Consider the following 144,179-nt stretch of genomic DNA (forward strand, 5'->3'; position numbering starts at 1 on the left):
TAATAAAGTGAAAACTGTGAATCTTTGTGTCCGGTGTTTTAGATATTTCTGAGCGGGCGTCATCCACTGACACAGTGATGGGTCAGTGGCCAGGTTTCTTGTCAGAATATGTCCATCAACGTAGAATTACAATGTTACACATATAACATCGAGTAACAAGTGGGAAAACGACATGTATAAAAGTGAAAGTCAACTTGTGAGGTTCGGTTTTTCTCAGACGAGATTGAACTTGCGTCTAAAAAAACCCACAAAAGTACCAATGTGGCTGAACGACAATATCCAACCCACAAATAGATTAAAATATTTGCTTTAAGTCATTATTGATAAAATCATCTCTATAAATGTAAACTCATGGGACTCAGCTCTAAGTATGCACTAGTGTAAACAATGAATAATACATGATTCTCTTTCTCAATGGACTCAGGATGTCTGCTTTAATATTCATTCGCCATTTCAGCACATCCTGAACCAGTCAACAACCTTTATCTCGATGTTACTACTCGCTTAGAGCTCAGTGTTGAAAGTACACTATTAAGCCACTGCAGTGGTGAAAAAGTGCAGCATTGTGCTGCTATACAGTATACACTTTTATATTTTCTGAAAATCTAAAGTAATTAATGCTATCCTTCGCAGTATTCACGTCACTGATTAGCATCACTCAAAGAGAGTAAAAACTTGCAGATTACATTAGGAGTAATGTATGTGACGCTTTGAAATCGCTCTCTTGAGCACATCACTGTGTTGTTGCTGTAGCAACGTATGATGTCACCCAGGGGTGCCAATGTCCATTGGTCTAAAACTGCTTATTTTACCCCATTCATGGGTCTTAGCCTTGGCTGCTGCAGCTTCCAGGACACACGGGGCCCACATTTACAAACGTTTTGCACTGTGTTTGCAACCCAAAAAGTGGCGCAAGCCATCGCCATTTTCTTTTGTTATTAACTTTCCAGTGCAAAAATTGTTTTGCAGAGAAAAGTTGCCTAAAAATAACGCATATCAGTGCAATGTACAAATTTGTATTACTTAGCATCAAGGGGGTATTATATGGGTGGTATATGAGCATTCCTATGCAACCACCCATGCTACTTGATGCAAAACTACTAACTTTAGTACACAGGCTTTTGCTCCAAAAGATAAAGGGGCATATCAACAAGGGCTTTATCTCTGCTTTTTTGGCTTTAAAAGCCAAAAAAAGGAGAGATAAAACTAGCGCCCTATCAACAACAGGGTGCTAACATGAAAATTTGCATGTTAGCACCCTTTTACTCTACGCTTCCCCTTGCATCTCTAATGAGATGCAAAGGGGGCGTTCCAGAGTAAAATAATAGGAGAAATGTCGCTAAGCGACATTTCTCCTATTATCAAGAATGTCGCTAACCCTGTTAGAGACAAAAAAAGCAGCGCTAACCGCGGTTAACGCTGCTTTTTTACGTCTGGTGTTTTTCTGACTTAGCCATGATATCCTATGGAAGGAGGATATCATGGCTAAGTTTGCCTGTCCCTATCAACAAGGTAACGTGAGATTATCGCTGGGTTTCCAGCGATAATCTCACGTTAGCCTGTTAGCGTGAGGATTTTTATCGCTATTGAGATAAGCGTTGCTAATAGCACGCTATCTCAGCGATAAAAATTCACGCTAGCCGGCGATAATTATCCTAGCGCTAAGTGCGCTTAGAGATAATTATCGCCGGTTGTTGTTGATATGCCCCAAAGCCACTTTGCAGCAGGCGTTAACAAGGAGAAATGCTTTACTTCTCCTAACGCTTCCCACTTTGCACTTGTGCTGTACTGTACAGCACACATCCAACGTGGTAAACATTTTAAAGGTAATCTATGCATAGCATTCTCTACTGGAAGAGTGCCCTTTCAGCACAAAACCTATGTTAGACTCACGCACACACCCTATTACTATGAATTAAAGGTATGCGCGTGGTGCTCTGCAACCTAATGTGCGCTAGTGATAGGGAGAGGGGAGGAGACTGCCATATCTCTGTAGATATAGCGCACTCCTTCTTTCTAACTCTCCCGCAATGCAGCACATCCTTTTGGGTACTGTGCTACACTGTGTGTAAATTTTGTATATCTGGGCCACAGTTCTTAAGCTGATGTGTGCTGCACTGCACTGCAGATGAAAACTCAGTGACAGCCTCATACAAAGTATTTTGCAGTTTCTTTGCAGGTTGAAGTGCATAAAAAAGTATGTGCACTTTGTTAAAGTAATCTATGGGAAATGCAAATTTATGTTATGAAAGCTCAGTTGATTAATGGTATCACTACAGATGTCTGTGTGTGTTTGACAAGTCACTAAACGGAATTCTGGTTGGTGCACTGAGGAATAGAGACATGGGGGCATATTATCAAGACACGGCGTTAAAATTATCGCCGCTTTAGTGGCAGGAAACTGCCGCTAAAGCAGCGATGATGGGCTTGATAATATGCCCTTGAGAATTCTCATACAAGCCCATGTTCTAGTGTCAACATGGGCTTCTATGGGAATTCTCTGCGGCATATCAATCCATTATCTGTTTTCTGCCGCTAAAGCAGCGATAATTTTAACGCTGTGCTTGATAATATGCCCCATCATTCTGCTCTCTCTTTTGCGCAACTATTCTGCATTGAGGGAAAAGTTAGTAAATCAGTCCTTAAGTGTTAAACATAAAACAAGTGCATTAATATTATATATTATTTATTAATACACAATTTAATACGTTTCCATAAGAAGAGCACCCTACAGAACTCAGCTGAAACACACATTTTCTCTCAAAAAGAATAAATCCGTCACTAAGAATCCTTCAATGACACCATAAATTAAAGCCATATACTGTCTCCCAATCAGCCTTTATATTTACCTATTATTCTACTGCACACACATATATTTCTTTCAGGCAGCATGACACCTGCCAAGAAGGCTTGTTTCTCCTTTCTTACTTGTCTCCATTGGTTTCGCAGAACAAGATAGTCCCTGCCTTCCCCTTCCAGTTTGAGGCACTTGACGGTTGCCATTATTTGTTCTGAGGCAGTTGGTTTTAACACAAGGCATGGGGACTATTATTGTCAAATTATGAAAAAAAAGATTGAGAATGCTGTTCCTAAAAGATCCCACCCACTTTCACTACTGAGGTCATCCAAAGACATTTACAAGTGGGGGAAGCGTTGTTTGTTTTTTCAAGGGTCTCATACCTTATGGTGTCAGCCAACTTGCACGGTGCCCATAAAGAGCAAGGGCCCCAACTAGGAACTGTGCAGAGTGGAATTCCAATGTGCAGTTCTATTCTGCACAATGAAAAGAGGCCCAGTGTTCCTGCAGTCTCTGCAGGAACACCACATCTAATGTTACTGCACTTTAAATTCAGCAAGTAAAATCACTGGGGGAAAAGGCTGTATGGTGGTGTGGACCCCTTCCTTAAACTCAAACCTTAGACAAGGCATGAGGGACCATTACGTACGCCCCTGGATGGCCAGTGTTCTACCCCACTGTCCTTCACACTCCACATGCCCTCCCCCATGCTGACTTTATACCAAACCTCTGAACACTTTTAACACTGACCCTTTCACACGTTCTGGTGGGCACTATTTTTTAAAGCAGCCCTTTAGCAAACTTCTTTCCGTTGAGAAAATAAACTCTCAAAGAAGGAGTTTGTTTTCTCAGTACAAAACACAGGTGGATTGGCACACAAGGAACCTTCTCCCTGTGTGTGAGGGCCTTTCTACATTTTTAGGTCGAGCCTAGAACAGCGCATGCGCTGTTGCTCGACATTTAGTAAACAGGTTTCCAAAGTGCTACCTACTAGACCTCGCTGGCCTAGCGCTTGCGTTCATGCGAGCGTGCACGCGCGCAGCCGCCAATAACTGCTGCACGCGCACCACTTGCGTGCTTGACACACAGCGCGTCCCGTCCTCACGATCGCGATCACTTTCGCTGTGATCGCGATTACTTTCGCTTTCACGGCAGCGCGGCTGTTACTTTTACGGCCGCGCGGCCAATGCTTGTTACAAATGTAAACACTTTCTGGGCAAAGGAGTCATACTATTAGTAGCACTTTGACATCCAATACAGAAATAAGCAACAGAAAGGTGACCAGCCACCCTCTGCGAGGGCTGCCATCGAGCGACAAAAGTGTTGCCACGATTTTAGTGACTTTTGATCTGTTTGAGAAAGAAACAAAATGTTTTATTGCTGAAATCTCCAGACTATGTAGCAGATGATGGGTTATGTGCCAGCTGCGTCAAATCTATAATTTTGCAGAAAACCAGTCAGCAAAATCACATCATCTTGATGGCCCTGGCCAACCTGCACAAGACTTCAATACAGACTAAGCAATGTTTCTAGTTGGCACGCAACGCATGCATTCAAAAACATAAGCTCGTGGTTCACACTTTCCCTTTATATATATTAAATACAAGATAACAGAACTTTCCACACATTCACCTGAAATAGACCAGATGTATAGGCTTTGCCAGTGCTTGTTTCTCGTATCTGTGGGCCAAGTTTGACACAATATAACCTGTAACAAAAGTGACACACGCAGCCTTTCTTACAGATACACTGAATATACCGGCACACGATCAAAAGTATTTTCTGGGCAATATTTTGCTGTTTATGTCTATTTTTGTTTAAATCTTTTTGTTGTTATTTTCTCGTACAATACCAACAATGTAATGACATCATATCTTATAACATTGCTGTTTATATCTCATATACCACAAACGTCATCTTCTTACTCCTTTCTTTTACCAGCTCTTGAATAGTGTAACTTAACTCTCCTAATACAGTCTATTTTACAAAGAGGTGATTGCCCCCTCTTCCATAGTTTTATAGCCTAAGAGAGGTTGTTTCGTCATAATATTTTATTTCTACGTCAGACGGGAGCAATATTAGAAGTTGCCCACCTCGAATCAAAGACTCCCCCTAACACTGAGCCAGATCCATTTTTTTTGGCCTTCAGTGTATTAAACAAATAAGAGGTATTACCTTTGTCAATGCTTGTTTCGATCTGTGAGGTAAATGATGCTACATCATGATGAGAGGATTAGATCAGACAGTGGTCTGTAGGATGCAAGCTAGCCCGGTACCCTGCGTCCTCCTTGTGATTTCTAGTAAGCAAAGCACTCCCTTCCTAGAGAGGATGGAACATTTCATAAATCACTCCGTTTGTGTGAACAAAAGCCATTTCGTTTTTATCCTTGCTAAAAACACAATGAAGGCTTAACATCGCTGCACATTTGCACATATTTGAAATTCACTGCCATTTTGTTCTTCCGTGTTGTACATTCAACGTTTAAGTCTCGCTGTTCTATTATGAGAAGGGCCTCATTGGAACAAGGTGAGAACTGCACAAACTAGTGACGTCAGCCATTTTACCCCGGCACACAGGAACAGCACCACTAGGGTCGTCTTGGTTTCTTCCCACAGAAAAGCCCGGCGCCTTTTCATCAGGGTCTAACTATAGCATGCATCCTCCATTCATTTGCATTGAGAGAAGATGTATAAATGTAGTGCTGAAACATATGGATTTTAGCATTACATTCTCCAGCTGACCGGGTGGCGAAACTCTGATTTGTTCAAATTATGATTTGAGCTCAGTTTATTTTCGAAAGTCACTGGCTATTTCACATTAAATGTGCTATCTCGAGTGTCTGCTTTTCCTTTACACCTTCCAGTACTGATAAACATGCCAAGTACTCTGCATCCTCCCCAGTGACTACCAGTTAGTATGCCAGGCAAACTGCATCCTTCCCATTGATTACCGGTAAGCATGCCAAGCACCCTGCGTCCTCCCCGGTGATTACCACTAAGCATGCCAGGCACCCTGCATCCTCCCCAGAGAATACCAGTAAACGTGCGAAGCACCCTGCGACCTCCCCAGAGATTGCCAGTAAATGTGCGAAGCACCCTGCGACCTCCCCGGTGATTACCAGTTAGCATGCCACGCAAACTGCATCCTTCCCATTGATTACCGGTAAGCATGCCAGGCATCCTGCGCCATCCCCGGTGATTACCAGTAAATGTGCCAAGCACCCTGGGTCCTCCCTGGTGATTACCAGTAAGCATACCACCAAACTGCGTCCTTCCCATTGATTACCGGTAAGCATGCCAGGCATCCTGCGCCATCCCCGGTGATTACCAGTAAATGTGCCAAGCACCCTGGGTCCTCCCTGGTGATTACCGGTAAGCATACCACCAAACTGCGTCCTTCCCAGTGATTACTGGTAAACATACCAAAAAAACTCTGTCTTTCACAGTAAGCACGCCAGGCAAACTGCGTCCTTCCCAGTGAATAGCAGTTAGCATGGCAAGCAAACTGGTTCCTTCCCAGTGATAACTAGTAAGCAATCCAGGCATCTGCCCCAGAAATTTCCCATAAGAAATCTGGTGCCCTGCTTCCTTACTTGTGATTACTGTTAAGCAACCTAATTACCCTGCATCCTTTCCACTAATTACCGGCAAGCAATCCAGGCACACATTGTCCTTCCCACTGATGACTGGTAACCATTCCAGGTATTTTACTGGCAAGCTAGACCCCCTGTGTCTCTTCCCAGTGATCACGAGAAACAAGACTGGGATTTTGTGTCTTTCCCCAGTGACTATTGGGAAGCAGACTAGACACCCTGCATCTGTACCACTGATTTCCGGCAAGCAAGCAATTACCCTCCACCCTTTCCAGTGATTACCAGTAAGATAGCCAGACACTCTGTGACCATCCTGATTTATACCTGATAAGCAAACCAGGCATCGTACATTTTCCCCAGTGATTTACAGGAAGAAAGCAGCCAACTTCCATCCTTCCAAGTGATTACTGGGAAGCTATCCACTTCCCCTTAGTAATTCTAAGTGATTACCTGTAACCAAGCCAGGCACCCTAAATCCTCTACCAGATTATCCAGTAACTAACTGTAAGCCCTCTAGAAATTCTGCATCCCTCCCAATGATCGCCAGGGAGCAATTCACGAAAACTGCAGCAGGGCTCGGGGTGTGTTTATTAGCCTTAATTTTTAGCTGTCTGCTCAGCAGTTTATTTCACATCCGGACTGTGAAATTGTGTTTTTTTCTCTTGCAACTGTTTAGCATTGTTATGTATTATTTGCTAATGGCGGCAGTGTAGCCCTCCTGCGCCACCTTGATTTTCCCGCTCTAGTGCTTGACTGGGGGCGGGGCTGCTTGCGCTGCGCTCGGTTCTCCCCACAGCTACTTAAAACAAGCAATGGCATAGCCAATAGGTCTCGCCTTTGGGACCTTAAAAGTGTTTAGCTATGCAACAGTTGATGTTGTTGCACCAAGGATATTGTGCTGGATAACTAAACACTTATAAGGTCCCAAAGGCGAGACCTATTGGCTATGCCAATGCTTGTTTCTGTCTGTAGCTACTGCTCCTCGTGCAGGGAATATGAGTGGCGGTACCCTACCCTCAATATGGTGGGTTGACCATCAGCGTGGCTGTTAATTAACCCCATGACTTGCCAGTCAGTCATAATAAAAATCTGGTGTATCAAACCACTAGGCTCACTATTCTGAGACCTGTACATGTTTGCAACTTAAAACAAGCAGAGATGATGCAACATCCCGGTGAGCAGACTGAAACCATATCTTTCGTCAACAGTCAGTCAGCAGCGCCTTTCTGAAGATGGAATTGAAATTATATCAGGAGCTCATTGTCATTTCACGGGTGGAATTTTTGGATCACTTGCAAGAAGGGCTGTTGTCTTGAAACAACTTTGAAAACACTGACTTTAATGTGCTTTGCATTGAAATCTGTAAAAGCTGCTTTTAACTTGCCAACTCATCTGTCAATAGCATATAAACATTGTCAAATCCACTAACCCATGTTTGTTTTAATCCTATCAGGTTTGACCAATACATTTAAAATGCACAATGCACAATGTATCACTGTTTTCTTGTATTGGCTCTAGGATAGCTCCATCCCATTGTTTGTAGTGTTAGTGCTTCCTCCAGTGTTTTGCTTGTAAACTCCCCTCCCCCGTTTTTTTGGGTGTAGTTTTGCCGCTGATGCCTCATGTAGCGTATAATGTTATGAAGCAGGGGTAAATGAGTATGGGTAGAAAGTATTGCGCGTACCTGATTTTTGGTTCACGCGAAAAAACACACATTTTCCAATTATCAGAGATACACGATGCGAGTTAAACACTAATTACTATTTGAAGTCCGCCTTTTTAAGCACATGTACCGCACAGTGTGTATTTGCTTTGTCTATTCTGGCTCACGAGCTTCGTGGAAGCCACCCAGGATTTATGCTCTAGCAATGCTTTCAGACAGAGCAAAATGTGTCCCTTTGATTGCAAACTGTACTTGGTTAATTAACTTTCCAATTAATTTGTCACTGATAGTTTAAACGCTTCGACGTGCTGAATTGCATACAGGAAGTCTGGGTGCCTCTTGGTGTAAGTGGATTGCTCTCATTTGCATAACAATATGTTGAAATCAAAATGTTAGTAGGAAGAGTGTCAGCTCAGTTGGTGGCGTGTGCATTTATATTGTGCTTTGTGAAAAGAGCAAAGTGAAATTGAAACAAAAGTGTGCCATAAGGGGACATGGCGGTTCCTTCAGGCAATATCTTCTTCTCCAAACACTCCCTCATATAATTAGTTTTAACTAAAGAATCAATTTCAACTTGAGAATGAGTTTTTGTCAGATTTGGATACATTAGGCCTTCATTACGAGTTGTGTTATTTCACCTGGACATGTGATATAAAGTAAACCCCAATTACAAATGTTTCAGGAACTGGAATTATCTGGTTCAAAATTTCCATACTCAACAATTCTGTTGTGGAGACACTAGAGCACATATTTATTACCCCCTTGCGCAACCATAGCGTCACTTTTTGTGGCACTCCAGTGGGGCAAACCTTGGAATCATATCTATGAGGCCACGCAAAACCACTCTAAACCTTGTGGGGCAGATTTTCAAGCCCCTTGCGAAACTTTTGTGCTGCCATTGCATCACTTTTGTGACGCAACGCCAGAGTAAATAATGCGGCAAATTTACAATGTGATGCATTTAGGGAGAAGCTTAACGTTGTAAAGCTCTGTGTGACATACCTACATCAGGTATAATGTATGCAGGGTAGGCATTCCCATGCAGGAAAGCCTCGTAAAAGTGACACAGTGAAATCAACAAGATTTCACTGTGTGACTTTTGGGACACCACTGCGTCAAAACCTTACACCTGCTTGAAGTAGGCAAAAGTAGTGACGCAGTGTATTGGGAATAGGCCACAACAAGCATTGCTGGAGTTGCATAGCCCTTGCGACATGACTCCAGCAATGGATGTCTTTTCTGCCAACAGCATCTGTCAATCCTTGCGCCATAGTGTGCCGTACTGTAAATACGGCGCATCTATGGTGGCATAAGGGTTTTTCACGCAGGCACACGGAAACTGACTCATCTAAACAGATGTGTCAGTTTCTTGTAAATCTGCCCCTGTATTTGTAAAGTGCAAACTAATCACTCCTAAGGATCTCAAAGCACTGAGGTCCGTCAGGAAGATTAAGCGTGCTACTGCCCAGAATCACATGGTGCTGGACTGGGCTGAGCTGCCACCAATGGCGCTGCACCTCTCCCACTCTGCATGGCTTTGAATGGTCTCATAGATATGGAGTATGGCAAGGCATCACAAATCGCTGTGTTGCCTTACTCTGTACTCGGGAGGCATTCCATGGGCGTTGCAGTGGGTGTTCCCATGCAACACTCACAGATTTTGATGCTTCCCTTGATTTACAAGTGTTGGACTTGGCCCTTTTTGCAGGGTCATCCCTATACTTTTTGCCTTTCTCCTAGCCTTTTATCTGACATGGTGTTGGTGGTTTTAGTACTCTGAGCACTTTAGCACTGCTGTCCAGTGTACAGTGTGTGGGCTCTCTGTGTTAATTATGGTAAGATTGGTCTACACCTGTTTGGCCTATTTAATTTACCTGTCAGTCCCTTGTAAAATGGTATCTCAGATACCCAGGGCTGGTAAATTAAATGCTACTGGTGGGCTTGCAGCGCTGATTGTGCCACTCACCAAAGTAGCCTTTCAAACTTATCTCAGGCCTCGGCTATTGCAGGGCCTGTGCGCGCAATGTCACTGCCGCTGTGACATGGCACCTAAAGTGTGTGCCATGTCCGTGACCCCCTTTTTACTGCATGTCAGTCACCCCTAAGGTAGGCACTAGCTAGCCGTACGGGCAGGGTGCATTGTAGGTAAAAGATAGGACATGTACCTTAAGTGTGTGACATGTCCTGGTAGTGACAAACAGCCATTTTGGTTTCTCACTACTATGGGGCTGCCCTCCCATAGGAATGCATTGGGGATTCCCTGTTAAGTGTTTCAGTTGTAATCCCTGATATGAGAGGCGCAGCGTGGTCAAGTTTGGTATGTTTGGAATAGTGATAATAAATGCTACGTAGTGGTGTGCGCAGATTTATTATAACTATTTTAGAAATGCCACTTTTAGAAGTTGGCATTTCTTTGTGCTATGGTCCCTGAATAGGTCAGTGCCTGGCCTGTACAATGCTGGCTCCACTCCCTGTGGTGCGTCTGATCACCTAGCCCCCACCTGACAAAGGGGAAGAGGAGCTTGGAAAACAAAGTGCTCCAAATCCCCCCTGACCAGTTGTATCTGGTTCCCCCATGTCCTTCACTACAGACAAAGGATTGTGTTGTATAAATGTACGGACTGTGACCCCAGGAAATTCTTCTTAATATGTGCTTACTTGGGCTGGGGGAGACACTCTGCCAGGTGGAACCACCGTGGGACCCAGCTGCAGCTTCGTGGGGGTCCCTGCATGCTGGCCTGCCTGGCTGCGCTGTGCTTGGGTGTCCCCAGCCGCGAGCAGGAGGTTGACGGCTGCCGATGGAAGAAGCGGGCAAGTCTGCGTGGGGCTCTCGTGAGCTGTGAGAGCCCCGTCTCCTGCCCAGACAGCCCACGGAGTCTCCTCCTGCACCTGTGAAGGCAGGAAGACCAGAGCCGACCACAAGAGGTCCCGTGATTGGGGCGTGCCTGCGACGTGTGCCTGCCCACCTTCACCCAAAAAGAGAGGCGGAGAGGTCCTGGTCAGCGCAGGTCCGCCGAGGCACATTGTCAGTGCCTGGGACCTGCGCATGAGAATCCCGGTGAGTGGGGCACAGTTGGGAGTCCAGTGGGGGAGTGTAAAGGCACATTGCCGGTGTCTTCCCCCCTGCAGTAGAGACGTGGCCGGGGCTCCCGTGTGCTGAGGAGAGCCCCGGGTTCCAGCCTGAGAGTGCTGGTCAAGTGAGGGCATTGCCTGGCACACTGTCAGTGCCCATTTACCGAGCGGCCCCGCAGGAGAGCGAGCCGCTCCAACGTTGGGGGCATTTATTTCTGAGAGTCCCCCGAGTGTGGCTCCCCCAGGCACAGTGGTACCCACGCTGATTTCTTTTGGGACTGAGTCTGAGCTCCGCATTGGAGCTCCAGAGAAGGGAGCTAAGGAGGCACAGTTAGTGCCAGTCCAGATCCCAGCTGCACTGTGAGAGAGAGCGGGCAGCGGCAACATTTGGGGGGCATTTCTTTGGTGAGAAGAAGGGGGTGAGAAGCCCCCACGCCCCAGTGCGGTGCACACTTTGTGTGGGCTGCAGAAGTGGAAAAAGGTGCCATTTGGAAGGTCCACCAGAAGCCCTGACATTTGGGACATAGGTCATTGGAGCCCAGAGTAAGGCCAGTTGGCCTGGGGGTCATGTCTAATGTCTAATGTTGATAGGGTGCAGAGCCCTCATGTGATGCCCCTTACATCATGATTTATGCCTAATGCTTTTCCCTTAGGTGTGGCCGCTGAGAGTGGGTACGGTGGGGCACTGTTGCTAATGATTTATGCACAGGTTGGTACCCCCGGATGTGATACTTAATGTAATGAGATGCCTAATGTGATTTCTGTGATGTGATTTATGCACCCTGTTTTTATGCCTCTAATGATGTTGATGCTCGTGAGGTTATTGCATAATGTGTTTATGCTGGTGAGGCCTAATGCTTAATCTCGTTTTATGCTTAGGAGGGTGTCTAATACTAATGTGATAATGCTGAGGTCAACCTGGTTGTGGTTTATATTTACTTACCTGCATTTTGATGGTTCTGTCCATGGCCTGATTGGCCTGGTCCTGAATCTCATCTCCTGTGAATATTGCCTGTGCCAGTTGGCATAGTGTAAATGTGTGCTTATGTTTCTATTGTGTTTATGATAATACAAAGGCTATCTTTTTATATAACCTTGTGTGGAGTTTCTTTTGTAGTGTGCCTAGTATGTTGCTGCTGTGTGTGTGTGTTGCACAAACGCTTTACACATTGCTTCTGAGATACGCCTGACTTCTTGTGCCAAGCTACCAAGGGGGCATCAGTGTGTAACTCCCTTGCCCTGACTAGAGTGTAGTAAGTCAGAAATGTTGTACTGTCCTTAAAGAGCAGTTTCCACTTTGTGCATGTAGGTTGTCTGCATTGGGGATGGAGAGGGTGATGGCAGGCAATTGCTGAGGAGACAGCTGCATGCCTCCCACAAGACCATTCATGGAATGCACTTTGAATCATAGAACTCCAATTGATCTTCCCGGGACCGCTGAACCTCGCCTCCTCGTTGATCATGACAGGACGGATTCCCCTGTGATGGGTGTACCTTGCCTCCTTGACTCACGCCTTCAATCTGGTGATGGGGCCTGTGTGCCCTCCTTCTGCACATCCCAAAGTCGCTGCTGTGAGGCGGCCCCCAGCTGGGACTTACAGCCTCGAGCCCAGCCCTGTTGTCAATGCTGGTTGGCCTGCTATCATGACCCTGGTGTTGCTAGCAGTGCTCTGCTGCTCTCAACGGCGATCAGACTCACGTCCATGAGCGGTGGGGGTGTGTCCTGCTTCCCGCATGGCCCGCTATACTGACCCTGGGGTTGCTAGCAGGGCTCTTCTGCTCTCAACGGGCAATCAGACTTGCGTCCAATGAGCAGTGGCGGCGTGCCCTGCTTCCCGCTGATCCTGGTGTGCACTCATCCTGAAGATCATCCCGAAGCTGCTGCTGTGAGGCGGCCCTCCAGCCGGCACTTATGGCCTCGAGCTCGGCCCTCTTGTGAGTGGAGGCTGACCCTCCAGTCTGGCTCAGTGACTGCTAGCTGGGCGCTGCTGTTCGTGAGCCCCCTGCCAGCTGCCCCGATCTTTATGTGGCTGATAAGTACCACGGCCCTCAGCCTCCCGCGATGCATCAGCTCTCCAGTCTGTTTGTGAACCCCCTGCCCAATGCCTTGATCCGGCAGCTGATAAGGAGGACTGCGGCCCATGGCCAACCGTGACAAATTGGCTCTGAGGCTTGTAAGTCCCCTGCCCGCTGCCTCGATCTATATGCAGATGAGGTGGACTGCAGCCCACGTCCTCCCACGTTGCATCGGATATCCAATGGGCAGCCTGGCTACATTTCCTCAGGCCCGTTCAACTTCACTGATGATAGGGTAAGTGCCCTCACCCTGCTCTCCAACTTTGGGGCGGTCGCTGGACTGCTACTCCATTGATCGGCTGTGGGGAGTTTACGTGGCTACGTGCAGGCTCCAGGTCTCAGGCAGCTCATTCCGAGTAGTGTCAATTTCTCGAAGGCTGCTGTGTCTGTTGCTTTGCGCCTCTGAAGGGGGTTTCACTTGTTTCTTCAACCACAGCTCCCAATATGCCCACAATTTCGTGACTGACTTTGCCTGAGTTTGCCTCCTCTCTGCCCACTACCTAAAATGTCCTCCAGGACTCCGACCCTGAACTTGGTACTTCTGGGCCCTAATCAAAATGGCCTCACATGATGAATCATTAATCCTGTTTTACTGGTCTATGTCTCTCACTCCTACCGAAAATGGCTGCATTTGTTACCCATGGACAATATTTATTTTGGCCCCACTCAAAATGACCATGTGGATCCCATCAAGCTTGTTTTACCTAAACGACCGAGATGGGTTACCACAACCCTTTATTTATGTACACTTGGGCCTACTTAATATGGCCACAATGAGCCCTTGAGCCTTGTTTTACTCCAATTTAACCTTTAACCAGGGATTCGTCCTCCTCAGCTCTCGCCTTCGCAGACAGAGTAGGGTTTTGTGTCTGGGATTGCCGCTCCTGTCTGATCAATCCACCAAAACTCACCTTTTGACTGCTAAATAAGAGCAGGAAGCCCACAGACATCTCTAAGGTCCTCACTAATTTGCGCTCAGCTCTTTGCCTAGGTTGTTAAGGAACTCTTTGGATGCCTCACTGAAGCCCTAGGTACATGTCCACTACTCCCTTGAAAGGATCGCTGCTTATCTGACTACTTGTCCTCCGCTACTCCCTAACGTGCCTATATGGGAACTACCTCTCTTAACTTTTCTTCCCCTATCCCTTATTGTGCTCCTCAAACCCATAATGCCTCTCCTCCACCAACTGTCACACCCCCATTGTTGCGTTTTAAGGGTGCACCTGCGAGCGGACACCTCTCCTCTTCTACTTACAAGGGCGCCCCCTTAATGGACTACCAATGCCCCCCTCTCTCTTATGGTGTTCCTCTGAACCGGTCTATTTCCTTAACCTCTCCTTCTGCTGGCTACACTCATCATGGCCCAACACACTTATCACTCCCCTGACTTACTAGCCAAAACAGGATTGAATTCTTGTAAGATTATCTACCCCCCCCAACTTGTCGAAAAATGTGAAGAAGACCGTCAAACACTACCTCCTCAAGCGATGGCCTGAAACATCTATTTCGGACACGTATATTTCAAGTAAGGGTAGTGTAGTGACAGACCTCATCTTTTACATTAATGGAAGAGCTCAATGGAGAAATTCCCTAACTCTTGAACTTCCCTCCAAACAGCTGACCAAAACTCCTCACGAGTTCCGTTTAACCACGCTATCTTCCCGGGCCCTTAAGGATGAGATGACTGTCTCCTTATACAATAATGGGAACGTCCTTATTCAAGTCTCGGTCCTGAACCTCAAGTGCTTTGATCATGTCTTTTTGAGGATTAAGAACACCCTAAATAACTCTAACCCGACCACCCTCCATCAGAGTTGTCCACCAACTATATCTGCTCCCACAGTGACAGACGCCTCTTCCTCCCCCTATTCTCTGTCTCAATCTGTAAACACTCACCGCACAGACCTATCCACCAACACGGACAATGTTTTTATTACCACTCACTTATCCCGGACAACCCTACTTTGCCTCTCGTGAAATATGGTTTATCCGACCTGAGCGTCGCCCCCCCCAGTTGCGGACCCCAGCATGGCCCCTCCTTTACCACGCCCTCCCTCTTATCTTGCGTTCCCTTAGTCACCCATTGCACACTCCTACAACTGGGTTGTTGGACACCACTCCAACATTAAGAACCTGAATAGCAATGGTACTCTACCCTGAGACCCAGGATCTTCCAATACTAAGGCTTGGGATCCAGTTGTTGTCTCCAGTCTGCTGACCTGTAACCTGCACTCACCCTCTCGCCCCTTCCATGCTACACCTACTGCCCCGCCTAAATCATTTCTGCCTGACTCCATTCCCACTCCGGGGTCTGATTCCAGTCTCATATGTGACTTTATCTGCTCCTGTAACTGTGGTAAGGGTCCTATTTAACTCCTTTTTACCCCTCTCACTGCTGGGTCAGTCCAAGCATCTCATTTTGGTTCAGTGGAAAAGGGCATTAACAGGCCCCGCCTGGAGGAGAAGATTGCTGATCTCAAGCAGGATCTCTTGGCTGTTAAAGAGATCCTGCAGAGCTTACTGCAGTTCTCCCTGAAGATGGAAAAGCTCTGGAGTACTCCCACCGCTGAGAGAAGAGATAATTACAACACTCAGTATATGATCTATGCTCCTAACAACCTTTCCTCTGTCCACTTCCGACTTAGGTGGAGCTCCAGGCCTTTAACTAACCATCACTCTAGACCCCATAGGCTCCTGCCCCAGCTATCTGAGGAGGACATTTTTTCCCTCCAATTCTCTAACACTGACTCGAGGACTGCCTCCTCCTCCTACCCTGCTCTCAATATCCCCTCCATCATCTCAGACCCTGACAGGGAATCTATTCTTAAGTTAACCACACAAACAGAAAGACAGGGGTAGGAGGAATATAAGTCCCACTTTGACCTCCTATAATGTCATAAACACACAACAAAGAAGTAGGAATCTTAAAGCTGGATCATTATAATCTATTGAGGTCCCGAGGAGAGTACCCAGGTGTCTAAAACTGCCCTCTCACACAGCAAGCTGAGTCATGCTTCATCATAGGGCTGCTAACACACCTCCGCCCTCGCCAATGCCTGAGGTGGAGCAATAGGGATCGGGGAAGACAATACAACACATACAGAAAATACAAAACACCAGATCAAAATGTGAATAAAGGTGCAGAAATAGTGATGTAAAACTGGATCAAAGGATGTCCTCAATCCAACTTCAATTATGGACTCCCTTTGCCAGAGTAAAAAGGAAAAGGTTAAGAATTTCACCAGTGGATGAAGGTATGGTAAACTATAATGAATCACCTACCCCTCCACTCTGCAAGTATACGTCGACATGTTTCAGCTGAATAAAAGATTAAATTAATCATTACTCCGGCTTTCTAGAGGACTTCACAAGGAAGAAACGATCCCATGGGTACTACCCCTACCTCCTTAGTCCAGGAGCAGGGAATAGGCACCCCTTCTCAAGGAATTATCCCTACAAATGTGTTGGGATGGTTTCTGTAGGGAACCTGCAATAAGACCCATAAAAACAAATGTCAGGTGACATAGTGTTAGCTATCATGATAATAGTGACAACACATATACCAAACATCCTGGGTAGTGCACCCAAACCCATAAAACACAGCTATCAAGCGGTGGGCGTTATCACAACATTATAGAACATAACCATTAGTGTTAGCCCCATAGTGTAAATGGAAATACCAAAAATGTCCCACTATGTGCCATTGCACCATGTAACACAATATCAGGTCACTGTACCCTCTGATAAGTTTAAGAGATCCAGCCATCACTGCTGGGGAGAGAAAGTAAACACACCCATGCACTCGATTGATCTTACCGAGTTTATTAAAGTTCAACACTGTAACTGGCGGGGGAGTAAAAACAACTCCCTATAGTCAAACTCTGTAAGACACATTATAGTAGATTCAAGTAGATTGAAACATACATAACACATCAGCCCATCCGCTGATATTGAGACTGGTCAATTTTGTATAAAAAGCGTCACCTCGGAAAAGCCCATTATGAACGGTTTGAGCAAGCCCGTAGGCACCAGGCGAATGTCGTCACTGTCCACCCCATAAAGTATACAATTACTTCATCAAGGTGAGTTGTTTTCCACAAAACGGTCCCCCCCGTCGCCGTGTAGGTCACCGGCCTCACCGGTCTTAGCAAGTTTTAAACCGTCTCTCCTAAGCCACGCAAGCACATCAGACGCATGCGTTGGCAGGTGTCGGGTGGCCAGGGAGACAGACTGGAACACTAACTATCATCCTCCATGATGGTGGGGTGAGTGTGTGGAACTCTGTCTGCACGCATGCGCAGGATGGAAATATCCCTCAGATGGCTCTAGGTGCGAGGACTCCCGATACCACGTCATAGTGGCCGCAATGTATGTAGCGTTGCGGATGTGAATGGAGGAGCTGGTAATAGACCACTCTTGCATTGGGAGAAACCTCATCATTTCTGCTAGTATTGCGAAATGCATGAAATATGTAAGATGGATGGAAGGAAATCAATGTTCAACATAATATCAATAAAAAGTGGAGAGCACCCGTTGTTCATGATGTTGGGGTACATGTTCAATATCAATTACGGAAATTAAAATGAGGGATGCCTCACCAAGCGGGGTGCCTTAAGGCAAATGGGGTAGAAGAAAAGATAAACTGTAAAGGCACTTAAAAAGACCCCAAAGGAAGACAACCTACTTCAGTGTGTGGAAACCCAGTGTATTTGGCTGAAAGAGGGGGATAATGTACAAGGGGCCAAAGTTTAATAGAATTGACCAGTAGTGAAAACACATAGAGGTCACTCCATGGCCCCAAACTTCAGAATGATCACTCAGAGATTGTCTAGAGTCGACCAGGGAATCTCTCCCTAAGCCACGCAAGCAAGCCAGACGCATGCGTTGGCAAGCGTTGCGTTGCCGGGGAAATGGACTGGAACCCTAACTATCATCCCCCATGATGGTGGGGGAAGTGTGTGGAACTCTGTCTGCGCACATGCGCAGGAGGGAAATAGCCCTCAGATGGCTCTAGGTGCGAGGGCACCTAGGGCGGATATGGGTGGCGCAATTGTCATACAGAAGAAGTCCTCATATGATATGGATTGTCTGCAACTACTCTTGGACCGAATGAATTATTCAATACTCCGCAATGGCCCCACTGAAGAAATCAGGAGGGAGATAGAATTGGTGGTGGAAGTGGCAGTAAACAAGGAATGGATTACCACAAAAGAAGGCAGTTTCTTGTGTCAAGGAGAATCAGTTACATCTTATTTTAGTACGCTCCCTAAGGTGCACAAGCCAACACGCCCTCCTCCAGGAAGACCTATAGTGTCGGGGATAAGGTCTTTACTAGAACCTTTGTCACAGTTTTGTGATTATTTTCTAAAGCCTGTGGTACATAGCAGGATGGCCTACCTAAAAGACAAAACGGATGTGATGAATGTACTCCAGGAACAGCAATTTGATCCAGAGAGAAATTTCGTAGTCAGCTTGGACGTAGAGTCTCTCTACACGAATATCCCTCAAATAGAGACTCTACGGGTAATGGAGGAGATGCCAAAAACAATGTACAGGACTGTCTCTCCTCCACGCTAGATCTTTTTGTCCTCATCAGACAGGCTCAGAGCATTAAAAGCAGGCTGCACCCTGGTTTACGGAATCTCTGAAAGTAGCAAAAAGGAACTGTAAGGTTCTGGAATGCATTTGAAGGCAAACATATAACTATTCTAGAAAAATATTATATAGCGCTGCCATTAAATAATATCATAAATTGATTAGGAGATCCAAAGCTGAATACTTTGCTAACAAAATAAAGAGTAGCAAGAATCCTTCTAAAGCAATCTTTTCTCTTCTTAACAGACTAGCTAAACGGGTACTTGCTATGGAGCATATTGAAGACTTTAATTACCATTATGAGAAGTTGGCATGGTATTTTTCCAACAAAGTAGAAAATATCTACTCCAGCTTCATCTCTAATATTATTGTCTCCTATCCAGTCAGTCTGACTGGTTACACTCCCTAACCCCAATGGCCCTGTCAGCATCTGTACCTATTTCCTGGTAGCATGCCAAAGTTATTCCTCTTCTGAAAAATCCCACTTTGGATACACTCCCTTATAACCTTTCATACACGCACTCCAACTTTCACACTACCAGTCTCCATCCCATTCACATACCCTTACCAGTACTTACACAGCTACTGACTGATTCATAGATCAATACTCACATCCACTCACTTACCCATAGAACCACTCATACACCTACTCACTCACTAATGCTGCCACTAACATACCTGTTGATACACCCCTACAGACACTCACATACCTACTCACTCACCCATACAGTCATTCAAATACCCACTTACTCAGAAAATGCTTTATTCGACTTTAGAAAAGAGATAAAATCATAAAAGCAACAGTTAAAAAGACAAATTCATACAGAGTATACATTTAAAAGATATTCCATGGATAAGCAATAATCACATCAATGTATAATTTCAAAAACTAGCAAGTTGTGGATTTCCGTTTCCTCAGAATACTTTTTAAAAGGCCAGTCATAATATTATTATAGTACCCATTATCCAGTGTTTGTAAGAATAGGAAAGCCGGACGGCATTGCCGCCACGCTCCCTGCTTTAGATATGGCGTAATCCATCTTGTACGTTCCCTAGCATAAAATATACAAAAAAAGATCACGTGCATTGTTGTTTGTAAAGAAAGATTATCGCATGGGCAGTGGCAAAGGTCCCTAGACTAGTCATTTACAGCTGGAAAAGTTACCAAGCGATTGGAAGCTATCAAACCTAAACCTAGTCAAAATGTATCTATCGAAACCCCCTATACAACAGACGAGGTAAGGTTGGGTACAATTGCTGGCCAGAGTCATTTGGTGCTGAACCACAGATTTTTTATTAATTTCCACTGCAATTCTGAGTGAGATCATTTAATTGTTTTCTTACATAGTTTAACCAGGGAATTTTTCTAACCTGGTCCAAACCCATTGAATCCTTGATGATTTCGCGATTCAACCCTAAACTAGGGGAGGTCCAGACTCTGTGCCAGAGTAAAATAGGTTGCATTTTAATAACATCAGAAATATGCGAAATTCCCAGTTCACTATGACAAATAAAAACAGATGTGCTCTGGGGAACTGCTAGGATAAACCTTAAAAAAGCATTTTCTACTACTTGTATAGGTGCCACATCATAATAACCCCAAACCCCCGCCCCATAGATTGCAATACTTATACATTTTGCTTGATAGATTTTAAGAAGGATCCCCGGGGGCCTTTTTCCCAATTTTTTTGAAAAATTCATTACTGCTGCGGTCGACCTCTTGAACAAAAGGGTCCTGCTCTTGACCGCTGGTCCCCAGGAGCCTGTGTCTTCAAGCAAGATGCCATGATAGGAGAACGTTTTGGTGGGTTCAATTTTACCACTCCCATCTGCTAAGCTTCTACATTTGTTCTTCCCCTTCCCACATGTCATCACAGATGTTTTCTTTACATTGAGTTTAAGTGCCCTATTGGCCATAAACTCAATGTTGGTGGAAAGGGCTCTCTGTAAGCCAATCTGAGTTCTAGCCATTAACACCGCGTCGTCCGCGTAGAGAAGGGAGACAATCTGCTTGTTGTTAAATCTCGGAGAATCTCTCGCGCTGGCCCCCAGTTCCTCTTCCAATGCGTTGGTATATAATGAGAAGAGGAACGGGGCCAGAACACAGCCTTGCCTAACACCCCTCTCCACGGGAAAATACTTGGTGCACTCTCCCTTAAATCCATGTCTCACCTTTGCAGAGGCTCCCGCGTATAATTGTCTCAAGAATTGCACAATTGTGGGTTCTATTCTTAAGTCCTCTAAGATTTTCCATAGCTTACTATGGTCCACACAATCAAAGGCGGCGGTAAGATCTACAAATACCGCAAACAGTTGCCCTGTCTTAGCTTGAGTGTATTTCCCATGTATTATAGTGAAATTTAAATCCTGTTCGATAGTGCCCATCCCCTCCCTAAAACCATATTGGACCGGGCTCAAAATATTGTTTTCTTCAGCCCACGATTGAAGCTTATTTAACACAACCCTTCCTGCAATTTTCATAAACGAGTCTAAAAGAGATATGGGTCTATAGTACGCTGGGTTATCCCGGTCCCCTTTTTTAAAAATAGGTATTATGACTGACTAGGACCAGGATTTAATAAAACCCTTTTCACAGCATGCTTCTAAGACTCGTGTTAGCAGAGGAGCCCAGAGTTCAGTTGTTGTTTTGTATAGCTCTAGAGGAATCCCATCGGGGCCTTGGGCCTTGCTTCCTTTGCTCACATTTATAGCCGCCAGAACTTCACCATTGGAGAAGTTGATATCAATCGGTAAAAAGGCGGGTTGATCTCCCGAGAGATCCAATTCATGGTCTTAGATTGTAATCTTGCCGCCCTTATTTCCATATACATTGGAAAAGAAGTCGGTCCATGATTTTCATCTACCTCTACCTTCGCACTCTCGCTATTAGCAAAAAAAGGTGCCTTAACTGCCTGCCAAAAAGAAGAACAGTCCCTGCGCAATGAGGCCTCATAAAGATTGTTCCATGCCTGCTCCTTAGTTTCTTTCTTGCGTTTTTTCCTAGCAAGATTGTAAGCCTTCCTGCAAGCTCTGATTTCCTCACAGTCCCTCTCTGGGTTATGAAGTGCGGCCTTTAAGAGGGAATAAGTTTTGGTACACAAACTATCAAACCACCCGTAACTCCTATTAGGTGGCATCTTACAGCGAAAACTCAGAATGTTTTGTACAACCTGCGTAATTTGAGAAAACGCTTTTAGAATATCCATATGAGAAGTATCTTCTTTCAGGCATTCAATAATAGGTGCTAAGGCCTTAGAAATAATTTTTTTATTCATCGCCTCGGGATCTTTCTTGCCCCAACTCAACGAGTAACCATTTTGGCGGGCCAAAACAATGTCTTGGGTCCATGCCAAACTTTCAACAGTAGCGGGGGCATTGGTAGCTGGTAACACTATGTTAATGCTTAGTGGGAGATGGTCGCTCAGACCATTAGGATGGATCATGAATTTAGCAAACCAGTTAGCGTAGCGATTCGGGATAAAAATAAGGTCAATCAAAGAATTAAATCCCTGTTCAATGAACGTAGGGCCAAACTCTACTATTGGGGAACACAACATATTGTCGAAACCAAGATCAAACGATTCCATAACTCCGTTATACCTTTCGCCCCTATCAGAATGTACAAAATGGGTATGGCCATTATCCTCTGTTTCAATGTCTCCAGACCCACAATCGCTCAATGTACAAATGCTAGCATTAAAATCCCTGCCCCAGATCGTAATCACATCCATCCCTCACCAAACAGTTACACACATACACACTTACTCATACAGATACTAACAAGTACTGACACACCTATACAGCCACTGACACAAACACCCACTCACACATACACCCACCCTCACATTTACTCACTCAACCATACAGTCACTCACATACCCCATTACTAACCTATACTGCTTTCAAATACTCAGCTACTCAGCTACTCACCCATATACCACTGACATATCCACTCACTTGCCATCACAGCCATACACAGACTCACTCACCCATATAGCCCCTCATACACACACTCACTAACCCATGCATCCACTGACTCACTCATGCACGCAGGCTGTCACACCTCCCTCATCCACCCACCCTGACACTCAGACAACCATCTAGGAACTCAGAAAACCAACCAGTCACCCATACAGCCACTCAAAGACCCAACCACTCACCAACCCATACAGCCAATTAGACACCAAATGACAGACTGATACAGACATTCACACAACCTAGTCACTCACCCATACATTCACCGAGTCACCTAATCACTCACTTATACAATTAGTCACACACCCATTGACTCATACAGACAGGCACTCATACACCAACTGATTCACCAATACACCTTGGTGTATATATATTTAACACTCATAAACTTTTTGAAAACTCTCAGTCACCAGATAATGTCATCAGAGATGTCATTTGAGATGCCATCAATGATGTGATGAGGTCCGCAGGACACAAGAGGACCTCATCGCCCCACCAGCAGTGCTCCAAGAGATGTGTTTGCAGAGTGGTGTAAAAAGGGGTGTGGTCTCACACCACCTCTCTGCAATCCAGCTCTGTGATGCTTACTGGAGGTACCTGGTGGGCCGGTTGGCCCCCAGGGTCCCTCTGTATTCAAGGGGAATTAATTCCCCAACTTACAACACGCCAGGGGGGCGCATTAGCAGAGTGGTTAAAGAGTGGAGGCGGGGCCTTGCCAGCTTTTTTTTTCTATATTTTTTTTTGAGAAGGGGGCTGTGTGGCACCCCTTCTTTGAGCATTTTTGGGACCCTGGGGACCCCTATCACCCAGGGCCTGACCCCTGTTTATTTAATAAAATCTAAAAATAAAAAAAATGGAAGGGGGCAGGCCAATTATTGCCCCGGGGACCCCATTCCCCGTGGCCATCCTTTTTTTTTTATTATAGGGCTGGGCCACTATTGGCCTCAGGGATCTCATCCTCAGGGGCGTGGCCATTATTTATTTTATTTAAATTTTGAGGAGGGGGGCCACAAGGCCAACCGCCCCAGGCCGACTATGGTCCCAGGGACCCAATCCCTGGGGCCCAGCCATTTTTTTTTGAAGGGACGGGGGCCACATCTGGCCCCGGGGACCCCATCCCCACAGCCTGGCCTCACCGTTGGGGACCATGGGGGAGCCCCAATGCCCCACGGTTCCACCAGCTCCCCGCCTCCTGCGGGAGCCAGCATTGCTTTTGCACAAGGGGAGCTGCTGACATGCAGCTCCCCTTCTGCAAAAGCAATTCTGCTTTGGTTTTTGAAAGTGAGAGCAGGTTTCCTGCTCTTGCATCCAAAAAACAAAGCAGAGTTTACTATGACATGTTGGTAGCGATGCTCCCGCCCTGCCACAGCAAACTGCAATGTCCCGGGAGTTGGCACCCCGGGACATTGCAGGAGCTGGCCCTGGGCGGTGGCGGTCCCCAGGGCCATCAAGGGCTCCCCTCACAAGTGTTCAAAGCCCAGGGGAGGTGGTGGTCCCTGGGAGTCCGTAAAGGACCCCCGCATTTGAATAAACAGTGCCCCGGGGAGGTGGTTGTCCCCAGGGCAGTGTGGGGGGGCCGAGCCCCCCAAACACATTATCCGTTATTTATTTTAGCCCCGGGGAGGTGGCGGTACCCAGGGCTTGGGGGGCCTCTGAGGACCCCGATCATAATATAAAAAAGCCCCATGAGGGTGGTGGTCCCCGGGGCGGCGGGGGCCGCGTGCCCCTGAGCACAAATTATAAAACCCCGGGGAGGTGGTGGTCTCCGGGGCTGCTGGGGCCCCCACTACAGAATTCGTAATTGCCCCTGGGACATGGCCCACCCAGAGGCTTTAAAAAACGAAGTGCAGGAGACAGGGCTTTGTTTTTTAAAAAGATTTCGAAGAGGTTTGCGCACCCAGCGTGACCTGGCCAAAAATGTAAATACAAAATTGTTTTTTTAGGCCTGGGTGTCCCTGTGGGACCCCCTGAGCAGGCCTGGGGGTCAGGGTGTTCCTACCCTGCACCCTTTTTATGTTTTTTAATGTTTTCGTCACCTTTTTCCCTCTCCCGCGGTCTGAAGCACAAGATGGCTGCCAACACTTGCTGGTTTGAAGTGTTGGCAGCCAATCAGAGGCAAGCTTGTGCTCGGGAGGGCTCAGCCAATCAGATCTCACAATGCTCAAATATCTATATCTGTAAATCTTTAACCCACAAATTCCGCCGCGGTGCGGGCGATTTAATCAGCACACGCCCACCATCACGTGGAACGGCCGGGGGCCGTCCGCAGCACCGAAGGGTTTAAATATCTCAAAAGATACTGAGCAGAATTTCACAATTTAAAAAAAAGCATGCTTTCCGGACCAAGAGCTATCTCCCTGCCAAATTTGGTGTAATTCCGTTCAGCAGTTCAGGCTTTAGGCATGTCTAAAGTTTTCTATGGAAATTAACATAGAGCAAACATGTTTTGGGATCCTCCTTTTTCTCGGCCCCCCCATGACGAATCACCCAGACACTTTCAAGACAGGAGCTGATATGAGTGAACAATTTGTTTTGAAAATTTTGTGAAGATTCGTCAAATGGCACCAAAGTTATTGGCAAATCAAAAAATGCTGAATACTCAAAGAAGGGGGGCCACACAGCCCCCCTTCTAAAACTATATAAAAGAAAGAAAAGCCGGCGTCTCGCCGGAGGCCCCATCCCCCTCCCTGCACCACTGTGCAAACGCGCCTCCTGGCATTTTCTGAATTAGGAGATTAAGTTCCCTTCAATCCCTTAGGGGCCAACTAGACCACCAGGTACCTCCAGTAATCCCCACACAGTGGGATTGCTGAGAAGTGGTCTGAGAACATGCCCCTTTTTACACCACTCTGCAAACGCGCCTATTGGTGCACTGCTGGTGGGGCGATGAGGTCATCTTGTGTCCTGAGGACCTCAGGACACAAGTGGACTTCATCTCCCGAGCAGCAGTGCGCCAGAGGGCGCATTTGCAGAGTGGTGTAAAAAGGGGGTGTGGTCTCAGACCACTCTCAAAATCCAGCTGTATGGGGCTTACTGGAGGTACCCCGTGGGCTAGTTGGCCCCCAGGGACTCTCAGGTTCAGGAGGCAAGGGGACTTCATCCCCCAACCAAGACCATAACAGGAGGTGATTTTGCAGAGTGGTGTCCAAGGGGGCGTGGCCTGTGTCCACCTATCAGCAATCCCACTATCTGGGGCATACTGGAGGTATCAGGCAGACTAGTTGGCCATTAAGGACCCCTAGCTACGAAGTGGACTTTAAACCCATTCAAGAGCGCGCTAGGGAGCGCGTTTGCAGAGTGGTGGGGAAAGGGGCATGGCCTGCTATGAGAACTTAGCAATGCTGCTGTATGGGGCTTACTGGAGGTAATAGGAGGGGTAGTTGGCACCCAAGGTTGTCCTTGGTGGCCAAGTACCCCTCCTGTTACCTCCACTAAGTCCAAAACAGTGGGATTGCTAAGAGGTCTACAAAGGCCACACACCCCTTGCTCCACCACTCTGCAAACATACCTCTTGGCACAGTTCTGGTTGGGGTATGAAGTCCACTTTACTCCTGGTAGACTTTGGGGGCCAAGAAGCCCTCCTGGTACCTCTTGTAAGTCCTACGCAGCGGAATCCCTGAGTGCTGGTTGGAGGCCCGGCCCACTTTCTTCACCACTCTGCAAACGTGACTACCAGTTAAGGAAGCATTTGTAATTTGATAGCTCTCGTATTTGCAAGAGTTAGAGATATTGGCGTTGTAAATGTAAAAGGTTTTTACTAAAGGTTTTTGGAGTGGAGTGGATGATGTACGTTGTGTGTAGTGGAATTATGTGGTATGTTGTTCAGTGAAATTATGTGGATAGAAAGTATGTGGTATTTAGTGTATATGAATTATGTAGAGTGGGATTATAGGTTATAGAGAGCAATTATGTGGTATGGTAGTCTGTGTTGTGGAGTGGTAACCTCAGGTTTAGTCTTCCTCGTTTCCATAGAAGCTAAACTATTAACTCAATGAGACAAAAAAAAGAAAGAATCACTGAGGAGCACTTGTGGACCTAGTCAGAGGTATGAGCAGGGCCACTGATATTATGCAACTGTTTGGCTGCACCAGCTTTCCCAAAATTCTATGTTTTCCCATTAGCCACATAATCCATCATCTGCTGCCTAATCTGCAGATTTGAACAGAAAAAGCCATGTTTCTAGCTCAAATGGCTCAAACATTACCAAAAATGCAGCGACAAGTGTTACAGAGTGGTGGAAGGTCCGTTGTAAACCTAGAATGGTCACCTGCTACTTATTGTTAAATGTGGGTGTTAAATTGGTACTAATGGTGTAGAAGCCACTCTTGCTTTTTTTGCACCTCTCTTGCCTCTTTCAGCATTTCTGTTGCTACATTCTGTACCTTTCTTTCTTTTTCTGCACTTCTCTTGCCTCTTTCTGCACATCTCTTCTACTTTCTGTACCTATTTTGGCTCTTTCTGCACCTCTGTTGCCTCTTTCTGTACCTCACTTGCTTCTTTGTGCATCCCTCTTGCCTCTTTCTGCACCTCTCTTCCCTCTTTCTGCACCCCTCCTGCCCCTTTCTGCATCTCTGTTCCTTCTTTATGTACTTCTTTTGTTTCTTTCTGCACCTCTCTGGCTTCTTTCTGCACCCTTTTGACCCTTTATCTACCCCTTCCCCCTTCCTGCATGTTTGTTGCTTCTTTCTGTACTTCTCATGCCTCTTTCTCCATCCTTCCTCCCTCTTTCTGCACATCATTCGCTTCTTTCTGTACCTTTGTTGCCGTTTCTGCACCCCTCTTCCGTCTTTCTGCACCTCTGTTGCTTCTTTCTGTACTTCCCTTGTGCCTCTTTCTGCACCCATTTTCTCTCTTTCTGCAATTTTCTTGCCTCTCTCTGCACCTCTGTTCCTTCTTTCTGCACCTCTTTTGTTTCTTTCTACAGCTCTCTTGCTTCGTTCTACATCCCCTTGCCTCTTTCTCCAACCCTCTTCCCTCTTTATGCACCCATGTTGCCTCTTTCTATACCTCTGTTTCTTTTTTTGCACTTCTTTTGTGTATTTTCTTCACATCCCTTGCTTCTTTCTGCACCCCTCGGGCCTCTTTCTTCACCCCTCTTCCCTCTTTTAGCACCTCTGTTCCTTCTTTCTGCACTTCTTTTGTTCCTTTCTGCATAATTCTTCCCCTTTTTTACATCTCTCTTGCCACTTTCTGCAGTTCTCTTGTCATTTTCTGTACCTCTCTTGCCTCTTTCTGCAGTTCTCATGCCTGTTTCTGCACCTCACTTCCCTCTTTGTGCAACTCTCTGACCTCTTTCCACACCTCTCTTCACTCTTTTTGCACCACTCTTGCCTCTTTCTTTACCTCTGTTGCTTCTTTCTGCACCTCTCTTGTCTCTTTCTGCACCCTTTGTGCTACTTTCAGCACCTCTGTTGCTTCTTTCTGCAGTTCTCTTCCTTCTTTCTGCACCCCTCCTGCCTCTTTCTGTATCCCTCTCCTCTTTGTGTAACTCTCCTAACACTTTCTGCACCCCCTTGCCTCTTTTTGTATCTCTTTTGGTTCTTTGTGCACCTCTTTTGCTTCATTCTGCACTTGACTTGCCTCTTTCTGTACCCCTCTTGCTTCTTTCTGCACCTCTTTTGGTTCTTTCTGCACTTCTCTTGCTTCTTTCTGCACCTCGGTTACAAATTTCTGCATCCTTCTTGCCTTTTTCTGCACCCCTCTTTCCTCTTTCTGCACCTCTCTTGCCTCAGTCTGCCCACCTGTTCCCTCATTGTGCACCCCTTTTGCCTGTTTCTGTACCCCTCCTGCCTCTTTCTGTACCGCTCTTGCCTCTTTGTGCACCTCTCCTAACCCTTTCTGCACCCCTCTTGCCTCATTTTGCAACTCTTTTGCTTCGTTCTGCACTTCACTTGCCTCTTTCTGCACATCTCTTGCATCTTTCTGCACCTCACTTGCTTCTTTCTGCATCCCTTTTACCTGTTTCTGCAGCCCTCTTCCCTCTTTGTGCAACTCTCTTGCCTCTTTATATACCTCTCTTCCCTCTTTCTGCACCACTCTTGCTTCTTTCTGCACCTCTTTTGTCTCTTTCTGCACCCTTTGTGCCTCTTTCAGCACTGCTGTTGCTTCTTTCTGCAGTTCTCTTCCTTATTTCTGCACCCCTCCTGCCTCTTTCTGTACCCCTCTTGCCTCTTTCTGTACCCCTCTTGCCTCTTTGTGCACCTCTCCTAACCCTTTCTACACCACTCTTGCCTCTTTTTGCACCTCTGTTGGTTCTTTCTTCACCTCTTTTTGCTTCGTTCTGCACTTCACTTGCCTCTTTCTGCACCCCTCTTCCCTCTTTCTGCACCTCTCTTGCCTCAATCTGCCCACTTGTTTCCTCTTTCTCTACCCCTTTTGCCTGTTTCTGCAACTCTCTTACCTGTTTCGCAGTTCTCTTGCCTCCTTCTGCACCTCACTTGCCTCTTTTTGCTCCTCTGTTGGTTCTTTTGCACTGTTCTTGCTTCTTTCTGCACCCATCTTGTAAATGTCAGCACCCCTCCTGCCTCTTTAAGCACCCCTCTTATCTGTTTCTGCAACTCTGTTTGTAGTTTCTATACTGCTCTTGTTTCTTTGTACACCTGTCTTGCAAATTTCTGTACCTGTCTTGCAAATTTCTGCACCCCTCTTGCCTCTTTCTGCACCCCTCTTCCCTCTTTCTGCACCTCTCGCCTCTGTCTGCACCTCCTTGCCTCTTTCTGCACCTCTGTTCCTTCTTTCTGTACTTTTCTTACTTCTTGATATACCCCCTTGCCTCTTTCTGCACCTCAGTTGCTTCTTTCTGCACTTCTCTTGCTTCTTTCTGCACCACTCATGCAAATTTCTGCAACCCAGGTTTAGTCTTCCTCGTTTCCAACGAAGCTAAACTATGAACTCAATGAGACAAAAAAAAAGAACGAATCAATGAGGAGCACTTCTGGACCTAGTCAGAGGTATGAGCAGGGCCACTGAAATTATGCAACTGTTTAGCTGTACCAACTTTCGCACAATTATACATTTTCCGCATGAGCCACATAATCCATCATCTGCGTCCTAATCTGCAGATTTGAACAAAAAAAACCTTGTTTCTTCTCAAATGTTACCAAAAATGCAGTGACAAGTGTTACAGCGTGGTGGAAGGTCCTTTGTAAACCTACAATGGTCACCTGGTACTTATTGCTAAATGAGGGAGTTAAATTAGTACTAATGGTGTGCAAGCCACTCTTGCTTTTTTTTGCACCTCTCTTGCCTCTTTCTGCATTTCTGTTGCTTCTTTCTGTACCTTTCTTTCTTTTTCTGTACTTCTCTTGCCTCTTTCTGTACATCTGTTGGTTCTTTCTGTACTTTTCTTGCCTCTGTGTGCACCCTCTTTCCTCTTTGTGCACCTCCTTTGCTTGTTTCAGCAACTCTCTTGCCTCTTTCTACACTTTTCATGTCTCTTTCTGCACATCTGCTGCCTCTTTCAGAACTTCTCTTGCCTCTCTCTGCACCTCTGTTGCTTCTTTCTGCACTTCTCTTGCCTCATTCTGAACCTTTCTTCCCTTTTTATGCACCCCTGTTGCTTTTTTCTGTTCTTCTCTTGCTTCTTTCTGCACCTCTGTTCCTTCTTTCTGTACTTTTCTTACTTCTTGATATACCCCCTTGCCTCTTTCTGCACCTCAGTTGCTTCTTTCTGTACTTCTCTTGCTTCTTTTTGCACCACTCATGCAAATTTCTGCAACCCAGGTTTAGTCTTCCTCGTTTCCAACGAAGCTAAACTATGAACTCAATGAGACAAAAAAAAAGAACGAATCAATGAGGAGCACTTCTGGACCTAGTCAGAGGTATGAGCAGGGCCACTGAAATTATGCAACTGTTTAGCTGTACCAACTTTCGCACAATTATACATTTTCCGCATGAGCCACATAATCCATCATCTGCGTCCTAATCTGCAGATTTGAACAAAAAAAACCTTGTTTCTTCTCAAACGTTACCAAAAATGCAGTGACAAGTGTTACAGCGTGGTGGAAGGTCCTTTGTAAACCTACAATGGTCACCTGTTACTTATTGCTAAATGTGGGAGTTAAATTAGTACTAATGGTGTGCAAGCCACTCTTGCTTTTTTTTTGCACCTCTCTTGCCTCTTTCTGCATTTCTGTTGCTTCTTTCTGTACCTTTCTTTCTTTTTCTGTACTTCTTTTGCCTCTTTCTGTACATCTGTTGGTTCTTTCTGTACTTTTCTTGCCTCTGTGTGCACCCTCTTTCCTCTTTGTGCACCTCCTTTGCTTGTTTCAGCAACTCTCTTGCCTCTTTCTACACTTTTCATGTCTCTTTCTGCACATCTGCTGCCTCTTTCAGAACTTCTCTTGCCTCTCTCTGCACCTCTGTTGCTTCTTTCTGCACTTCTCTTGCCTCATTCTGAACCTTTCTTCCCTTTTTATGCACCCCTGTTGCTTTTTTCTGTTCTTCTCTTGCTTCTTTCTGCACCTCTCCTGCTTCTTTCTGTACTTCTCTTGCCTCTTTCTGGAAACACAGGGCCACTTTTAAACTGACCTCAGGCTCAGCAGTGCACACATGCAAGTGCAGGGAAGTGTTGCTGGCCTCTAAACTGCCATGCCCTATTATGCACTAGGGCCTTACAGTGGAGGTAATACCAATCACAGGGGTACCCAAGCCCTTAGTGTACACTAGTGTATGTAGGTGTTTTCCCTGTATTCTAAGTGTCTTTCAGATTAGCACTGGCTCCCGGCCTGGTTAGGCAGAGCCCAGGGTCAGTCAGAGTCAGTTACCACCAGTACCAGTCAGCAAAAAGTTGGGGAATGCCCAGGGCACAGGATAACTTTGCAACAATGCCTCTTTCTGCACCTCTCTTGGTTCTCTCCGCATATCTCTTGCTTCTTTCTGTACCCTTCTTCCTCTTTCTGGACTTCTGTTATCTCTTTATGCATTTCTCTTGCTTCTTACTGTGCCTTTCTTCCTCTTTCTGCACATGTCCTACCTCTGTAGGCATAGTTAGAAAGTAGCATTTTAATAACCTTAGAAATTCAGTGATAAAAACATAGGTTTCAAGGACGTTATAGTTAGAAGTTTTCATTTAAAAAACCTTTGAAATTCACTGAAAAAAACATAGGTTTCAGGGACGTTATAGTTAGAAATTAGCATTTAAAAAACCTTTGAAATTCACTGAAAAAACATAGGTTTCAGGGACCCTATAGTTAGAAATTAACATTAAAAATCCTTAGAAATTCACTGAAAAAAACACAGCTTTCAGGGACGTTATATTTAGTTGGACATTTCACTCATACAAAACCAGAGAAATTCGGCCGTTATAGTTAGTTGAGCTAGGGGCGTGGCTAAGGTACCGGAGGAGATGGGCGCCGTTCTGGGGAGCTCCGTGGATGCATAGCTGTGACGGGAGCTCTCCAGGGATTTTCAACGGCCACCCGGTCCTCAAAGCTGCACCATATCTCAGCGGAACTCCTGCAGTTTAACCTGAGACCCTTGCGGACGAAAGAAGTGAGGGGGAACTTGCTGTTTTTCGGCTTTGTGCTGCTTATGGTGCGCTGATGAATAGCGACCGCCATGTTGACGTTAGTGCCGATCCCCGTAGCCGCTGCCTTTCTTCTGCCTCACGCTGCACGGTAAATCAAAGCTTTATCCTCAAAAACGCTTCTTGACATGGAAAGACTCCTTATAGACTCCTGAGGTGTGATAAAATTTGCCGTTCATGAGGTAACTAATGCGTGCTGATTGAGCCTCATAACATGACTGCCATTTTGATGTTAGTCCTGACTCCCGGAGCCCCTGCTCTTCTTTTACCTCATGCTGAATTGCAAATCAGAGCTCTCTCTTCACAAACGCCTGTGCCATGGAATGAATTTGTGTAGGCACTTGGGATATGATGAAACTTGTTGTTTTTGAGCTATCTACTGCTTGCAGACCAAACCTAATTAAGCGACCACTATTTTGAGTTGGATGTGGTTACAGACACCCATGCCTGTTTAATACCTATTCCCTGCCTTACACTGCAGGTTAATTTGGCACTTTTTCCTCAAAAAATCCTGTGGCCTGAACTGTGATAGATGTTGTGCATAACTGGGGGAAGAGGATTCACGCTGTTTTTCGGCTATTTGCCGTTTGCTGACTGTGGCTCAGAAACGGCTGCCATTTTTGCTGTATTTACCACTTCCTCTGTATACTGCCTATCTCCTGCCTCATAATACAGTTAGAACCTGTGCTTTTTTCTACCACTGGACTCCTGCTAATAATATGCTAATTTTTGGCTGGCTTTTATAGAAATTTCAACTTAGCTTTTCTTCCACACATCTCTGGCCACCCTTTTAAGTTTTGGAGCCTGTTTCACTATTCTTCTCTCTTCTCACTTTCAATGGCAATGCCACGCTTCAACGGGAAAAACTCTCAGCAAATTAATACGACCAACGGGTCCTTGGAAGATCTTAATGCTTTTAGTGTATTACAAGACACTATGGAAGATGCAACAAATGACACTTCTGCAACTAAGAACTCCTCTCTCCTTGCTTCTCGCCCAAGCTCTAAAATGTCTTCTAAATTACCATGTACTTCTGCCTCTACACCAGGATAACGAGTGAAAACAAATGCTCCCTCCCCTACCAATACTTCTCCTTCTATTTCTATGGAACTGCTACTTGAGGAAACTCGCTCACTTAAACCTTATATGGCAGAAACAAATTCTCGTCTTCAGAATCTCGATGATAACTGGTCACACACTGAACAAAAAGTTGAAGATCTTGAGAAAATGTTGCTTCAGTTCAAATAGTCACTGACCAAGTTCTTTGTCAACACAGAGAAATTCAAAATCTCAAGCAGCAAGTTGAAAATTTAGAAAACAGAAATAGACGTAACAACCTGCGCATTTACGGGCTTGCGGAAGGCCTTGAAGGATCGAATTCTCTATCCTTCTTTCAATCATTTTTGCCTACGCTTCTTGGTCTTCAAGTTCTCCATCCTTGAATATTCATAGAGCACATCGTTTAGGCTCAATTTCACATTCTTCTGTTTCCTCTTCCTCTTCAACAAAGCCTAGGGGTGTCATCTTGTACTTTTTAGAATACACAGACTTACTTAAAGTTATTCAGGCTGCCAATCAGAAAGGAAAGATCACTTGGAATGGCTCTAGTCTTTTCTTTGCGCAGGATTACGCCAAAGCTACTGCAGACCGTTGGAAGAAGTTTCTGGAGATGAGGCCTACTCTTCGCTCTTTGAATGCTTGTTATGGCTTATTATACCCTTGCCTCTTCAAAGTGACCTACAACAATAAAACGACGAACTATGAGGATCCAGAGCTGCTTCAACAATTCCTGAACTCTTGTAGAGAAGAATCTATGGACATTCCTCGAGCATAACTGCTTTGAGTATCAATCTATTCTATGTTATTGTATCTGTTATATCCTTCACCCTGCTGTATTTTGTTTTGCTGTGAGACCCGCTGTTAATATTATTACTTTTTGAATTCCTTTAGGTGCAGTTTTGTGACCCTTTGATATATGTTATCTTCTTGTTGCCTGGAGACCGTTCTCCCTGTGCCGCGTCCTGATGGAGTCCTCATTCCGGTGTGCTACATTCCTCATGTGGTCCCACCATCCTCATTCTAATTGTTTTGTTGTGGTATGTCTTTTTGACATTTTTCTTTACTATCAAATGTTGCACTTGTATTGTATCCTTGTTCTGTGTTTTGCTCTCCCTCAGCTCTCTCCTTTCCTGTTTTTCTCTCTTATCCTTTTCTCTTCTCACTTTTCTATATCCTACAATAACTTCCTTATGACTTTCTCCTCCCTCCGCTCATTCCTGAATTTCTTTCTTAATATTTTCTTTTATCTAATTTCTTTCTTTCACTCAGCCAGAATCCTTATTCTTATTAACCCTGGGCGTAGTTTGCGAAGTAGCGCTACGCGTAGCTACGCAAATTGCACTTCGCACTACGCGAGCTACGCGTAGCGCCGCGAACTGCGTAGTGCACTGTGAAAGATGCTGTTTGCACTGATTGCACAGTGCTGGATGCTTGTCCGCACTGTGCAATCAGTGCAAACTGCATCTTGCACAGTGCAAGCGGTCATTTTCTGCCGCTCGAGTAGATTTCTACTCGAGCGGTAGCTTTCTCAACGCGGACTGGTAGTTTCTCATCGCAATGAGAATCCTGACCTGCCCGCTTTGAGAAGCTCGCCTGGAGGTTCATATTCCACGCTCGCGATCGGCAACTTGATGTTGCAGATCGCGAACGAGGAAAAAGTCTCGCCGGGATGTCATTTTGCTTGCTCGCGTTCACCAACTTGACGTTGAGGACCGCGAGCAAGCACAAAATGACCACTGCACTACGCTACGCGTGTTTGCACTGTGCTACATGCAATTCGCGTAGTGCGAAGTAGCGCAACCTTCGCAAACTACACGAGCGTAGCGTAGTGCTTTGCCCAGACTTAATTCTTATACTGTTTGCATACTAATTGTTCATGTACAATTTGATGGTTTATCTTTAGAGTTGTAACTTGAAATGTTAAAGGAGTAAATAACCCTATTAAAAGACAGCGGGTATTAACTCATCTAGCTAGATTAAATGCGGATATTGCTTTAATTCAAGAAACTCATTTATCTGACATCGTAGCATCTAAATTGAAACAAAGTTGGGTAGGGAATGTCTTTTCTTCCCCTGCTCTAGGTAAGAAAAATGGAGTTTCTATCTTGTGTCATAAGAAATATCAGATTTCAGTTGTCCACCAAGAATCTGACTTAGATGGTCGTTGGGTAATTGTCAAAATACTTATAAATCAAATACTGCTAGTTCTTTTTAACGTTTATGCACCAATCAATGCTGATAATACTTTTTGGATGCATGTATCTGATAAACTTCTTTTGTTTGATGATAAATACATTATTTTTGGTTTTGACTGTAACCAGGTTTTCAGTCCCAATTTAGATAGACACTCTTCTGTTAAATTCTGTAACACAAAGATGCACTCACAGTTTACCTCTTCCATACGCCGCAAATCCTTAATTGATATTTGAAGGCTCTGCAACCCTGATCTTCCAGAATATCGTTTTTATTCCCCTCCTCATCACTCCCAATCCCGTATTAATTATCTCTTCCTTAGTAAATCCCTATCTCAAAAAGTTTCCCATTCCGAAATTGGCGCCATATTAATATCAGATCATGCTCCAGTTTCCGTGGACCTTGAGTTAATCCTTTTTTCCCCCAAGCAGTTAGATGGCGTTGGCGTTTTAACAATGTGTTGTTATCGGACCCTAAAATTACAAGTCAATTCACTTCTTTTGCTTCTGAATTTTTTTCTTTTAACTCTACCCCGAATTCTTCCCCTGTAATGATCTGGGATTCTGCTAAGGCTTTATTATAAATTTTGTTTCACAAAATAAAAAAGCTTTTGAAAACAAAAACTCTCAGTTGCTTGCTAAAATCAAACAACTTGAAGATACCTACTTTCACTCGAACTCTGAATCTGCATTAAAGAACCTTATTGAAGCAAAATTCACTTTTAATAGGCTATCTACTGAAGCCGCTTCCTCTTACCTTTTAAAAAGCAGTGCTCGATATTACGGAGGCCAAAATAAGATGGGGAAATTGCTAGCGAATTACTTGAAAATTCAACGTGAAAGGACTAGAATTGAATCTATACAAAATGACACTGATGTCTCTTTCTTTAAAGACAACGATATTTTGCATGAATTTGTTTCTTTTTATAACAAACATACCCCTGAACAACAACCAAACCCTATGGATTTATCTTCTTACTTTCAATCTACTGAACCCCCTTCTCCCTATGATACTGACTTTTCTTCTTTAGAAAATGATATTACTTTATCTGATATTTCACACACAATCTCGTTACTGAAAAGAGGGAAAGCCCCGGGTCCAGATGGATTTACCATTGAATTTTACACCCATTTTGCAAATCTTGTAATCCCTCATCTTTTATCACTCTACAATGCTTTTTTTACTATTGGCTCATTGTCTGGAACCTTTAGAGAGGCTATGATTTGTTTGATTCCTAAAGAGAATAAAGACCCATCTCTCTGCAAAAATTATAGGCCAATTTCTTTAGTTAATCTGGACTATAAGATTTTTGCAAAAATCCTGGCTCTCCGCATTGATCCTATTTTACCTACTCTTATTGGCCCGGAACAATCGGGATTTGTAAAGGGTCGTCTATCATCTGATAACTCTAGAGTATTTTTTAACATCCTCAGTAAAGCTTCCACCCTTGATTACCCCATTGCTGCCATAGCATTAGACGCCGAAAAGGCGTTTGATAGAATTGATTGGGATTTTCTGTTTCAAGCACTAAAGTGGATAGGATTTCCACCTAAAATAGTATCTCTTATTTCTATACTATATTCAGATCCTTGGGCTTCTATTTTTGTAAATGGCAAAACTTTAGATTATTTCTCACTCTTTAGAGGAGTGCGTCAAGGTTGCCCCCTCTCTCCTCGTTTATTCATAATAGCTTTAGAACCCTTTTTAACTAAAATTAGGTTAGATGATAAGATCACTGGTTTCCAACTCGATTCCTCTTATGTCAAATTGTCCGTTTATGTGGATGATATTCTTTTATATTGTTCTAATCCATCTACTTCCATCCCTTCTTTTTTATCTCAAGTTGACATTTTTTCCCAACTATCTGGTTATCTTCTTAATTCAGATAAATGTGAGGTTCTTCCTCTAAATATACTTTGTCATAAAGAAGATTTTATACAAACAGGCTTTTATTGGCAAACCTCAAAAATAAAATATTTAGGTTTGTGGTTTTCTTCAAATATCTCAGAAACATTAAAGATAAATTTTGATAGTATTATTAATGCTTTATCTGAATCTATTGACCGCTGGCACCCACTCTTTCTTTCTTGATGCTTTCTCCTTTGATTCTTTATCTTCTCTCTATGATTCCGGTTCATATTCCCGGAATCTATTTTAAGAAAATTGACAACCTTTTAACCAAATTTCTGTGGTAGAACAAATCCCCTTACAAGGCGGAAAAATCTTCTGGAGGCCTTACATTTCCGGACTTTAAATCATATCACTATGCCTTGTCTTTAAAACAATCTTCCCGTTGGCTCTCTGAAGATCAACATATTCCTCCTCCTGCTTGGTTGAATATAGAAAAACATTTTTTATCCCCGTTTGAATTTAAAGAATCTCTTGCCTTTACTAACAATAGCCCCCTTTTTCGTTCTCCAGTCATCTCTCATACACGTAAAATACTTGTGCCTCGTCTTCCTTCCTCTTATCCTTCTACTTCCTCGTTAGAGCAGCAACCCATTTGGAATAATAACTTATTACGCATTCAAAATTGCACCATTTACTGGAAGACGTGGAGACTCAAAGGTTTGCTCTGGATCTCTCAACTAGTAATTAACAACATTCCTATACCCTTTTTTGATCTCCAATCCAAATTTTCGTTACCATCTTCCTGTAATGCTAAATATGCTCTACTTTGTTCCTCTCTCTCCCAGTATCTTCTTTCCCTACCGTCTATTTCCTCTCCTCCATCCAGATGCTCCACTATTTTTCCTTTGCTATCTACTACCACATCAGCCTCTCCGCTATATAAGTGTTTATTTTTCTCCTCTACTAGAGACAAAGGGAAAGCTGAATTTGCTTGGGAAAAGCATTTAGATCAATGTTGGCCTATCCCCTTTTGGAATAAGCTGTGGCTAAAAATCCATAAGACTTCCAGGGCTGCTAATACTTCTCAAACCCTTTATTTTATTTATAAACGCATTTTATTTACTCCCGCAAAATTAGCTTCCTTCTCCTCAGAATCTTCCTCAGCCTGCTGGTCCTGTCCATGTGCACTTGCTGATTTAAAGCATATGCTTTTTAATTGTCCCCCCGTCTCTCGTTTCTGGCAATTAGTTTGGTCTCAAATTAACAAAATCTTTAACACCCAAATCTCATTCTCATTGACTAACATTTTCTTAGGAAACTTATCACCCTCATGGCCCATTTCATCACCCAACCCCAAACTAGTTGATTTATTAATAGCAATAGCCCTTCACTTGATAACTTCTAACTGGAAACTGGCAGACAAAGTCACTTTCAGAGCATGGTGGAATGCTGTTTGTTTTCATCACAGACTGGACAATAGCTATGTTACTCCCATATCTCTTTAAATTAAAAGAGATCTTTTATGGTTACCATTATACTCTTATTTAACACACATTGCCTCTGCTAGCGCTTTACCTGCTAACCCTTCCAATGAAGTCCAGAAACCGCCTTGATGTAATTGTTGTCTTTCTATTTTTATGCATATGATGATTTTATGAGTGCTCCTTTCATTGTATGTTTATTATACTTTCTTCGTATAAGTCTCAATATCCTTTTTCGATCCTAATGAGAGTGAATTCAGGTATTTTCTTTTCTTTTTCCAATTTTTGATATTACAATGCTATACTATTTTTCCTTCCCTTGTCTCTTCCTCCCTCCCTTCCTGACCCCCTCCCCGTTTCTCCTCTCCCTTTCCTTCTCTCATTATTGGTATTTGCTGAGCAATATAATCTTAAATATGCTGTATCTCATTATATATGACATTTCTTGTACCTATTCAAGTTTTTCTCAATAAACTTAAACTTTAAAGAAAAATAGTTAGTTTAGCTAACTATAACTCGTGCCCCCACAATGCACTGCAGATGACGTCACATATTATATCATTCATGACATGGTAAGTGACATCACTGATGACATCTCAAATTACATCACTGATGATATCACAGATGACATCATCCATGTGATAATCTGATGCACTTCCTCACACCCTAATATAACCTTTTATACACCCACTCTAATATATAGACTACCATTTTCAGAACCATAGACACACCAATACCAGTTACTACATTCCCACTCACTGATTCCTAGGTCTACACACACAACTCCTCATTCACCAAAACAGTCACTCATACATGCAGTCACTCATCAATGCAGCACTATCATTTGCACTCATACAACTATACAGACATTCACACACCGCCACTCATTCAATGAGTTACTCACACACCTAGTCAGTCATGCAAAGAATCAATCACACTCTCATTTTCTCACATATACAGTTATACATACACCACCTCACTATTTCATACAGATACTAACACATACTTACTCTCTTACACAATCACTGATACAAGCACACACTCATCCATACAGCCACTCTCACAATCACTCACGCTCACATACAGTCATTTATATACTCCAACACTCACATATATTGCCTTTCACATATGTAGTTACTCACAGATTTACCACTGAGACATCCATTCACTCACCAACACACCCATACACACACTCACCCACCCATACAGCCTTTCACAGATACACTCTTGAACCCATACACCCAGTACATCACCCACTCACACATCTATGCACAGAGTCACACCCCACACCCACCCACACAGACACTCAGGCAACAATACAGATACTCAGACAACCAATCAATAACCCATTTAGACACTCATGTAGCTACTCACCAACCCATGCAGCCGCTTACACACCAACTGACAGACTGATACAGACATTCACACAGTTAAGTAACTAACCTATGCATTCAGTAAGACAAGTTTAATCACTCACTTATACAGTCAGTCATGCTCCTCCTAAATCCTCCATTCAGACACTTATACACCCACTCATTCTTCAATAAACCTTGGCACATATATATATATACACACTCTCGAAAATGTGTTACAGTGAGGATTAAAATGTTTTCATGCATCTGAGAGTGCGTTGCTTATTTGCAGACCTTTACATAACCAAAATTTGCCGGCGGCGGCTCTACCGGCTTAACGCGCCACCTTACTACGGGCGAGATACCTAGGAGGAGCTGCCTCTACGCAAGCATATATCTATCTATATATATATATATATATATATATATATATATACATATATATATATATATATGTATATATATATGTATTTATATATACATATATCACCTACTGGCGGTTGCCAGTAGGTAGTTATAGTTAGAACCTATTTTCCATAGGAAATCCGCAACATTCTTTTTGGAATAACTTTGGCGCCCGTTGACGAATCTTCACGAAATTCTCAAAACTTTTGGCCAGCTCCGGTCCGCTCCTATCCTGAAAGTCTTGGGATGATTCGTGTAGCGGGGGCTGAGAAAAAAGGGAGGTCCCAAAACGTGTTTTGCCCTTGCAATTTCCCATAGTACCTTTAGCCGCAGCAACAACCTGAACTGCTGAACGGAATTACACCAAATTTGGCAGAAAGGTAGACCTTGGTTCGGAGTTGTGCCTTTTGCTTAAATGGTGTAAATCCTTTCAGTAGTTCCTGAGAAAATCAAAATCAAAATCGCATATATATCTGGGTGGAGCCTAACCACATATCTCATCGTGAGATCTGATTGGCTGTCAGTACTTCATCCAAGAAGTGTTGGCATCCATCTTGGGACCAATATACATGATAGCACCTCATTAAAAAGCATTGCAGTTAATAGAAGGTTTTAAGACTTTTGTTACATTATACATCATTTGTTGATGGTACCATACTCATTTTAGGAATTGTGGTGTGTTCTAAGGTGATTTTACCATGTGAAAAAGTCTTCTGCTGTGATATCATGAATCATGTTTGCAAGAAAACTATCTTCTCATGCATTTCCCACAGAGGTTTGGAAGGTGATCTATAAGCTAAACTGAGAGCATAAATTCACATTATCTTTCTCACTCATGTGAGAATGAAGTCTGACATTCTCAGTAAAACATGTACACCCAACAAGGGCAGAGACTGTCAGTTGATTCCTATTGTGTTCTACTGCAGCTTCCCAGAGTGTTCTAAAGAACAACTAGAGCGCATTCCTATTGTGTTCTACTGCAGCTTCCCAGAGTGTTCTAAAGAACAACTAGAGCGCTAACAGTCCTACTTATGACAAACGTATTGCACACCTGAAGCCATCTTGATTGGAATAAAGTGGTAACTCTTAAAACATTTAATTTAAAAAGGAACAAAATGAGGGGGTTCATTTTGCCATAGAAAGTATGATTAGTGCTGGAGAAAGACAAAATAGGGCACATTTTGAGTGACTTATCAAATCATCTTCTATTTCATTAACAAATTATGACATGCAGACTGAAACATGCACTTTCAATACCAGCAGCAGACTTCCCTGGTGAGAAGTAGCTTTACTACAGTGATCTAATGAGCAACTAGAGTGCTAACATTCTGAATTCATGGCAAATGTGTGACACATCTGAATGCCTTCTTGATGGAATCAAAGTAAAAAACTGAAAGCATTTCCTATTGAGGAGACTGCAGTAAATGAGGAAATTAGGAAACTTCATAACAAGTAAATCTCCCAAGATGGCCACCTGAGACAAAAGAGCCCAAATGCAGCACAAATATCACCTAGATGTAGCCCACATGTAGCCCAATGACAGAAGAGTGCAAAACACTTATTTTTTGTGTATTTGCAGTTTTATATAGTGCAGACTTGTCAGGTATTGGAGTTCTTTACATGAGCATTGGTTACATCACACAAGATCAAATTCATTTTGGTTGAAGACATGGGGAGATTAAGTGATTTGACCAGAATCACGGAATGTTGAGCTGAAGCAGAAACTCCAAACTGGTTCCCCAGTTGCCAAGTCTGCAGCTCTGGAAGTAACACCACATCCTCTCCCCTAAGTGCAACATTTAATCAAGTGGTCAACTGGATAAAAAAACATAAAGATAACAAATAATTTAAAAATGCTTTGTCGCTATTTGAAAACTCAGAAAATATGTCCTCATTTTAGTTTTTTAGAGCACTTACCATAATTTTGATGCAAATAAGATCCTCTCATATATGTAATTTCTAAAGAAAATGCTCTAGGTATTACAGTTTTGATTACATCAAGATGACGTCAGGCGTTCCACACTTTTGTAATAAATATAGAATGTTAGCAATCTGGTTGTTCATTAGGATACTGTTGTGAGGCAGAGGCCAGGGGCACGGACTCTGAAAATTGAAGGCAGGTAGGAGGGTGCAGAGGCAACAATTTGACCACACTGGGCAGGCAGGAAGGGCAGTGGCAACACAACAGACTATGGAGGGCAGTGGAAAGGGGGCAAAATGTTCGCAAGTATGGTACATTGGATCATGGAAGGCAGGAGGAATTGGGGTAGGGACATGGACTCGGATAACAGAGGACAGGAGGGACATGGAGAGGTGCACCAAACTGACCCTACAGGGCAGGCATCAGGGTTTGCAGCAGCACAATACACCACACAGGGCATGCGGGACAGGAGTGCAGCACAACAATCCATAGAAAGCAATAGGAGGGTACAGGACCATGCACATGGACAACAGAGAACAGAGGGGAAAGAGGCAATGGTAGCTAGCTGACCATATGGACAGACAGGAGAGAAAGCTGTAGCATAACAGACCATAAAGGGCAGGAGGGACAGATCAGGGGCATTACAATGGAACAGACAAGCCAGGAGGTAGGGAATAGGGGTCTGCACATGGAAACAGAGGGCTGGGGGCAAGGGTGAAGAGCAGGAGCAGCAAGATGACCATGAAGGTCAGGCAGGATGGGCACTAGAAACAAGACACACCATGGAGAGCAACAGTGAGACTATGATGGCATACACACAGACCATGGAGGGAAGGTGGGAGGGGGTCAGGTGCAGCTAGCTGACCACACAGGGAAGGTGGGAGGGGCCATGGCAGCACAGATGACCATGCATGGCAAGTGGGAGGGTTAGTGGCAGCACAATGGCTATGATGGGCAAGAAGGAGGGTGCAGGGGCATGCACGAAGGACCATGGAGGATAGAAGGGAGGGTCAGGACCTGAGCACAGACAAGAGAGTTCATGGGAAGGGGCCTCACAACAGACCGCGCAGGGCAGGCAGGTGGAGCAGTTGCAGCACAACAGACCAGGCAGGGCAGAAGGGTGTGGCAGTAAACTGGACCATGGAGGACAGGAGGAAGGGGATAGGGGCATGGCATGTGGACAGGCAGGGTGGAGGTGGCAGGGACAGGTTACAGTCATCTGACAATGCTATGCAGGGTGAGGGGAGTGGCAGCTCAACAGAACACTCAGAGTAGATAGGAGTGGCAGGTCCATGGAACATGGTGGGCAAAAAGGATGGAGCAGGGGCATGCACAAAGACATCGGAGGGCAGGGGGAAGGAGAATAGGGGCAGCAAGCTAAGCACAGAGGCTAAGCAGGAGGTCAATGATGGGGCATAGAATTGGGCAATGGAGGGCAAGAGGAGTGGACTGGTACATCATGCTAAATGGAGGGCAGTGGCAGCACATCAGACCATGCATGGCAGGAGGAAGGAGGCAAGTCCATGGATTCAGACAACAGAGAATAGGGAGGAGGTGGATGGGGCAGCAAGCTAACTGTTCAGAGAAGGCGGGTATTAGGAACTTTATTGTTTTTAAAATGTGTGTCTGTGCGAACTACTTTAAATATGAACAACTATGCAGCATAATCTCACTTTTATTCAGGAAGAAGAGGACGTTTGTGACTGTGACTCCGGGCTCACTTGGCAGACACACCCCCTGATCCTCCACTTCCCGTCGCAAAATGTAATGCCCGTGAAAAGGGTAGGTGAACGTAGTGTTATATAGAACATTGTCCTGAGAGCACGATTGAAAATGAAAACTAGATATAGTGTATGGTATAAACTATGCACCAAAAAGTGTGATATAAGATGAACCGAGGTGTGAAATATAATATGCAATACATTGTGCGCAATAACAGATTCATTGGAGAGTGCAAGATAGCACAGGCACTAACGCATGCTATGCGATATGCACCTTGGAGTGTAATATGCACAGGGCAGTGTTGTGTAACCTAACTAGTCTCTAAAGTTGTAATATAAAATATGTGCTGGGGAGTGTAACATTGCATATGCACTGTGACAAAGATATGGATCCCAGATTGTAATATGTATGGCATAGCGCTGTGCGTTATAACATAGGCATTGAGGAAGGCCCGTTAGATGGGGCAATATAACCCGTGCGAAGGCAAGTGTGGCATGACATATTCACGGGGTGGTGTTACAGTGCACATGGGCTAGAGAGTGTCATAGCATACGCACTTGCTAGTGGAATACAACAGAGAGGTGTGGGGCACTCGGCGGGCACTGGTGGGTGTAACATCCAGGAGTGCGCTGTGACTCTCAAGTGAGGTTCGTCTCCTTTCCAGAGAGTAAAATAAAAAGTATTGCACATCTGGCGGTGGATGCGTGTTTTATTAACCGTGAGGGGGGTTTCTTGCATAGTTATGGTCGATTGTTTGTCGAATCCCCTTTGAGTGGCTTGGTGTGCATGTGTATTAAATGTGCCCATCAATAGCTACCCATGTTTGTATAAATAAACTACAAGGGTGTCTATTTGGAGAGTGCCCACCGGCGGGGTTGCCGGGATTAGGCACGGTAGGGCGTCAGACACGTCAGAGCTTCACTAGCGGTGTAAATACATTTCACGGGGATTCATTGTATGCATAGTCACCTTTGAATGAATATTATGCAAATCTTCATGGTGATAGGTACATACGGTTTGTCCAGCATGTCCTAGGTGTTTCTATAAATATATATTTTTTAAAAATAATAAAAAACAAAGGCCGGCACCGGAGGTGGGGTCCCCGGGGCCATAAGTGGCCTGAGGAGGGGAGCAACGCAGCCCCCCTCCTAAAGAATAAAAAAAAAGGCCATGCTCCGGGGGTTGGGGTCCCCGGGGCCGATTAAGGCCTCAGGAGGAAAAAAATTAGGGGGCAGGCCCTGGGGGATGGGTTCCCCAGGGCCAACAAATTAGAAAAAGAAGGGGGGGCCACACAGCCCTCCTTATTAAAAAAATGAAATAAATAAAAGACCGGCATCGCGCTGGAGGCCACGCCCCCTCTTGCAGCACTCTGCAAATGCGCCCCCTGGCCATTTGTAAGTTAGGGAATTAATTCCCCTTCAATACAGAGGGTCCCTGATGGCCAACTAGCCCAACAGGTATCTCCAGTATGCTCCAGGGAGCTGCGTTGCAGACAGGTGTTCTGAGGCCATGCCCCTTTTTACACCTCTCTGCAACGCAGCTCTGTGGCGCTTACTGGAGGTACCTAGTGGGCTAGTTTGACCATAGGGACCCTAAGGATTCAAGGGGACTTAATCTCTCAACTTAGAACGGCCACAGGGTGCGTTTACACAGTGTTGAATGGAGGGGACGGGGCCTGAGGTGACTGGTACAAACACACAAAGTGGCGTGTTTTAAGTTGGGGAAATAATTCCCTTTCAATCCTGAGGGACCCTGGGGGCCAACTAGCCCACCAGGTGCTTCCAGTAAGCGCCACTGCTCTGCGTTGCAGAGAGGTGATGCAGGACGTGCCCCTTTTTACACCTCTCTGCAATGGCGCTTACTGGACGTACCTAGTGGGCTATTTTGCCCCTAGGGACACTCAGGATTCAAGGGGACTTAATCTTGCAATTTAAAACGGCCACAGTGCGTGTTTACACAGTGGGGAAGGGAGGGGACTGGGCCTGAGGGGACATCTGCAAACACGCCCTACGGCGCGTTTTAAGTTGGGGAAATAATTCCCCTTCAATCCTGAGGGGCCCTGGGGGCTAACTAGCCCACCAGGTGCTTCCAGTAAGCGCCACTGCTCTGCGTTGCAGAGAGGTGATGCAGGCCGTGCCCCTTTTTACACCTCTCTGCAACGTAGCTCTGCGGCACTTACTGGAGGTAATAATGGGCTAGTTGGACCCTAGGGACCTTCAGGATTCAAATTAACTCAATCTCCCAACAAAAAACGGCCACAGGGCGTGTTTACACAGTGGTGAAGGGAGGGGATGGCGCCTGAGTTAACGTGTCCAAACACGCCCTGTGGCACGTTTTAAGTTTGGGAAATCATTCACCTTCAATCCTGATGGACCCTGGGGGCCAACTAGCCCACCAGGTGCTTCCAGTAAGCGCCACTGCGCTGCGCTGCAGAGAGGTGGTCTAGGCCGTGCCCCTTTTTACATCTCTCAGTAACGCAGCTCTGTGGCACTTACTGGAGGTACCTAGTGGTCTAGTTGGACCCTAGGGACCCTCAGGATTCAAGGGGACTTAATCTCCCAACTTAAAATGGCCACGGGGTGTTTACACAGTGGGGAAGGGAGGGGACGGGGCCTGAGGTGACGTGTGCAAACACGCCCAGTGGTGCGTTTTAAGAGGTAGTTTTAATCCCCCTGCCTTATTATACACTAGGGGCTTACAGAGGAGGTCATGCTAATCACAGGGTGACCCCAACGCATAGTGTTCCCTAGTGTATGTAGGTGTTTTCACTGTATTCTGAGTGTCTTTTAACATAGCACTGGCTCTTGGACTGGTTAGTCAGATTCAGTTACCACCAGTATCCGTCTGAAAAAGTTGAGGGTACAGGATGATTTTGCAACAAGGCTTCTTTCTGCTATTCTGTTTGTTCTTTCTGCACGTTATCCTTCTTCCTGCACTTTTCTTCGTCTTTGAGGACTTCTGTTGCTTCTTTCTGCATTTCTTTTTTTCTTTCTGTGCGTTTTTTCTTCTTTCTTCACATGTCCTATCTCTGTAGGCATAGTTAGAAATTAACATTTAAAAAACCTTTGAAATTCACTGAAAAAACCATAGGTCTCAGGTGCGTTATAGTTAGGAATTACCATTTAAAAAACCTTAAAAATTCCCTGAAAAAAACGTTATGGTTAGCTGAACTTTTCACTCGTACAAAACCATTGAAATTCCCCCGTTATAGTTAGTTCAGGTAACTATAACTCGAGCGCCCGCAATGCACTGCTGATGACGTCACATATTACATCACTCATGACATGGTCAGTGACATCGCTGATGACATCACTGATGACATCTGAAATGACATCACTGATGACATCATCCAGTGAATGTGTGTTTTTCGGAAATTTAAATATGCATATCTTTGTCCCAGTGGATATGCAACGTTACACTCCCAGCACATATTTTATATTACAACTTTAGAGACTAGTTAGGTTACACAACACTGCCCTGTGCATATTACTCTCCAAGGTGCATATCGAATAGCGCGCGCTAGTGCCTGTGCTATCTCGCGCTCTCCAATGAATCTGTCATTGCGCACAATGTATTGCATATTATATTTCATGCCCCAGTTCATCTTATATCACACTTTTTGGTGCATAGTTTATACCATACACTATAACTAGTTTTCATTTTCAATCGTGCTCTCAGGACTATATTCTATATAACAGTGCGTTCACTTACCCTTTTCACGGGCATTACATTTTGCGATAGGGGTAGAGGGTCAGGGGGTGTTTCTGCCAAGTGAGCCCGGAGTCACAGTCACAAACGTCCTCTTCTTCCTGAATAAAAGTGAGATCATGCTGCATACTTGTTCATATTTTAAGTAGTTCGCACAGACACACATTTTAAAAACAATAAAGTTCCTAATACCCGCCTTCTCTGAACAGTTAGCTTGCTGCCCCATCCACCTCCTCCCTATCCTCTGATGTCTGAATCCATGGACTTGCCTCCTTCCTCCTGCCATGCATGGTCTGATGTGCTGCCACTGCCCTCCATTTAGCATGATGTACCAGTCCACTCCTCCTGCCCTCAATTGCCCAATTCTATGCCCCATCATTGACCTCCTGCTTAGCCTCTGTGCTTAGCTTGCTGCCCCTATTCTCCTTCCCCCTGCCCTCCGATGTCTTTGTGCATGCCCCTGCTCCATCCTTTTTGCCCACCATGTTCCATGGACCTGCCACTCCTATCTACTCTGAGTGTTCTGTTGAGCTGCCACTCCCCTCCCACCTGCATAGCATTGTCAGATGACTGTAACCTGTCCCTGCCACCTCCACCCTGCCTGTCCACATTCCATGCCCATATCCCCTTCCTCCTGTCCTCCATGGTCCATTTTACTGCCACACCCTTCTGCCCTCCCTGGTCTGTTGTGCTGCAACTGCTCCTTCTGCCTGCCCCATGTGGTCTGTTGTGAGGCCACTTCCCCTGAACTCTCTGTGCCCAGGTCCTGACCCTCCCTTCTATCCCCCATGGTCCTTTGTGCATGCCCCTGCACCCTCCTTCTTGCCCATCATAGCCATTGTGCTGCCACTAACCGTCCCGCTTGCCATGCATGGTCTTCTGTGCTTCCACGGCCCCTCCCACCTTCTCTGTGTCATCAGCTAGCTGCCCCTGACCCCCCCCCCCACTTTCCCTCCATGGTCTGTGTGTATGCCATCATAGTCTCACTGTTGCTCTCCATGGTGCGTCTTGCTTCTAGTGCCCATCCTTTCTGACCTCCATGGTCATCTTCCTGCTCCTGCCCTCTTTCCCCCAGCCCTCTGTTTCCATGTGCAGACCCCTATTCCCTCCCTCCTGGCTTGTCTATTCCATTGTAATGCCCCTGATCCATCCCTCCTGCCCTTTATGGTCTGTTATGCTGCAGCTTTCTCTCCTGTCTGTCCATTATGGTCAGCTTGCTACCATTGCCTCTTCCCCTCTGTTCTCTGTTGTCCATGTGCATGGTCCTGTCCCCTCCCTATTGCTTTCTATGGATTGCTGTGCTGCACTCCCATCCCGCATGCCCTGTAGGGTCAGTTTGGTGCACCTCTCCATGTCCCTTCTGTCCTCTGTTATCCGAGTCCATGTCCCTACCCCAATTCCTCCTGCCTTCCATGATCCAATGTACCATACTTGCGAACATTTTGAACTTGGTAAGAGGGAGATTTTGAAAAAAAACTGGGGTATTGATTTTCCCCTTTGAGTTACATTGAAGAAGAGGAGATTGTAGACAGGACTCAGGAGACAGTTCAGATAAAGCCCATTTGAGCTTAAAAGCATTGGACGTTTCCTGCCTGAATCGGGTCTGTTGGCATGTATGGTTGTACTACCACTGCCTCTTCCTTCTGCCCACAATGGTCTACTATATTGCCACAGCCTCTCTTTCCAGTCCTGTATTGTTGGTTTGTTGCCCCTACCCCCCTTTCCACTGCCCTCCATAGTCGGTTGTACTGCCACTGCCCTTCATGCCTGCCCAGTGTGGTCAAATTGTTGCCTCTACACCCTCCTACCTGCGTTTAATTTTCAGAGTCCATGCCCCTGGCCTCTGCCTCTCAACAGTATCCTAATGAACAACTAGATTGCTAAAATTCTATATGTATTACAAAAGTGTGGAACGCCTGACGTCATCTTGATGTAATCAAAACTGTAATACCTAGAGCATTTCCTTTAGAAATTACATATATGAGAGGGTCTTATTTGCATCAAAATGAGGGTTAGTGCTCTCAAAAACTAAAATGAGGACATATTTTCTGAGTTTTTAAATAGCAACAACGCACTTTTAAATTATTTGTTATCTTAATGTTTTTTTATCCAGTTGACCACTTGATTAAATGTTGCACATAGGGGAGAGGATGTGGTGTTACTTCCAGACTTTGGAACTGGGGAACCAGGTTGGAGTTTCTGCTTCAGCTCGACATTCTGTGATTCTGGTCAAATCACTTAATCTACAACCAAAATGAATTTGTTCTTGTGTGATGTAACCAATGCTCATGTAAAGCACTCCAATACCTGACAAGTCTGCACTATATAAAACTGCAAAAACACAAAAAATAAAAAGTGATTTGCACACTTCTGTCATTGGGCTACATGTGGGCTACATCTGGGTGATATTTGTGCTGCATTTGGGCTCTTGTGTCTCTGGTGGCCATCTTGGGAGATTTATTTGTTATGAAGTTTCCTAATTTCCTCATGTACTGCAGTCTCCTCAGTAGGAAATGCTTTCAGTTTTTTACTTTGATTCCATCAAGAAGGTATTCAGATATGTCACACATTTGCCATACATTCTGAATGTTAGCACTCTAGTTGCTCATTAGATCACTGTAGTAAAGCTACTGCTCACCAGGGAAGTCTGCTGCTGGTATTCAAAGTGCATGTTTCAGTCTGCATGTCAGAATTTTTTAATGAAATAGAAGAGGATTTGAGAAGTCACTCAAAATGTGCCCTAATTTTTCTTTCTGCAGCACTAATCATAATTTCTATGGCAAAATGAACCCCCTCATTTTGTTCCTTTGCAAATTAAATGTTTTAAGTGTTACCACTTTATTCCAATCAAGATGGCTTCAGGTGTGCCATACTTTTGTCATAAGTAAGACTGTTAGCACTCTAATTGTTCTTTAGAACACTCTGGGACATTCTGTCATTGGACTATACTTGGGCTACATCTGGGTGATATTTGTGCTACATGTGGGCTCTTTTGTCTCTGGTGGCCATCTTGGGAGACTTATTTGTTATGAAGTTTCCTAATTTCCTCATTTACTACAGTCTCCTCAGTAGGAAATACTTTCAGTTTTTACTTTGATTCAATCAAGAAGGCATTCAGATGTGTCACACATTTGCCATAAATTCAGAATGTTAGCACTCTAGTTGCTCATTAGATCACTGTTGTAAAGCTACTGCTCACCAGGGAAGCCTGCTGCTGGTTTTGAAAGTGCATGTTTCAGTCTGCATGTCAGAATTTTTCCAAGAAATAGAAGAGGATTTGAGAAGTCACTCAAAATTTGCCCTTATTTTTCTTTCTGCAGCACTAATCATACTTTTTATAGCAAAATGAACCCCCTCATGTTGTTCCTTTTTAAATTAAATGTTTGAAAAGTTACCACTTCATTCCAATCAAGATGGCTTCAGGTGTGCAATACGTTTGTCATAAGTGGGACTGTTAGCGCTCTAGTTGTTCTTTAGAACACTGTGAAGCTGCAGTAGAACACAAAGGAATCAACTGACAGTTTCTGCGCTTGTTGTATGTACATGTTTTACTGAGAATGTCAGACTTTATTCTCACATGACTGAGAAAGATAATGTGAATTTACAGAAAATATGCTCTCAGTTTAGCTTATAGATCACCTTCCAAACCTCTGTGGGAAAGGCATGAGAAAATAGTTTTCTCTCAAACATGATTCATGATATCCCAGCAGAAGGCTTTTTCACATGGTAAAATCACCTTAGAACACACCACAATTCCTAAAATGAGTATGGTACCATCAACAAATGATTTATAATGTAACTAAAGTCTTAAAACATTCTATTAACTGCAATGCTTTTTAAAGAGGTGCTATCATGTATATTGGTCCCAAGAGGGCTGCCAACACTTCTTGGATGAAGTGCTGACAGCCAATCAAATCTCACGATGAGATGCGTGGTTGGGCTCCGCCCAGATATATATGTGATTTTACTTTTAATTTTCTCAGGAACTACTGAACAGATTTACGCCATTTACCCAAAAGGCACGACTCTGAACCAAGGGCTACCTTTTTTCCAAATTTGGTGTAATTCCGTTCAGCAGTTCGGGCTGTAGCTGCGATTAAAGGTTCCTATGGAAAATTGCATGGGGAAAACATGTTTTGGGACACCCCTTTTTTGCGGCCCACGCTTGAAGAATCACCCCAAGACTTTCAGGATAGGAGCAGACCGGAGCGCTCCATCAGTTTTGAAAATTTAGCAAAGATTTGTCAACCGGCGCCAAAATTATTCTAAATAGAATGTCGCGGATTTCCTATAGATAATAGATCCTAACTATAACTACCTACTGGCGACCGCCAGTATGTAATAAATGTATATATGTATGTATATATATATTAATGTGTGTTTGTATAAATATGTCAATAACATAAATATATTTAAAAAGCAATTCACTTTGATCAAAATGTAAAAGTAAACAATATACATTTTTTACAATTAAAAAACATTACAAATTATAAATATTATTATTTGACATAAACAAAAACATAATGATATACATTAAAAAATATAGAATAAATGATTAAATATTAAAATTTATATATAAAAAATTCCCACAGCAATTTATACAAATATAGACAAATTCCTATACTAATAATACACCCCCCTCGCACAACACAACAGCAATAAAAATGTTACATCACACATAAACCCCAGCACCCTGCCTTCAGGATTGATAAAGCCTGCCATAGGGGTGACTGATAGGTTTATATGTGCAGTGATTTAGAATAGATATAGGTAACCTATGTCTAAGTAAGGGGTGCATGCACCACTTTACACAGGCTGCAGTAGCAGACCTGTGGTGTCATTTTGAATGGCCTCTCAGGGGTGGCACAATACATGCTTCAGCCCCTGGGAGGCCTCTGGGGTACCTATGCCCTGGGTACATGGTGCACCATATACTAGGGACTGATAAGGGTACCCCAGTATCCAATCTGGAGTGTACCTAAAGTACATGCAATCAATTTAGAGGAGAACGCAGATAGACTGGGGTCCTGAATAGCAGGATCCCAGTCAGTCTAAGTCAAAAACATTGATACATCAGCAAAAAGTGGTGGTTACCATAAGAAGCAGATCCTACTCTCCTACGCGCATAAGTAGAGCACATTGGACCATAAATCACTGAGCAGCATTTAAAACACATGTAAAACACATTTAGACCACATAACATAAATCAGTGCACCACTGGGCACTTGTTATAAAGTATGCAAGGTAAACACATAGGATAAATCACACAACATAAATTCCTGCGCCACTAGGTGCTTGTCATAAAGAAGACCACAAAGCACATCAGACCACAGCTACATATACTACTGTGCCATTAGGCACTTGTCAGATCACATTTGAGGCAATATCTGTTTTTGTAACATGTAAAGTACATACCGGACCATGATCACATAAGACAGCTTGTCAAAAAGGCAAGTGTCATGGGTTAGACACCTGGGACTCTTTCTGGAATAGCTATCAGCTGCACATTTCAAAAGGAGCCCCTCTGGAGAGAATCCCCTACTAGGGCCAATCTTGATAACATGGAATGTTAGAACCCTAACTTGGCAGCTCTCCTGTGTGACTTCCAGAGGAGGTGCGGTCGTTTTCACAAGAGCACTCTGAGCGGGAATGGGTCCTCCGTTGAGGGTTATCTTCCTGTCCTGTAGCTTGTTTCACCCACTCAAGGCCCCTGTGGCAGTTACCAACAGCAAGGAGTAGGTGGGGGAAGGGCCTGTGTTGGCTCTCCCCACTGGAGACCTCCATCGGTCTCCAACATTGGCTGTACTGATCCCTGCAGATGCTGCGAGCCGCAGGCAACCTCGGTTTTGCGGAAACCCTGCCCAGCGACTCACCAGGACTGCTCCTTGATCCGCTCTGGCCTTTTCATGACTTAGGAGTTGGGTCGATCCTAGCGGCATCCCTTGGTCCGCGGCATGCTGCAGGAGGCTCCCAGAGCGACTGGGACTCAGTCATGCCTCCCTTGGTTGATGGACCAGCCCCAAGGAGGGCTCTATGCAGGACGGCTGGTAGTTTCCCTTCGGATGCTCCTTAGGTGTGGTTGCCAGGCAACGCCTGAACTCCTTTGTGCCGCCTTCACTCCGTGACTAGAGTATTTACTGGGCAGTGCAGCTCTGCACGCATGGTGGCGGCCCACGCTAGAGCAGGCAAATTAGCTCTCTCTGTCTGTGCTGAATGGGACTTAGAAGCACTCAGCACGTGCTTTCTTAACAAAACAAAAGTATTTGCAATGCGATAGGTCTCCTAATTTCGAGAAGCCTATTGCATTGCAAATGGTTGGCAACTTGGCATCACGGACAATCGGAGGGAGGGCAGGGGGAGAAGGCACGGACAACGGGAGGATGGGGGTGGGGAGGAGAGGAGAAGGCACAGACAACAGGAGGGAGGGTGGAGGGGGTAAGAAGGCACGGCAATCGGAGGGGGGTAGAAGGCACCAAAACATGTTTTGTTGCACAATTATAGACCCCACATCCCCCCATGTTTTCTTAAAAGCTATGTGACGCTACACTTACCTGGTCTATCTCCTGCGGCAGGCTCTAGCTCCAAAAGGAAATAGTACCAGCCCCGTGTAACAGCCAAGTAAAGGGGCCAGTAGCCATGGGAGGATACAAATGACAACACTGCTGTACTAAGGAGGGACCAACAAGCCTCATAATGAATCAGAAGACAGCATTTACAAAGGACAAACACGCAAGCCAATGAAAAATACGGGCGGGACAGAGGGCGAAACTTCTCTCTATACTGAACTACCACAGCTCTTCACAGAGCAGCGCTTGCTCATGCTCGACGCTCGAACTAAAAAACACGTTGCCAAGCTGAATGATGCTGTTTTACCCAGCTATGCAAATATATTTGTCAGACTCTAAATGACCCCCTGATTTGAACCTTGTCTCTTTCTTTTGCATCCAAACTTTCACATTGTGGGGTTCTGCTTTTAGAGCGATTGCACTAAACCACCACTAATATTTGCTTAATAATTCAAAATATTAGCGTTAGACTCTACCATCACACCACTATTCCTTTTAAGGCGTTTTATAGTTCCTTACGGTGTCTTCTTTTCTGTGAAATGTTTGCTCATAGCCCTGTATTATTATTATTGATGATATAATCCTCATTCAATAAGGAAGCATTTCACACTGCAGCGGATAGCAGAACAAAATTATAAACATTACAGCTATCCCATTTAGTCTAAACTAAATTTTGATAAGATGTTTTTGAGTTCTTTCCTCTATGTTTGTTTCAGTATTCAAAACTGAGGCAAATGTGATGCCAATAAAAAAATCTATTGTATAATTTTATCACAAGTAGATAGCCAGTACGGGCGCAATTGGTTGTCTTGTTGTCAGACCCGGTATTTAAATGTATTGTTATTTTCCTGGCTAAAACACCAAAGGAGAGGAGAGCCAATCATAATACAGTGCAAAGGTATGAACTAGCAAAGAGGAATGTTAGCACTATTAAATGATTACAAAAGGAAGAAATGGCAAACTGCCAGGAGGTAAGTGAAGGTGAGGATCCCTGAACAGCATCTTTTATAAGGCTGAGACAGCAGTCTACGAGTTAATCTTTTTAACACATACTCTATCCAATTAGATAATTCGGCATCCTTCTCTTTCTGATATGCAATGTGAATTCTAAACTATTTTCTTCAATGTCAGACAAAGGATACATACACATCTGTATTTTCCTTTAAACTACAACCCACAGAGATTGTGTGAACTTTAAATCAATTTAAAGCCTAATGCAATTAGGTATAAATATTTTAGTGACACCCTGCCCTTTAAGCACTGTGTTCACTCAAGTCAATTCTGTAAATTAAAGTATTACTTTTATACTCCTATGAATGGTGTTAAATCAAACTCTAGGAGAAAATTCTTATTTGATTACTAGGTGCTGTATTTTTTCTTCTTTGTGGATTTTCAAGTTTGACTGGGCAAGAGGGAGAAGCAGATTTTTGGATGTATGTTCTACGTATCCCAGGAGACATCACATAATAAGTTTCAGCAGGAAATTATCTGATCAATTTTAGGAATACAAAACGTGGATGCATCATCTATGAATCAATGTTCTTTATTAACACAATTAGTAGTTTGCTGATGAAGTATCTCACGCTCACAGTATGTTGGGTCCTAGATCAATTTATCAATAATTGGTTAAAATCTCCAGCAAGGCAGTAGTCCTTGTACAATGGTTACCAATTAAAAACTACTGATCACAAGTTTTCACTTAGTTTGTGACATGACAAGAAGTTATTCAATGGTGCACTCTGTTCACCATGACTCTAAACAGGTATAATGAGATCCTCTTTTAAGGTGCATAATGAGTTTATGTAGCCAAAAAGATCATCTGAGGATGGGAGAGTGATAGGTAGGCAGGAATGGAACACACACTGAGGCAGAAGATGAGCTATTTATGCCTGATTATCAACATGAGATGGGATAGAAAGATAGCCGATGGATGACGGAGGTGATGTGATAGATGCCTCGGGAACCACAAGAGAAACATTGAAGAAGGAGGCATAATGGCTGAAAGAGCAATTCAAGTGTAAATGCAGATTCAGGATAAAGGTAATGCTGGCTGGCCGGGTGGTTCCGATTGGCAAGGGGCAACTACAAATGGTGACTGGGATTAGATTGGTAAACATTAATCACATGTCTTGGCCACATGTTTTTCTCCCTAGTGAAGAGTCATTTGTGAATAAAGCTTCTTTTTCTAGGGGATTATATAATCATTGGAATTAAATAAATCTTAAGTGTTAACCGTCCAAAGTCTGCTTCAGACACTCCCACTAAACATACAGTTTGGGAGTTGAATATCTATTTGAAACCTATAAATGTTAAGGTACATAGAGTGGAGTGTGTGTTCATTAGAGCAGCATTCAGTGGGGTGGCAAAAAATGGAGTGGCAGTGTGGTAGAGTGTCAAAGTGTAACATGGAGTGGCATAGAGTGGAGTGGCATAGGTGGAATAGAGTATAGGGGAGTGGCAGACAGTGGAGTGGTGTAGAATGGAGTATTGTACAGTGCTGTGATATACAGCGTAGTGGCGTAGAGTGGAAAACCTTATAGGGGAGTGGCATTCTGTGGACTGGTGTACAGTGGAGAGGCCTTCAATGGACTGGCATAGAGTGGAATAGCATGGAGTGGAGTGGTGAAAGTGGAATTGCACACAGTGGGATATCATAGAGTAGTGTACCATAGAGTGCAGTTTTGTAGACTGGAGAGGCATAGAGTGGAGTAGCATAGAGTGGGGTGGAATTGAGGGGAGAGAGGTACAGTGTAGTGGCATATAGTGGAGTGGTGTAGAGTGGAATGTTGTAGAGTTTAGTGTTATACAGTGGAGTAGCACACAGTGGAGCTGCGTTGAGCATGGGAACTCACAAACATTTCCCCAAGGGCTGCAAAGTACTGTCTCTGACATGCCCGAGGGCCACACCAATGCCATCAATGTGAAGGTTGAGTTGATGAAAAGTGGGTATAGAGGGATGCGAAGCAGACGCATGGTGTGGACAAAAAACCGAGCCTTCACATAACTTCTGGCTGCCACCAATTCTCTATTCTCATGCACCAAGAATTAAAGTCAAAGCATCAACTTCTAATGTAAAACAGGAGAGGAAAAGAGATACTCATCTGGTGGCTGAATTACACATTTGAAACCAGAAAACATGGTCACAGTCCTGCCTTCCCCACTTGACAAAATTGTGATCCTAGGCAATTGGTTCCTATTTCTTCATTACCACAAATGAGGGCCCCTTAAATGATACATGTTCAGGATGTGTGCCGTGCACAAAACCTTTTCTTGTGTTATATCAGATAAACCATGTTGGTCCAATCATATAACAACCAAGGCTATACATACAATGCCCCTGACAAATGATTTGCATCTTGGTTTACTAAGGGCATTGTTTTCAGAATGGGGGCGGCATGATTATTTCTAAGATCGTGTTTGAAAAATATCACTCCTAATAAATGACTCTCAATGCAGTGATATAATCTGATCTACTAAGGTAAAACACTCATGCATGTTAATAGAATACACTTCTTTGCAGTTTGCAGAGAGTTGCTCATGTTTTTACATGGTTAGTGCAAGATGTCTTTTAAACTAAAGGTGTTCTTAAAGATAAGTTGTCTAGGACACCTTCTTTTCTTTGATGTTACTTTATTTAGCGTGTACCTAAAGTATGCCTGTTTGTTTCACAGCTTTCTGAATCATTCAAACAGAATTTGGAAAGTGTGACACTGTCACCCCTAGGGGTAGCTGGGCACTGTGTCGCCATTGAAGAGCCAGGTCTTGAGTCTTTTTTGCTGAAGTCAGCCAGAGAAGCTGTGCGAAGCTGAAGGGGAAGGCTGTTCCAGGTCTTGGAAGCAATCTAGGAGAAGGAGCAGCCACTGCTGTGGCTGCAATGGATTCAGGGTATGCGTGCAAGGGCTAGTGAAGAGGAGCAGAGGTATCTAGTGGTTTGGTGGAAGTTCAGTTGATGGTTGAGGTAGGCAGGTCCTTGCTCATGGAGGGCTTTGAAAGTGTGCATGGGTATCTTGAACTGGCATCTCTTCTGGATGGGGAGTCAGTGAAGGTCTCTCAGGTGGGGGTTTATGTGGATTCATTTGGGTAGGTCCAGGATAAGCTGTGTTCTGTATGGTCTGCAATCTTTTGAGGAGCCGGATGGAGATGCCGGCATTGACGGAGTTGCCGTAGTTGAGGTGGCTGGTGACGAGGGCCTCAGCGATAGTCTTTCTGGTGTTGGTTGGGATCCATCTGAATATTTTACAGAGCATCCAAAGTGTATGGAAACAGGAGGAGGTGACTATGTTGACTTGTTACTTTATGGTCAGTTGGCTGTCGAGGATGATGTCGAGGTTGCTAGCATGGTCGGTCGTGTGGGTGTAGGTCTGAGTTCTGCTGGCAACCAACTGTGGTCCCATGCAGAAAGTCTTTTTCCCGAAGATGAGTACTTCAGTTTTGTCAGAGCTGAGTTGGAGGCGGTTGTCTCTCATCCATTTGGCTATGCCTGTCATGTCGTTGGTTTTGGCATTGTAAGGGTCCTCGAGCGAGAGGATCAGTTGAGTGTCGTCTGCGTAGGAGATTATGTTGAGTCCGTGGGATTGGCACTGTCTGCGAGGGGGGTCATGTAGATGTTGAACAAGGTGGAACTGAGGGATGATCCTTGTGGTACTCCACATATGATGTCTTTGGGTGAGGAGGTAAAGGGAAGCAGTTGGATGCTCTGTGTACATCCTGTAAGGAAGGAGGTGAGCCCTCTAAATGCATCTTGCTGTATACCTGTGTTGTAGAGTCTGTTGATGAGGGTGTTATTGGAGACTGTGTCGAACACTGCAGAGAGGTCAAGGAGGATCAGGGCCATGGTTCCTCCATGGTCGAGGAGTTTTCCTATGTCGTCTGTGGAGGTAATCAGTGTGGTCTCAGTGCTGTGATTAGCATGGAATCCAGATTGGGAGGTGGTTCTGTTCCAGGAATTTGGTGAGCTGCTGGTTGATGCCTTTTTCAAGTACTTTGGCTGGGCAGAGGAGCAGGTACATCATATGATAATTGTTTTAATCTTTGGGGTCAGAGGAGAGTTTCTTTAGGAGGGGTCTGACATCCATGTGTTTCCATTTGTCTGGAAAAGTTGCTGTAGATGATGGAGGTGTTGAGGACTCTGGTGAGTTGTGTGCTGATAGGGTTTATTGTGAGATTATAGAGGTGGTGGGGGCAGGGGGCAGTGGATGTCCTGGAGTGGATGGAAGACATGATGGTGAGGTGGTCAAGGCAGTGAGTGCTGACCAGGTGGTAATGGTTTGGCTGGTTTTCGCTGGTTGCTTAAGGTCATCAGGGTTGGAGATGGCGGGTTAGATGCTAAAATTCTTGTAGGTGTTGATGATCTTGCTGTGGGAGTAGTGTGAGAGGACGTTGCAGAGCTCTTGGGAGGGGTCAATGGTTTTCTCTATGGCTGTCGCATTGGAGAATTCTTTGACTATTTGGAAGTGTTCCTTTGTGTCGTTGGCTGCAGAATTGATGAGGGTGGTGATGGCTGCTTTCTTGGCTTCTTTGATTTGCCTGTGATAGTTGCTGAAGTCTGTTTTGTGAGCTGCTCTGTCAGTGGGGTTCTTGGTGGAGTTCCAGCATTTCTCTAGTTGGTGACCGCTAAGCTTGGTGGTCCTGAGTTAGGGGGTGTACCAGCTGGCATGTTTGCAGGTCTTGTTTTATTTCTTAGTTTTCAGTGGGGCACCTCTGTCTGTGCTGTCAGTAATCAAGGCGGCGAAGTTCTGGACAGGCTGATTGAGGTCTGGTGATGCCTTGGGTTGGGAGGTGATAAGGGCCTGTGACACCGAGTTTCAGTGAGCTTACTCCAGCTGTGGTGAGAGGATATCTGATGCCTGGTGATGGTGTACTGGGCGTGGATGATAGTGAAGTGTTTGATTGTGTGGTCGGTCCAGGTGAGTTCTGCGATGCGGCTGAATTTGATTCTGTGACTGGAGGAAAGAATGGTGTTGAGTGTGTGTCCGGCTTTGTGCGTGGAATCGGTGACCAGTTGGGTAAGGCCAGTGTTGGTCAGGTTCTCCAGGAGGGTGGTGGAGTTGGCATTGTTGGGGCTGTCGATGTAGAAGTTGAGGTCGCTGAGTAGGACATAGTCATGAGAGTCGAAAGCTAGGAGGGGGGGCGATGAGGTTGGGGATGGTGTCGCAGAATTTTTCTTGGGGTCCCAGGGGTCTGTAGGTGAGCGTGCCTCTTATGGTGGTCTTCCCATCAGTTGTAGTAGGAAGTTGAGGTGTTCTATGAGAGGTATGGGGTTGTCATTGGTGCACCTTATGGTTTCTTTGAAGATTATGGCAATGCCTCCGCCTCGTTTGTAATTGCCTGCAATTAAAGCTCAGGAGGTCCGCATCCACCACCCGGGTCATGCTTTAAGTATTTCTAGCTTGGAGTGTAGTGGTGTACATTGCCATAGCATACGGTGGAATGGTGTGGAGTGGAATCACGTTGAGTGTTACTGGCATACAGTGTAGTGTGGAGTGACATTGAGTGGAGTGGGTTTAGATTAGAGTGCCGTAGAGTGGAGTGACATAGAGTGAAATAGCACAGAGTGGAGTGTGGTACAGTGAAGTTGTGTACAGTGGAATAGTGTAGACTGGATTGGTGTACAGTGGAGTGGTGTACAGTCCAGTGGCATATACTGGAGTATGGTAGAGTGGACTGGAGTGCAGTGTAATAGCGCAGAGTGGAGTGGCATGGAGGGGAGTGATGTAGAGTGGAGTGCTGTAGAGTGGACTGGCTTAGAGGAGTAAAGTACTGTGTAGTGGTATACAGTGGAATAGTTTAGATAGTAGTGGTATAGACTAGAGTGGCATACAGTGGAATAACGTATACTTGAGTGGGATACAGTGGAGTGGCGTAGAGTGGAATAGCGCACAATGGAGTGGGGTACAGTGAGGAAGTGTAAAGTGGAGTGGTGTACAGTGGAGTGAGGTACAATGTAGTGGCGTAAGGTGGAGTGTAGTAGAGTGAAATACCATAGAGTGGAGTATTGTACAGTGGAGCAGGTAAGACACTAGTGAGCTACACTGTAGAGGTGTACAGTGTAATAGCATACTGTGGAGTTGTGAAGAGTAGAGTGGTGTACATTGTAATAGTGGAGTGGAGTTGTGTATAGTGGAATAGCGGAGTGTGGAGTGGTGTACGTAGAGTGGCATACATTGAAGTAGCTTATAATTGAGTGGTGTAGAATGGAATAATGCTGAGTTTTTCTCGGGTACAGTGTAGTGACTTAGAGTGTAGTGGCATATATTGGAATAGCATGGAGTAAAGTGGCATAGAATGGAGTGTCATACAGTGGAAAAGCATAGAGTGGAGTGGTGTAAAGTAGTGAGGTGGTACAGTGTAGTGGTATAGATTGGAGTGCTGTAGAGTGGTATACTGTAGAGTTTAGTTTTATACAGTGCAGTGGCACACAGTGGAATAGCGCAGAGTGCATTGGTGTGCAGTGGAGTAGCATTCAGTGGAGTGGTGGGGAGCAGATTAATGTTGAGTGTTACTGGCATACATTGCAATGTGGAATGGCCTTGAGTGGACTGGGTAGATTAGAGTGCCATAGAGTGGAGTAGCATAGACTGAAATAGCAGAGTGGAGTATCGTACAGCGGGATTGTGAACAGTGGAATAGTGTAGAATGGATTGGCGTATAGTGGAGTAGTGTACAGCCCAGTGGCATACACTCTAGTGTGGTAGAGTGGACTTAGGTACAGTGGAATAGCACAGACTGGAGTGGCATAGAGGGGAGTGAAAGAGTGAAGTGGCATAGAGTGGACTGGCTTAGGGAAGTAATGTACAGTGTAGCGGTATCCAGTGGAATAGTGTAGAGATGATTTGTGTTACTGGAGTGGTATATAGTGGAATAGCGTATACAGGAGGTGGAGTAGAGTTGAGTGGCATAGCATTGAGTGGCGCAGAGTGGAATAGTGCACAATGGACTGGCGTACACTGGGTAACATAGAGTGAATTGTTGTACAGTGGAGTGAGGTACAATGTAGTTGTGTAGGTTTGAGTGTTGTAGAGTGAAATACCATAGAGTGGAGTATTGTACAGTGGAGTGGGTAAGACTCCAGTGGGCTACACTAAAGGGGTGTACAGTGTAGTACCTTACTGTGGAGTTTTGTAGAGTGGAGTAGCGTACAGTAGAATAGTGGAGAGTGGAGTGGCATATAGTGGAATAGCGGAGAGTGCAGTGGTACACGTAGAGTGGCATACACTAAAGTAGCTTACAATGAAGTGGTGTAGAGTGGAATAATGCTGAGTGTTTCTGGGGTACAGTGTAGTGACTTAGAGTGTAGTGGCATATAGTGAAATAGTGTGAAGTAAAGTGGTACAGAGTGGAGGCTCATACAGTGGAGTAGCATAGAGCAGAGTAGTGTAGAGTGGCATATAGTGGAGTGGTGAAAAGTAGAGTTTTGCAGAGGGGAGTGGCATACAGTGGAATAGCGTACAGTGCGCTGAGGTACACTGGAGTGGCGTACAATGGAGTGGCTTACCATACAATAGCACAGAGTGGAGTGTCAGAGAGTGGAGTTGCAAACAATGGAATAGCATACAGTTGAGTAGCTCCTGTCCTCCAAGTGGTATGCCTGCAATGTCTGGATCTTGGTGAAGGTAGATCGCCAGAGTCTATACAACCAGGGCAAAAAGTAGGTGAGACAAGTGGTAGCCCTGCCAAGCTCCCTGCTAGAGTGAAAGGGGTTTAGTAAGTTGCCCATTCACCCAGATGATGACTGTCGGTGTAGTGTAGGAAGCCATTATTTTACTAACCATAACAGGATCCAGCCCAGTCATGATGAGGACAGATTGCAGGAAGGCCCAGCTGACCCAGTCAAATGCCTTCATGGGATCCATGGAGAGGAGAAGGGATAGTATGTATATAAGCCTTCCCTACTAAATGGGCAAGATGCCTAGTGTTGTATGGGCCCCACCCATGCTAAATGAAGTCCACCTGATCTGGGTCTATGAGACCAGGAAGACAGGCTCCAATTGGTTGAACAGCAATTTAGAATATATCCTGGCACAGTGTTTAACAGGGTGATGGGACAATGAGAGACACAACTAGTAGGGTCCTTACCTGGTTTGGAGATTAGTGAGGTTTCAGCCACCAACATCGTTGGTGTTATGCCAGTACTTTGAGCAAGGGAGTTAATAGCCCTAGCAGGTGGTCCTTTAGGTAAGGATAAATGACACCATAAAAAGTGACCGGCAGGCCATCGTGGTCCAGGGGCCCCCTCCCCCACTGAAAGTCCCCCAAATGCCTTTTTAAGCTGTGAAGCTAAAAAGGGAACATCCAGATCGTGGGCTAACTGTGGGTCCAGGAGCATCCAGGGACAGTCACACAGGCATGAGTGGATAGCAGCTCGATCTTCTGCCCTGCTAGCGTAGAGTGTCTGGTAGTAAGCCCTAAAATCCTCCTGTTTTTCTTATTCTCAAGTCGCCAAACCCAAGACCTCAGTAAGTAGTTTGGTAATATGAGACAGTACGTATTGGTGGCGCAATCAATAAACTAAGAGTGTACCTAACTTTTCCCCATATATAATATTTTTCTTAAGAGTGAGCAGGGACTGCTTTGCTTTATTCACTCTATGGGTCCACAACTGCCCCTGCAATAAGGTCAGCTGTCATTTATGGTGCTCCGAGGGCTGTCGCTTATAAAGAATCTCCAAAGCATGGATTTCTTCTATGAGGTAAGTTTCAAAGAGACACCCCTCATGTATCTAGCAAGGAATGAAGTTCAAAGTGTTGCTCTATTGTGTCCTGGATCGTGGCTCAATTAACCGGGTCGCGCAATAGCTGAGGAGGGAGCCTCCAATAGGGGGAACAGTGGGGGAGCCCGCCACAAGAAACCAGACAAATTTCATATGTGCATGATCAGAGATGGGGATATATGACATTAAGGTGGATTCTAGGCCACGCAATAGGGAGTGTCTAATGAACACGTAATCAATGAGGGAATAGGACCAATGGACATGGGAATAAAAAGTGTAATCCTGGACAACAGGATGTAGATAGAGCCAGGCGTCCACTAAGCCTGCATCAGTAAATTCCATCTTAAGCTGGCTACACATTGCTCCTATGCCCTAAAAATGAAATGCATAGTGCTGTGTGGAAATATGGATTTTTCTGGTCAGTTATGTCCCCTATCTTGGACCCCAACGGTTCCATGTATGAATCACAAGTACATGTATGTTCCCTCCAGTTCCAGTTATGAAGACGCAAACACATGTGCGTCCACCGTCAACATGTCCTCTGTCAGATCCGCCATGAATAGGCCGGATATTCCATTCCTAAGTACGAAAGGCCACCGCCTTTATATGGTTTACCTATGCCATTTTACAGTCCAGGCAAGTAGGCCCTGATTCTGTCATCAAACTCTTCTTGCCTTCTGCCTCTGAAAACTCCAGTCTGAGCCTGCATCTGTGACCATGAACTTTGTCTCATTCTCTGCGCGGCTCACGAAGCCTGACATCAGCCTATTCTCTGCCAAGAACTGTATTTCACCTTCGAGTTATCTGCTTCCCCCTCAGCCAATGCATTCCTGCCTAGTAGTTTAAGTAAACATTCTTCCAGCTACCGAGCAAAGGGCCCGGCTTCTCTGTCTTTATACAAGTAATTCATAGCCCTGTTACTATGGAAGATTCCTGCCTCCGCATTTAGTGTAGACACTTAGACGCTTGTACACGCACACACAGTCAGTATAGAATAGATTCTGTCCGAGAGTCCTTCTTTTGTGGATAACATAGTTCTTTAAACATAGGATGTTAGATATGATTTGGGATTAGGTTGACTTGACCCCCCAGACTTTTCGTCTCCACATGTAGAGCTAAATGTCAAGTCCCCTTCACCCCTAGTTGCACGTCAATCACACGTCATGCTGCTGCGCGCGCATCTATGCCAAGTATTATCTTATAGATCCACCTATATATGACATCATAACCAATTATGTTCCTTTTTACTCCTTATTACACCCATTTTCGGTTACGCATATGAATCGTCATTTTCCTTATCAATTGTTACGCCTACTGCATTCGCTTCATTGTAATGTATGTTCTATAAAAGTCATTTCTTGTCAATAATGTATGTACTTCACTTCCTGAACCTCCGTGGTGATGGAACTTGGAGCAACCGATTATAATCGTTCATTGGAATAAAGCCCATTCCGAACCTCTAATACCACGGATTCTGCCTCTCATTTTACTGAGCTGTTTTATTATGTTTCCGTATCAAATTAAGTCCCGGTAAAGGAATTTTATTTACCACATGAATGGCGCCCGAACAGGGACACTTTCTCATCTCACGCGCCGGCGGTGAGTTGCAGGCCCGGTCTCCTGCCACAGCTGGACGGACAATAACGCGTACCAGCAGGATTTCCTGTATCTCCCTCCGGTCAAGCGGGGGAGACTGAGGCTGCGATCAACACCCAGACGAGGCGGTGAGAAGTGCGAAGTATCCCGACCAGAGCCTAGCTGAGAGAGCAAGATCCGAGATATACAGAGGCCCACCAGTTCGAAGTCAAGTCCAGTTTCCGACGAGTCGAGTCGAGTCCAGTCCGGTCCAAGTTCAGTCTCCGAGGCCTTCCGTTTCCGAAGCTACCCGGTGAGTACCATTGCTGGGGAGGCATTTCTGACGTGCACATAGTTTGTGCCGGTCAAGACGGGTTTGGGTACACAAATCCGGTCTGCACTGTTTTAGCAGTGTATATGTACTGTTTAGCAGTATATCAAGTATTCGGAAGTATCTAGTTATTGTCAAAGAATTATGCTTGGTGATTAGTTATGCAGACGATCATCATTGTTGGTTATTTTAAAGGTTAAAAAATGTTTAATGTTTAATGTTTAATGTGTTAAACGTCCTGCATATTGTGGTATGAATGGTTGTTCATTATTGTGCTTTTGTACTAAGTGTGTTCAAGATTAAGTATCAGATCAGTTCTCAATATGCCGCTCTTTTCGAAACTAAGACAGATCACTACAAGAAAAGGGGTACTCGAAGAAGCCGTTCCTATTCCTCCTAGGGACACTCCAGGGTACTTCATGTATCATAAACATGGCTTAGACGCTATATTATTTCTTGATTTATGGGTAGACTACACCAAGGAATTACCAGAAAGTCAGAGGTGGCCCACAGCGGGAACCTGGGATGCAGAGTGCATCATGAAAGTAGAAGAAGAGTTATGGAAAAGGAAAGTCAGACAGTCACAGAAAGATGCCGTTGAGTTATGGCGTAAAGAATCTCATAGACGTACAGAAAAAGCACGTAGACAAGAGGAGAAGAGTAAAGAGAATTCCAATAAAGTTCGAGAAAATCTATTAATTGAGGAAGGTATCCGAGTGAAATCGGAACAAGTAGACAGACAAAGAAATGCTCTTATGAATGGTATGTATCCCCTTCTGGCCGAAGGATTACCTAAAGCTACTCCAGAAACACCAAAAGACTTGCCGCCCCCATTATTCCCAATAAAGGTACATCCTAAAGGGCATCCTAGAACCGCAGAAGATGTTTTTCTTTCCTCATATTTAGATGACGCAGCTCCCGAGTATGCTAATTCCGCCCCACATAGACCGCCTATCAGGGAGGTTCAACGCCAAGACCCAGTACCCGTATCCCTACAGCAACAGATCGTGTCACAAGTTCCGACAAACACATCTGTTTCTACATCTGTTCCTACAGCTGCTTCTATAGCTGTGTCCACACCTATAGTTGCTGTGTCACGTTCAACGAATCCTTTCACACCCGACACCTCAGATGGGGCTGCGGGAGGTGCTAGCAACATCTTTTCTACGCCACCCAGAATAAATAAACTTACCTTTCAAGAGTCAGCACATTCACGTACCCCCAAACTCATAAATGCCCGTACGCTTAAGGAACTTCTTATAGATTGTAGATATGACCCTGTGCCCGGAAAAGAGGACGAAATGACCCTAGCATCATTACGTATCAGACGAGCCGCAGTGTATTTAGGGAAATTACCAGGAATGACTGCGCATCTAGATAAAATATACCATTTTGTCCAAACAGGGCGAGATCCAGAATGTATTAACAGAGCTATGGAATACCAGAAAGTGGAGATACAGGGGGAACTGTTACGTTTCCTCATAAATTGTGTGATCAGAAATGAAGACCGACCGGGGGTAGACCCGGAAGCAATGCAAATTCTTACCAGATGGAGCCAGAATATATCAGAAGGTAGACATGATAAACAAAATTGTATAATAGCCATGTGCCGAAAGATCCGTAAAGAAATAGAAAGCCTACACGAAGAAAGATTAGCGGTAGACGAGTTCGAACAAAACGAGGAGGAAAGGTCAGGACTGCCCGCAGGACAGTCAGACACCATAGCCTATGTAGGTAAAGGAAGATCTTGTAATAGTAATAGATGTCCTATTGACCCGATACGTCCGATATGTCCAGATAATAACAGGAATTTCCAAATACCTATAATTAACATCAGGTCTAACGAGCATTCGTTCCAAGCCGCCGACAAACTACTCCGAGAACGAAGGGGTTATCATTTTCTCGATTCTATGGATGAACAAGAATTAGCTAGGTCAGCTGTCCATTGGGTTGACAGTCCCGGAAAATATAGTGATGATACAGTAGCACGCGCATTTTTGAATCTCACCCCAGATGAACAGCGTTTAGCTGGGATTTATATGATTCAACAACTCATTATACTATATCAGAGTCAGCATTCGGACCCTGGTCCCTTACCTGACATATTGACTGAATTGCTTATGAATAGATGGAGAGGTTCAGGTACTAAATTAATTAAAGAAATTCTAGAATCAAGAAAGCAGTATATTCTTTTTGTATGTTCAGACCGTGTCTCATTGCCCATCAAGGAAAGAACCACGTATTACATGGATAGACAGAATCCCTTACGAGAAGTGCACCCAATAAAGGGCGAGGACAACGAGTTTAAGCGCGTATTTGTATATACGCCCATATCAAAAATAGAATTGTTAGAAATGAAGAAAGTGGTACCCAGTCATGACAAAGACCCAGCGGGTTTTCACCGAGAAATTAAAGACATGTTACTCATGGGAGAGTATACCTATCCCGACATTATGACAATATTAAAGGTATTGATGCCTGCTGGCATTTATGAGAAACTCAGGGAAAAAGAGTGGGAGGTAGGAGACCAAAAGATAGAATGGTCAGTATTAGAAGCAGAAGAAAAGGCCCGAACTGCAGGAGCAGGACTCGGGGATAAAACTAAAGCACTACCAGGTTTATTAGTACAGGTACTGCCACGTTTATTAACTACGAAAAAGGAAGATTGGGGTACAATTTCAGCCTGTAAACAGAAGCAAGATGAAGACACTAGTGATTACTATGCCCGATTTGAAAAATGTTTTGGTATAAATAGTGGCCTAAAAGCAAGTAGCGAATCATACCCACATCTGTTTGTAACAAAATTAGTAGAAAATGCTCTGCCCCAAGTAAAGAATAGAGTATTAAAATTCGAGAGTACCTGGCAAGGTAACACTCCATCACAAATGTTACAAATGTTACAGTACCATCACAATAGAATTAGAGAGGAACAAGAACATGAACACAGACGCATGAAGGACACGAAAATGAAAATGTTAGTTTCTCAGACAGTTCCAGCTGAAGGACATAAAAAGGGTATGACACATTCCGGTGATTCAGCCGGACCTGTAAAAGGGACATGCAATTATTGTAAAAAGCCAGGTCATTACGTACACGATTGTCCAGTTTTGAAACATAATATCGCCATAGGTAAAACACAAGAAAGACCACGGCCACCTAGACAGGACCAGAATGAACAAGGAGCTCCGCAGCATGCACAGTCCATGCCAGCTTCACAACAGTCTATACAGTTTGTGCCAGCTGCACCAGCGTTGCCTGTTGCTGCCACACAAACCACGACACGACAACTGTACCAGACCGCACAGTACGACTATCCTGATTATCAACGATACGCATGAACCAGCCTAGAGAGGGAAGTTGACTTACCCCTTATCGAGATCCCTGTAGATCAAGAAGGACCTTATGTACATAGTGAATTATTAGGCCAAGACAGAAAATTTTTACTCGATACAGGGGCAAGTCGAACAACCATAAAACGTAGTGAAGTTCCAGGGACACCCCTCTCAGGCTCACAGAATATTTCCCTTGGTTTTTCAGGAAAACCTATTGTTAATGAAGTGTCACAGCCTCTCCCACTTACGATAGGACCTTTGACCCGAACTACCGATTTATTGCTTACTAAATCATGTCCAGAAAATCTGTTAGGAATAAAAACACTGAAAGCTCTAGGAGCTATAATATGTTGTTCTCCGGAAGGAGTAAGGTTGTTTTTACGTGATTTTAAAGGTCATTATGTGTCTAGAGACATGGATCCCCGACTGCAGACTTTACCTACACATCTATGGGCACAAGGCCCTACTGATGTTGGATGCATGAATATTACACCATATCGAGTCACATTAAAGGCAGGAGTGGTGCTACCACGAATGCGACAATACAAGTTACCACCAGATGCTGTAGTGGCTTTACTACAAATCATTGACGAGCTCATTGCCCAAGGAGTAGTTGTAGAAACAGACTCCAATGTATGTAATTCACCGATAATTCCGATTCTTAAACGAACAGATCCAAAGGCCCCGCCAGTATATCGATTGGTTATTGATCTGCGCGAATTAAACAAATGCATTGTGCCACAATTTCCTGTGGTCCCAGATATCTCGTCATTACTGACAGCTATTGATTCCGAAGCGACATTCTTTACTGTAATCGATCTCAAGAATGCCTTTTTCAGCGTCCCAATAGATCCGGAAAGCCAATATTTGTTCGGATTTAGTTTAAATGGACGTAGCTTTAAATTCTCACGCGCACCTCAAGGATTTACAGAAAGCCCCAGCATCTATAGCCAAGCACTGAAACGAGAACTTGACAGTATCCACATGCCAGTTAACACTGCCTTGCTTCAATATGTCGATGATCTGTTGATCACCGCTAGAAGCGAACCCGAATGTGAGAAAGCATCACTGACAGTTTTACAATTTCTAGCTGTAAAGGGGCACAAGGTGTCCCCTTCTAAGCTGCAATTCTGTGTCCAGCGAGTTATTTATCTTGGACACTCGCTGTCCAAGGAGGGAAGGCAGCTTACACCCGACCGCATTCAGTTAATAGCTAACATGCAAATACCCAAGACACAAAAGGAGGTGCGGGCTTTCATAGGCCTCACTTCATACTGTAGACAGTGGATCCCTCAGTACGCATTTCTAGCAAAACCACTCATTCAGTTGACAACACAGGAGGCAGCCACATCGACTGTTCTCCCTTGGACTCAGGAACATACACAAGCTTTTGAAAGCCTAAAGAAAGCTTTATGTCAAGCACCTGTTTTAGCAACGCCATGTTACAGAAAACAGTTTACACTCTTTGTTACAGAACGCGAAGGTACTGCCTTGTCAGTACTCACACAGGAACAAGCAGGAGCACACAAACCATGTGCTTACTTTTCTAGTACATTAGATCCCGTAGCTCAGGCTTTGCCTGCATGCCTAAAATCAGTGGCAGCGACAGCTTTAGCAATCAGACAAAGCGATGCCATAGTGTTAGGACATCCATTGACAGTTCAAGTACCACATGCAGTAGAGGTTCTTGTAAATAGAACGCAAACACAACACTTGACTATAGCGCGACTTACAGGGTACGAACTTACATTGTTTCAGCCACACATAGAAATCAGACGCTGTAACACATTGAATCCTGCCACACTTTTGCCAGTAACCGGAACAGACCCACTAGCCCATGACTGTATTGAAGTTATTACAATAACGACGAAACCCAGACAAGACTTAACCGATGTCCCATTGTCAGATCCAGACCTGACATTGTATGTAGATGGTTCATGTATGAGAACAAATACAGGAGAGTTGGTGGCTGCTTACGCAGTCACAACAGATACTGAAGTCATTGAAACTAATCGTATAAATACTTTGTCAGCTCAAGCCGCAGAGCTTATTGCTCTGACACAAGCCTGTATTCAAGCCACAAATAAAAAAGTCAACATATACACTGATTCACGTTATGCATTCGGAGTTGTACATGACTTCGGCGTGCTATGGCGAGAGAGAGGTTATTTAACTTCCCACGGTGCCCACATTCAGCACGGACCCCTCATTCATGCCTTATTAGATGCAATACATCTACCTACTGCAATATCGATTATGAAATGTAAGGCTCATACGAAGGTTACTGATATCATTTCTCAAGGCAATGATCTAGCCGACAGAACAGCTAAACAGACAGCTCAAACCCAAACATCCGACATGACAAAGACAATAGTCCCGATGCCGACACATTGTATGACAGTTAAAGATCCTACCCTTGACGTAATTGACATACAGACACATGCTACACCAGACGAAATAAAGAAATGGACTGAATTAGGAGGGATCCAAACGGACCAAGGATGGATGATGAAGGAAAAGTCTGTGTGGTTCCTTCCTGATTCAATGGTCCAAGTTATAGTTAACACTATACATAGTCCAGCACATCTAGGAGAAAAAGCTATGCTAGATAGCATTCAACACATTTGGTTCAATAAACATTTACGAGCAGCAGCCAAACAAAAGGTCCGTACCTGTATGATCTGTTGCCAGTTCAACCCAGGAAAAAGTGTTCCCGTAGAACAAGGTGGATTTCATCCTCCTAATCACCCTTTTGAAGTCCTCCAGATGGATTATATCCAGATGGAACGATGTCGAGGATTCAAATATGTTCTCGTAGTTGTCTGCGCTCTGTCCCGCTGGACGGAGGCATACCCAGTTTCAGATTACACTGCCCCGACTACTGCCAAACAGTTAGTTCGAGAATTCTTCCCACGATACGGTTTACCACGTGTTGTTCACTCAGATAACGGCCAGCCGTTCTCATCCGAATTAATGAAACATGTTTCACTTCTGTTAGGTTATCAGTGGAAATTCCACTGTGTCCGACACCCCGAAGCAGCAGGTCTCGTAGAAAGACATAATCAGATACTGAAAATCAGATTGTCCAAAATATGCAGAGAGAAAGGTGTCGACTGGGTAGTAGCACTACCAGTTGCACTCTTTTTCACAAGAATGGTAGCACACTCTCGAACAGGGCTATCCCCGTATGAGGTGATCTTCGGCAGACCACCAAATATGTGGGGGACGCCTATACCACGCAAAATAACTGATATTGACTGTAATATGCTGACAGATTACTTGGCTTCCTTGATGTCTGCACTACAATCTTGTCGTTCACAGGTAGCTGCAGCCTTTCCCGACAACACTGAGGTGAAACTCCATGACGTAATTCCGGGGGACCTCGTCCTTGTGAGGAATTTCGACCGAAAGACTCAGCTGGAGCCCAGGTGGAAGACACCCAAGTTGGTCCTGCTGACCACAAGGACAGCCGTGAAGATTGAAGGCAGGAAAGGATGGATTCATTCAAGTCATATCAAGAAATTTCATGGACTGAAATCAGATGTGAATACCACACCTTGTGTGTCTTCACCCATTGACTCAAAACTTCCTTTTGTGGAAAAAAGTGACTCCGAACTTTATAAACTAAAATTAAGGCCTAGACCGTCGGACGATTTGATTGTTTAAGTCCTCTCCTAGGTGAAGCGGTTGAATCTGTCTCCGACATGTATCGCCTAGACCTGAATCATGGACAGTCGCGAAAAATGATGAAACAACAGGCGTATTGTAAATCACTGCGTAGCCATTGCATAGTGACATTATTAATCTTGTTTTTCTTAAGTCTTTTAATAATTACTGCAAGTATATTGTTGCACATATATTACCCTATTGTCAGAAATGTTTACAATGTTACTGCTGAACATTCGTTTAGTGACTTACCCCCGCATGAATTGTCTTATAGACTTGCGCTGCGTAATAACACTTTCATTAGTATGTTACATCATTCCCATCAGACTAGTAATGCAACTAATTGTTGGGTGTGTGGCCGGCTCCCTCCCTATCAGAATTATGAAGGAGTCCTGCCTTTCTTTCCACATCCGTTTACACATAATGGCTCCTGTGGAGCATGGTTTAGTTTAATCAACTCCATAGACTCAGATACAGCCGTTTACCAAGACCAGTGGGTGTGGGGAAATCTGAACCTAGTTTTATTCAAAGTCTGTTACCCTGACAAGGAGGGTCGCCCCAAAGGAACAGGAACTGATCTAGAAAATGAAGTATATGGATTAGGTAACTTCACTCCTAATCTCATGGTTCTAAATGTCGAATCCGAAGTTGAACTAGTTTTACCAACCATGTCAGTATTCCCAGCGAAAGGTGAATTGTGTGTAAGAAAAGTTGGTTCCATACATATGGGCCATAGTAAATGCACCACTACAGTAGAATTCAGTGATCAAGGCAAATCTTCATTTAGAGCTTATCGCCACTCCTACTTTATATGTGGTCAGACTGCATATATGCGTCTACCTCTAGATTGGGATGGTACCTGCTACATTGCATTCCTTTTGCCACCTGTTTTCCTAGCTCCTCCTGATTATTATAGAAATATTCATTTGGTACACAACAGAGAGCGGAGAGATCTCCCAATTGTCGATTACACTGAAACAGCATGGGAAAAATACACAGACTTCAATAAAGGCATCTTTCCCTATATAGGTACTGTTACTAATAGTAAGCTGATACGTAGATTAACTAGAACCCTTGAAGCAGTAGTGAATGAAACTATTTCCGCCTTAGGCAATTTAACAGAAGAGCAGTCTGCTATGCGGATTGTTGTGCTTCAAAATCGTCTTGTCCTTGACGTCATCCTGGCTGATAGGGGCGGAGCTTGTAGGGTCATCGGATCAAGCTGCTGCGTATTCATACCAGAAAATTCGCCATCTGTATATAAAGCTATAACTCGCCTTCATAAGATTGTAAGCCAGATACACCAGAATCCAGGCACTTGGACTTGGTCCGGTTGGTTTTGGAGTGTATTATCTACCTTTGGATGGAGGGTTCTATCCTTCCTAGGTATTGGCCTTCTCATACTATTCAGTTGCTGTCTATGTCTACAATGTGGACCAGCGATCTGTGGCCTGTGTGCCACATCGTGTATTCCACCACCAAGATCTCATTCGTCACGGAAGAAGAAAGAAGAACAAATGATGTTATATGAACAGATCAATGGATTGATGAAGATTGATATCTCTTAACGGGCAAGTAGGGGACAAGGAGGGAATGTGGAAATATGGATTTTTCTGGTCAGTTATGTCCCCTATCTTGGACCCCAACGGTTCCATGTATGAATCACAAGTACATGTATGTTCCCTCCAGTTCCAGTTATGAAGACGCAAACACATGTGCGTCCATTGTCAACATGTCCTCTGTCAGATCCGCCATGAATAGGCCGGATATTCCATTCCTAAGTACGAAAGGCCACCGCCTTTATATGGTTTACCTATGCCATTTTACAGTCCAGGCAAGTAGGCCCTGATTCTGTCATCAAACTCTTCTTGCCTTCTGCCTCTGAAAACTCCAGTCTGAGCCTGCATCTGTGACCATGAACTTTGTCTCATTCTCTGCGCGGCTCACGAAGCCTGACATCAGCCTATTCTCTGCCAAGAACTGTATTTCACCTTCGAGTTATCTGCTTCCCCCTCAGCCAATGCATTCCTGCCTAGTAGTTTAAGTAAACATTCTTCCAGCTACCGAGCAAAGGGCCCGGCTTCTCTGTCTTTATACAAGTAATTCATAGCCCTGTTACTATGGAAGATTCCTGCCTCCGCATTTAGTGTAGACACTTAGACGCTTGTACACGCACACACAGTCAGTATAGAATAGATTCTGTCCGAGAGTCCTTCTTTTGTGGATAACATAGTTCTTTAAACATAGGATGTTAGATATGATTTGGGATTAGGTTGACTTGACCCCCCAGACTTTTCGTCTCCACATGTAGAGCTAAATGTCAAGTCCCCTTCACCCCTAGTTGCACGTCAATCACACGTCATGCTGCTGCGCGCGCATCTATGCCAAGTATTATCTTATAGATCCACCTATATATGACATCATAACCAATTATGTTCCTTTTTACTCCTTATTACACCCATTTTCGGTTACGCATATGAATCGTCATTTTCCTTATCAATTGTTACGCCTACTGCATTCGCTTCATTGTAATGTATGTTCTATAAAAGTCATTTCTTGTCAATAATGTATGTACTTCACTTCCTGAACCTCCGTGGTGATGGAACTTGGAGCAACCGATTATAATCGTTCATTGGAATAAAGCCCATTCCGAACCTCTAATACCACGGATTCTGCCTCTCATTTTACTGAGCTGTTTTATTATGTTTCCGTATCAAATTAAGTCCCGGTAAAGGAATTTTATTTACCACAGCTGGATCCGAAACCAATTTGAAGTCCCCTCCCACAACAAACTCCCCTTAAGACGAGCTGAGTTGATCTTTGAGTATGGTACGGAAGAAGGACTCCTGGGCAAGATTAGAGGTGTACACATTGATGAAGGTCAGGGTAGAGTGTCCCCTCTCCACTATAACCATCAGGAAATGCCCGCCAGGGTCCCTGACTACACACAGCAGCTTGGAAAAGAAGCAGAGTTTGAAAACCATACCCACTCTCGTGCGTCACCTGAAAAAAAATTATGTCAATGTCTTGTTGGAGGAGATAGTGCCATATCAGTGGTCTCTTCCTAGAGGAGTTCAGCCCTCGCACATTCAAAGATAACTATTTAGTACTAGTCATGGTCCCCATTACCTACCCAGTGTGAGTGAAGCTGTGTAATAATGGTACTGCAGTCACCAGGAGGCATGGGCAAATCCCGAGGGGAAGAAGACTCCTCCCTAAATCCCACTCCTACCAGGCAAACAGTGGGTACAGTGTGATAGGAGGAATAATAACTCCAAAAAAACAAACCGGCTAACAGGGCCAACATCGCAAGGTCCTCCATTAGCAGACCAAAGGAATGCCTCATTCAGTACCAAAATGTTGCCACCCCTCGAGGAGTGGGGCCACCAAGTGGGGAGGGGGAGACTAGGAAAAGAGGTTCAAATGGTAGATACTGTAGTGCAGTACTCCGACATATTGTCAATCACTCAAAAACAAGTACAAACAGTTATATACTTGGGAAGTCTAGCCTGAGGCTGCAGACCCTGCAAAAGGAACAATAAGGTTAACATGGCTATAGGTTCCGACATATGAAAGAAATTTGGCACCGACAATGCCCCTGAGAGTCAAGCATCATCAATTAAAGATTGTGAAGATTCCTGCTTCATGTGTTATAGGTGGGATATAACTTCTTCCTTTGATGTATGAGGAGCTCTCCATTTGTCAAACTGATCTTGGTCACACCCACCAACCGTGTTCCTGGTCAGGCACAGGCCATCATGCTCCAAGACAAGGACCCACTGTCCAGGGACCCCTCAGGTAAGTCCAGCATGCGTTTTGCTTCCATCAGAGATCATATCAATTGTTGATTGCCCTGCCAGTGAAAATGAGACCAAAAGGATGAGTCCATTGGTACTTGAGCCCCTGCTCTCACAACTTTTCAGCTACTGGCGTAAAATCTCTCTATTTCTTGAGTGACAGAGGAGACAAGTCTTGAAAGATTTGAAGAGTGTGGTCACGAAAGACCAAATCTGCCTTTCCTCTAGCTAGGATGGCCTCTTTCTCCTGGAAAATGTGGACTCTAGCTAGGATGTCAGGGGTAGTGGGCTCTCTCCAGGAGCAAATGTTCTCCATCCGAACCACCCCGAATGATATGAAGCAAGTCCCTCGTGAAAGCCAAAATGTCCTCTCCCTCTGGGGAATTCCTCGGATGCAGATATAATATCTATGGCTTCAATTCTCCAAGTCGTCCTGCTTGTCCTAAAGCTCAATTTTTGGTCCTCCAGAGTAGCTATGCAGCATCAAAGCATCACTTGCTCCTTCATGCCGGAGTCCATGTTGTGCTCAAGGTCATCTACCCGGGTACACGCTTCCGTAATGTCTCTGCAGAGATCCTGTATGCAGCCCTTGCAATAAGTCTTTGGGGATCCAATTTCTAGTTTGATGTCATTGAGGAGCTTGTTCTTGTATTACTGGGTGATAGATGGAACCATCATCGCACCTGAGCTGCGCAAAGTAGAGTCACCTTTTTTATTCATGATCATTGAGGAGGACTTGGGCCATGACAGAACTATCTCTGGAGGATTTGCTACTCAACATATTAATGTGGGGGGATCAGGGTGATGTAATTCATGCGAGGCAGGTGTGTGTGTGTCCTTAGAGTAAGTCGGTCCCAATACAGCAGAACAGACGGCAGCTGATAGGGGCATCGTCCCACAAAAGGTGAGGGGCCCAGAAGAAGGGTAGGCCAAGTTGAACTTCTAGGAGGGGAGGCAGAGGTTCAAAGGGGCAATGAGGCACTAGGCCTCCACTGACAAGGCCCGACACACCCACCACATCCAAATAGACAAGATTAGAGGCTGGGACCAGGAGTAGAGCTCACCTCTGGGTCTCTCTAGCATGTTCGAAGGGAATTCGTGACCCTCTGTTCCTCCGTCACATGTCCTCAGACTTCTGAAGCTCCCAGATGAAGCAAGCCTCAATTTGGAGTGCAAAGCCGGAGAGGGAGATGTTCCACTGGGTACCCACCACTAGAGCTAGACATAGTCAATGCTGCTGGGTAGCCTGTGTAGGGAGAACTAGCATGACCACCCTGCTCCAGGTGGCACCAGAGCAGGCAGGCCCCCAGCCATCAGCGTGATCTCTCGGTGCAAGATAGGCACTAAGGTCCGGAGCACTAGATCCATCACTCATCATGATGAATTGGGGTCTGGGGCCATGAAGTGAAGAGAGAGTTTTGCTGTGGGTCTTGAGGCTATCACAGAGGCCCCTACCACTGCACAGTCAGCACTGCCAGGGTGTGCCAATTCCAAGGCCACTCCCAAGTCCCAAAAGTGAAAGTCTTCAGAGCTCCTGCCATAGTCTGGGGCATGCAACCCGCTGAGTGTCACAACAGCTATTGAAGTAGATCCTGGGCCCCCTCAAACCTCTGAGCCAGACTGCAAGCTATGGTCGGGAACAGTCCTCTTCCCTCATGCCTTCAGTGAGGACTCAGCCGCTCCGCTGTAATTGTCACTGCTTCTAGGGGTCTGAATCTCCCCTCAATATCCAGGCAGCCACTCAGGAGCCCACAGGGAGGCCCACAGCCTTGTGGTGAGGAGTGTGCCGCAGGAGTAACCACCGCTCCTGAAACCAGGCCCAGCGAGAAATGGCGGGACTCTTCCTCTCAGGGCAGCCAAGGGGGCTGGAGGTGATGCTGTGCAGCCTGCTGATGTATCCTGCTCCAGAAGTAGGGGTCAGCCAGGACAGACCACTCCTGATTTTGCTCTGGATCAAGGGCTTCCCCGCTCACACCAGCAGAGATCGACTGGAGCTGCCGTGGGAATGCACGCAAATGATGGGCTCCTCTGACACCCAGAGCTAAAGCCATGCAACTTCATGCTCTCAGAAATGGGATAGTAGGGCACCAAACCACAGCCTCTTGCTGCTAGGGCCCCCAGCACAGTCGGGGACCCAAAAGAGGCAGGCTGCAACAGGCTTGGAAGCCCACAGAACCTCGGAGCAAGGGCAGACTGCATCCTACTTCATTTCCCACCAGACACACCCCCTTAACATTGTTTTTAATCTTAACAAGGACCACTATTACAATAAACTAGAAATTGGGAGGTCCTTAGTCAATTTTACTTTTTTCATTTCACTCACTTCACTACAGTCTACACCTTTTTAACAACCTCATTATAGGCTTGCTATGACAAATCAAAGCAAAGATATGCGACAAAGTGCCCCCTTGAGGGGCCCGTTGGGCATTGCAGCGCAGGCCCATCAAGGGGCTGCCTGATGATGAAACATGCCACCTAGTTGGGTGGGTGAGGGCTCTTGCTCCTGAATATTTATATTCCGCGGATCACCTCTTCATGGTAATGCATGAGGAATGCTCGTCCATGAGATAACATTAAAAGCTACATATACCTTGTATATTAGTTGTACAGTGGATTGTCATTATTTGTGAGAACGCAGTGCATGGTCAAGTGCAGAGTTAGTTTTGTGTGGTTAATAATTTGAAGGTGGTGGATAAATTGTAAATGGAAGTTAAAACTATTACTTTATAATTTCTACATTTTGGGTAGTTTAAGTTTGGTTTGTATAGGGAAAAAAGTTTTCCTAACAACAACTAAGATTTAACTTTTGGTTGTTTCATTGAAATTCGATGTTTTAATAAAAATGTGTTTCAAAACAGTCCTGTTTCGTGAGTGGAGAGTCATTATGTGGAGCATCGTACAGTACAGTGGAGTAGAGTGTTGTCAATTATATTGTCGTAGAGTGAATCATTGTAGTGTGCAACAGAGAGGAGTAGGGTAGAGTAGAGTAGAATAGAGTCGAGTGGAGTGGTGTGGTTTAGCATACAGTGTAATAAAATGTTTTATGGTGTAGTGGAATTGTGCCTCAACTGGTGGAGTACAGTGGACTGGTGGTCGCACAGTAGAACAGGGTGTCATAGACTGTCATAGAGTGGAGTAGAATATTTCAGGGTGAAGTAGATTGTCATAGAGTGGATAATTGTCGAGTAAAGTGTTGCACAGTGCAGTGGAGGAGAGTGTCATAGATTGGAATGCTGTGTCACTTAGTGCAGTGGCATATCATAGGGAGGAGTGGAGTGGCCTGTTGTTGTGTATCATACAGTGTAATACGATTCCGTAGAGTGGATGGGAATAGAGTATAGCAGAATGTAGTACAATGTTGTCGAGAAGAGTTTAATACAGTGGAGTAAAGTGTTAGACAGGGGAGCGACGTAGGGCAGAGTATGCTACAGTCATGTAGAGTGTGATGAAGTGTAGTAGAGTGGAGTTCACAGGACTATGGTAGGTTAGAGTGGAGTAAAGATTCGTAGAGTGGGATGGAGTATCATAGACAATAGTGTAATGGAGTGCAATAGAGTGGAGTGGCGTAGCATACAGTCAAGTAAAAATCTAATAAATTGGAGAACCGTATTGTATAGTGAAGACAGTAGATTAGAGTGGTATACAGTCTACTAGAGGTTTGTAGAGTGCAGTGGTGTACGGTACAGTACAGTGTTGTAGAATTTGGTAGAGTGGATTGGCATACAGTGTAATAGTGCACATTGCATAGAGCAGCATAGAGTTGAGTGGCGTACACTGAGTAGTTGAGTAGAGTGGAGTACTGTGTTATAGAATAGAGTGGAGTAAAGTGGGGTGCAGTGGCATACAAAGAGTTGCGTACAGTGTTGTATAGTGGATTAGAGTATTGTAGAGTGGAATATAGTGTTGTACAGTGGCATTCAGTTAAGTACTGTGTTGTGTAGAGGTATAAACTGGAGTAAAGAGACGAAGATATGCCTTGTAAAATATTCAGTTTGGATTTTTTTTAACACTCATTATACTTTTATAGATTGTAATGGATTTAAGTAACCTTACAACAAACATATTATTACAGAGTGGCTACCACCACTCTAGAAACATATATGTACCTAAGCTAACTATTCCTAACACCCCCAAAATGTACTGCTTATGACCTCACATATTGCATCATTCATGACATGATCAGTGACATCACTGGTGACATCTCAAATGACATCACTGATGAAATCACTGATCCAGTGTGTATAAATGTTTTCTAATAGTTTATGATTTTTAAACATATATAATAAGCTACTATAAAATGTTAAATTAGTATACTAGGTGTACTTCTAATGAGTTATAGTATTGTAAATATATATTATGTGAGTGGATGTGTAACTGTGTGTATTCGTGTATGAGTGGGAGTCTGAGGAGCTATAAGGGTGTGTGAGTTGGTGTGTAAGTGTCTGTATCAGTGTATAAGTGGTTTATGAGTAGCTGTGTGGGTGAATGAGTGGCTGTATAGGTGAATGGGTGTGTGTGTGAGTAGCTGTATCAGTGAGTGAGTAGCTGTGTGAGTGGCTGTATGGGTGGGTGAATGGGTGTGTGAGTGGCTATATGGGTGAGTGACTGGTAGCATGACTGGCTGTATGGGTGAGTGCGTCAGTGTGTGAGTGTTTGTATGGGTGAGTGAGTGACTGTGTGAGTGGTTCAATGGGTCAGTATGTGGGTGTGTGAGTGGGTATACCGGTGGGTGCCTGTATGGGTGAGTGAGTGGAAGTGTTATTGGGTATGTGAGGGTTTACATGGCAGAGTGACTGGGTGTGTCAGTGATTATATGGGTGAGTGAGATGATGCATGAGTGGTTGTATGGATGAGTGAATGGTTGTATCAGTGACTGTATAGGTGAGTGAGTGTATGTGTTAGTAGCTGTATAAATAAGTGAGTGGGTGTGTGAGTTGTTGTATGAGTGAGTGAGTGAATGTGTGAGTAGATGCATGGGTAAGAGTGGGTGAGTGAGTTGGTGTGTTAGTAGCTGTATATATGAAATGTTTGGCTGTGTCAGTTGTATGGGAAAGTGACTGGGTGTTTCAGTGGCTGTATGGGTAAGTTGCTGGGTATGTCAGTGATCATATGGGTGAGTAAATAGTTGTGTCAGTGACTATATAGGTGAGTGACTGCATGTCTTACTACCTGTATTGGTAAGTAAATTGGTATGTCACTGGCTGTATAGGTGAGCGAGTGGGTGTGTGACTAGAATATAGGTAGAAGCAGGTGTTTTAGTGGCTGCATGGGTGTGTACATGGGTATCTCAGTGTTGCATGGGTTAGTTTGTGGGTATCTGACAAGTGTATTAGTGAATGAGTGAGTGAGTTAAATAAGTATCTATATAGTTGAGTGAAAGTGTATGTGAGTGGTGTATGGTTGACTTAGTGGGTACATCAGTGTTGTATGGGAGAGTGAGTGTGGGCATCATTGGAGTATGAGTTTTAGTGGCTGTATGAGAGCCTATATGGGTGAGTAAATGGGTGTGTGAGTACTGTATTGACAAGTGAGCAAATGTGTGAGTGGTTGTATAGGTGAATGAGAGTCGATGTGTGAGTAGCTGTAAGTAAGTGGGTGACTATGAGTGATGTCTAGGTATGTCAATGTGTGTGTGTGTGTGTCAGTACATGTATAAGTGAGTGATTGGGTGTGCAAGTACTTCTATGAAGGAGTTACTGGCTATGTCAGTGGCTGTATGGATGAGTAACTGGGTGCATGAGTAGCTATGTGGTTCAGAGAGTGGATGTATGAGTGGTAGTATGAGTTAGTGAGTGTGACTAGTTGTATGAGTTAGTGACAGGGTGTGTCAATGGCTGTGTGTGTGTGAGTAAGTTGTTGTATCAGTAAGTGGATATCTCTACAGTTAAAATATATGGTATATGAGAGGGGATATAAGTGGATGAGTGAGTGTGTAAGGGGCTGTGTGGGTGTGTGAGTTCCTGTTTTTATAGCTGTATGGGTGAGTGAATGGTTGTGTCAGTGACTGTATTGGTGAGTGAGTGTGTTTGTTAGTAGCTGTATGAGTGAGTGAATGAGTGAGTATGTGCATGGGTGAGTGCGTGGGTGTGTTAGTAGGTGTATATATGAGTGGGTTTGTCAGTTGCTATATGGGAGAGTGATTAGGTTTATGGATCTATGGGAAAGTGACTGGGTGGATAAATGGCTATATGAGTGAGTAAGTAGTATAAGAGACTATGTAGAGTAGATGAGTGCATGTGTTTCTACCTGTATTGGTAAGTGAGTTGATGTGTCACTGGCTGTATGGATGAGTATGTGAGTGTGTGAGTAGAGCATAGGTGTAAGCGGGTGTCTTAGTGCCTGTATGTGTGTAAATGGGTATTTGAGTGCTGCATGGGTAAGTTAGTGGGTGTCTGCTGTATTGGTGAGTTAGTGGGTAAGTATCTATATAGGTGATTGAAAGGGTGCATGAGTGGCTGTATGGGTGACTTGGTAGATGCATCAGTCTTGTATTGGACATTGAGTGCATGCATCAGTGGTGAATGGGGTGTGAGAGGTTGAATGAGAGTCTATGAATGAGTGAATGGTAGTGTGGGTGTAGTATTGATAAGTGAGTGAATCTGTGAGTGGTTGTATGGGTAAATGAGATAGTCAGTGTGTGACTAGCTGTATGGGTGAGCAAGTGCATGTGCTAGTACCTGTATGAGTGAGTCAGTGGGTGTGTGAGTATCTGTACCAGAAAGTAAGTGTATGTTATAGATGTATGTGTAAGTGTCTTGATCTGTTATTGTCTTAGTGCATGAGTGGATGTATGAGTGTCTGAATGAGTGACTGGCTGGGAGTATGAGTGGCTTTAACAGTGTGTATGTATGTGTCTGTATCAGTGACTCTATTAGACTCCACCTTGCTGTATAGCTTGATAATCTCAGTTTGTAGAACTACACAAAATGATGTAATTAGCAAATTACTTTATTGCAATAGATGGTATCATTCCTGTATTTTAAAACATAAATAATATAAATATAAGTTAGTTTTACTTTTTACACAATTATATATTAAACTTTTAGTTTTTGCCATAGATAAATTCATATTTCTAGGAAAACAGTAGACATGGCTATGCTGTAATAGTATTTCATATTATAGTAATGGAATCCAGTATCCCTTTTTTGTTGTTTTCAGGTTTTGTACTTTTATACCATAATCAATGTACTGTATAAATATTCATTTTTCAACAGTGGGGAAAAACAATCATAATAAAAAAGCCTGTTCAGAACTCAGCACCTGGACCTTTCTTGTTCTAAATTTAATTGTGTTGCTTTCTATACCATTTGTAAAACAATTTCATCTGATGGCAGTGAGGATCAGTTGGCACAGTACAGCAAAGTGGCAATCAATTGCATGGGAGTTTTACACCATCCCCTTGCATCAAAAGAAACTGGTGGTAAAGCATATCAAGTGTTCTCTATGCATGAAGACACCCTGCACAAGTATGTCAAAGAAATATTTCTGTGGCACCACAAGTATGTTGAGACATCTAAAGACGTATCGCTCCAGACACTGGTATAAAAGAAGAAGAATCAAAATATAAGTTAGCATTTGATTTACAAAGTTACAGAAACATAACAGTATACATTGCTTATGCTATAACAGTATATCACAATATAGTAAAACATTTAATTTTCCCTCTTTTAGTGTTCTCAGCTTTTATACTTGTACACCATAAATGAAGCACTATATGTAGTGTCAATGGGAAAAGACAATTGCGTTGACTGCAGAAAAAAACAAGATTGCATACTATATTTCATAATAAATAACTGACAACTATGTATTGCTATTGCACTCACTATATTTTGTTAATGCGTTGTTTCACCTACAGTTATTACGCTAATCTACACAAACCTATGTCAAAAATATATTTTTTATTGATATACCAGGTAAAAATAAATATAACCCACTATAGAATTTTTGAGATTCTTCTGAAGGCATCACCCCTGGTAAGACAAATATTGTCTAAAATAAACTCCGATGATCCACATAGAACAAATACTTCATACCACTATTTTAACAGTTATTCTCCTTAGAACATTGGCTGAAGAAACAAAAGGTAAGAATTTCATAGTTGAAAGGTAGTTTTGGTTTGAATTTCAAAGTTGCTGTTATTACATTCCATCAATCCTCTTTCACCCTTTAAATAGACGGTATAGTGTCCATAGGTTACATTAAGTCCTGCATGAAAGATGATAGCCATAGTAGTATACATTCTTCAGGAAATTGATAGTTATCCAGCTTTGAAGTTTCTAATTTCGGTTTCTAAATTTGATACATCTGTTCTGCATTGTTGCAGCATTAAGATAAGGTATTTTCCAATTTTTTTATTTGCAATGTAGACATAACTTCTGATCTATATTTGGGCAGGTCATATTTTAATTGTCCATTTCATTTCAATCTGTCAAAAGGCACAGTTCTGAAATCCAGTGGTGAGAAGTACAGAAATCTCACAGAGTTTATATGAGTGGTAGACATAAATAAAACAATCTTCACAGGTATGGTTCCCTGTAAAACTCAGTCCAAAAAAGTCTCTTCTAATCTATGTTTATTTTTTCTTCTTCTATATCTCCAAGGAGGATCATTATAAATGTGTGTGCTTCTTGTTGAGTGTTTTGAGTAAATAGTACTGATCCACTACATATATCTACTAGATCTTGAAGGCCTGTAGCAGAATGTGTTATAGTCCTATCACCGAGAAACCGATGTTGCAAAGCAGACAGTGCAGAACAGCAGGTTTTTGCTGAGCCGCATTTGTAAGATGTGGTTAATGAAACCTTACATTGAGAATAGCATTTGCATAGTGGTTGACCCCAGAATTTTTTGACAACCTACAATATCTACCTCATTCTCCAGTTTCCTCTTCTTAACACCTTTCTTGTTCTCCTTCTTTTCAGCAGCATCTTTAGGTTCTTTTGTGAGCTTCTGCTTTGGACAGCTTATCTGTTTTTTATAAATGGGATTCTGTCCTAAATGATGAGTATATACACTTTTTAACCGACTGTACTTTCTGACACCATTTGCATTGGCACTATCTTATCTGTCATCAAAATCAACCAAAAACAGACCGGATAATGTTCTTACACGAGACAATGCAACATATGCCAGGTCTTCTTTAAACACAGTTCTACCAATATTAATAAAAGCTGTGTCTATGCTTACACCTTGAGATTTATGGATATGTACAGTGTGTGCTAGAGGCACTGGGAACTAATGTCTTCTGACATATAAGTCCTTTACAAGCAAAAAAATGTACAACTCATCGGCTAATCTGCTTCCTGTCATCAATGTGATCAGATTTTATAGCTAAGTATTCAACCTCATCCATATTTGAAACATTATGAAATCAATAACTTTACACATAGCACCATTTACTAATCGGTCCTCAACATTTAAATGTCTATGCAAAATTACTCTACCCTTTTTGAATACGAATAAAGACTTTTCTAATCCTGCAGTCTTGGACAAAAATTTCTCCAATGAATCCAATGTTGCTTGTAGTTTTCCACTAAGCAGTAGTGTTACTCCCTGGTGTTACATTTTTTCAACCTTGTATTCAAAGTTTAGCCAAATGTTTACATTGCTAATGCTTTGCAAAGAATTCCAAGTTTCATCATGCTGAAATTTCTTGAAAACAGGCTGTCCTTTGATGGGGGGTAAGTTGCAGTAGGCCACTGAAGACGATTAAATGCTTTCCTCCAGCACATATTCCGCTTTTAAAATCTGTTGCATTCTCAAGTGTATGAAGGCAAGCATACATTTTTAGACCATGCTCACCTCATCAATGTTCAAAAGCTTCAGTTTCTTCAACACTCTTGACACCTCATGACAAACATCACCAGCTAACTTTTGTTATTGCAATTTATTGTCATGTTCAACAGGTAGCATAAGAAGATGGTGTAGAGTTTGTGTGCCGCCATTCCAGTGGGTGCTCTTGCTACACATGTTACATTTGATTATGTAGACCTCTATAGGTAAGTGGTGAGAACTGTAATTAAAAAGCTTTTCCCGGTGCCAGCCTGGCCACTGATGTATAATAGTATTGGCTTAAATGATGAACATTTACATTCTTTCGTCTCATGAAGGAAAACGTGCTCTATTTTGTTTTACCTCAATATAAATTTCTTTCTGTTCATCGTTCAGTTGTCCAATTAACTGTTGGAAATTTACACTTTCCTCTCTCACTTGTTCCATTGCAGTTTTCACCTCATTCATGGATATTGCAGCTTCATTTTCAATAATGGGTTGTCCCAGAGCGTCTGGACTCAGTGATGCAGAACTTTGACTGCTTTGGGAACTTTCCTTAGCGACCTCAGCTCCAATAATCTCTTCCTGTTCAATCACATCTTTTAACATCTGCAAATAGTTTATGATGACAGAACACTGAATTAGGGGTGGGCGGAATTTGCGTAGTCGTGTTACGCAAAGCTCCGCAAAACAGTAAAAAATCTCTGCGAACACGCAGAAATTCTGCGAACACGCAGAATTGCTTGTTTGTGATGCTTTTTTCCTGTTCGCGATCGCTGTTTGCGTGCTCGGGGGAAATATCTCACGAACAAGCATTTTGAGAACGCAAACACGCAAAATTTCCGCAAAGCTGCGGAATGCACAATTTTGGGTAATTCCACGGAATGCAAAATTACCCAAATTCCGCAAATTCCGCGAGCGGAACGGAATTTACCGCCTAGGCCTACACTGAATGCCTTTTTCCACATCATTGAAAGAAATTTTGTAGCAGTCATAGTCTGCAAGAGATTCAGATTCACCAAACCACGGCTTGAAGAGTTGTAGAAGTGCCAAATAGAAAAACTCTCTTTCGTCTGGAGTTTGGCAACTAAGCGCCTCATTAACAAGGTCATTGCACCACTGGTGCACCACTTTTTTTGAATCACTGGTGATGGAGTGTGCTTACCTGTATTTAAAAGGCCATGTAAGGTCACCCTGTATTACTTTTCATGGCCTTGTAAATATGGGCCCTGTACAAGCATTGCTTTGGGCGAAAGGGGTGTTGCATAGGTGTTGCTTTGGGAGTTCAATGCATCGTTCATGGAACCTGACACATTCACAGATTTACAAAGTTTTGTAAAGCTTGGAATGCATCAGAAATTCGATCCTACACCTCCCCAGGGGAGGCGTGGGAGAGGTGCAAGAAGGAGAAATACTTTTATTTCTCTCAGTATTTTACTCTTTCTATGAATGCTGCATTTAAAGTTTTACCACTTATCACTGTTATACTGTTCACATTTTGAGAACAGTTACATTACGAGTTTGGATTTTGTAGTGAGGGCATCAAAAACAAATACAAATACAGTTTTGTTTATCAGAAGAAACTGTGTTAAAATTCCTAAACTCTTTTGTAAAGTTATCCACACTAATATGGGTCTCCTGGCCCTCTACACCTGCACATACCAACTCCTCATTATTCCTACACTCCAGTACAGGACCAAAAAAATTAAACTGAACATCTTCACCAGCTGTTTCTACCTCAGCTTCTGTACGATGCAAAACAGTTCTATTTGTTTTTGCTCAACATAGGTCAGGATTTTTCACATAGTAAGCCTCCTAACACATTTTTGCTTTTTAGAATGGTGAACAGCTAACATTCTAAAGTGATGAAAGCTGCATTGACACAGTTTCGTTGATGGACTTGATTATAAATGTCCCTGTAAATGTGTATACTTCCTTACCTTGCACAGATCTAATCTTTGCAAAATCCCTATATTCTGTTTAAAACTTTTACATGGAAAGTTACATAGGAAACTTATCAATATGTTAATAAATTCCTGACAAACACTGCAAACACTGCCACAGTTCCATTTTTATGCGGGGGCTGGTCCATGTCTTACTTGTATCTCTTCCTCTTCCCTTCGTCATCATTCCAAGCAATCATCTACTCCTTTGGCATGGGGGTGCTATCCTTCACCTCGTAACATAAACCAGTTGTTTTAACTACATGCACTAATGTGTTCTTTCGAGTAGCTTTCTTCATTAAAAAAAGGCTCAGAGCTTGAATTATGCTTCCATTCATCTCTGAAAATTTTACAGAAATGACTCCTATTTAGAAAACCATACAGTTACTCACACATTCAGTCACACAGTGGCAGAGGCTCCTACACATTCCATCATACACCTAGGCAGCACTTATGTATGTAGCACTAAGAGAGTCAGTTGAACACACAGATAAAAACCCCAATACTCTCAAACACAGCTAGTAAGCAACCCATACAGCTACTTGCATACAGATTTATATAACCATACTAAGAGAGCGACTGCTATACTGATATAGTTACTTACACAAACACTCACACACCCATAGAGGGTCTGACACACTCAATCAGATATGCACTCAAGTACTGACACAACTAAGTCACCCATACCATAGCAAGGAATGAGTAATGGCAATCGTTTCCGCTCTTTTTCCAGTCATACTGATCCACCCAGCAAATCATAACATTGCCTTCTTTTTTTCCTTTGTTATTCCACTTCTGAATGATCACTTTTTTTAACCCTTTCTTAGACTCCTGATAAGATGCCCAATCTGGTAGTGTTTGTGGCAGATTTAGACTCTTGTCACGTCACCCAATACAGCCCCTGTGTAACTTCACAACTGAGTCGTAAATACACACTGGAGTCTGTTACCATTACACTACTATGATTACTCATCTATATTTGAAATCCTGTGACAGTACTAAATGAGGACATTTATTAATAGGAAGACGTACTATGTGCAAACTACCCTCAGTTCAAGTTTAAAAGTATTTGAACTCTGCCCACAGAATGTTTTACCTCAGTTGCCATTGCAACCTCCTGTGCAACACTCTACTGTACCAGTAGGTCATAAGTTCACAGCACTTTCTGTCAGCAACATGCTACCTGCAAGTTCAATTGTGGCAGGTGCGGTTGAGTGAAAATCTTAGCTTATCCAAAATAACATAACTTCTTTTAATTTTCCAGAGCCAATCGAAAATCTACTTACTTTACCTTTAAAATCACACATATTTCTAGCTACCAACATATTAACATCATCCAATGAAATATATGCTTTTTTTAAACCAGGTCCTGTCCTCCATTTTAACAGCCTTTCATTTTGAAAACTGCCTCATTTAGCTGCAGCCTTCTCCTGTGTGCTACTGCTCCTTGCCTTCAAAATGGTTAGAGAGTGTATTGTGGGTCAAGGGTATGTGTTTTGGGCCAGATAGAGTTGTAGAATAGAGTGGCATTGACAGGGACTTGCCTAATGTGGTCATTACCTGGATTGGCCACAGAGGGTTTAATTGTCATCACTCGCTTTCATTGGTTGAAAACACTGCGGATTGCCAACTTCCAACCCTTTTAATTTTGAAACGTGATGGCAATGACCTAAACACACTTACTGGGGAAGGACTATAAATCCTAATAAAGGATACCTTTAGTCAATTAATGACACTTTTCCATCACACTTTTTTGGTGTACGTGGAAATGGAAGTTGTCAAATAAATTCTGTCCACAAAGCCAGGAAATATGATAATAAAACTGCTTCTGCATTCCTCATAGACCACAGCGTGGGCTCCATCTACAACAACCATTTACAATTTGACCTGGAGCATATAAATAGAAGTGACAGAGTACATTTCTCAGAGAAAGGTGACAGGATATTCCTTGACAACTTGTAAGACTGCATCAATCAATCAATCAATCAATCAATCAAGACATTTGTAAAGCATGCTACTCACCCGTGAGGGTCTAAAGGCGCTGGGGTGGGGGCGCTGCTGCTACTGCTTGAACATCCAGGTCTTGAGCAGCCTCCTGAAGGTAAGTAGGTCTTCGGTCTGCCGTAGGAGGATGGGGAGGGTGTTCCAGGACTTGGCGGTGAGGTAGGAGAATGATCTGCTGCCGGTGGTCGCTCTCTGGATGCGGGGGACGGTGGCAAGGGCGAGATCGGCGGTGCGTAGCTGGCGGTTCGATGTGTAGAATGTGAGTCGTTTGTTGAGGTATGCTGGTCCGGTGTAATGGAGTGCTTTGTGTGCATGGGTGAGGAGCTTGAAGGTGATCCTCTTGTTGACAGGAAGCCGGTGCAGGTCTCTCAGGTGGGGTGTGATGTGGCGAGGGATTTTGAGGATCAAGCGTGCAGAGGCGTTCTGTACGTGTTGCAGTCGTTTCAGCAGTTTGGCCTGGGCTCCCGCGCACAGGGCGTTTCCGTAGTCCAGTCTGCTGCTGACGAGGACCTGGGTGATCGTTCTTCTAGTGTCGGTGGGGATCCACCTGTAGATCTTTCGGAGCATGTGGAGGGTGTTGAAACAGGAGGATGAGATGGCGTTGACTTGCTTGGTTATGGAGAGCATTGAATCAAGGATGAAAATCAGGTTGCATGCGTGGTCGGTGGGTGTTGGTGCAGCTCCCAGGGCCGTCGCCACCAGGAGTTGTCCCAGGCAGAGGGGGTGGAGCCGAGGATGAGGACCTCCGTCTTGTCCAAGTTCAGCTTTAGGCGGCAGTTCTTCATCCATTCGGTGATGGCTTTCATTCCTTCGTGGAGGTTGGTTTTGGCGGTGAGAGGGTCCTTGGTGAGCAAGAGGATCAGTTGTGTGTCGTCGGCATAAGAGATGATGTTGAGGTTGTGCAGTCTGGCGACGTGTGCGAGCAGGGCCATGTAGATGTTGAACAACATAGGACTGAGGGAGGATCCTTGGGGTACGCTGCATATGATCTTGGTGGCTTCGGATCGAAAGGGGGAGGCAGACGCACTGCGTTCTGCTGGAGAGGAAGGAGGTGGTCCAGTCCAGTGCTCTGTCTCGGATTCCTGCGTCGTGGAGTCAAGTGCGTAGGGTGCAGTGGCAGACTGTGTTGAAAGTGACTGATAGGTCCAGGTGGATGAGGGCCGCAGTCTCGCCATTGTCCAGCAGGGCCCTGATGTCATTAGTGGCGGCAATGAGGGCAGTTTCGGTGTTGTCGTTGCTGCGGAACCTGGACTGGGACGGGTCCAGGATGTTGTTCTCCTCGAGGTAGCGGGTCAGCTGTTTGTGCACAGTTTTCTCTATGACCTTTGCCGGGAACGGGAGCAGGGAGATGGGCCAGAAGTTCTTGAGGTCCTTGGGGTCTGCTTTGGGTTTCTTGAGCAGGGCGTTGATCTCGGCGTGCTTCCAGCTCTCCGGGAAGGTCGCGGTCTCAAAGGAGATGTTGATGGCTTTGCGGAGGTGGGATGCGATGGTGACGCTGCCTTTGTTGAAGATGTGGTGAGGGCACGGGTCGGATGGGGAGCCACAGTGGATGGTGCTCATGATTTTGACGGTGTCGTCGTCGTTGATTTTGGTCCAGGTGAGTAGGGGGTCGCTGTGGGTGGTGGCCGTGGGGTCTGAGGTGTCGTTGGCTGCCGTGGTAGACTGGTTGTCGAAGCTGTCGTGGATGTCTGCGATTTTGTGGTGTAAGAAGGAGGCCAGGAAGTTGCACAGGTCTTGCGAAGGTGGGATGTCGTTGGTGCTGGAGCTGGGGTTGGAGAGTTCTTTCACAATGTTGATGAGCTCTTTGCAGTTATGTGCATTGTTGTTGAGGCAGTCCTTGAAGTAGGTATTTTTGGCGGATCTGATGAGGTGGTGATGTTGGTGCATGGCGTTCTTGAGGGTTGCTTGGTTTTCTGGTGTTTGTTCGAGGCGCCATTTCTTCTCCAGCTTTCGGCAGTTTTGTTAGGAGGTCTGGAGGTCCGCGGTGAACCACCTGGCAGTCTTGTTGGTGCAACTGTATGAGGGGTTATTGATCGGGGTGAGGGTGTTGGCACAGTTGTTAATGCAGCGTCTGAGGCTGCTGGTGACAACGTCAGTGGGGTCTGTGGGTGCGCTTCGAGCGAGGGTGGTGTGTAGCTGGTCTTCGGTGATTTTGCTCCAGCAGCTGTGGGGGATCTGTTGGGTGCGGTGGTGCGTGGTAGGCTTCTCGAAGGTGAAGTGGACGCAGCGATGATTGGTTCAGTGGAGTTTGGTGGTGTGGCTGAAGGATACGTGGGAGCTTGCAGAGAAGATGGGATCAAGCGTTTGTCCGGCGGAGTGGGTGGGAGTCGTGAAGAGTTGTTTGAGTCCGAGATTGTCGAGGTTGTCGAGCAGGGTGGTGGAGTTGGTGTTGTTGTTGTTCTCTAGGTGGAAGTTCAGGTCCCCGAGGAGGATGTAGTCCGTGGACTCAAGGGCTTGCGTGCTGACGAAGTCGGCGATGGAATCACTGAACTGTAGTCTGGGTCCGGGGGGCCTGTAGATCAGAGTTCCTGTTTTGCATGTTGTTATAATCTACACACAATCAACACAAAGACTTTTCTAAGAGCCCCCATTATAACAAAAACTAGTTAATTTTCAATTAAAATCTGTTTTTTATTATTACTTTTTTTGGAGTCACGGATGTGCAAACCAAAAGTGCACATTGAATGCACATCGCAACTTCAGGATTTATGAGTCTCTGTTGCACTCCGTGCATGTAGCGTTGACTATGTGAACAGCTGTGTGAGTGTCTAATGTGGTCTGTAAGTGGGTGCATTAGTTTTAAGTGCATCTGTAAATGGGTGTGTGTGTCTTATTGGGTCTGTGAGTGGGTGTGTGAGTCTCTGAGTGGGTCTGTGAGCAGGGCCCTGATTCACAGAACTAACTTAAGACAAAATCCTAAACTTACTATCATTTTGGTATTCACAGAATGCACTTACTAATTCTGGTATTCACAGAATGCACTTACTACTTTTGGCATTCACAGAATGAACTTACTACTTTTGGTATTCACAGAATGAACTTACGACTCCTAACTTTACAACCGCACTCCGGCTGGAAATTCCGCTCCCGGAGTGGGAATTTTGCACCCGGAGTGGGAATTCTGCTCCCAGGCGCCGAGAGATCCCCTTGGGGATGATTTGTGCGCCATATAAATAAAAATAATAATAATAATATCTGCCTACAGCCCAGAATCTCCGATTCCGGGCCAGAATATACAAACTGTGGCCGTTGATCATTTTAGCCAAGGGTAAACACCTGTCCAAGTGCCTACCATCCCCCACCTTGCATAAGCTGACACACTGCAGCCAATCCCAGCCCAGCAGCATGTAGAAATGCAGAGCAGACATACACAAACCCTTTCAACATGTCACTGAATATGTTTGTTGCACTGCCCCTTGCCATGCAGCAAAACTACTTGAGGAGGAGGAGGAGAGCAGAGAGGATCTTCAGACAGAGGATCAAACTATTTGGAATGTCCAGCCAAGATGTAAGGGCCAGGTACCGTTTCCCTCCAGAAGTCATCTTGGAAATGGTATATGAGTGGGAGCAGGAACTTGACTCTCTTACCTGCTGCTCACGTGCAATCCCAGCATATCTCAAGATCCTTTCTGCTCTCCATTTCTTTGCCACTGGGTCTTTCCAAAGGGTCTCCAGTGACCATGTGGGCTTTTCCCAGGTGAGCCAGTCATGGTGCCTGCATCAGGTACTGAGATGCATCACTGCTAGAGCCCACAACCACATACAAATGCCACATGCACTGGCCATGATACAAAGGACAGCACAAGATTTCTATCTCATTGCACAATTCCCACGTGTGCTGGGTGCAATTGATTGTACCCATGTGGCCCTTCAGCCACCCCGCCGCATTGCACACATCTTCTGCAACAGACAACAATGGTATTCCATCAATGTGCAAGCTGTCTGTGATGCCAGTGGGAGGTTCATTAATGTGCATGCAGTGTTCCCAGGCAGTACCCATGAAAGCTTCATATTCCGCATGTCACCTCTTGCCCGGCGGATGGCTGCAGAAGAATTTGGCAACATGTGGCTACTGGGTAAGTACCAAGCACTAAAAATTAGGGATATGTGTTATTGAAATGTCTGAATGCCCCCCAACATTAACCATTGTACAATAAGTATCATAAAGCTACATACATGGCCCAACAGACACTGCATGCACTAAAGTATAGATCATGTCCTGTGTAAATCAAGGACGGAAATGTAACCAACTGCCCTTTCTTCACTCCTCATGCAACGCTGGGTATGCACTCTCCCCACATCTTCTCACCCCTTACAGGCATGCAAACACTGTACCTCAGCGTAGGTACAATAGGGCACACATACGGACTCGAGCCATCATAGAGCACACTTTTGGTCTGTTGAAGTCGCGATTCAGATGTCTCGACCTTACAGGGGGTGTGCTGCTGTACTCCCCAGAAGTTGTGTGCAAGATCATATTAACCTGTTGTGTTTTGCACAACATTGCTTTAACGCATGGCTTACACATACCTATGGAACCTCGGCTAGCTCTGAATCTGGGAAACCGGGCCATTGCACATAACCCAGGTCAGGGCATGCAAGTCCGTGATCAGCACATTGCCACGTTTTTCACATGCGTTACAACAAACAAATGATGGACGGAATGCTGACAATGCATACATTCTCCCCCAGTCAAGAGATCTGGGTTAAATCCATCGTTCTTTTGCCCACTACACCACCCCAGTTCAGACATGGCCATATGCAAATCAGTCTTGACCGTGTGTCTCATGGGAACAGTCCAGCCCGAACTGCCAAGCCATGTCTTCCCTGGACCGGAATCAAGCATCCTAGGACCGGTTTCTGGCTATCAGCCGTCATCAGCCAGGATAGCTTGACTCCAGTGGCGTAGTGAGCACGGGTCTCACGTCTGGGAATACCCATCCCACTTAGGGCGAAAAGCGTTACAACAAACAAATGATGGACGGAATGCTGACAATGCATACATTCTCCCCCAGATCTCTGTACTGGGGTGAATGTATGACATTGTTCTACATTCTGTCCATCAATTGTTATTTTTGCATTTGTCACCCCGAGTGGAAAGGGTATGCCCAGACGTGGGTCCCTTGCTCTCCATGCCACTGAAAATCAAGCAAGCCTGGCTGAAGACGGCTGAAATGCCAGAAACCGGTCCTAGGATGCTTGTTTCCAGTCCAGGGAGGACCTGGCTTGGCAGTTCGGTCTGGACTGTTCCCATGAGGCACAGGGTCAAGACTGATTTGCATATGGCTGGGTTCAAACTGGAACGGCATGGTGAGCAAAAAAACGATGGATTTAGGCCCAGATCTCTGTACTGGGGTGAATGTATGACATTGTTCTACATTCTGTCCATCAATTGTTATTTTTACGTTTTTCACATGAGCAACCTGTAGTGTCATGGACAAAATGTGGTTTGCTGTCTGTTGTCAATGATGAAACTTGGATATACATGACTGTGTCCATAAATTCCATCCTGAGAGGACTTTGCAAGCCACACTAACTGGATGTAAATCACAGCTGCTGACAGTAGTTAAAAGGTGGAGCTTGCCTCAGGTCATGTGCCCATGTCAGCAATCAGTGTAGTGGATGCCCCTAAAAACAACTATTCACGCAGATGACAAACGATACATGTTCTGAGAGACCTACCTGGACCTTAAGAGGATGGGTCACTTAATCACAAAAGGCCATAACCATTGCATACTCAGGCCTGTGTCCTCAACAGATTTGACTCCCCCACAAATGATGGGCCCAGAACGTGAGTGATGATGTCATGGGTGAATCAGACCCCATGTGTCTGTGATATATCCACACTGCTCCACCCCAATGTTACGTAACACATCATACAACTCTGGTAATGAGCACTCAATATGGACTACATGTACCATAATGCAAAGTAGGAGAAAACAAAACTGGGGTTTGATGTTGTGTCAGCCCCCCCCCCCCCCCCGTCTGTGCAGAAATGTCATTAAATGGTCTGTTTCCCCTTTTGTTACATGTTCATGATTTCCACTGTCATTTCAGTTTTTCCACAACAGAACAGCAGGAAGGCAGTGGATTTGATTACTGATTGTGGATGGATCAGGATGAATACAAAATGGCTGCCAACTATTTCCTGTGATGTATTTCCTGCCTCCCACATCCTGTAAAACATTTCCTGTATAAAATAATGTGCTCCGGGTCATTTTCGGAGTTTACAGCCCGAAAACGTAATTTTTGATTTCGGACCGTAATGCGCGTGTGCGGACCCGCCGCTCCGGAACCGGAAACTACGTTTTCAGGCCGTAATCTCCAAAAATGACCCGGAACACATTATTTCATACAGGCAATGTAATACAGGAAGTGGGAGACAGGAAATACATCACAGGAAGTTGTTGACAGCCATTTTGTGTTCATTGTGAGTCATCCTCTATCACAGATCAGAACCTCTGACATCCTGCTGGTCTCATATAACTTATTTGCTGAGGGTTATGAAGAGAAACCACCCCCTCTCACTGAAAGGGAATTAGACATCTTAGCTGAGGGGGTGCTGTCCAAATATCCTCAGCTATATGGGGACCCAGAACACCAGCAGAGCAATGCAGCCTGGGCCAGGCTATGGGCCAACATATGGGAGCGCTGCAGTGCAGTGAGAGTCCACACCAGGAGTGCTAGGGCATGCCACAAGCGCTGGGAGGGCCTAAAATGCTGGTCCTGGCACAAGGCTGAGGGCCTGTCTTCCCAGTACCATGTGCATCGTCCTCGCCTCTCCCCACTGTACAGGAGGGTCCTGCGAGCAGCTTGGCTGACTCTCCATGCTCAGCTGGAGGAGAATGAGCAGCAGAGACCTGGTAAGTGCATCATATGCAATATGTGTCTGGGAGCATGATGTGAGTGAAACAGTGCTGTACCATTGTGTGTCCCATGCCTCCATTCACCAATTCCGTGTCCATGCAGCAGTCACCAAGATTAAAAAGGCACACTGTGGCATATGGACTGTACAGGGCAGAGTGCATTTTGGGAGTTGTAGTTTCTTCATGACAACTGGGTAAATGAGCCACACTTGTGCATTCATATTGAAATCTGCTCTGCCAGCACCACTACTATTAAACCAAGGAAATCATAACTGATGTGTGCATTGGATGAGCAATGGTACAGGCACTGTCCAGTGTGCCCATGGCAGGTCAAAGGGTATTGGATGCTGTGACTTGCATTGCATTTGTAGAGTTTGGGTTCCAATTGAGACAGATCATCATGTACCATGGAGTCAAGACAGACTTTAAGATCCTTGCATCACTGTTAAGTGTTTTTAAATTTGCAAGGTGTGTCCACTGACAGACGCCTCACCCTCAGTGGCTTGTATGACATTTCACAAGTACAGGTAGCTGTCACAACGACCTACCACTGTTCACTGGTGTACTGCACTACCTTATCAGTCCCCAAAGCCAATACGTGGCACTGGATTGTCAGATTAAGTGTGGGGACAGCAAAAGGCTAGACTCACAATGTAGCTAAAGAAATAGCCCAGACCCTATGTGGATGTGTGACCCACATTTGGCATTTGTCTTGTCCCATACAATGCTACAAAACAGATGACACTTGTCCAGACGTTAAATAGCTGTGACTCCATATCGATGGCCAAATTCAATTGAATCTGGACTCTTCATGTTCTCCTTTGGTGGACTGGTTTTGGAACCTGCACGTGTAGCAGTGACAGGACACACAGATCACAAGAATGCCACAGGTTGAGGGTTGGCTGCTACAGTTATGTAAGCCACAAACTTTCACGTGAGATGTCCATGTTATACTCAATTCAGTAAATGACAGTGAACATACACGTAATGTAATCTCATAAACACTGACAACTGTAGAGTGTGATCAGAGGAAAATAAAGCCTGACCTTGGCACATGTATGTGTCTCTTCCTGCATGAAACAAACACCACATCAGGATTTTGCTTACATTTCAGCAGGCACAGCTGGCCAAATGGAAGAACAGCAGGACCAGGTCCGGAGCGGGAGGCCATCACTGCGCCGGCGGCTACACCCTCTTTCCACCATCGAGGAAGAAGAGGATGAGGAGGGACCCTCAACATCAGGAGGCACGGGGATTGCACCCACCCAGACTGACAAGGAACAAAACTCCCCCAGACTCTTCACCTGTGGGTCCTCAAGATGTGTCCCCGGGGCAGGTCAATACCCAATCTGGGCTTGCCATCAGCCGCTCCCTACCTCTTAAGTCCCCCATTCCATCGGGGGCTCCAGCTGCATCCCCTGCAACCAGTCCCCCACCTCACAGCTGCCAGCTCGACCACAACATCGGCTCTGGACCTGAGGCACCACATCCCTCCTGTCCCCCCCAGGCCCCTCTCTGTGTTGTTCCTCCTGTGGCTGTGCAAGGAGTCTTGAGGTGGATGTGTGAGGGTCAGCCAGACATATTCGCTCGCATCATGCTACAAGTGTGTCTGGAGATACGCATGATGCGAGATGACATTGTCTGATCTCTGGCCACCCTCACCACCAGCGTCAATTCCATGGCCACAGCCATGTCATCTGATGTCTCCCAAATCCCTTCCCATACCACGTCAATGTCTCCCCCTGTCCGTTGCCCCACACTGATCCCCCCGTACTCCTTGTGTGTCATGAACCCATGTGGTGACTGTTCCTGCACCAGCAGCCGTGTGTCTGCATCAGACTCTGAGGATCTGGACATTGTGGCAGTAGAGGATGACCAGAAGGACACTTGACGTTTTGACTGAGATGTCGTCGTGAACAATTATTTCATTTTCCTCTTGTAAATAGACTGGTTTCCCAGACGCTACCTGACCTGTTATATTTTTGTTGCCCCCCCCCCAATCCAAGTACCCTTCTCCATCTGCATTAAGATTATCATTTGTTTTCCTTTTTCATTTCCAAACGGACGGTTGTTCTTCAGTTCATACATAAATATCTTTGAGGAATTCTACTTACTTTAACTAGTTTGACTTCATTTTGAATGTCTGGTTCAGAATATGGACACGTATTTGGTGAGACATCTGCTATGCACATAATGGCTTCTTGCAATGATGGGTTACACTTGTGACTGTGTCACACACACACATATCTCCTCACATCTCTTCGCCACCTACATCGTTATACAGGACATGATACACAACAGAATTTTACTTTTGTAGATCTTTATATTTTCTATACACATATTCACATGGTCAATTTGTCTTGGGGTTCTTGTCACTGGCGATCGTGCTTGCGACATCACAATTTTGGAGGTGATGATCGCTTTCAGGGGTCAGGTCGGGCTTTTCGCCTACGTGTAGGTGGGTGTTGTTCATGTGCCGGTACAGGGAGATCTACATGTGCAGGGGCAGATGGTGTATGCACATTTGGTGTTTGTGCCTGGACAAGGGCTGGTTGTGCAGATGGTGGCAGTGCCTGTACAGGGGTTGGTGGTGGTTGTGCAGGTGGTGGCTGTGCCTGCACAGGGTTTGGTGGTGGTTGTGCAGGTGGTGGAAGTGCCTGCACAGGGGTTGGTGGTGGTTGTGCAGGTGGTGCGAGTGCGTGTACATGGGTTGGTGGTGGTTGTGCAGGTGGTGGGATTGCCTGTTCAGGGTGCCGTTGTGGATGTGTACCTTTGCTGTGGTGCTGTGCAGTTGGTGGTACAGGTGTGTGGATGTGCTGTCCTGCAGGCAGATATGATGGCTCCCCTCCCTGCGTTGACCATGAAGGGAGACTTTGGATAACTTTCAGCATGCCCTCCATCATCTTCATGGCCAAGGCATGGTGTCTTGCACTCTTTTCCCTTTAGATGGATATCATGTCTCATATTCCTGAACATGTCCTGCCAAGTTCTATCCATCCTTTCCAAAACTTGACTCAGCCTGTCCACCACCTGAGGGAATTGGACCATGTCCTGCAGGGACTCAGACACGTCTGACAGGTTAGTCCCTATGGCACGAATGTCCTGCCTCACATCTGACTGCTGTTGGAACAAGTCCTGCTCCCACTGGCCACCATAGCCAGGTGCAGGCCCTCTCTGCAGGTGTCTGCCATGGATGGGACGAGCAGTTCCAACAGCAGGGCAGGGGGTGGCAGGTGGATGCCTGTGGGCAGGAGAATGGTGCCGAGGGTATACCTGCACCACAACAGGGCTGGTACTTCCCCCAGATGGTGGAGAGGATGGCAGGGATACACTGTATAGGGAAGAGTGGGTGGGGGAACACCATGTCTGTCCTGGACGTGAGGGCTGTGAGGGAGTGATGTCTGTGTTGGGATGTGTAGGAGCTGTGGAAGGTTTGCTCTATGCTGGGGACAGGCAATTGTTTGTAAAAGGAGGAGGCTGACGAACGTTGCTTGGCGGAAGATGTGATGCCATGACTGATTTTGGAAATCTGGCAAGATAGCTCTCATTGGCAACAAAATCTTCATCCCCCAAGTGGATGGACATGTAGTCATCATTATCCACCAAGTCCACGTCCTCAGGAACTTCCTCCTCTTGAGTAGTACTTGCTGCTGACATAACTGCCTGGAGTGTCAGTGGATTCTCCCCTCTGATTCCCAGTCGGCCCGCACTGGTCGTAGGTCTGTCATCCTCATCCTCAGCATCCCCTGGAACACGGAGGTTGCAACAGTATTAGTGATTGACCTGGTATTACATGTGGTGCAATACAAGGGTTGTATTAACTGTACTTTGCATCAACAGATGAGGATCATGTGACCTGGTTAGGGTACCACCACAAATGCCAGCTCACACCATAGCACTGAGGTGTTTCATGGAGATGTACATTAAACAAACAAACTCACCAGCTTCAGCCACAATTTTCTGTCCCTTCGCGTTTCCCCCTGGTGTCAACTGCTGAACCTGTCTCCTCAAAGCTGTTGTAGACATAGCTGTCCCCGATCCAGCAGCTGTAGAGGGAAGTGAAAACATTCTCATTGATCTGCATCACTAATTGTCAGACAGGTACATGTGACACTCCTGATTTGAATTTCACTTTGTAAACAACAACTGCTGATTCCATGCAGAAGGGGATCTTGATCTCTGTCATGGCTTAGTAATCTAAGCTAGTGACACACCTCATACCAGAATTACTTGAAGGACAGGTGCACAAGGATTTCACTGCTGCAGCCAGGTTGTCATGCATTCCCCGGGATGGTGTCCGCTGCAGTGGTGTCATCCTGTCAGCAGCTGTGATGAGACATACATGTTCATATTTTAGTACAACAGATGGTAGCTATGAGCCAACATGTCATTCTCAATAACCATTTGCGGATAATCCAGGACAATGTGCAGCATGTTCACCTCATGGAATTTACATGTGGGTACCTGCTCACATGCAGCATTTGCCAGCTGTTACCTCCATGCAGCACTGACATCAATAAGATGACACATCAACAGACAAACTTGATGAGAAGGTTACTGATATTTCAAGGAAGGGGATAAATGACCCGGACTCCTCCGCATTACACTGACTTAACCTTGACCATTAAGACTAACATTTTTCATGAGTGTAATGTTGTCTGTTGACAAGTCAGAAAGGAGTTCATGTGTGAGATGTGCAGTAGTCAGGGACATGATGTTGCTCATTTGTGCTTCCCTACCCATGAAGTCACAAAGCTCATTTTTGAATGAGGAAACACAGATTTCTTATGTCCATCCTTTGAGTGTCCTCTCTTTGCATACTCTATTTCCAACATCATGGTACTACTTAGCTGACAACGGATGGTGTCTTGTACAGCAGATATCCAAACCTCATATGTCAAACACTCACCTATACATGTCAATACGGTAGAAGAGGAGGCAAGCAGAATGCAACATTTGGTTATGATCACACATTGCGGATAAGCTGAGAAGCTTTGATGCTTTCCGCCTGCACTGCATTAGCGTGTTGCTCTTCAGCCAATTTATTTTGCAGGTGTAACTGCATGAAGATTCACCTTAGCAGCCCCTACACCCATCTCAAAGGTACACAACTGGCATCAGTGTTGGCCTCAGCCATACCAATTTCATTATGATTTAACCATATATATTTTTCTAGGGATTTTTTCTATCATTGAATTGCAAGCCTCTTGTGTTTTGGTCACTTCATATGACACATTGTACTGTTGTATATCCATTCTGCACTCACTTGGCATACATTTTGTGTCATCCTTTCATTAGCCACCAGGGTCTGATCTGGTATGTGTTCAAGTGCCACATGTGAGCATATTGTGATGCAGGACAACAGTGCTGTACAACACATACACCATACGGTGGAGGTGAAAGGCACATTTAATGAGCATTCAGCCTGAATTATTCTTGGTTTTACTTACCTTGGCCTAGCACCGGAACAGTGTGTGGTCCCTGAACAGATGTCACAGCCAACCTTGCAGCAGAAGTCAGTGTGTGTCTTTGATTCTGGGAGGACCTCATTGTACCTACAATGATAAGTGTGTTTTGCAACTTTACATTTCTGCTGCCACATGTGATGCACTCAATTTCTGGCACAAAGGATGAGCACAAGCAGTTGTGGGCACCACCGTTGCAGAAGTGTGTTATACTTAATATCATGAGTGATCCCACATATAACTTAGAATGGGCCCACTATCTAAATGCAACCTATATCACAATGACATGACTACGAATCCTGAGGTAAGGTCCACTATCGTGTTTTGTTGATGGCAAACAAAAAAGCCAGCCAATGTAAGAAGTACATGACCAGCTGTGTGGACTGGGCAATTTAATGTATATTGGAAACATACGAAGTTTGACAGTGGATGCATTGTCAATACTACTGACACTGGTATCTCACTTCTTGTTCATCATTATCATATTTGTGCAAATTGGATTTCTTGATTAGGTCGACAGACACTATTACAATATAGTGGGGACACCCTTTTGACTAGTTGTGGCACTCGATTACAGGATTGGATTCCCAGGTCTGGGACTGTTGGTGAAATACATGTTATGTTCCACAATTACAAAGGTATGACGAGCCAAGACATGTTATATTTTGTCTTTCGCTGTTCACAAATGTCATTTGCTATAGGTGAATGTCCATTGACAACTCCAATAGTAATGACGCTTGTTTTTCATCTCTGGTTGACTTTCATATGTGGGCACTATATGTCCCTCTGTTGTCTCCTGACAATGTATGCATTTTGACCATCTCCTGGCCAGTTTGACTTACCAGTTAGTGAGGGTGGTATGCCTTTCTCTGTATGATGTCGATTCCTCCCAGTAGATGCAGGGACCTCTGCTACTGCAGTTGTCTATGCTCTGGCTGAATGTGTCAATGGGTGAGAAGAGAGAAAAGTAACCAAATGGAATATGTGCATGTGGAACTTTTCAGGGATTTCCCCATATCTTCTGCATGCTAACAGTGTTGTGAAGTACTGCCGCAGACAGGGCAGGTAGGAGCAGTGGTGCGTTGGGGATGTAATGGCATGGCAGGGTGGGAAATGAACAACAGAATATGTTTATGACATATTTTGATCTGATGATTCTTTTACCTTCTGCTTTGTGATTTAGGCTGGCACAGGGTGATTTACTTCTTGGATAATTTGTGGCAGGTTTACAAGCCCCTTGAAAAACATTTACACCGCCGTTCATCACTTCTGTGACACAGCGGTGGTGTAAAACAGGTGACACATTTCTATTTATTCACAACGTGACGCATCTATGGGGATGCGTCACGTTGTGAAGCCCTGCGCAACATTAAACCTGCATCAGCTTTGATATAGGCAGGATGGGCGTTCCTTTGGGATATGCCACGTAAAAGTGATGCAGTGAAATCTACAGGATTTCATGGAGTCACTTTTCAGAGGCTGCTGCGACGCAACCTTACGCCTGCTTGAAGCAGACGTAAGGAGTGGCACAGGACGTTAGGTATGGGCGGTTCATGTACATTGTTGGAGTTGCGTCGCACTTGCGACACGGCTCCAGCAAAGCACCCCCCTAATGCCATCAGATGCAACACACATCTGTCTATCCCTGCGCCTAAATGCGACGCATCTGTAGTGGAGCAAGGGTTGAATTGGTACTGGTGTATCCCTGCTAATATTTGCAAATTGCTACTTAGCAGAGTTGAGTATATACAGCAGCAGTACTGTGCCAATGTTTTCAAAAGTGGGGGAGGGATTTGCCATTTCTAGTGCAAAGGATTCTGGGACTTGTGGTGCTACATACAGAGGGTAACACATGAGTCTCTGACTGACTATATTTTTATATACACTTTGGACAACTTCCTTACTCACAATGACAGTGCAACACAGACAATCTTTTCATGCACTTTTCCTTTTCATCCTATTTAGCTGGTACCACATAGCGGACATCACTAACAGGCAGCCCATGGACCAAGTGGGGGTGGATTGTGGTAAGGATATGCTCCTCCAGTGGGGTGAGACAGATGCGGTGTCCAGAGTGTGCAGCAGGGAGGATCCTGTTTAATTCGATCCTGGAGTACTTCTCCTTCACCCTCTGCCTTTCATCCTGCCACTTCTTCTTGATGTCCTGGACTGTGCGCCTCTCCTGCCCCAATCTTGTGGGAGCAGTGGATAATTGCTGCCATAGGGCTTCCTTCTGTGTGCCACTGGTGCAGTAGAGTGGGAGTCCATATAGGCATTTGTGGTGCCTCACAATATACTCCACAAGCATGGTGGTCTCCTCTGTAGTAAGGTTCTTCTTCCTCCTCATTAGTTCCATGTTTCTCTGGTGATGCCACTGTTGTGAACACAAACTCTCTGTGGCCAAACCTGTTCCTTCAATGTGTGCTGCTTTTATATGTTTTGTGGTGCTGGTCAATTAGTGTTAATTGGCTTCAGCTGGAGCGTGGTGGGGGATGGTAGGCACTTGCAATGTTCCTCATGGCAAAATGGAGCTATTGGCTGGGATTGGCTGCAGTGTGTCAGCTGATGCATGGTGGGGGAGGGTAGGCACTTGGACAGGTGTTTAACCTTGGCTAAAATGATCAACGGCCACAGTTTGTGTATTCCGGCCCGGAATCGGAGATTCCGGGCCGTAGGCAGATATTCCGGCCCCGGAGCGTAATTCCCGCTCTGGGTGCAGAATTCCCACTCTGGGTGCGAAATACCCGCTCCGGGAGCGGAAAATCCGTCCCAGGTGCGGACGTAAAGTTAGTAGTCGGAAGTCCATTCTGTGACTACCAAAAGTAGTAAGTTAATTCTGTGAATGCCAAAAGTAGTAAGTGCATTCTGTGAATACCAGAAGTAGTAAGTGCATTCTGTGAATACCAAAATGTTAGTAAGTTTAGGATTTTGTCTAAATGTTAGTTCTGTAAATCGGGGCCTAGGTGCATAATTGTCTGAGTATGTGTGTGACTGGGTGTGTTAGTATATGACTTGGTCTGTAAGCGGGTGCATTAGAGTTTCAGTTGACCTGTAAGTGGGGCTGTGAATGGGTGAATGAGTGTCTCAGAGGGACTATAAGTGGGTGCATCTGTCTATGAGTGGGTCTGTGACTGGGTGCACGAGTATCTGAGTGACTCTGTGAGTGACTGCATGAGTATCTGAGAGGGTCTGTTAGTGGGTTTGTCAATGTCTGAATGGGTCTGTGGCTGGGTACATAAGTGTCCAAGTGAGTCTGTGGGTAGGTGTGTCAGTGTCTGAGTGGGTCTGTGCCTGGGTGTGTAAGTGTCTTAGGAGGCCTATGACTGGGCATGTGACTGCCTGAGGAAGTCTGTGAGTGAGTGCATGAGTATCTGACTGGGTCTGTGAGTGGGTGCATGAGTGTCTGAGTGTAACTCTGAGTGGGTGTAAAAGTCTGTGAATAGATCAGTGAGTTGGTGTGAGTGTCTGAGTAGATCTGTGAGTGGGTGGGTGGATGACTCAATGAGTGAATCTGTAAGTGGGTATGTGAGTTTCTGAGTGGGTCTGTCACTGGGTGCATTAGTGTCCAACTGGGTCTGTGAGTTGATTCATTAGTGTTTGAATGGATTTGTAGATGGGTGGGTCAATCTCTGAGTTGGTTTGTGACTGGATTCATCAGTGGCTGTGTACATCTGTGGGTGGATGTGCAACTGTCTGAGTGGGTCTTTGAGTGGGTGCATCAGTGTCTGAGTGGGCCTATGACTGGGTATGTGAGTATCTGAGTGGGCATGTGAGTGGCTGTGTGATTCTTTGAGTGGGTGAATGAGTGCCTGAGTGGGTTTGTGACTTGGTGCATGAGTCTGTGAGTGGGCACATGACTGTCTGAGTGGGTCTGTGAGTGGGTGTGTAAGTGTCTAAATGGGTGCATACGTATCTGGGTGCATAAGTGTCTGTGAGTGGGTCCATGAGTCCCTGACTGGATCTGTGAGTGGGTGGACTGTCTCTGTGGGTCTGTGAGTGCGTACATAAGTATTTGAGTGGTTCTGTGAGAGGGTGTGCAAGTCTGTGACTGGGTCTGTGAGTAAGTATCTGTGTGAGTCTGTGAGTAGGTATGTTTGTGTCTGAGTGGGTGTGTGAGCAGGCACATGAGTGTCTGAGTGGGTCTGTGAGTCAGTGTTTGAGTGGGTTTGTGAGTGAGTGCATGAGTTTCTTACTGGGTCTGTAAGTGGGTGTGGACTGTCTGAATGGATCTGTGAGTGAGTGTGTGAGTGGGTGTGTAAGTCTGTGAGTGGGTCTGTGAGTGGGTGCATTAGTATCTGAGAAGATTGGTGAGTGGGTGCATGAGTGTCTGAGTGGGTGCATAAGTACCTGAGTGGGTGCATATGTTTCTGAGTGGGTTTGTGAGTGGATTCATCAGTGGCTGTGTACATCTGTGGGTGGGTGTGCAACTGTCTGAGTGGGTCTTTGAGTGGGTGCATCAGTGTCTGAGTGGGCCTATGACTGGGTATGTGAGTATCTGAGTGGGTATGTGAGTGGCTGTGTGATTCTTTGAGTGGGTGAATGAGTGCCTGAGTGGGTTTGTGACTTGGTGCATGAGTCTGTGAGTGGGCACATGACTGTCTGAGTGGGTCTGTGAGTGGGTGTATAAGTGTCTAAATGGGTGCATACGTATCTGGGTGCATAAGTGTCTGTGAGTGGGTGCATGAGTCTCTGACTGGATCTGTGAGTGGGTGTGGACTGTCTCTGTGGGTCTGTGGGTGGGTACATAAGTATTTGAGTGGGTCTGTGAGAGGGTGTGTAAGTCTGTGATTGGGTCTGTGAGTAAGTATCTGTGTGAGTCTGTGAGTAGGTATGTTTGTGTCTGAGTGGGTGTGTGAGCAGGCACATGAGTGTCTGAGTGGGTCTGTGAGTCAGTGTTTGAGTGGGTTTGTGAGTGAGTGCATGAGTTTCTTACTGGGTCTGTAAGCGGGTGTGGACTGTCTGAATGGATCTGTGAGTGAGTGTGTGAGTGGGTGTGTAAGTCTGTGAGTGGGTCTGTGAGTGGGTGCATTAGTATCTGAGAAGATTGGTGAGTGGGTGCATATGTGTCTGAGTGGGTGCATAAGTACCTGAGTGGGTTCATATGTTTCTGAGTGGGTTTGTGAGTGGGTGCATGATTTTCTGACTGGGTCTGCAAGAAGGTGTTAGACTGTCTGAGTGGGTCTGTGAGTAGGTGCATGAGTGTCTAAGTGGGTGTGTGAGTCTGTGAGCGGGTCTGTGAGTGGGTGTGTAAGTGTCCGAGTAGCTGCATAAGTATCTGCATAAGACTGTGAGTAGGTACATGAGTGTCTGAATGGGTCTTTGTGTGAGCGGATGCATGAATCTCTGAGTGGATCTGTGAGCAGTCTGGGACTGTCTGATTAGATCTGTCTGAATGGGTCTGTGATCCAGTGCATACATGTCTTAGTGGGTGCATAAGTGTCTGAGTGGGTGCATCAGTGTTTGAGTGAGTTTGTGAGTGAGTGCATGAGTTTCTTACTGGGTGTGTAAGTGGGTGTGGACTGTCTGAATGGATCTGTGAGTGAGTGTGTGAGTGGGTATGTAAGTCTGTGAGTGGGTCTGTGAGTGGGTGCATTAGTATCCGAGAAGATTGGTGAGTGGGTGCATGAGTGTCTAAGTGGGTGTATAAGTACCTGAGTGGGTACATATGTTTCTGAGTGGGTTTGTGAGTGGGTGCATGATTTTCTGACTGGGTCTGTAAGTAGGTGTTAGACTGTCTGAGTGGGTCTGTGAGTAGGTGCATGAGTGTCTAAGTGGGTGTGTGAGTCTGTGAGCGGGTCTGTGAGTAGGTGTGTAAGTGTCTGAGTGGATGCATAAGTATCTGAATGAGACTATGAGTAGGTACATGAGTGTCTGAGTGGGTCTGTGTGTGAGAGAATGCATGAGTCTCTGAGTGTATCTGTGAGCAGTCTGGGACTGTCTGATTAGATCTGTGAGTGGGTACGGGAGTGTCTGAGTGGGTCTGTAAGTGAGTGTTTGACTAAATGAGTGGATGCATAAGTGTTTGAGTATGAGTGCATGCATTAGTTTGTGAATGAGTGTGTGAATGTATAACAAAAATCAGAATGGTTCACAACTATGCTACTACATTACACGGGGGCCCGTGCTGAGTGTCGTGATGGGTTCACTACTCCAAGCATGTGAAAAAAAATGGTTTGGGACATTTGATATTCATTATTTATCATACAGAGTTACTGCAGATGCTCCCCCCAACCATACGTAGGAGCAGGAGCAACAAAGGAAAGATTCCTGTATATGAGGCTGGGCATTCTGCCAGCATTGCTGCATCTGCCCCCATGGAAACGACCACAGTCAACAACTCAGTGTCAATTCTGTAGTGAAACAAAAGAGGGCATGCTGCATTTAGTGTGCACATGCGGGAGTCTAGATAAGGCACGAAGACTCATACTAAAACCGGCCCTGAAGAAAAAGGGGATAAGAACCTGTAGACAGGCCGTGAAACCATGCTTTGAAGGAGGGGATATCAAGCTAGCCTGCCGCCTGTTCCATTTCATGGGTGCTGTAGGAACAAAGCTAAATACCAGCACTTAACGACCTACTGGATAAAACATTTAGATCTCTGCTTTGGCCAAAATTAACTGCAAAAGCTGGCACATGACTAAAGGTTTGATATGGTTTATTTGTAAATTGGTGTTTTAAAGACAAAATGGCCAAAACGACTTGCACTTACTGTGACATGACAACAGGTTTCAATTTAGTCAATTTTTATATTTCTTTTTTACATACACAGGGGCTATTTGTATGCAAATCATGGTTTTATGAATTTGGATTTCATTTAATACTGCTGCTTTGCTATGCAATGGTTTTAAGTAATCAAGCAAACAAAGATTTTACTTACTTACTTACTCATAAGGGAACCTTCAGAGACCAGTACATTGCAGCCATGATATACGGATATCCCTACCCTGACATCTTCTAAAGTTTATAACCTATATTTCCATCACCCAAGAAAGTGTTCAATATATAAAATGGTGGGTGCAACTTTCCACACAGGTTGTGGCCAGCCAATCACAGGCCTGCTCTGGCGCATGGGTTCTCGAAGCTTCACATAGCCATTGCAAAGGATGCACATACCTATATATACAAATTTGGATTTCTTTTAATAAATCTAAAACTACTGAACCGAAATACACCAAATAATAAAAAACGCACTTTCAGGATGAAGAACTAGCTTTCTGCCAAATTTGGTGTAATTCCATCCAGCAGTTTGAGATGTAGGCGTCTTCAATATCTGTTTAGGAATTAACATGAGAAATGTAATCTTTTTTACCTCCCTCTCAGTCCTGCTTGAGAGATCACCCGGAAACTTTCCACTCACAGCTAGAATTAGCGGTTCACTTTATAGGCAAAATGTCATGATGATTCATCAACCAGCACCAAATATATAGGTAAGTTAAAATATCCTTTATTAATGACCAAAGGGGGTTATTAATTTACACAGGAAATATGGGTCTGCAAAATATCGTACTGTAACTCAATGCATTAAAGTCAAATGGTGCAACAATTTAGGGAAAAAAAACCTAAAACCCTCCGATTGGGACCATAGGTCCAAAGTAAATAAAGTCAAATCCTGTGCACAAGCGTTCGTGTAGTTTGAAAGTTTATCCGAATCTGAATCTGTCAGATTCAAGACTCTGGAATTGAAAAGACCTAGCCGGTTTGGAAGAATAACCGGGAACTGGGCATTGAATAGTCAGTTGGGTAGCCATACAGCCCAGAAGTAGTCAAGGGCTATTACCCCAATGATGAAACATGTGGGACGTGGCCAAGCCGAGCACGGCGATGGCCACTTAGTTCGTCGGCTCTGCCAACCTGAGCACGAAATCCGCAATTTATCCGCTCTTATCTGCCTAAACCGACACTGATTTGCCAGAATCTTAATCCGGAGGGGTTGGGGTTCTGATCAACGTCGCTAGTGACTGGGAAGAGGCGACGGAGTGTCGCGACACGGTCTGTGACTCTGGGCCGCACGGAGACGCAAGAGAGGCCGTGCGGCCGGCCGGCAACACTACCGGTAGCGAGGGACCGCTGGGATCACGGCCCATGGAGAGGGGGACGGCGGCTGAAGGCACCCCACTGAGGCAGGCAAGAGGTCCAGGATCGCGGCTGCCAATATCCATGATCCTAATGCTGCAGTGTGAGTGCCGCCGATGCCCCGGCGTGTAGAAGGGCCGTAAGCTACGTGCGGACCAGCTGGGTTGGAGAACGTGCCTTTACGGAATCGGCGGCGGCGCGGATACTTGCCTTTACCACCACAGGCTGACATCGTGGAGGGACTCCAGTGACGTGGGTGCCCCATGCCGGTTAAGAGTGTGATGCGGTATTGGGCAGTGACCTATAACCCCCTGCTGTGCCTCACACGGCCCTGAAATTTGGAGATAGAGTGGAGGCAGTACCGCGACGACCGGGCCTATAGTCCACATACACACCACACAGACCGTGGACAGCGTTGTATCGCTCCCTGAAACGTGCCTTGCTCTGGAATGGAGCGTTAGCTGAGACTACGTGGTTGCCCCCTGAGACTGACTAGCGACAGCGCTCTGCAGCCTTGCACAATTAGGCGCCATTTTTGCTGTACAGGTGTGCATAGACTGCCGCTTCCTCCCTTAACATTGACTCTGGGGTGCGGCTATGGCGACGGTTTGTCCACGCTCAGGGGCCGGGAGACCAACGTAGCGTGGCATCAGTGATACTACACCGGTCGTTGGCTGTTTGGGTCAGAGGGAAGGATTTTAGTGGCCCCACTCCCGGCCGTTCTACAGGGTCCTCGGCACCAACCTCAAGAGGGCTCATTCAGGGAGATCCGCAATCATAATGGCGGGGGGGCGCGGTTTAAAGGCAGCCCTCCAGACTAAACTGTCGAAATATGCCTGGAACAGAGGTCCCGGCACGAGCCCCAAAGGAAGGTCAGACAACTCCGATAAATGTGAGCCTGGAGGGAAGCTGAAAGACCGATCCTTGCAAGATATCCTCAATGCGCCGTTACTGCAGTTCGCACATCCCTGGAGTCACGTATAGACACGGTTTCTACCGAGGTGTCTCTTATCAGGGAAGATATGTGCTCCATGAACTCACGCTTAAATGATGTTGAAATTAAGGCTACCTCCCTGGTGGAAGATACGCCCGAGTTGCAAAAAAAGGTTGAGGACCTACAAACAAATGCCGCGAAGATGGAGGCACAGCAGGACGACTACGAGGGGTGCTCCAGGCGTAACAACGTCTGTATAATCGGGGTGCCGGAACACGCGGAAGGGCCATCTGTGGACCTTTTCGTGGAGGATTTAATCACTAACTACCTCAAGTCATGTGGACTCTCCAACTTTTTCGCAGCGGAGCGAGCGCACCGGGTGCCAGGGGGGCGACTGAAGCCTGGAGCCCCCCCACCTCTGCTTCTTGCTAGAATATTTAACTTCCGCTACAGGGATGTCATCCTGCAGTGTGCTATATCCGCCTCACCAGTGGAATTCCAGAACAGTCGCATCACTTTCGTTCTGGACTTCACCCTCATGGTGCAACGACAACGACGAAGTTTCCTGGAAGTTAAGAAGGCGCTCCGGGGCAAGGACTTGAAATACGCAATGCTGTTCCAGGCCAAGTTGAGGGTGGAATCGGAGGGGAAATCCTAGTTCTTCACCACTCCGGAGGAGACCTGGGACTGGCTGGAGGGTTGGCGTACAGCAAGCCATCACACACACCATGCCCGTGATGTGAGGACGACGATACCCGGGCTTCTGGTGGTGGCTCGCAACAGGCGGACTTGACTGAGGCAGCGGGTGGTATCAAATAACTGGTCTGTATATTTTTCCTTTGGGGGTAAATGACTCCAGGTGGATGGGGAGCAGTGGGGTCAGAGTCGCCCGTAAACATTGTCTCCGATATTCGTTATCCCGTGATAGAATGTCTTGGATGTTTCTGCTACCCTGAAATTTCTGTTTTTGTTTGTTCCCCTGCTGCCCATGTGGGTGACATTGGTTATGTGGTTGGCCCTTGCATATGCTTTTAACATAAACACGTTAGGCTGTTCTGGTTAATAATGGAACAAAAAAAGAGATTTCTTAGGGTTGAGTGCTCGGTTCGGACATACGGTCCCGTAAGTTTTTGGAAGGGTGGGCGATAGGCATTCTGCTAGTTTGGGGGGCAGGAGGTTTTGTCACCACCGAGCAGGGTGGCAGGGAGTGGGATCTGGGGGTATGCTTTTTGGGGAGTTAGGGAGGGTGGGGGGGTTGTTTGGGTGTGTTGATTTTAGTATTGGTTTTGTTTAGGCATGTCTTTTTCAATGGGCCTCGAAAGCAGATGGCGACAGATGGGGTAGTTGGTATGCTCTTATTGGTCACAGTATTCAAGAAAGCAGTTGAATCCTTTTTCATTCCCATCCGCTTTTTGCTCCGGTTGGGAGTACCCCACACATTTGATGTTAAGGGATGAGTGCCATGCATAGACAGAAACTCAACCTGCTCTCCTGGAATGTAAATGGGCTGGGGGATAAAATTAAAAGAGGGGTGGTTCTCCAATTTCTGAAACGGCACTCGCCCGATGTTGTTCTATTGCAGAAGACCCACCTGTTGGGAAATGGTTGCAAGGCCCTGTCGCGCTGCGGTTTCCAGATGGCCTCTCACTCCGCCTTTGGTTCTGGTTCCCGAGGGGTGGCATTTTAGTTCGCAAGTCCTTCCCCTTGATGGTCAACACAATTCATACTTACCCACTGGGTAGGTTTGTGGCAGTGTCCGGGGTTTGGGAGGGGGTAGCCCTCAATCTGGTGTCAGTGTACATTCCGCCAGGCCTACACACCCAGGCATTTAGTGACCTGAGTGATCTCCTCCTGAACCTACCGGACGGGAGACTGTTGATTGGGGGGATTTCAACTCTATTGTTTCTAATTCATTGGATCGCTGGCCTCAAAAAGATCTTCCGATCTCACTCAAAAGTATATATAGTTTTATGGGGGTTATGGGCCTGGTGGATGTCTGGAGATACATGCATCCCAGGGAGCTTCAATACACACACCTTTCAGGGCCTCACCGCTGCATGTCGCGCATAGATTATATACTCACACTTACGCAACAGATCCACAATGTTAAAGACGTTCAACACTTGGCTAGGGGGATCTCTGATCACTTGCCAGTAATGTGCAGGGTGGAAGTGGGAGAGCCCACGGCTGGCCATGTGGCACTGATTAACCCGTGGTATCTCAATATTCCCCCATCAGAGAGAAGGTGTTGAAAGAATCAGATCTTTATTTTCAGGAAAACCTGGGCTCGGTCATTTCATCTTGCTCCCTTTGGGAAGCCTATAAAGTGGTCATCCGGGGGGTCCTGTTGGGGCAAATAGCTGGGCAACGAAAGGAGAAGTTTGCGGCTCTTGTGCGCTTAGAAAGCAAACTCCTGGAATTGGAATGCGCTGTCCGCCTACAGGACTCGGGGGACGTGCGCCAACAGCTCCATATCAAGACAAAAGAATTCTCTGACTTAGCCACTGACGTGGCTAAGGCTCAATATAGGGCCACAATTAGTAGGGTCTATGATATGGGTGATAAGGCAGGCAAATTGTTGGCATGGCTTGACCGCAGAGAAGGGTCACGGCGCGTAGTAGTCAAACTCGTCACTGACCAGCACTCCCGCATTTCTGCTCCACAAGATATCGCCGATGCGTTTGGAAGACACTTCAACTCTCTGTACGCTTTGCTCACGGCCTACTCAGAGGAGGAGGCGTAATCACTCCTACGCGATATTCAACTGCCGGCTCTCACCACCGAGAAAAGCACTAACCTTGAGCGCGACCTCACGGTAACTGAAGTAGAGAAGGCCATCCACGACTTACATGGGGGGAAGGCGTCGGGCCCCAATAGGATTCCCATGGAATTATATAAGCTGACGGCGACCAGGACCGCTTCGTTTCTCAAAGACATGTACAGGGAGAGTAAGCAGGCTGGAGTGCTCCCTGAGGATCATAGATTAGCTACCATTATCGTTATTCATAAATCGGGCAAACCTGTAGATTTATGTTCTTCATATAGGCCTATTTCCCTGTTTAATTGCGAGGCTGAGATCCTTGTGAAGGTCCTCGCCACTCGCCTATTGCAGGTTCTTCCTACCCTGATCCACCCGGATCAGTCCGGGTTTATGCCAGCGCGTAACACATCTCTTAATCTCCGCCACCTCCATGGAGTGCTCTGCAGAGCAGATACGATTAGAGAGGATACGGTGGTGGTGTCTCTGGATGTCACGTCGGCCTTTGACACTATTGAATGGCCCTACATGTTTGCAGTGCTCCAGAAGTTTGGTTTTGGCCTGGAATGTATTCAATGAATACCCCTCCTTTATTGTCAGCCATTGGCCCAGGTCGTTGTCAATAATCAGAAATCTCCTGTCTTTTCATTGAGTAGGGGTACGAAGCAGGGCTGTCCCGTCACTGCTCCTTTTCGCCTTGGCTTTGAAACCCCTGGCGGTATGGATCCGCCAAGATCCTGCCATTAGGGGTCTGAGATGGAAAAATGGCTGGGAAGACCCTATATCACTGTATGCTTTATCTCGCCTCCCCGGCAAAGTCACTCAACGTCGCAATGGACATATTCGACGAGTTCGCCGGCTATAGGATTAATTGGTCCAAATCTGTGCTTTACTAGCTTATTGGGCAGTGGCCCCACCTTCCCCAGGATTGCCAACTGACTGAGATCAGGGACGGGTTCAAGTACTTGGGCATATGGGTATCCAAGGACCTATGTCGCTTCTATGACGCTAACCTTCGGCCTCCGCTGGCACATCTGAAATCTGACGTTCAGCACTGGAGGTCACTCCCCCTAACTCTCCAGGGACGAGCAGCATTATTTAAGATGATGTCCCTCCCCCGGCTGCTGTGTGCACTGCAGAACAGGCCCCTCCCGGTCACGGCGTCGTACTTCTAAGAGCTTGAGTCTACGGTGCGCGAACTTCTGTGGGAGGGTAAGCCCCCCCACATTGCCACACAGAAACTCACTCTGGGATTGTTAGACGGTGGCATCGGGCTCCCTGACATGAAAAAATATTATTGGGCCTCGCAGCTCGTGGCTATCAATCAATGCAGGTATTGTCGGCATAATGACCAGGCCTTTCGAATCTACCTTTGGCTTCTCCCGAGAGGCGGATTTGAGGGGGCGTTGTGGATTTGAGGGGGTGTTGTAAAAAAAATCGGTGTCACCTGTCCTCTCCAGCCAGACTCTACATGCTTTGCAGGCATGGAAAGACACCACTAGAAGCCTGGGGTGGGAGAGTAAGTTCACTCGAGCTACGCCGCTCTGGCACTGTGATCAACTGGGTCGGTTGTCACGTTCCCTGGGTTTTGACAAATGGGACGTCATTGGGATCTCCAGCATTGGGGACCTTAGGAAGTCGGGTGAGGTCATACCATTTCCCCAATTGCAGAGGGGGTATGAAATGGCCAACTCTGAAAGATTTCATTATCTTCAAATTAGACATGCTCTGCTAGCAGTTCTCCCAAGGGGTGCAGATTTCCCTGAATCCTCTCCGCTTGAGGACAGGATTATTGATGGTGATTTGCCTGAAAAGGCCATATCCCTCAGATACAAAAAGCTCCTGAGCAACATGCCAGATCCCCTGATCCGTCTAAGAAGTAAATGGGACCATGATGTGGCTGGGCTGGACAATGAGGAATGGCGGGCTGCAGTGGCTTCTCCATGCAAGGTAGCCACCTCTTCTAGATTCCGACTGGTCCAGCTGAAAATCCTTCATAGAACATACTTGTCCAGACCTTCACGGGTCCATATGGGCTACACCCAAGATAGCGACTGTGTTCGGGGTGCGGGAAGGAGGGCACCCTTATCCATACCCTTTGGGAATGTACAGCCATACAGAAATATTGGTGACACTTAAGATGCAGGAGGTGCTGGGGCAGCAGATACATGGGAATATCAAACTGATCTCAGTGAACATATGGTACCCCACGGACCTCACCGAAAAAGAAAGAACCTGGGTCACTTTGGGCTACATGGTGGCCAAGCGGAATATTGCCCGTGTGTGGAGAGCCCCGAACCCCCCCAGCGAAATAGAATGGGCCAAGAACATGGACGGGTGCATGGGGGGCTTGGAACTCCTTTCGGGGGAATATATGAGAACCGCCTAGGAGCTTGGATGACAATGCCACTGATTTTGAATAGTTTGTGATTCCTGACGATTCCTATATGGTACTGTGTAATGAGCTTTTGATCTGTTCTCTAACTGTACTGCCTATGGGCATTCTGTGCAATTTGGTGTACTGATTGTAAACATGCCTGTTTTCTTTATTGAATAAAAAAAAAATGACGAAACACGTGTTGGCTGGACCTTGTGGTATTCTCTGGAATAAAGAAAAAGAATACTTACAAAAAGACTATACTGCCTTTGATTCCAACTTCGGATAAACTTTCAAACTACACGAACGCGTGTGCACAGGATCTGACTTTAAAAAATCATTTTCCTATGGAAACATGGTCTTAATTATAACTACCTAGTGGTGACTGCCAGTAGGTATTATATATATAATATATATAGATTATTTTTTTTCACTAAAAGAGTTTAAAGTCATTTTATTTGATAGTTAGATGAACATTTCAGTGACAATGTAAAGGTTTTAACAGAAAAAAACCACTGAAGTGTACCAGATACTGTTATCTCGGGTAACTATAACTCATGCACTAAAGTAAAGAAACTATAATTAATGCCATGGCCTTGTGGTTTCTTGGTACCAATTATGTCATTCCAGATGTTGCAGTGATGTTATCAGTGAGTCATTAATCATGTAATGAGTGATATAATATGTGAAGAAATTGGTGGTGCATGCATTAGGATTTTGTGCTTCTGTACCCCCTTTTTCTCAGTTCACACTTGATGGATCACCTCACTACTTCCCATGAAGACATTAGGCACAACAGAAAACCTTTTGGCAAGTTTTGTGAAGATTTGTCAAATTGCGTCAGTTATTAGCAAATTGAAAAAAGGCATTTCCTATGGAAGCGAAGAACTACCTATAACTACCCAGTGATGACCGCCACTGGCATATATTGCCAAAATAAAATTATATTGGGGAATTGCTATACCGGAGTTTCTGCATCTTTTTTCCACCAGATATAGGTATGTATGTATATATAGAAACTTTCAAAACAGCAGCTGAAGTAAGAGTCAAATAAGTTTTGAAAATTCCACGAGGATTTGGCAAACGATGCCAAAGTTATTGTCAAATGAAAAAACTTTTCCTATGGAATCTACATCCTAACTATAACTACCAACTGGTGAATATGTATACATATATATATATATATATATGTATATATATATACATATATATATTCACTAAAAAAAACAAAGGTTTCAGGGGCGTTATAGTTAGGAATTGGCATTTAAAAAACCTTAGAAATTCACTTAAAAAACCATAGATTTCAGGGGCGTTATAGTTAGCTGGACATTTCCCTCATACAAAACCCTAGAAATTCCCCCTTTATAGTTAGTTCAGCTAACTATAACTCGCGCCCCCGCAATGCACTGCTGATGACGTCACATATTACATCACTCATGACATCGTCAGTGACATCACTGATGACATCACTGATGACATCTGAAATGACATCACTGATAACGTCATCCAGTGAGTGTGTGTTTCTGTAAATTTTAAATATGTTTAATATACAAATAGGGAAAAACCTATGGAAGAATGAGTGGGTGTATAAGTGTGTGAATGGATGATTTAGTAGATGCGTGACTGACTCTATAAGTGAGTCATTAAATGTATCTTACTGCAGACTAGTGACTAAACTGTGTGAATGTCTGTATCTGTCTGTCTGCTGGTGTATAAGCGGCTGCATGATTTTGTGAATAGCTATGAGTGTCTCTATGGGTTATTGATTGGTTGTCTGAGTATCTGTATGGGTGCCTGAGTGTTTGTGTGGGTGGGGTGTGTGTGACTCTGTGCATACATGTGTAAGTGGTTGATTCTATGGGTGCATGGTTTTAAGAGTGCATCTGTGATGGACTGTATCGTTGGGTGAGTGTATGTATGGGTGTGTTAGTGACTGAATGTATATCTCAGTGGTACATGTGTGAGTAACTACATATGTGAAAGGCAGTATATATGTGTGTAAGAGTATATAAGTGGGTATATGTGAGAGTGTGTGATTGTGAGAGTGACTGTATGGATGAGTGTGTGCTTGTATCAGTGATTGTATAAGAGCGTAAGAATGTGGTACTATTTTAGTGAGTAAGTGAACTTGTGTGTGTATAACTGCATAGGTGAGTAAATGGGTGTGTGATTAATTATTTGCATGACTGATTAGGTGTGAGAGTACCTCTATGGATGATTGGCGGTGAGTGAGTGTCTATATAGGTGTATAAATGCATATGATAGTCCTGTACTGAGTGACTGAAAGTATGGGTGACTGTACAGGTGAGTGAGTGGATGTGTGTGTAGATCTAAGAGTCAATGAGTGGGTATGTTGTTATTGGTATTGGAGTATCTATGGTTTTGAGAATGGACGTCTGAAATTTTGATTAAGTATATCAAAGGGTGTGAGAAGATGCACTAATTTATCACATGGATGACGTCATCAGTGATGTCATTTCAGATGTCATCAGTGATGTCACTGACCATGTCATGAGTGATGTAATATGTGACGTCATCAGCAGTGCATTGTGGGGGCGCGAATTATAGTTAGCTGAACTAACTATAACGGGGGAATTTCTAGGGTTTTGTACGAGGGAAATGTCCAGCTAACTATAACGCCCCTGAGACCTATGGTTTTTTAAGTGAATTTCTAAGGTTTTTTAAATGCCAATTCCTAACTATAACGTCCCTGAAACCTTTGGTTTTTTCAGTGAATTTCAAAGGTTTTTTAAATGCTAATTCCTAACTATATCAGGCCTGAAACCTATGTTTTTTTCAGTGAATTTCAAAGGTTTTGTAAATGACAATTTTTAATGTATTAACTGTTATACTGATTTTTTTATACTAATTTACTACATTTTTTAAACTATTTATTTTTAGATATTTTTTTAATTACATTATACATTACAATACAAATTATACTTTCTCAGAATGAATTACTTTAGTTTAAATACTTGGCAAATAGGCAACAGACTTTTAAGTACAGTAGTTACAGTTGTTGCAATGGGCAACACAATTTCAAACACAAATGAACATTGAGCTCAATGTGAATTTCTAGTTAAATGCAATTAGTTACTTTATGGATTAGTTTTCTAACCACAGGACTAGATCCTAGATTCAGTCCTTGGACATCTCCTGTAAACCGTTGAGTAAAAGCGCTTTGGTTACAGTAGTAATTTTTAAGGAATATTATTGTATTTTAAAACTTGACACTTAGAAACTTTTTCCCATAGAATCACCAATGTTATCCTATGGCAGAAAATTCACTTAGCAGGTAAGTAGTGTTATCGTTACTTTTTCTTACTCAGAGGTGGATCCTGGATCCAGCACTGGCCAACCTCCTGTAAACAGTTGAAAGAATGTGTTTAAGTCATACAGACGATTTTTTAGGAATATTTATAGTTTGTGAAAATAGACACTTAGAACCTTTTCTGGTGAAAACCAAACAATGGATTCCTATGGAAGGAAATACAAGTTACTGGTAAGTATGCTTAGAATTACTTTTCAGGGTCAGTGCTGGGCCCCCCCACCCATTTATAATGAAGCCCCGGGGGGTTGTTCTCCCCAGGGCTGCGGGGGGGCGGTGAGCCCCCCCGCATATTCAATCTTGGAGCCCCGGGGGTGGCAGTCCCCGGGGCAGTGTGGGGGGGGATTGGGACCCCCCCACACTTTTTTTTAAATTATGCCCCCAGGATTTGGCCCCCGGGGGCAAAATAGAATATTCAGCGTGGAAGCCCACGCTGAATTTCTTTTTATTTTCGGCCGAAATTTGCGCTCGGTGCGCGAATCTCGCCGATTTAAAAAAAATATATATATTTTTTTGGGCCCTGGGGGTCCTTGTGGGACCCCCTAAGCAGGCCTATGGGGTCAGGGTGTTTCTACCCTTCCCCCTTGTCGCATTTTTCTCGTTTGTTTTTTAGGTTTCTTGTGCCTCGGTTCTACAGAGGCACAAGATGGCTGCCAACACTTCCTGATCTGGATTGTTGACAGCCAATTAGCATTCAGCTCGTGCACGTCAGGGTGCGCGCTGGGTGCGGGGAGGGTCCGCGGATCCTCCTCGGCCATAGACATATATGTACTTTTAACTGTAATTTTCTCAGGAACTACTGAACGGATTTACACCATTTAAGCAAAAGGCACGAGTCTGAACTGTGGACTACCTCTTTGCCAAATTTGGTGTAATTCCGTTCAGCAGTTCGGGCTGTAGCTGCGACAACAGGTCCTATGGGAAATTGCATGGAGAAAATGCGTTTTGGGACCCCCCTTTTTTCTCAGCCCCCGCTTGATGAATCACCGCGAAACTTTCAGGGTAGGAGCGGAGCTGAGCTGGCCAAAAGTTTTGGAAAATTTAGCGAATATTCATCAATCGGCGCCAACGTTATTCCAAATAGAATGTTGCGGATTTCCTATGGAAAATAGGTCCTAACTATAACTATCTACTGGCGACCGCCAGTAGATAATATATATATATATATATATATATATATAAACATATATATGTGTGTATATATGTATATGATCTCCATAGAAACTTTAGATATGGCTACAATCCCAACTATTGAAAGAATTACACCAAATTTGGCAGAAAGGTAGCTGTTGGTTCAGAAAGTGACCGTATTGCTATATGGTGTAAATCTGTTCAGAAATTGTAGAGTTATTTAAAGAAATTTTCAGTTGTATATATAGGATCCACGATTCCTCCCGATCTTGTGCTGAGATCTGATTGACTGCCATCTCGTGACTTAGTTGAACTGAATCACAGGAAAACATGTTAAGAAAAAGAAAAGGGGGCAGGGTAGAAACACCCTGACCCCTAGGACTCTTGGATGGGTCCCACAGGAACCCCAGAGGTAAAAAAAAAGCATTTTATTTAAAAAGATTATTTAGGTATTGCGATGGATCTGCAAAACCCAACAACATATTTTTTTTTCAAGGAAGCACAGACTCCAGCGCTTTGTTAATTATCAGCCCCTGGTGTGAGAGTTGCTTGGGGCATTATGCAAAACAGGAGGGGGTATAGCGCCCCCCTCCTGGGGCTTATCATGCCCCAGGGACCACCACCTCCACACGGACTCTTCAAACATTAATGCAAGGGAGGCCCGTATGGCCTCACTTGCTGCCCTGGGTACCACCACCTCTATGGGCTTATTTCTTTTTAAATGGGGCTTCTCAGACCCCTAGCCCCAAAGACCACCACCTCTTTGGGGCTTTATGCTAAATCAATGTGGGCAAGCCACATAGACCCCCTCGCAGCCACGGGGGACCACCTTCTCTACTGAGATTTAATTTAAGAAAATGTGGGGGGCCACGTGGACCCCCTGCAACCCTGTGAACCACCACCTCTATTGGGATTTCTTTTTACATTGACTATGAGGGTCCATGCAACCCCCCGCAGCCCTGGGGACCACCACCTCCTTGAGGCAAAATTAAGAAAGGAGGGGTTTCCCTCCTGGATCCATAGATGGCTCTGGGGATCACCACCCCAATGGGCTCTATTGTCCCGGGGTGCCTTCCCCCAGGATAATCAGTTTGCTATGGCTTGGCAGGAGCATTACCACTCTCACCAAGCCATAGACAACACTGCTCCACTTCTAGCAAGCGAGAGCATAAAAAAATGCTCTAGCTTACTAGAAGGAGAGCAGAAATGCTTTTGGACAAAGGGAGCTGCATGTTTAGCAGCTTCCTGTGTTCAAAAGCAATGCTGGCTCCTGCAGGATGTGGGGAACTAGGAGGGACTGTGGGGGCCTTCAGGCACCCCCTGCAGTCCCCAATAGTGACAAGAGCATGCCCTGGGTGGCACAGGGCATCCACAATTGAGGCTCAGCCCAGGGGGATGGGGTTCGGGTTCCAAAATCGGCCCTGGAGGGAACCACGAGGCCCCCTACTGATTATTTTAAAAAAAGAATTAGGCAGGACACCGGGGAATGGGATCCCCAGGGAAAAAATCAGCTGGGAGGAAGGGCGCTTGACCCCCTCCCTTTAACTTTATTTAAAAATAATGTTTTAAAGTCTGGGCACCAGAGGATGGAATCCCCGGGGATGAAATCAGCCCGAAGCGCACCTGGTTCCCCTCCCCGTTCAAATTTAGCCTGGCTCCAGAGGATGAGAGCCCCGAGACTGAAATCTGCCCAGATAAGGGGGGGCAACATACCTTCTCCTAGGATTCATTCCCCTTTGCTCTTGAGGGTCCTTGGGGGCCAACAAGGCCTACTGTTACCTCCAGTAAGTTCGACACAGCAGAATTACTGAGAGGTTTTCGGAGGCCATGGCTCCTTTCTCCACAACTCTGCAGTGCAAACACACCTCCTGCTGCACTGCTGGTGGGAGGATGAAGGGCACTTTGATGCTGAGTGTCCTTGGTGGCAAACAAGCCCTCCTATTACCTCCAGTAAGTCCCAGAGAGCGTGATTGCTGTGAGGATTTCAGAGGCCATGCCTACTTTCTCCACCACTGTGCAAAAGTGCCTCCTGGTGCACTGCTGTTCAGGCAGTGAAGTCCTTTTTTGATTCTGAGGGTTCTTGGAGGCCAAGAAGCCCTCCTGTTACCTTCAGTTAGTCCAACACAGCAGGATTCCTGAGAGCTGGTTGGAGCCCCCACCCCATTTCTAACTCTGCAAATGTGACTATTAGTTAAAACACATAGAAATTCATTTAAAAACAACTAAAAGTTACAGGGATGTTACAGTTAGGAAATAGAATTTGAAATACCTTGGAAATTCACTGAAAAACAAAGTTTACAGAGACATTATAGTTAGGAAATAAAATTGAAAACAAATTCACTTATAAAAACAAAGGTTACAGGGATGTTATAGTTAGAAAATCTAATAAAAAACACCTTTGAAATACACTGAAAAAAACAAAGGTTACATGGATGTTATAGTTAGGCCGATATTTGAATGTACAAAACCACAGCAATACAGCAGTTATAGTGTTTTTTTTAAACTTAATTTTCCATTTTATAAACACATACAATTTTTGGATATAAGTCACCTCATTTATCATGTCGTAAAATTCACTTCGCAAGTTCTAAATGTATATCTCGATCACACAATAATATTTGTAGTTGGCTCGGCTAGTACAATGCAATGGCAGTAAATAGCTTCCCCAAGAGGCCTTGCCTCAAGCCCATCCCCAGTTCATGAACCAGATGCACAGGATTCTTAACGCCTTATCAACATTTCGCAAAGTCACATAGCTGTACAACATCACAAGGTGTCTCCCTCAGTGTATGTGTTGATGACTTTAATTACAATCACCCCACTCCTTCTGGCACAATACCATTTTCTGATTGAGAGTTTGAGTCCTGATTAGCTGCTTCCACATATGCACGAAATGGGCCCCATATGTCTTTGGGGCGAGACATGGAGGGCATGATACTGGCATAGGTATCTGCATTTACATTGAAATAAGCCAAACTGCACAGCCAGTCGTGTACTTTGGGTACTGTTTTCCTGCCCCAGTGTATAGCAACCTCCCTTTTTCCCAGCAGGAGTCCCAGCGACGCAAAGCGTCTGACCCTCTTTGGGAAATTCACCGTGTACCCCAGCAGTGCCACCTCCGGTATCGAACTGAGATGCAAGCCGACCATCTTCCCAAGTGTAGAATGGATGTCTACCCATTTGGTCTGCAATCGGGGGCAGGTCCATGCCAGGTGTGCGAAGTCGGCATGCGGTGCAGCACATTTCAGACATGCATTTGGCCAAGATGAATCTATCCTGTGTGCTTTGGCGGGTGTAAAATAAGCACTTCATCCTCCCACCAGCAGTGCAGCCACACCCCATACAGCAGTTATAGTTAGCTCAGCTAACTATAACTTACGCCCCTGCAATGAACTGCTTATGACATCACATGAACGCAAATATTACATCACTCATCACATGGTCGGTGATATCACTCATGACATCTCAATCACAGGATGGATCTAAAAAAGAACACAGAAGGAACAGTTGGAGAGGGAAACCTACATCGAGGCCTGCCCCACCTGCTCCAATAGAGAGAGTGCCAACAGAAGGGAAGAGATGATGGCCAGAAATTTCTCGTGCATTAAAGTGTGTTGGCACACATCGTCTATATTGTAGTACTACTCTCACAGCTGGTGAGCAGTCTATCGAAGTTATTCTTGAGACAGCAAGGAAACAATCTTGCTAATTTTATTCATCTAGTATCTGCTCAATTTTTGTGTTTGTGGTTAGACATTTTTCCCCTCGTTGCCATTCTGTTTAAAGGAAAAATAGAAAAAATTACAAAATGTTTGAAAATAAAAGTAAAATACAAAACACAGTTCCAAAAAAAGAAAAGAAAAGTTCTTATCAGAAGTGCCTTACATGGTTAACAATAAATAAATAAACTGTATGTCTATATATATAAAGGGGAGTGGTTGTATATGTGTGTGACTGAGTATTAGGCCTGGGCTAAATTTCCGTTCCGCTCGCGGAAATTGCGATAATTTGACATTTTGGCGTTCCGCGGAGAGCGCGAAAATGTCAAAATTTCCGCATTCCGCAGTTTAGCGATAATTTGGTTCTTGCTCGCGCTGTAAAATAATACATTCTCGCGCGCGCGCGATCGCCTTACCTGAATCCCCGCGTTCGCCGACAAGTTTTCCCGATCCGGTCGCGTTCTTCACGAGATGTTGGATTGTTGGTAGCCATTTGCGCTGTCTCGCGACAGTTTGCGCCCGCAGTAACGTCATGCATTGCGCGATCACGTCTTTCTTCTCGCGATCATGCACCGCGAGAAGAGTGAAAACAAGATGGCTGTGCCCGCAAGCAACCGCACCCGCACAGTAAGTTAGTGAGCCGCAAACACGCAGAAAATACCGCGAACGGGCGGGAAAAAATCTTCTGCATCTTCGCGATATTTCCGCGTGTTTGCGGGGATTTGTAACATTTTCGCGATAATTTGCGAAAGTCGCTTTTGCAAATTTCTCCCAGAGGAGCCCCAGCAGCAGAGCCGCTGCGCTCCCACGTCGCACCCCAGATGCCCCCAGCGCACGGCCACCTCAGGAAGGAGAACCAACAGTACTGACATGTGTCTGAGGATACTTAAGCAGGTACCCCGTCAGATGGGCCCATATGTCCTTGGGTTGAGAAGCGGCCGGCAAGAGGTCCGCATACAGAGTTAATTCATCCTGCCAACGCATCAGGTCCTCCAGCCAGCTCTTGAACTTGGGAGCCCGTCTTCTCCCCCATCTGCAAGCCACCCTACGTTTGGCAAGGAGAAGACAAAAAGACCCGAATTTCCTATGAGGAGCCGGCATGTTCTCCGTACAGCCCAATATACCCATTAGCGGGGACAGCGGCAGGGGGCAGCAATCATCTTCCCCCCCGCATCAAATACCAGAGTCCAGAACGCATGCACAGAGGGGCAAGCCCAAGCCAGATGCAGCATGTCCACTCCCTCGGCCCCGCACCGATCACACTTAGTATCCTCCCGTAGTCCAAACCGATGCAGCTTCACAGGGGTGTAGTAATAGCGTTGAATGAATTTATAGTGCGTAACACGAAGCCTGCTACTGGCCGCAACCTGCTCCGTCTGTCTACAGCTAAATAACCAGTCTCAGTCAGTCAATGGTTGCCCCAGCTCCTCCTCCCACCTGCCTCGAGCAGTACACTGCGCATACTCCGACCCCGAATATATTGATCGGTATAGGGTCGACACCAGATGGGAGGCAGTAGTAGCCCGCAGCATCGCATGCAGCTGAGGCGACGTCGCCGGTTCTAACGGATAGTCAGGCGTGACGGCCTGGACCCCGGCCCGGACGTACAGGAAGGTCTCCATGGTGGTGGGGGGAGGGTTAGCACAAAGCTGCTGCAAAGTTATGAATCTTCCGTCTCTATATAAGTCTCCCCAAGCATTCAGCCCCCTGTGATGCCTCAGCTTGGTGAAAACTCCCTCCTGCAAAAGCGGCATGCGGGGGTGATACACAAGTGGGAGTAGCGGGGAATACAACAAGGGCATACCCGTTCGGTTCATGATCCACTCCCAGGCGCGGCTAGTACATTCCACCGTATCGGGATTGCGGTACCGCCGCGACGTGTGCCGCCATACTACTCCCTCTAACGGTACGGGATCCCTAACCAATGCTCTGTGGCAACATGCGCTGTGTACCGCGGGCCGCTCGTCCAGTAATGCGCATAATGGGCCTGGGCACACTGATAATACAGTTCAAAATTTGGTAGGTCCAATCCTCCCGCCGCATAACGACGAGCCAGAACCTCCCATCGGATATGGGCCTGCTTCCCTCCCCACACCAGCCGCAAGACTTTAGTGCGCAAGGTAGCGAAGAAATCCCTGCCTGGGTGATAGGGGATGTTCGTGAAGTAGTACAGCATTTTCGGTAGAATGACCATTTTTATCAGGGAGACTCTGTCCGCAAAGGACAGCGGCAGGGCAATCCAATGAGTAATTGTGTCTTTCAGCGCTTCGATCGCCCGCCCATAGTTGTCTCTCATAAGTTCCTCCCGGTCCGCAGAAACCTGTACCCCCAGGTACCTCACGGTGGCGTCGCACCATTCCAACGGGAAGTCCGCCCGGAAGCGCGCGACAGCCGCAGTAAGGGGGAATATCTGGGATTTAGCCCAGTTGATATGGATACCGGAGAGCCCCCCAAAACGCACAAACTCTCACAGCAGCAGATTTAAATTCGTCTCTGGATCTTTTACATAGAGAGTCATGTCATCCGCGTAAAGCGAAATAAGGATGGGCCGCATAGGACAGATGAGCGCCTTGTCCCGGTGATACTGTCGCACCCATGCCGCCAATGGTTTGACCGCCAGCGTGAATAGCAGAGGCGACAGCGGGCAACCCTGTCTGGTGCCCCGGGAAAGTGCGATGGCGGCAGAGGTGTGGCCATTCACCATCACCTTAGCTACCGGCTCAGTATATAGCAGCCGAATCAAGGCCGAGAACCCCACCAGGAACCCCATATTGCGCAAGACCGCGTGGAGATAGTCCCACTCAATCGAGTCGAACGCCTTTGTGGCGTCCAAGAATACGTCGGCCAACGGGATGTGCGGAGCTACCTGATGCATGATAGAGAAGAGAGTGCGCAAGTTGTGTGATGTCGCCCTCCCAGGGATGAACCCAGCCTGGTCTGGCAAAACCAGCTTATCCATGAGGAGATTTAATCTATTCGCTATCATTTTAGTTAAGATTTTGATATCCACGTTGATTAACGATAGGGGCCTATAAGAATCGCACTTATCAGGGGACTTCCCGGGCTTTAACAGGGAGATAATGAGGGCCTCCCGCATCGTGGCGGTCAATTCCTGCACCTCCAGCGCCTCAGCGTAGACCTCTAGCAACACAGGCGCCAGAGATTCCCTATATACTTTATAGAAGTCAGCCGGTAGGCCATCAGATCCGTGCGCCTTCCCCGCCGGAAGCTGGGCAATGGCTTCCCTAATTTCCTCTAGCGTAAATGGGGTAGCTAGGAACTCCCTCTGACGCCCACTTAGATACCCCAAGGTGATGTCCCCGAAGAATGCAGCAAAGTCACTTGTATTAACCCCTTTGGACGAGTATAGTGATTCGTAAAAGGTGGTGAAGGTGGCCAAGATCTCTAAGCCGTCCCTGTGTCGACCCCCCTGAGCATCCTCAATCTCAAGTACGTAATTTGTGTAACGTGGTCTCCTGATGTCATGAGCCAGAGCACGCCCCGGCCTGCCTCCTTCCCCGTATCGTCGCGCGGTCACATATTTCCCACGAAACCTAGCTTCCCTGTCGGCCGTGGAAGTATACTCGGTAATGGTATCTCGCATTTTAGCCCTCCCCTCCCCCGAGTCACAGTGCCAAAGATCAGTTTCCAGCCCCTTAAGCTGCTCCTCAAGCACGCGAAGGTGTCGCCGCAAGTCCCGCAAAACTCCAAAGCTCTTTGCAATACAGGTGCCCCGGATGGTGACCTTTAGGGACTTCCACAGCATGCCCACCCCCGCCACCGTCCCCCTGTTGCGGGCAATAAAATCTGCTATCTCCTCCTTTAGCTCAGTTTTAAACACTTCATCAAGGAGAGCCTCAGGGACCAGTCTTCAGTGTCTAGGAGTGGCAATAAGGCTTGGTATCTCCACCGTGAGGCACACAGGCGAATGGTCAGAAAACGTGCGCGCGAGGTGGTCCACCGCATAAACCCAGTGACACAACCCCCGGAACCCAGCCAGTAATCCAGCCTCGACCAGGCCGCATGCACCGATGAGTAATACGTACCCTCCCTATCATCCGGGTGAGTATATCGCCAGAGGTCAATAAGCCCCTCATGCGTGAGGAGCCCGGCCAGTGCCGCCTGACTACGGGTGTAATGATGCGGAAGCGCCCCTGATCTGTCTCTCTGGGGGTCACTGATGGTATTAAAATCCCCCGCCCATAAAACATGTGTGGCTCCTACCTCCGCAATCTGCCCCCAGATTGAATGTAAGAAATCGGGGTCATCAACGTTAGGACCATAGCAATTTACAAGCACTACCGACTGCGTGCCCAGCGTGCCCCACAGCATACAACTATGCCCATCCCTGCCCCTCCTATGTCCAGCACATATAAATGGAGTGCCCCGCTTAATAAGGATCACGGTGCCTCTGGCATACGTGGAATAGGACGAGAAAACTCATTCCAAGGCCCATTTACTCCCAAACGTTGGGTTATCCCCCGGGGCCATGTGTGTTTCCTGGAGGAGCGCTATATTGATCTGATGCCTGTCCAGGTAGGCGAGGATCTGCCGCCGTTTACGGGGGTCGCCTAGCCCTCTCACATTCCAGGTCAGCAATTTCAATTTAGTTTGAGCTGGGCGTGCATGCGTATTGTACCAGGAATGCCCAATGAATGACAGTTTTGCGGCCAAATTCCGCGTGTTTTTCCCACTCCATATGTATTTGTGCCATGAGCCTTGTGACCACCATCATATGCATGTATCTGGGCGGTGTCAACTATTCCCCTCCCCCCCCTCCCTCTTCTCAATGAATCAAACACATCCAACATTACACCCCCCTCCTCCCACAACAGCACCCCAAACGTGCCAGTATCCATACTTCTCTCCCCGTCCCATCCCACTAGCGACCTCAACAGGCGGGTCAACAGGTTTACAAGAGCAACACTACCCTGTAGGGGACTGCCCATGATGGGGGTGCCTGTGGACCCAGATAACCCTCCCCTATCCCTCTCCGCCTTGATGGTCTACTAAAAGCCCATAGGGCAGGAGCATGGAGAGGGACGCTAGTTGGGAGGGAGCCTGGCCGTGTCCCTAACAAAGAAAATTCGCACGTTTCCCCTTTCTCATCTAATGCGCAAGTGGGTAATATCCCGGGCAACATCTCAAGCCGGTAACCAGCATGATTACACTCCACTACCTCCCCCACCTGCGCAATTTAAATAGTGGTAGTCCAAAGTTATACAACAGTATGTAGAAGTTTGATTGATGAAACAAAAGGAGTGATTTTTTAGTTACAAATGCGATTTTTGGTTTCAACTTAAAGCAATCAATGACTAAAAGCTTCAGTTTCTTCAGTACTCGTAATACCTCACAACAAGCTTCAACATATAGGTTCTGATATTTCAGTTTATTGTCATGTTCACCAGGTAGCATTAGTAGAGAATGTATACCTTTAATGTTATGTGCAGCTTATCCTGTTAGTGCTGTTATTACCCATGATCAATTCAATTTTGTATGCTTCTGTAGATAACTAGTGAAAACTTTAATTCGCTATCTGACCTTGAAATACAGATAACACGGCATTTGCCGAGACAGATATCACATTAGCTGTTTTGTTAATGTCATTGTCTGGATGATTGCAAAAACAACAGTTGATGGACAGAATGCAGAACAATGTCATACATTCACCCCAGTACGGAGATCTGGGCCTAAATCCATTGGTTTATTGCTCACCATGCCGTTCCAGTTTGAACCCAGGAATATGCAAATCAGTCTTGACCCTGTGCCTCATGGGAACAGTCCAGCCCGAACTGCCAAGCCAGGTCCTCTCCGGACTGAAAACAAGCATTCTAGGACGGTTTCGGGGTTTCACCCCTCTTCAGCCAGGATAGCTTGATTCCAGTGGCATGGAGAGCAAGGGACCCACGTCTGGGCATACCCTTCCCAATCGGGGTGACAAATGCAAAAACAACAGTTGATGGACAGAATGCAGAACAATGTCATACATTCACCCCAGTACAGAGATCTGGGCCTAAATCCATCATTTATTTGCTCACCATGCCATTCTAGTTTGAACCCAGCCATATTGAAATCAGTCTTGACCCTGTGCCTCATGGGAACAGTCCAGCCTCAACTGCCAAGCCAGGTCCTCCCTGGACTGGAAACAAGCATCCTAGGACCGGTTTCGGGGTTTCACCTCAACTGTTGTTTTTGCATTTGTCACCCCGAGTGGGACGAGTGTGCTCAGACGTGAGTCCCGTGTTCTCCATGCCACTGGAATCAAGCTATCCTGGCTGAAGAGGGGTAAAACCCCGAAACCGGTCCTAGGATGCTTGTTTCCTGTCCAGGGAGGACCTGGCTTGGCAATTCGGGCTGGACTGTTCCCATGAGGCACAAGGTCCAGACTGATTTGCATATGGCCAGGTGTAAACTGGGGTGGCATGGTGAGCAAACAAATGATGGATTTAGGCCCAGATCCCTGTACTGGGGTGAATGTATGACATTGTTCTGCATTCTGTCCATCAACTGTTGTTTTTGCATTTGTCACCCCGAGTGGGACGGGTATGCTCAGGCGTGAGTCCCGTGCTCTCCATGCAACTGGAATCAAGCTATCCTGGCTGAAGAGGGGTGAAACCCGAAACCGGTCCTAGGATGCTTGTTTCTGGTCCAGGGAGGACCTGGCTTGGCAATTTGGGCTGGACTGTTCCCATAAGGCACAGGGTCAAGACTGGTTTGCATATGGCCAGGTCTAAACTGGGGTGGCATAATGAGCAAAAAAATGATGGATTTAGGCCCAGATCCCTGTACTGGGGTGAATGTATGACATTGTTCTGCATTCTGTCCATCAACTGTTGTTTTTGCAATTGTCTGGATGATTAACACTTTTACAGGTTCTTTGAAAGTTAAGGGCAGACAGTATTTAGGTCATAGGTAGACATGCTAATGAGTTGGCATGCAATGGAGTTTGGCCTAAGGGTCTTTAAGTCAGTGGGCAGCCTCTCATGTTGTCTCCTTTTTCCAACACACAAACTTTACTTTCTGTGACACTTGCTTTGTATTTTTTCAATCCCCAAAAATGCAATTTCCTTTTATTTGGTAGCCCACTATCCCCATCAGGCCTTTTGTCAATCCATTCCTTGGTACAATTTTTTATTTAAAAAAAAAAATAATAATTATTGTTACATGAGAACAACAATCAAACAGAAGAACATGCAGTATTCAGGATTTTCTTAGCACATCTTTCCTTAATATAAAAGTATTTCATCACACACTTTTTGTTTTCTTTATCATTATCATGCAGCTTACTCGGGAACATTTAAAATTGTCCCCCAATTTCATGTTGCCTTGAGCGGTGGACATTCCTTGTGATAGGTTAAATGTACTCCAATATGATACAATACACACACACACACACACAAACATACATATATATATATTCACTAAAAAAACCAAAGGTTTCAGGGGCGTTATAGTTAGGAATTGGCATTTAAAAAACCTTAGCAATTCACTAAAAAAACCATAGGTTTCAGGGGCGTTATAGTTAGCTGGACATTTCCCTCATACAAAACCCTAGAAATTCCCCCGTTATAGTTAGTTCAGCTAACTAAAACTCGCGCCCCCGCAATGCACTGCGGATGACGTCACATATTACATCACTCTTGACATGGTCAGTGACATCACTCATGACATCACTGATGGCATCTCAAATAACATCACTGATGACATCACTGATGAAGTCATCCAGTGAGTCTGTGTTTCTGTAAAGTTTTAATATGTTTAATATATATATTGAAAGGCCTGTTGAAGAATGGGTGGGTGTACAAGTGTGTGAATGGATGATTTTCTAGGTGCGTAACTGACTCTATAAGTGAGTCATTAAATGTATCTTACTGCAGACTAGTGACTAAACTGTGTGAATGTCTGTATGTGTCTGTGTGTTGGTGTATACGTGGCTGCATGGTTTTGTGAATACCTATATGAATGTGTATATATGGGTTATTGATTGGTTGTCTCAGTATCTGTATGGGTGCCTGAGTGTTTGTGTGGGTAGGGTGTGTGTGACACTGTGCATAGATGTGTGAGTGGGTGATTCTATGGTGCATGGTTTTAAGAGTGCAACTGTGATGGACTGTATGGTTGGGTGAGTGTATGTATGAGTGTGTTAGTGATTGAATGTATATCTCAGTTGTACATGTGTCAGTAACTACATATGTGAATCACAGTGTATATGTGTGTAAGAGTATATAACTATCTATATGTGAGAGTGTGTGATTAAGGGAGTGCCTGTATGGATGAGTGTGTGCTTGTATTAGTAATTGTATAAGAGTGTCAGAATTTGTTAGTATTTTTATGAGTAAGTGAACTTGAGTGTGTTTAACTGTGTAGGTGAGTAAATTGTACTGTGATTAATTATTTGCATGACTGACTAGGTGTGTCAGTACCTCAATGGATAATTGGCGGTGTGTGAGTGTCTATATAGGTGTATAAATGCATATGATAGTCCTGTGTGGAGTGACTGTAAGTATGAGTGACTGTACAGGTGAGTGAGTGGAGATGTATGTAGACCTAAGAGTCAATGAGTGGGTATGTAGTTATTGGTATTGGAGTACCTATGGTTTTCAAAATGGCCGTCTGAAATTTTGAGTCGGTGTATCAAAGGTTATATTAGGGTGTGAGAAGATGCACTAATATATCACATGGATGACATCATCAGTGATGTCATCAGTGATGTCATTTGAGATGTCATCAGTGATGTCATCAGTGATGTAACTGACCATGTCATGAGTGATGTTATATGTGACGTCATCAGCAGTGCATTGCGGGGGCGCGAGTTATAGTTAGCTGAACTAACTATAACGGGGGAATTTCTAGGGTTTTGTACGAGGGAAATGTCCAGCTAACTATAACGCCCCTGAAACCTATGTTTTTTTGTGTGAATTTCTAAGGTTTTTTAAATGCCAATTCCTAACTATAACGCCCCTGAAACCTTTGGTTTTTTCAGTGAATTTCAAAGGTTTATTGAATGCCAATGCCTAACTTTAACGTGCATGAAACCTATGGTTTTTTCAGTGAATTTCAAAGGTTTTTTAAATGCTAATTCCTATCTATAACTTATCTCTGAAGATATCATGTTTAATGATTTTGATTGGATTTCTATATTTTTCAAATTCAGTGTGTCAATTTCATTAATTATCTTTTTTTTAAAATACTTTTTTATCACCATTTTTTAAACTTATTTTTTCAATTAATTCTTTAAAAATTAAAAAATGTTATTTGAACTTAATGGGTTTTACAAACTTTTTTTTTTATATTTTTCAAAATATTTTTTTAACTATATGTTCAAAACTGTATTTTTTTTTATATTGTTTTCAATGTTTTTGGATCCGCGCACCCTATGCGCACCGTTCTCGATCCCTACGTGATAGCATCCGCGCATGGTACGAGTTGGGTGCGTGTTTAGTGCGCGATCGCAATGCGACAGGTACGCGACTCCCAGCCTATACACGACACGTTCGATGTACGTAACGCGACGTTTACGCACTTCCGCGATGCGTCATCTGCGTCTATGACGCGGTGGGTGCGCGGATCCTGCGAAATATTTAACATTTGAAAAAACATATGTATATATATTTCATGTGAATATTAATTGAACACAAACTCTAAACTAGTCTTAAAAGAAATATATTTTTACATCTAATCCTATATTTCTTTTTAATTCAATTTCGCGGATGCGTGCTGGGTGCGTGCTGCGTACGCGCAGGGTCCGCGGATCCCATGTGACCTGAAAAAAAAGAGATTTGATTGGTTCATTACACTTCCTCTTCTAACTATTGAAAGACCCCACCCATTTCAATCATTCTTCTTTGACCTTCTTTAGAGCACCATCTCTTTGGAGAGAAGAAGATTTTTTAGACTAAGTTTACACTTAGCTCTAACTTTTTGCAACCAAAAATGGCTTCAGGGCAGCAGGCATCACCTGCATCACCTCATACTTCTGAGGATGAATTTTTGCCGGAGGCACCACCCAAAAAACGTTTTTCTTCAGTGGTGTGGAATTTTTTTTACTTTTCCCGAGGGGCAGAATAAGACCAATGCCACCTTGATCACATGCAAGATTTGCAAAAGAGTCCTATCGAGAGTGGATCCTAACAAGAAATACTCTTGCGGCACGGCAAGTATGATGAAGCACATGAGGACCCTTCATCCGAACAATCTTGCACAAGAAGAGTGCCGACGGATGAGAAACACTCCTGCTCCTGCGCCATCCACCTCATCGCAGCCGAGCACATCAAGAGTGCATCCATCAGCCCAAACCTTGGACATCCGTCCTCAATTTCAATTTTTAAAAGTGCTCTGCACTAAGTGCAATAAGACTTTGTGCTATGGTGAGCAGTCGATCGATCTGATCTGCCGCCGGCAAGAAAGTCACATTTGCAATTTTTTTTTTTTTTATTGTTCCCTGAAGTTCATTGTTTGGTTTCTCCTGTTTTTTATTTATTTAATTTTTTTTTCAGAAAAACCCCCAAAATTTAAAAATTGTTCAGAAAACCCCCAAAAAATTATAAAAGAAGAAAGAAGAAAAAAAAAGTTCTTGTAAGAACTAACTTTCCTGGTTTAAAAAAAGAGCTACATTTCTTTGTTAGCGTTAGTTTAGATGAATGTATGTGTAGTATGTAATTGACTGAATGAAATCATTAGTAGCGTATGGTGAATGTTTAAGTGCAGAACTATGAGGAAGTGCTGCAGCATCACACAGTAACCTCTTTAGCTGCAGTGTGCTGTAGTACTTCCGAAGCACAGGGATGCAACATATGTACATAAATATGTTGCAAATCTATGCTTCTCTCTGCACGGCTGCTTAAACTGCAGCCATGTTGTGACACAGGCACCCTTGCACCATAGTGCAAGGATATCTGTGTCATGGGCTGTTTGTTTTTCTGCAGGAAGACACACCTTCCTGCACAAAAACAATGAGAAAATGGATTTTTCTTCTTCACTGTATGCTGAACATTTCAGCATGCATTGAAGATATGAAAATGTGGAGAAATTAAAACAATTCTCCTTGTTGTGCTTTCCTACACCAATTTTAGAATGGTGCAGCATTCACACACATATCGAGATTTATGATTTCTGAAAATCTAGACATGTGTCTTGTTCTATGAGTATTAAGTGCAATCATGTACAACAACACTTATAGAACACCCTTTCAACACAAAGTGGTGTGCATGATGAGGTTATATATTTACATGGAGTATAAAAAGTGCACAGAGTGCCTTTTCCTCTCTTTGTAAATATAAAAGAGTATCTTGCACAATAACTATGTTACAAAAAGTGACATATTTCCGTTTTTAAATTTCCTTGCGAATGATAGAAGGTAAGCACAGAGTTTTGTCTGCAAATATGTTCAAAGAAGAATGATTGAAATGATTGCGGTCCTTCAACAGCTAAAAAGGTGAAATATTATGAACCCCTCAAATCTCTTTTTTTGCAGGTCACATGATATCTGATTATGGTCAGATTTCAAAACCACATAAACAGAGTGTTTTTAGAAACGTGTTTCAACTTTGTAGCTTCTTGCAGGCCTCTTCATTCTGCATATTGAGACTTAGTTAAACTTACCTTCACAGTAATAGGAATACAAAATGGTATATATTTTTTTCTGTTTTTCATTCAAATATAAATTCATATAAATTGCTCATTTTAAAATGTGGATCTGTGAAAGAAAAGGAAAAAAATATATAACATGTAATAATACATTTTATACAACACAGCATAATTTCCACAAAGTAATTTTTTTGCCTTTTTTGCTGTTCTCAGAATATATTAAATTTCACTAAAAATAGTGATTTTAATTGTACTCATCGCATAACAGCGGGCAAAAAAAACACAATCTCAAAGATTGTTAAAAAAAAACCAACATGCCATTCTCAAAATACAAATCACAGAAATATAAAATGCACACAGCTAACAAAATTTTTTAACATTAACTTACAAAAACTTTAAATGATGTTGCTATAAAATATTCACCAAATCTAAAGTTGAATTTTTGGAGGATTCACCACGCCCACAACGTTTTCCTTCAGTGATGTGGAAATTTTCTACTTTTCTCGAGGGGCAAACAAAGACCAATGCCACTTTTCTCATGCACAAGATTTTCAAAAGAGTTCTGTTACGAGGGGATCCCACCAAAAAATACTCATGCGGCACAGCAAGTATGATGAAACACTTAAGGACCCTTCATCCAAACAATCTTGCACAAGAAGAGTGCAAACAGATGAGAAACACTCCTGTTCTGTATCTGTAAAAAAGAATCACAAATAAATGTATATTAATAACTTTCAAAATTATACTATTCCATTACTGTACAAACAGATTTTATATAAATACTGACTAAGAAACTATGTCCCTGAACCACAAGTGTGACGATGGTTAAAACACTACATGCATAGCACATACTACTTTGAAGCAGTTCATGCCCTAAAGCCTACCTCACTAAAACTCTACATGCTAACTGACTAAATGATTACAGTACTAGAAGGAGACACACTGGGTGAGTGACAGGGTGTTTGCTAGAAGAGTATGAATACTCACTAGGGAATTGAAAGTGTGAAACACAACTGTGTAGGTGATTAGAGGACTGCATCCATACTGCATAGGCATTTAAAGCAGTCCATGTGCTAAGGCCTGGCTGACTGCATGACTACTTGGGTACTGACTGAATGATTAGAGTACAGCAAGGATAGTGCCTAGGTGAATGTATAAGTGCTAGGCTTTTCGCACAGGGAATAGATTAGTCCTTGGTACTGAATGGGTCACTAGAGGAGTGCAAAGGCAGTGACAAGATGTTTGCTGGACTGTATGGATACTGACTAGGAAATTGAAAGTGTGAAAGACAAGTGTCTAGGTGGTTAGAAGACTGCATGCATAGTGCATAGGGGTTTCGAGAAGTCCATGTACTAAGGCCTGGCTCAGTGCATGAATACTTAGGCACTAACTGAATGATTAGAGTACTGAAAAGATAATATATTGGTGAATTTATAAGTGTTTGAGTTTTCGCACAGTGAATGGATTAGTACATGATGCTGAATGGGTCACTAGAAGACTGCAAAGGGAGTGACAGGGTGTTTCCTGGAAGTTTATGGATACTGACTAGGGAATTGATGGTGTGAAAGACAATTGTGTAGGTGGTTAGAGGACTGCATGCATAGTGGATAGGGGTTTGAAGCAGTCCATATACTAAGGCCTGGGTCACTGGATGAGGACTTGGGTACTGACTGAATGATTAGAGTACTGCAAGGAGAGTGCCTGGGTGAATTTATTAGGGTTTGGCGCAGTGAATGGATTAGTACATGATGCTGAATGTGTCACTAGAGGAGTGCAACAGGAGTGACAGGGTGTTTGCTGGAAGTGAATGGATACTGACTGGGGAATTGAAGGTGTGAAAGACAAGTGTGTAGGTGGTTAGAGGACTGCATGCATAGTGGATAGGGGTTTGAAGAAGTCCATGTGCTAAGAACTGGCTCAGTGCATGAATACTTAGGCAGTGACTGAATCATTAGAGAACTGGAAAGAGAGTGTCTTGGTGAATTTATAAGTGTTTGGGTTTTGGCACAGTGAATGGATTAGTACATGCTGTTGAATGGGTCTCTAGAGGACTGCAAAGGGAGTGACAGGGTGTTTCCTGGAAGTGTATGGATACTGACTAGGGAATTGAAGGTGTAAAAGACAAGTGTATAGTATGTTAGAACACTACATGCATACTGCATAGACATTTGAAGCAATCTATTTGGTACTTAGAAACTGACTAAATAATCAGACTACTTCTAGGACAGTGCTTAGGTAAAACTTTTAAATTTTCAGTTCTGCCACAGTGAACAGAATAGTACATGGTACTGCACCTTAGTGTCAAACCCTGACTTATTTTATCAATGCATAAGCAAAGACTAGCTTCTAATGCTACTAAAACTTGACAACATTACAGGTTTTAAAAGAGTTATCTGCTAAAAAATACACGATGTTACCAAATGCTTCTCTCACAGTGGTTCCCAAATGCACACAGACTCACAGTGTGATTCTAGACAACAACCACTATACCTTGGAGTTTACCAAAAATCATTCACTACTGTGGAAGTGGTAAGGGAACTGCACACAATCTTCATATTTCAGGACTGCACTTTTGAGTCAAAGCCTGACTCATTTAATCAAAGCATAAGCAAAGACTGGCTTCTAATGCTACTAAAACTTGACAACATGACCGGTTTTAAAACAGTTATCTGTCAGCAAATACACGATGTTACCAAATGCTTCTCTCACAATCCTTACCCAAATGCACACAGACTCACAGTGTGATTTTAGACAATCAACACTATCCTAGGCGTTTACCAAAATTCATTCACTATTCCAGAAGAGTTAATGGTACTGAACACAATCTACATATTTAAGTACAGCACATCAGTGCCAAAGCATGACTCATTTAATCAACACATAAGCAAAGACTGGATTCTAATGCTACTAAAACTTCACAACATGACAGGTTTTAAAAAAGTTATCTGTCAGCAAATACATGATGTCACCAAATGCTTCTCTCACACTGATCCCAAATACACACTAACTCACACTGTGATTCTAGACAAGCACCACTATCCCTAGGAGTTTACCAAAACTAATTCACTACAGTGCAAGTGGTAAGGGAACTGCACAAAATCTACATATTTCAGGATTGCACTTTTCTGTCAAAGCCTGACTCATTTAATCAAATCATAAGCCATAACTGTCTTCTAATGCTACTAAAACTTCACAACATGACAGGTTAAAACAGTTATCTGTCAGCAAATACATGATGTTACCAAATTCTTCTCTCACAGTGGTTCCCAAATGCACACAGACTCACTATGTGATTCTAGACAAACAACACTATCCCTTGCACTATACCAAAACACATTTCTTCATCTAGAAGTAGTACTACATTTTAGTATAGAAACATAACATAACTCATTTCACAAATTCATAAACAATTCTACCAAAATATAAAAACAGCACAGTTATCTGTCTGCAAACACATGAAAAACACAAATGCTTATCACAGAATGGTTTCTACATGTACACACACTGTCAATACGATTGTAGAGAAAAAAAGTACTCCCTACACTTTAGCAGGAGAAATACATTAGTCTGATTAAAATCAAAATAGTCTACATACATCCCCTCACAATTAAATAACTCATCTTTCAAGTTCTTTTGTAGATTAAGAAGTATATCCGTCACTCACCATATTTTCTTTTACAGAATCTCTGCACTGTGCACCTCTCAGCAAGAACAAAGAGTGGAAAAGTTCCCCTTTCATTTTCCACACATATACATGTAAACATCAAATCACAATCCTTCACACATAAACTCAAAAGCAAACACACATTTCTATTGGTTAAACATTTCAACCCTTTCCAACTGAAAGACATTTCAACCCTTCCCCCAATCTGCCTTCTGCCTGTTACCATAGAAACAGGTCATGGAACACTGCACTAAGCACACAGGTCCGAAGTTCAGCACACAATGTTCCTACACAAGAGAGGAAGTATGCTTCACTTTTCAACATATCAGCTAATCATATATAATGTTCCTTACAATCTGTTTTTGTTAACCAATAAGAATCATACCTTTAAAAAACAGAAATATACAACTTACCTTTCAGTGTACAAAGTAGTCATACAACCAATGATTAATTGTCTTTTTTTTTAAAAAAATCCGTGGATTCGCATACCCAACAAGATAGGATGCGCGCACTGTGCGCGCATTTTGCCATTAAAAAAAAAAAAAATGGGGTCCTTCTGGGACCCCCTAAGCACCTCTAGAGGGTCAGAGTATTTCCACTCTGCCCCCTTTATATGTTTCACACTTATTCCCCTTGCTTCTTCAGCCTCGCTTCTACCGAGGCAGAAAATGGCCACCAACAGTTCCTGGTTTCGAATGTAGAGAGACACTTGACAGCCAATTAGTATTCAGCGCGCGATCGGGAGGGTGCGCGCTCGGTTCAGGCAGGTGCGCGTACGGTGCGTGTACGGTCCGCGGATCCTCTGCGGCCATAGATGTTTATGTACTTTTAACTCTAATTTTCTCAGGAACTACTGAACGGATTCACACCTTTGATGCAAAAGGCACGAGTCTGAACTGACGACTACCTCTTTGCCAAATTTGGTGTCATTCCGTTCAGCGGTTCGGGCTGTAGCTGCGACAACAGATCCTATGGGAAATTGCATTGAGAAAACGCGTTTTGGGACCCCCCTTTTTTCTCGGCCCCTGCTTGACGAATCACCACAAAATGTTCAGGGTAGGAGCGGAGCGGAGCTGGCCAAAAGTTTGGAAAATTTTGCGAGGATTTGTGAACCGGCGCCAGACTTATTGAGAATAGAATGTTGCGGATTTCCTATGGAAAATAGGTCCTAACTATTTTCTATTTCTATTTAGGGGGTTTTATAAAGCGCTTGGTGACGCCCAGTGGCGTGTCCCCGCGCTGAAGAGCAGATACTTACTGGAACCTACCAGAGTGGAATACCCTACTGTTCAAATAGTGCAGTTTTAAGCTTGGCTCTAAAGATTGGTTCTGATGGTTCTAGTCGCAATGCTGTGGGTAGAGTGTTCCATCTAGAGGCTGCAAGATACCTGAAGGATCTTCCGCCCATCCGTGCACTAGATACCTTGGGGATAACCAGGAGTCCTGAGCCGGACGATCTCAGGGAGCGGACCGGCTCATAAGGCGTCAGCAGTCCTTTCAAAGGGAGAGGAGACCTCCCGTTGATGATCCGATGGCATGTGCATAGTGCTTTAAATTCTACCCTGCTTCTAATCGGGAGCCAATGCAAAGACCGGAGGGCCACTGAGGATGCGGCTCTCCTATGTAATCTAAGCACTAGTCGGGCAGCGGCGTTCTGTAAGACCTGTAGGCGGCTCAAGTTCTTCTCCAAAGTCCCTAAATAGAGAAGATTGCCATAGTCCATCTTTGATGTGACTAGTGCATGCACCAGGGTTTGACGAGCGCTTACAGGTAAAAACTTCAGTATCTTCCTAAGACTTTTAAGGGTCCCGAAGCATGAACCGACCACCCGATTAATCTGGGGGCCAAAGGTCAGGTCAGTATCGAACCAGATGCCCAAGTTCTTTGCTTTCTGGCACGGGATAGGTGTTGGACCTAGGCATGTTGGCCACCATGCCGACGTCCACGCAGATCGGTCTCCCCCCACAACCAGCACCTCGGTCTTGCCTCCATTAAGCTTGAGACAATTGGCGGACATCCAGGCAGCTAGATCTTGCATGCAAGCTCTGAAGATGTCCGCCGAAAGATCGGGTGCGCGCGATAGGGAGATCACCAACTGCGTGTCGTCGGCATAAGACACCATTTGAAGGCCGTGACTCTCTACTAGGGTGGCAATCGGGGCAACATAGAGGTTAAAGAGTGTTGGACTCAGGGACGAGCCCTGTGGCACCCCCTGGTCCAAAGCAATTCGCTCAGAGTAATGATCTCCTTGCCTCACTTGGAAGCCTCGGCCTGTTAGAAATGAATAAATCCATTTCAGCGCTGCCCCTCTCACTCCACCTTTGTTCAGACACTGCAGCAAGATGGAATGTGCTACAGTGTCGAACACCGCGCTGAGGTCTAAAAGGATCAGAGCCATGGTTTGTCCCTCGTCAGCACCTTGCCTGAGGGTGCCTAAGAAGGGCAGACTCTGTAGAATGACGGGGCCGAAACCCAAATTGGGTAGGGTGAAGAAGGTTGCTTTCCTCCACATATTTCATTAGCTGCTTATTTACCACCTTCTCCGCTACCTTAGAAAAATAAGGCAGCTGAGAAATGGGGCGTAGATTGTCTAGCTTCTCGGAGCCAATGTTGGGCTTCTTGCGGAGGGGGAGCACCACAGCCTGTTTCCAATCCTCAGGTATAGAACTGGATCGAAAGGAGACATCTAGCAAATGCCTGATGTAGGGTTCAAGTGTCTCCAGACTGTCACTCAGCCTTTTTGGGGATGCAGGATCTCAAGGGGAGCCAGATTTGACAGAGCTGCAAATTTTAACTAAGTCCTCCGGTAAGGGAGTAATAAAAAGGAGTAGCAGATTTTGATCTGCTTCCTCTCCTGCTGAGTCTGCAGGCTCTTCCACTACAGGTGGTATGTCGGGAAAAGCAGAGTAGATCTTAGAGACTTTATCTCCAAAGTAGTTGGCAATGCGATTGCATGCCGCTACTGAGTGGTCTTCAACTTGAATAAGGGTTTTTGGAGTAGACAGGGACTTATATATGCTGAACAATTCCCTAGCGGAGTTTTCTGCCCCGTGTATTCTGTCTGCATAGTATGTAGCTTTCTCTATCCGGATTTTATTATGATAGATTCGTCTATAACTACCTACTGGCGACCGCCAGTAGGTAAGATATATATCTCTCTCTATATATATATATATACACATATTACCTACTGGCGGTCGCCAGTAGGTAGTTATAGTTAGGACCACGTTTCCATAGGAAATCCGCAACATTCTATTTTGAATAACTTTGGCGCCGGTCCACGAATCCTTGCAAAATTTTCAAAATAGGTGGGGCGCTACGCTCCGCTCCTACCCTGAAAGTCTCGGGGTGATTCGGCAAGCGGGGGCCGAGAAAAAAGGGGGTCCCAAAACGCATTTTCCCCATGCATTTTTCCATAGGACCTTTAGACACAGCTACAGCCCGAACGGCTGAACAGAATTATGTGAAATTTGGCAGAGAGGTAGCCATGAGGTCCATGAAGTGCCTTTTGCAGGTCTGGTGTAAATCTGTTCAGTATTTCCTGAGAAAATAGTATTTAAATCAATATATATATCTGTAAGCGCGCAGCGTGCGC

The sequence above is a fragment of the Triturus cristatus genome, chromosome 7 (assembly GCF_964204655.1).
Source record: "Triturus cristatus chromosome 7, aTriCri1.1, whole genome shotgun sequence".
Classification (NCBI taxonomy): Eukaryota; Metazoa; Chordata; class Amphibia; order Caudata; family Salamandridae; genus Triturus; species Triturus cristatus.